The 144179-nt window shown below is 45.1% G+C and overlaps 1 pseudogene; it reads left to right on the top strand.

Annotated features, from left to right (window-relative positions):
* The first annotated feature begins 121598 nt into the window (after positions 1-121598).
* LOC149864938 (U2 spliceosomal RNA) lies at positions 121599-121752 on the top strand (annotated as a pseudogene).
* Positions 121753-144179: the final 22427 nt, after the last annotated feature.

Genomic DNA, 144179 nt, shown 5'->3' with positions numbered 1-144179 from the left:
AAGAAGTCCAGGTTTGGGCTCTAGGAGTTCAAGAGGCAGGGAGTTCCACAGCTGAGGAGTAACAGCACCTGAGACTGACCTCTGACACATTTTCACCAAGCAAACTTGATGTGCTGATGATACTGCCAGCTGACGTTTGGGATTATGATGGAGCCATAAGGGAGGTCATTTACAAACTTGTAGGTCAAAATTCAGCCCCTTAAATTGTGCCCGGAAAGCTACTGGGAGCCTGTGCAGTCTTTAGAGGACTGGAATTCTGTGCTCCTGGCAAATCATTCTCGTTAGAAGGTGTAGCTTCAGGACAGTTTTCAAATCCCTGTGTAGAGTTTATTGTGGTAGTCTAGCCTTGAGGTTATGAAGGTATGGGTGATGGCAACCAGACCTGAGAACAAAAGAAAGGGTCACACCCTTCTGACCAGATAGAGTTGGTGAAAAGCACTCCTAGCCAACACTGTCACCTGAAGATACAACTCCAGCAGAAGATCCAGGAGCACCCTAAGGCCATAAGCTAGAGTGACAAAAGGAGGCCCCATCAGTGATAGGCATCTCAATCCCCCTCTCCCAAGTCACATGGTCTGTCCAGCACAAGCACCTCTGTCTTGTCTGGATTCAGTTTCAATAGATTCATGCCCATCCAATCCACAGCTGCAGTCAGTCAGGCACTTGGAAAGGCTGGAGACTCCAGGGCCAGGGTCAGAAGAAAAAGAGAGGAAGAGTTGGGTGTCATTGGCATAGTGATGTCATCTCACTCCAGATCTCTGCACAATCTCATCTCCTTTTATCCCATTTCCCATTTTAACTTCTCTGATCGTTCATTTATTTAGAAAATGTTCTAAAGCCTCCCATACTCTTGAAGACTAACAGACCTGTATTTTTCTGGATCACAGTGTTTATCTTTCTTAAATACAGGGGTACATTAGCTACTTGATTATTTTTACTAATCAGTCCATTTTCCAGTTTTCATAGGTTCTCTGCTTATTCCTATTAACTTTTTTGAGATGGTTATTCATCCAGTTATGTCTATAGCCGTCTGTACAGTGTTTTCCCCTACTTTCTTTGGGTACAAATTTCAGGTACTTTTAGCACCTTTGACTTAAGAAATTCCAAAACTCCTCCACATGCAAGTCCTTGAGCTCTCATCCTATTTCAGTACAGTCCCTGGTCCCTTTAGCTTATCAAAGTTCATCCTTTTGAAACTGAGAGCCTTAGTTATAGACCTACTTAATCTATTGTTGAGTCAGTGACCACTTAGCTGTAACTGCTAAAATATCTACTTTTTACCATTATTAGTAGCATCTTTCCTCTAGTCTTTATTATGAAGTTAGATTTTCCCATAATGATAGAGTTCTCAGGAGTATGCATCTCTGTAAAACTGTTACAAAGATCTCTATCCACATCTAAATATGACCATGGGAATTTATCATAAACTCTCATTTTAACAGTTGGCCCAAGATACCATCAAACAAATTTTGTTTCTCTAGCAAGTTGTTGTTCTCTAGGAAATCAGTTACCTTATCAAAGAAAGATGTGAGAACAAGAATGACTAGCATGATCTACCTTTGGCAAACATGTATTACATATTATTTATGTGATTTTTTTTTTTTTATATATGTCACACTTCCCTTCCCCTTTCCCTGCATGGCAGCTTACAGGCAGAGAACAGAACAACTTAAAAAGGGCCCTTTTTCAGTGATTTTGGACCCAAATAGTTTCTTTTTGGCCCATGGAATCCCATGTTATTTCTATACAATCAATTGCATCTTTAATACAATATTAACTTTTCCCTTTTTTCTTTTATTTTAATCTTTCCTAGTTCAAAACCTATATTCCAGTCATGATTGCTATCATGCCATAGTTGTGTTATCCCCACAGTGTCTGGTTTTCATGTCCTGCGCTACTAGTTAGTTCTTCCATGTTGTTGCCCAGGCTTCTTACATAAGCATAAGTACGTCAGTAGAAAAAAACTAAACATGTCCATTTTCCTAGCCAGACTAGGAACAGTCCTTTCACTAATTGTGTCTTACCTGACTTCACTACTGTCTTTCTCCTTGCTGTCTATCTTTTTACCCCCTGTATTCTTTTGTTATTTTATCTTGTTTGCCTGATTTCCTATGTACGTTATATAAAAACCAAGAACAGACATTACATTAGTATCTCCCAACCTCTGATCTCATTTCCAAATTTAAAGCTGTTTTTATGAATCAAACCAGAGAACTATTCATTGCTATCTGCCCCAAGAAGTTGTCCCATAATCTTAAGAGTTTGTCACTACATATGGGCATATACTGAGGAGAAATAGGCAGCAGTTTCCAGCTTCCAGAAGAGAGATAAGTGGCATTGATTCTGTCATTTTCTTGATAATATCTTAGACAGGCAACAATCAAAGCGTTGTACAACACAACCCCCAGGACATGGTACTGTCAGAACAAATGGACTTATCTCCTCTTGACAATAGTAGTACTGCAATTTCAAGGGAGACCGCCAAATCCAAATGGCAGTTAATTGATTGTTCATTGTTATTACTGCCAGATTTGGTAGGGAAAAGAAGATGTGGGCAACTGTATGTTTATTAGTTTTATATTGTCTAATGCAGAGGTACAGAAAGCAACCAGATGTTTCTTAAATCAGTACTGGATTAAGCTTTGTGCTGAGATACAGACAGTCTTAGACACAGGAAACCTAAAAGTCATGCACTATGGTCTGAAGAAAGCTCTAGGCCTTACTGTTAACAAGGTTGCCCCTCTTAAGTCACACAGTGGTAAAGCCATCAGAGATGAAAGCCAGCAGATGTCTCATTGGGTTGAACACTACTCAGAACTATACTCACAAGGGAGAAACGTCACCGACAAATACCAACTCTACACGTCATGCCAGAGTTAGATGTGGAGCCCACTTTAGAAGAGTTAAGCAAGGCAATTGATTTATTATCAAGTGGCAAGACTCCTGGAAAACATGGCATTCCAAAGGAAATTTCCAAGTGTGGGAAAGAAAGCCAATTACCATATCTTCATCAGCTGCTACTCAAATGTTGGAAAGAGGATGAGGGACCACAAGACATGTATGATGCAAACATCATCACTGTAAAAATAAAGGGGATAAGGATAAAGGAGATAAGGGTGACTGCAACAATTACAGTATAATTATAGTAGGAAAAGCTTTTGCAAGGGTTATGTTTGTGTGCCTACAACAGCTGGTGAGTCACGTCTACCCTGAATCTCAGTGCAGATTCAGGGTTGGGAGATCAACCATAGACATGGTATTTTCCACTTCAAGAAAAGTGCAGAGAGCAAAACCGACCATGGTACATTGCTTTTGTGGATCTAACCAAAGCATATGACACTGTCAGCAGAGCCTTTTCAAGTCCTAGAAAAGACAGGATGCCCACCAGTCCGCTTAAGCCTCATACACTCTCTCCAGGACAACATGAAAGTAACCATTCAGTTGAATCCAAGAATTTAGGCCCTGCAAAATTCAAGTACAGATGTGAATCCTGTAAAATTTTCTTTTTATTTCTGTTCAGTAGATTTTAAATGGCCTGCACTCCTTGCACTAGATATTAGTTAGTTTCACTGAAGGTTCTGAAAATTTTCTGTGTTTCTCTTGTTTATAATTCTTAAGATCTTATACAGTAAAAGTTCTGTTATCTGGAATCTTACAAGCCGGCATGCTCCACTAACCAGCGTGCTGGCTTGTAAGATAAAATGAAACTGGAAGTGCCCACTGTGGCACTTCTATTTTTTCCGAGCCCCCATGGCGTGGGGCAAAGCAGCCTGCGCTGCCGAGCCCCCATGGCCCAGGGACAAAACAGGCTTTGCGGGGCTGTGCAGGACCCACCTCCCTGGTGGGAGGAGTGGAGGGACGCTCCAGATGTGACATGAGGAGCAGCGGCCAGGACCGCTCAATTAACTGGTATATTTTGTTATTCGGCATCCCCTGTATTAGTTTTCTTATTTCCAGTGTGTTTGGATTAAGAGAGAGAGTGAAGTTAAACTTTATTTATTTTATAACCCATATTTATTGCAGCTATAACATTTTCAAAAAACCTTTTTCCTTACCATTTCCAATGTAGGCTGTCATTTCCTAGTACTGTATATACATTTTGGCAGACGGGTGAACAACTTAACAGGCTGATGCCATTTTAATTATTTTATTGAGGTGGCTTTGGCCCAGAATGCTTGTTGGAATTTACAAATGTGCGTTGATTTATATTTTACTTTGTAAACCAAGCCCATGAGACTGACTAATTAGAACCATGACTCAAAGCTACAAGGGGTATGTATTGATTCAGCTCATGAAAAGAGCAGAATGATCAAAAGCAAACATCCATCTCTCTCTCCATCCAAGGTTCAGGAGGTTAAGTACTATTTGTCTCAAATCATGGCATTAACTCTGTCTTTGTAATGGAGAAGACAATTAACAGCTATATCCATTCAGTTTTAGTATGTACTTTATTATTTAGAAGAATGTGCTTTTCATAATCTAATTAACGCATACATAGTAAACTATTATTGCATCTTTGTTCATTGGGTGGTATTTTGCTTCTATTTTTACTTCTATTTTTCTTTACTTATTTAAAATTAAAAAGTGCCTCATATTGGCAGAAAGAGCATAACAGATGAAATATAAAGTTTTTGCAGTACAGAGCTAATTTATATACAGTTCAAAGACAATAGCAACATAAGTTGTTTTTTAAATAGGATCCAAAACCTAAAATGTATTTCTGTTTCTATGCTGCCTTAATGTAAGAGAAATATTAATGAATTAATGCCATAGTCAATGGAGAACCCCAGTAGAAGCATTCCATATGCCCTCTGTACTGGAGAGAGGTTTTCAATGGGGCCTTTTCTCCTAGTCCTAGAAGAGTGAAAGGAGGCAAATACATGTGTTGGGGCATAGCTAGAGAGTTCAAGGATACCAGGAATACAGAAGCATCCAGTTTCATTCTGCAGAAGGGCTGGAGAGGGCATCCACCACTTATTTCATGCACTCCAGTAGCCAGCCAGAGGCAACCAGTTCAGAAATAAATGTGAATATTTTCTGTTCGAAAACAAAGCTGCATAGTAAAATAAAAACAACCTATAAGTCTTCAACTGTCTCATGTAATTACTGAGGAACTGTATTCCTATTGGACTGGGAAAGGAACTCAAACTCAGGAGTGTAACTAGAGGTGTGTGAGAGGAGCAAGCCCTCGAGGTGACAGGTTAGGAGGGATGCTGGAAGAGCAACAGCCAGGGTAGGCAGAGCATGTGGCAGTGGCAGTGGGAGCAGCAGCTCCTCGGCCAGGGACTGTTTAGGAGTTCCTGGCATGGGTAAGGTTGCTGCACCAGCCTCCCATCCCTGATCTCAACCCACATTCCCCGCAGCACTCCCACAGGGTTTGCTCCAGGCACCTACTCCTCTTGTTATATCACTGCACACATTGAGTGTTTTTTTCTTTGTGTAATCTAGTTCTTTTTTAAAGTGAAATGAAGTACAGATTAACTTCATGACAATTTTTTTTGCCTGAGGTTGAGTGATTCCCAGTGTAACCCCACAAAATCTCACTGTCATATTCAGATGTGGGAAACAAAAGTAACCTCAGTAGTACTACATTTTGGAGTTCAACAAATAAAGAATTTGTAGTCCATTTTTTTAGGTTATTACTAACAACCCTGTGCTTGTTGCATGAGCCTGTGCCAAACTCTTCATTACTAGGAGCTGGAAATATTCATACCCACCCACACTTGAAGACTGGATTGAAGAAGTTTCATATTGCATAGTTACTGAAACTATTAAATATGAAAACAAAGAATGTCTCATACGGGAGCCTGGATGATTCAGAATGTGTTGTTGTTTTTTAATGAAATGCAGAACTTTCCACTCTTGATCAATGGTCAAATGTATCTTTAGTAAACAATGATTCAAAGTCAAATCTGATGGTTATTCAGAGGTCTGGCAAAGGTGGGTCTAGTTCCTACTGGAGATGTATTTCTGTTCCATCTGTCCCCATCAGATGGAGAAAGAGACTTAAGTGCCCTCACATGTTGTTGATTTCTGTGGGAGCTTGAGGTGCTCAGCATCTTACGGAATTGAAATCTAGTTATGGAAAGTGAATTTTTTTCTTGTCCTGATAGGACTCATTCCTAATCTGGAGAATTTTTCTATTTTTGTACAGTGGGCAGGATTCTATATTTTTCCCGCTCATGCTATTCTTTCCCTTTGCATAACAAGAATTAACACAGGAAATCAAGACCACTAGTACACCAGTACTAGAATTTGTTTTTTAAAAATGTAAAAGGTTATCATGTGTTTAGGATGATGATCTGGTTAGGATATTGATGAACATCCCTCCCTGTTTAAGCATTCCTGCAATCCCCCTATGTTTGAGGAAATACTTAAAATTTGAATGGTATTTGCTACCTGTCTATTTTGTTGTGTATTTGTTTCTTTAGGTTGTAGCACATGTACAGAGTATCATGGGAAAACACCCATTTTCCCTTCTCCCCCCAAAAAAGCACATTGTGATTGTTTGACATAGCCCCTTGAATTGAGATAAATCTTCCCCTAAGCTGCAAAATTTTATGGATTCAAATTCAGGGTAATTTCTTCCCACAGCGAGGAAGTTTCTTCAAAAGATAATTCATAGATGCCTCAAGATTCCCTGCCCCAGGGCAACTATGTCCGTGTAGTCTTGGTCATAAATATTGTGGGACAGAACTTTGCTCTTTTGCTAACATACTTAGCCTATTGCAAAGTACTGTGTACAGTTACATTAATATATAAATAATATTGGAGGAAAATTTAATAAATGAAAAGGCACAGAAAACTTTGTTCAGTTGACTGATATAATTTGTTAGAAACTATATGAAAATAGAATATTTCTTGTCTACTGGTAAAAATTCCTTTGTATGCTTGTTGGGAGTCTTGTAAAGAAAAATAACTAAAATATATGACTTTGGAGTCATCACTGATGCCAAGATGAACATGGGCCGGCAGTGTGGGGATGCAGTCAGGAAGGCCAACCGCACCTTGTCTTGCATCCACAGATGCATCTCGAGCAGGGCCAAAGAGGTGATCCTCCCCCTCTATGCAGCACTGGTCAGGCCGCAGCTGGAGTACTGCATCCAGTTATGGGCGCCGCACTTCAGGGGGGATGTGGACAGCATGGAGAGGGTCTAGAGGAGGGCCACTTGCATGTTCAGGGGTCAGCAGGGCAGGCCCTACGAGAAGAGGCTACAGGACCTGAACCTGTTCAGCCTCCACAAGAGAAGGCTGAGGGGGGATCTAGTGCCCTGTTACAAACTAGTCAGAGGGGATCAGCAGGCATTGGGGGAGTCCCTGTTCCCCCGAGCACTACCAGGAGTGACTAGAAATAACGGTCAGGAGCTGGCAGAAGGTAGATTCAGATTAGACATCAGGAGGTGCTACTTCACTGTCAGGGTGGCTAGGATCTGGAACCAACTTCCAAGCAAAGTGGTGCTGGCTCCTACCCTGGGGGTCTTTAAGACAAGGCTTGACAATCATCTTGCTGGGGTTGTTTGACCCCAGTACTCTTTCCTGCCATGGCAGGGGGTCAGACTTGATGATCTGCTCAGGTCCCTTCCGACCCTACTGTCTATGAAACTATATATTTTAAAAAGACAAACTGTAATGCTACAGCAACAACTCAATGAACCTGATGACTGGATGGAGTTAGACATATGTCCAAATCTACAGTGCTTCTATACTTATTATTCTTTCCTTAGAGCAGAACTGTTCCTTTAGCCTACAGTGTAGAATCGGCCATTATTTTTGAGCCAGAATTTAATGGTAAACTGGGGTTCATTTTTGCCATTAGTTTGTGTTCTGCTGAAATGTTTGGCAGTTGCTTCTTGGTATTTGAGTTCTTTCTCTCTCTTTTTAAGGGCTGGTGATGATTCTGTGATGATGTCTGTTGGGTGACATTTATAAACACGTCATCTGCTTTGACAGGAACAATTAGCTGCAAGGATTTTCCAAGGAGACACTTCTAGGCAGTGTAAAAGGTTTGTCATGTACTAATAACATTGGATTTCATGTGTGTCAGGAGTTCCCTGCAACATGAGGATTGGAAGGTCACAGGTGTTTGTTGTGCAATATCACTTCCTACTGTACTGCTGATGGTCTAAGTTCCCTGTTCACTTCCAGTCTATTATTATGTTTAAGCCTCAACCAGTGGGCCTCCATTAGAAGATGCAAAGCATCTGAAGGTAGGGGGGCTCAGATCCTTGTGCTCTACTGAGTTCCATCACAGGGTCCTAAGATTAAGTTTTGATAGATCTCATTGTTTTCAAACACCAGGGCTTCTTCCTATTTCATTTCTGTGCAACCATTACCATCTCCCAAACTAGCTCACTGACCATGCTTCTAGTATTTTTGGGGCTCCTCACAACTGTGGAGCTGTCTCACAGACCAAAAACTTCCCTATCCAGTCATTAAGCTCTGCACAATCCAAGAACTGTCTTCTAGTCACAGAAATCTTCACAGCCTTAAAGATCCCTTCAGACTGTGTGCAGCTTCCTTTTTTATCATAGAAAATTGGGTTTCAAATGGACCTCAGGAGGTCATCTAGTCCAACGCCCTGCTCAAAACCCCCAACTACATCAACCCCCTCCAAGGTTTTGTCTAACCCATTCTCCAAGGATGGAAAGTCCACAACCTCTCTGAGTGACCTGTTCCACTGCTCTTACTACCCTCTTGGTAATAAAATTTTTCCTAAACTTCCCTTGCTGCAAGTGAGATTCATTGATTCTTGTTCTATCACCTGTCACTACTGAGAGCAATCTAGCTCCATCCTCTCTGGAGCTACCCTTTAGATAGCTGAAGGCTTCTATTAAATGCCCCCTCAGTCTTCTCTTCTCCAGCTAAATAAGCTCAGTTCCCTCAGCATCTCCTCATAAGTCATGTCCTCCAGCCCCCTAAGCATTTTCGTTGCCCTCCGCTAGACTCTCTTCAATTTGTCCACATTCTTTCTGTAGTAGGGGGCCCAAAACTGGACACAGTACTCCAGATGTGGCCTTACTAGCGCTGAATAGAGGGGAAGAATCACTTCCCTGTATCTGCTGGCAAGGCTCCTACTAATGTGGCTCAGTATGCTGTTAGCCTTCTTTGCAACAAGGCTGCACTGCTGGCTCATATTCAGTTTATTGTCCACTGTAACCCCCAGGTCCTTTTCTGCAGAGATGCTGCTTAGTCAGTCCCCAACCTGTATTGGTGCATGGGATTGTTCCATCCTAAGTGTAGGACTTTGCACTTCTCCTTATTGAACCTCATGAGATTTCTTTTGGTCCATTCCTCCTATTTTTCTATGTCTTTCTGAATCCTAGCCCTACACTCCAGTCTATCTCCTACTTCCCTCAGGTTGGGGTCATCTGCAGACTTGCTGAGGGTGCACTCTATCCCGTCTTCTAGGTTGTTGATGAAGATATTGAACAAAACTGGCCCCAGGACTGACCCCGGGGCACTCCATTTGATATCCTTCTGTTGCATGTTGTAATTCTGCCTCCTGATTGGTGAGCCAGAAGGCATAGGGTTCCATGGGGTCTAGGTCCACTGGTGCACCCAATTAACTTTTTCCCTGTTGATTTGTAGGAATGAATTAGGATTCAGAACATCCCGGTTAAAATTACAATCTCTGCCATAGACTTTTTATGTGATTACAGACGGGTCACTTACTTTTTCTGTCTCTCTTTTTTCCACTGGCAAGATAAGTTTAATAATGCAACCTTTTTTCCCCATGGCTTTTGTCTGTTGTTTCTTTTTGGGTGATAAGTTCTTAACAGGGTCTTCTGTTATGTGCATGTGCAGCACCAAGCACCATGGGGCTCCGGTGTCATTGGAGCCTCTAAATCATACTATAAAATAAGAAAATAAGTTAATAACAGACAGCCAACTTTCCCTACTATATCCTTTGTTTTCACAGTTCATATATTAACTGTCCATCTTGTAGGATCTTATATTTGTGCAGCAATGATTTTAAACCAATAACTGTTAATAATTCCTATAAAAATTCTATTTTTTTTCTTCATGGAATTCAGAGAAAACATTGTCTCTCTTAAATAATTCAGAAAAAAGCAATCAACTGGGAAAATGCATTTTACTTTTCACTGATGTCAACAGAAGTCGAATGTATGTGGAAGCTCCTGAATCAGGTCTAACAAGAAAGTGTGTTTTAAAACTTATTCTACTTAACAAAAAACTAAGTGGAATATTTAGTATCACTTAAAGACTGTTCTAATCACTGTAATTTTAATTGACTGATGGATGGACTGGCTATAACAAGTCACAAAATCATATTTGCTTTCAAACAGTAAGAGATTACATACTTTCACAGCATGAACATTGGAGCCAGGGCGTATAGACACACTTTTGGGTGTGGAAATGGAGAAGTAGACTAGCAATTCACCATCCTTTAGTTGGGGGGGATGACGCCACCTCCAGTGTGAGCCTGTGTGCTATAATGCAATTTCACAGAGCTCGTGACCCTCTACTTGTAAATGCCACAACTTGATTTGGGGTCTGTAGCAGGGCACTAGGGTGCCTGCTACTGAATAGTAGTAAATGGGCTCAGCTGCCACTCACCAGGGCAGCAGGTGGGAGTTGCTATGGCAACTGATTGGGTCAGCTGACTGCCAGGGGGCAGGGCCTGGCCTTTATAAACAGAGAAGGCCGAAGCCAGAGGCAGTTTCCCCTTGGCAGCCTAAGAAGTAAGAGCTCTGCTAGAATGAGCAGGGTGGTGTTGTGCACCAGCATGCGGATACAGGGTGGAGAGGACCCTGACAGGGATGAGAGAAGGATAGCTAGGTTGGCCTAAGATTTGTGTTATGGCCTAGGGGCTTTGTGTTTCTGTTTTGGTTGGTTGTTGTGATTATTACACCGGAGGACCAGATGAGGCTATAGGGGTGGAGGAGGCCTCATTAGGAGCTCCCCAGTAAGGTGGGGATGTTCCTAGTACCACAGGGGTGCTGCGTTCAGTTGGGGTGTCCCGACCCCAGCCCAGTGCGGGCAGCTTTGGGAAGAGCCCAGTGTTGTGCGTAGGCAGAAGCCCCAGTGGGGCATAGGCCCAAAGAGGCAGGTCTGGGGGCCAGGTAAGGCTAAGGCCGCCTGAGCCCCAAGCCAGGGAAGCCTGAGTCGAGCATAGAGGGCCCCGGTGGGGGCGGAGGGCGCGAGAAGCGCGAGCAAGGGCCCCGGTGGGGGCGGAGGGCGCGAGAAGTGCGAGCAAGGGCCCCGGTGGGGGCAGAGGGCGCGAGAAGCGCGAGCAAGGGCCCCGGTGGGGGCAGGGGAGCGTATGTATCTTGGAGCAGGCCCCGGGAGAGGGCATGTGTATTGGACATTGAGCAGGCCCCAGGAGAGGGCGCGTATATTGGACATTGGGCAGGCCCAGTGGGGCACTGTCTGTGAAGGGGAAGCCCCAGAAGGGGGCAAGCCCAGTGGAAGGCCCCGGAGAGAAGGGCGAGTCTACTAGGAAGCCCGAAGAGAGAGCGGGCTACTTAGAACAGTCACAGAGACAGGCCAGCGAGGGCCGGCACAGGGAGTAGCCCCGGAATCGTGGTATAGCAAGACCAGCACCGTGCCAGGGGGGGCAAGAAGGCAGTCTCCCATTGATAATGTAAGATCAAAGATGTGGCGGGCGAGACAGAGGGTGCGTTCAGGACCCAGACTTGGCACAGTAGGCAAGGGCGTCAGGGGAGGACACGGTACCCCTAGGTCGTCCTGCCACAGGGTCACAAACCCTAGTTTGGGAACTGCCGGTGTAGAGCAGTACTTTTTATTTTTGAATGAAGGATGAGATCAAGGAGCACGATTGAGAGTATTTCTGTTTGCATCTCTCCCCCAGCCCTCATATAGGCAACACAGCCCTGCTGAATGACAACAGAAAATGAAAGGGAAAGAGGAACTATGTAGGTGAGTTCAGAATTCATTTGTTGATAAGGTTTATTTTTGCCTAACACTAGAGAGTGTTATTGGCAGGGATCAATACAACTTGGAACCTGAAGCATCTGTGAAATAAGTGCTCTGGGATTCTGCTGGGATGAGTCTATGTTTTAGAGTTAGCCTTTTTTTTTCATTAAAACTTCCCACTCTTGCTAATTAAAGGAGTGCTGATGGTAAAGGGTGTGTCTATGGGAGGTATATATGCAGTATATGTAGGCAGTACCAGTAGGGAAAGTGGAATGGACTTCCTGCATATAGGGTCCCAGGTAGACAAGCTTGTACATGCTGGACACATCTACACGAGATGCTGTGTCTCTGTAGCTCATCACTGCGGTGACATAGTGTTGGTGGGCACTAACCATGACTCTGCTGCTACTGTGCAGTAGAGTCAGAAATGACCCATGCACTGCCGGGACTGTACAGTACCAGTGGGTGCTGTGCAATCATTTAGTACTTGGTAGTGCAAAGTCATTTAGTACTTGCTCTAGCAACTGCACAGTGGGGCACGTGTAGATGCGCCCACTGTGCAAAACCAGTTCACCACAATTTCACTTCTATGAATGCTTCTGCATGGAGCAAACCAGGAAAACCAAGGCTGCAACTGAACTCCAACTAGCTTCAAGCATCAAGGACAATAAAAAGTCCTTTTTCAGATATGTGGGGAGCCGGAGGAAAAGCAAGGGTAACATTGGACCCCTGCTAAACCAGATGGGACAACTGACAACTGACGCCCAGGAAAAAGCTAACCTATTAAATGGGTACTTTGCGTCGGTCTTTCGTCAGTCCCATGGGATGCCCATGCCCACTACGGGACAGGGAGGTCTGAGTGAGGGAGATCCCCTGCCCTCCATCAATGCTGACCTTGTGAAGGAACACCTTGAGAGGCTGGATACCTTCAAGTCAACTGTCCCTGACAATCTACACCCCAGGATACTCAAGGAGCTGGCAAGTATCATAGCCCAGCTTCTGACATGGCTCTTTGAAAACTCCTGGCACTCTGGTGTAGTGCCCAAAGACTGGAAGAAGGTCAATGTGGTACCTATCTTCAAGAAAGGGAGGAAAGTGGATCTGGCAAACTATAGGCCCCATCAGCCTGACATCTATCCTGGGGAAGGTCTTAGAAAAGTTTATTAAAGAGGTCATCCTTAATGGACTGGCCGGCGCCAACATCCTGAGGGATAGACAGCACAGGTTTGTTGCGGGTAGGTCTTGCTTGACCAATCTCATTTCCTTTTATAATCAGGTGACCTATCACCTGGACAAAGAAGAGATTGATGTCATATATCTTGACTTCAAAAAAGCCTTCGATCTGGTATCCCATGATTACCTCTTGGCGAAACTGGTCAATTGTGGCCTTGGGTCCACCGTGATCCGCTGGCTGGGAAATTGGCTCCGTGGTCGGACCCAGAGGGTAGTAATAGAAGTCAATCATCATGGTGCCCTGTGACCAGTGGGGTCCCCCAAGGCGCTGTCCTTGGACCTATATTGTTCAACATCTTCATTAATGATGTGGACATTGGAGTCAGAAGTGGACTAGCCAAGTTCACTGATGACACCAAACTTTGGGGCAAAGCATCCACACCTGAAGACAGGAGGGTGATCCAGGCTGACCTGGACAGGCTCAGCAAATGGGAGGACAAGAACCTGATGGTGTTTAACACCAAAAAATGCAAGGTTCTCCACCTTGGGAGGCAAAGCCTGCAGCACCCTAATAGGCTTGGCAGTGCTACGCTGACTAGCACTATGGAAGAAAGAGACTTTGGGTCATCATTGACCACAAGATGAACATGAGCCTGCAATGCGATGCTGCGGCTAGTAAAGCGACCAAAATGCTTGCTTGCATCCATAGATGCTTCTCAAGCAAATCCCGGGACATTATTCTCCCCTTGTACTTGGCCTTGGTGAGGCTGCAGCTGGAGTACTGCATCCAGTTTTGGGCCTCACAATTCAAAAAGGATGTGGAAAAGCTTGAGAGAGTCTAGAGAAGAGCCACATACATGATCAGAGGTCAGGAAAACATACCTTACGATGACAGGCTGAGGGCTGTGGGGCTCTGTAGCCTGGAAAAGCACAGGCTCAGAAGTGATCTGATGGCCCCCTATAAGTTTGAGGGGTGACCACCAGTTCCTGGGGGAACATTTGTTCACCAGAGTGCCCCAAGGGATGACGAGGTCGAACAGTCACAAACTCCTGCAAGACCATTTCAGGCTGGACATAAGGAAGAATTTCTTTACTGTCTGAACCCCCAAGGTTTGGAATAGCCTGCCATTGGAGGTGGTTCAATCACCTACATTGAACACCTTGAAGAGAAAATTGGATGCTTATCTTGCTGGGATCCTATGACCCCAGCTGACTTCCTGCCCTTTGGGCGGGGGGTTGGACTTGATGATCTTCCGAGGTTCCTTCCAGCCCTAATGTCTATGAAATCTATGATATGTCCAGGATAGATGTAACAGGTAGATTAAAACTGGCTTGGAGCTGTCCATCATGCAGTTTTACCTTCTGACCACAGCGCACACTAGATAAGTTTTTTTGTTTTTTTTTCTTCGTTTGTTTTGTTTTTTGTGACCCTTTTATCCCTATGGGTTCTCGCTTGTATGCCTCTTTCAGCACTTCCCCTCCCCACTTCTCCCTTTTTCCTCTCTCCTGCTTTCCCACCTATTACTCTAATCTCTCACGCCATTTTATTCTTTGCTCTATGCTGTCCTTCTGCAGCATCTTATGAAGTAAATTTGAGTTAATGAAGGTCTGTATTTTTATATATAGGGCTGTCAATTAATCGCAGTTAATGTGTGCAATTAACACACCAGGTGGATTTTATATTAATTTTTTAACTCGTTAATTGTGCATGTGGTTTTGGAGCCCACACCTGGGCTCCACTACATCACCTTCAGGCCTCCCAGCAGGGCAGCGGTGGCAACACAAAGAACCACAGGGCAGCCTGGGCTTGGGCTCTGAGTGGCTGCAGCAGAGGGCAGTGGGCACACATAGACACGGACACACAGGAGCAGCTGCAGCCTGTATGCTGCATGTAGAGCAGCACTGCACTGGTAAGTCTCTGGAGGGGGAGGGGGAGGGAGGTAGATTGAGGCCCTTATGGTGAGGGAGGGAATGGGGGAGGTGCTTGGGTGAATAGAGCCCTGGGGTTAGGGCAGGCTGTGAGACAGAGCTGCAGGTGGCTCGTCTAGGGGGATGTGGGGGCATGGCTTCCTGCCACCAGACATACTCCCAGGGGAGGCATGAGCAGCATGTGCTACCAGGATTTGAGTGCAGAGTGGATGGAGGCTGACCACTGCGGGGTGGGGCTCTGTGCACTGCTGTCTTTGTCCTGGGAACTGTGCAATGCCAGGTTGTGCTTCCTGCTGCCAGGCAGGCACGGGATGTGCGGTCATATCTGGGGGGCATGCGCCCCCATGCCTTCCCTGAGGGTGCATGCAGTGGCACAGAGCGGTCCTCCTCCCTACCCCTCGATGAGCCACCCACAGCTCCATCACATGACCTGCCCCAGTCCCAGGGCCCCACCTCCTCCCTCACTGTGGGGGCCTTGATCTGCCTCTCACCCCTCCCCCTCCACAGACTTACCTGCTTGGTGGTGCTTGTGTGTGTGCCTGTGTGTGTGTCTGTCCTTTACTCCCAAGCCACAGCGCCCCCCCCCCCCCCCCCAGGCCCACTGTTTCCCCTCACTCCTATCCCAAATCCTGCCAGGGCATGCAGGGTCCAAACCCTGCTCCCCCACACCCTCCTCCTTACCATGCAAAGTACCTGCATAATTCTGACGTTTTAGCTGTGTGATTAAAATGGTGATTAATTGCAACTAACTTTTTTTAATGATGCAACTAGTTGCAATATTTTTTTAATTGTTCGACAGCCCTAGATATAATTTAGTAACTCTATAAAGGTGCATATTACCCCATCTGACTTTAGGCTGACACAGCTAATCTCCCAGTATATACATATCCAAAGTATAAACGCAGATTGCCAGGCTACCAGAACTAAGGGCAAAAACATACGTTACAATACTTAAAACAAGGAGAGACACATTTTCCCTATATATGAGCCTCCCACTCCTGCAGAACTTGAACTCACGGGTTGCAACCAGATGTGCAGGGACATGTACCTGTAGTGGCACAAATAGTAGCAGCACAAATTTGTGTTGCTACTTTGTGCCACAGCACACGCCCTTGCACACGTACTTTGTTGTGGGACACTGTGTCCTGCTTTGGGCAAACTGCCCTTGCCCCGCTCCCTCCCAGCTTCTAGCGTGCTGAAGCAGCTGGGGCACAAATGTAGGAGCATCTCCCTGTAGAACCAAGCCTCTGCTTGTTCTGGCATTGTAGCATGTGGGGGTTTTTTTGTGGGGGGGGTTGTGTGTGTGTGTGTGTGTGTGTGTGTTAGTGGGAGATATGTGGGGGGGGAAATCCCAGTAGCAAAATTTGCAGCGCGGGGAACATTTTAATGTTCCACATATGTGCTTTGTGGCACCACTGAGAGGTTTGTGGTGCCACATATCAGATGTGCCTACATGTGGGGATGTGGACATGGTAGCAGTGGTGGGAAATAGTAACAACATTTCTTAGGAGGAAAAAAAGAGTGAGGATTTTCTGTGGCTGACTTCTTCTGTAATTTAGGCAAGCCTAATTGAGGCTAGGTGAAATCTCAGACTTATGTTTTGTTTTACTTAAGATTTTTTTAACTGAAGCATTGTCTGTTTTGAGATTTACTGTGTTTGGTTTTCCAAGACGAGAATATACTTGACTACTGCTGAGACACAGAATGGGTAATATTGTACTTGGAGCACTTTCTAGAAAGTGCAGGAAAAAACCTGTCTTCAAGAGGTGTTGGTAGGATGTTTGCTGTGATCAGTAAGTGGCATGGGAGAAAAATAGGATAGCCAGATGGGGTGAAAAGAATATGAGAGCCAATGAGAACTTTCAAGGACAGGTGGTGAAACAAGCTGTAGCCTAAAATCCAGACAATCAGAGAAAAGAAACACAAGCAGGGGCGGGGGGAAAGAGGTATCCATTTACTGGGTTCCTTATTTTTCTTGTCAGGATGGGAGCAAGCAAACTTGGTAGCAGACCTTACAGAAACAGCAGGGCTAGGACCTTGCAGAAACAGTAGCTCCAGGAACTATGCCGACAGTAGTAAGAGAGATTCAAAGACCACCCAGAGGGAATGTTGACTCAACAAAGGCAGACAGGAGTACATAGCTCATGGGTCAATAGGATGTTTCCAGAAAAAGTGGGATTTATCATGTGCCAGACTTTGCTCCAGACCCAGAACAAGCAGAACTCACACTGACTCTACAAAAAATAACAAGCCAAGCAGGTCAGACATTATGACTGGAAAATAAAGTGTGGACATTGGGCAGTTTAGATGAACCACAAATTAGCAGTCTGGGTAAACTGGCAAAGATTGTTTTCAACCTCCCCCTCTTGTGAATCTGTTTAGCCCTGCACATAACCCAGTTTTATCTTCTTCAGATGTTTGCATAATTTATATTTCGCAGATTGACTAGGTGTTAGCAAGGCGAACACTTTCCTGAGAAGCAGTTTTTTTCCTGTGCCCATTTTCTTCCTGAACTTGTTCTTCACGTCTGAGTGTTTTATTTTTTTATTATAAGCACTAACATTTTGTTTTGATCTTTGTTTTGATTTGAATATGGGCTATGTTGCATCAAAAACTGAGAATATTTTTATTCATTCTAGTGACACATATATTTTGTAGCTGCTTTCTCCTTGTTGCTATATTGTTGAAACAGACCAACAGTCAGACTTTGATATTCTGTATTTGTTATGAATTTGTTTTAAATTAAGCCATGAAATCACTGCTCTTGATTAAGCACTTAAACCTTAGCAAAGCATTGAGATCCCCTCTTTAAGCTATATATGAAATACCTATCCAGGACTTTGGCTTTCTTGCCATAACAATAAATTAAAATTCTTAGCAAACCTGAGTTATGTAAAGAATCCAGACCTCAGGAAAAAATATATGAAAAACTATGCTCAACATCAAGTTGCCACAAGAATCTTATCCCCTCCCACATTTCTCGCAGTGCCTGTTTTAAAAATGTGGAGTTATGCCACATGTCTCAAAAGAGAATGCTCATAAACTCTAAACCAAGGTGATATGTAGAACCAAATGCATTTCTAAGCCTTCTTCCATGCTGGGTTATGTTGACCAAGCATGTGGGATAGTCTAGCCAGGTTATTTAATTTGGTGCTTTTGAGTCCTGAGCTCTTCTGAAAATCTGGTCCCTGATGTTTTCTGTGGAGCTTACAGTAAGAAGCAACATGCTCTGAAAGAATGAGCACAGAGCTGGGAGCCAGGTATTTCTGGATTCCAGCCCTAGCTCCGTTATTGGCTTGTTAAGTGGCCTTGAAGTAAATCAACATGTCACACATCAATAGCAAAATGGGATAATTGGTACCATTTTGATCCTCAGGGGGATTTTCTGGAAGCTAATTAGGCAATAACTTTATAACACTTTGTCCATGTAAATCCATAAGTGTTGGACTCGATGATTATTCATCACAGAATCATTACCCGAAGATCAAGATGTAATAAACTTTGATGTGTACCTCCTGTTGACTTCAATGGACATTGTTCAGCACAACTGATAGTTACAAAATCATGGACTAAACTGTGAGGTCCCCTCTGACCATGCATGTAAAGGCATAATGGAATCTAATGTGTAAGCCACAAAATTGTGGTTTCTGACATGTCACACATTCATGGCAAGAGGCATAATTGTGAGAGTGTGCATTAGATTCCATGATGACTTATTGCAGGCGGAGTCCAATCCCAGGTTCTCCCTGCACTTGTGAGAAGCAAGCTCCTGCAGCTGGGAGCTGCCTCAATTGAGGGGCTTCCAGCCATGGGGGTGCCCCATGGACCTCTGGGGCTGGGGGATCATGGTAGCTGCAATACTCAGGCTTTGGGGTGCATGAGACGCTGAGTCTTGAGGATCATAGCTGCTGCGATTTCCCCCAAGCCCAGGAGTTTCACACTGGGCATGGTGCCCTGTCAGCTGATGGGAATTACAGATATATGGGAGACCCTGCTACACATGCAAATTAAGCTTGATAGCAACCAGCTATAAAGTTGGTACACATTTTCAAAGTCTAAATGTATAGCTGGCTGGAGCTTTTTATTGCGTGATAAGTACTTTGCACATGTAGCTGGTCTTAAGATAATTGTGCAATTAACCAGTTAATACCTATAATGTGTAAGAGGGGGCCAGTAGCAGGCTGGCTGGCAAAGGCTTGCAGCAGACTACACACTCCACGCTAGAGGAGTCTACAGGCTTGTGGGAACTACAGCCAGCTACAGGCAATCAGGAATGATTGCAGGCTGCCTAGGAGAACTGGACCAATTGCAGAGGATGTAAAGCTGGCCACAGGAAGTTAAAGGCTCCTAGGGAGAGGAATCAGAGGGTGGAGACTGAGAAAGGGAGAGAGTGCTTGGCCAGTGGTTGCAGAACTAAGCAAAGGACCCACAGCTGTATGGCTGGAGGCAGCAGCATCATAGGCACTTGTATGCTTGATGAAATTGACTTTTTAAGCGGTTCAGTTGCACTTTTTTACCGGTTTAATGCTGTCACAATTTACACCTGTGACAGCATATTCTATTTAAATTTCATTACACTGTACATGTGTGGTGGAATCTTTTGATTTAAACGAATTTGTTACATAGCCAAGTAAAGCACATCCAATGTATTTTAGTTTCCTATGTAACATATTGCAGCGATACATCCAGAGAGGGAGGCAGGGATGGTGCATGGGGCGCTGGAAGCCCAGGTATGCTCGGGGAAGCTTGGGTTTGGTGGGCTTTGAGCACCCTGTGCACTGTCTCCGCTGCCTTCTTCAGCCACCGACATACCCAGCTGCCTTCCTGCCACCTTTCCATGCTGCCCCAGGGGTAAGCCAGCCCATTCCCAAGCATTCCCAGGCAGTGGGAAGGTATCAGGGACAATACACGGGGTGCTGGACACCTGCCAAGCCCAAACTTCCCCATGCCCGGGCTTCCAGTACCCCGTACACTGTTGGATCAGGCAGGTGCTGCCTGCGACCTGGGGCGGCACCTACACAGCTAGCAACTTGCCTGGGCAGCCCTGGGGGGTGTTGCTGCTGTAGAGATAAGCACTAGGCCCCCCTGCAACTTAGGGTCTGTGTGATCGTGCAGCAGCTTGCACGGGCAGGCTCAGCTGGTGGGGGGAAGGGATGGGAAAGTGGGCCATTCACCACTTTTTTTGTTGTTGTTCTGGTGGAATCTGCCTGCTTGTCCCATGGCTGGGGGTGAGCTGCAGAGAGACTCTGAGCTGTGGGGGGGGAAGGGGGGAGGGTGGGTGATGCCTGCCTGGCAGCTCGCCCCTCAGCCCCAGGAAATGCAAGGGGCAAGAAAAAAAAAGGATCAGATCCCTTGCTATTTCTCCGGCAAGGGAAAAAAAAATCAGGCCCCTCACTATTTTTTTTTTTCAGTGGAGCCTGCCTGCATGACCTGTCATTGGGTCATGCAGCCCCTGAGCTGTGGGGGGCCCACGACTTCCCTCGTACATTGGTGGCACCCCTGGGGCTGCCTGGGTGGACTGCTAGTGGGCTGGTGCTGCCTGGGGTATGCTGCTGCTGTGGAGGGAAGGACTGGGGCCCCCTGCAGCTCAGAGCCTGCTGGCTGCTTGTCCCCTGGCTGTGGAAGAGGTGGCAGGCTCTGGGTGGGGGGTGGGGGCAGAAAAATAAAGGATCAGACCCCTTGCTTCTTGTTCTGGTGGAGCCTGCCTGCAGCCAGGGGGTGAGCTGCTAGCAGACCATCACTGTTCCACAATAGTGACAGAAGTTCTAAATTGAAACGGTGGGTTTTTAATCAACACAATTAAAAACCCACTGTTTTAATTTAGGGATAATTAAACCCCCATTACATTTAAAAGTGGCCCATGAAACCAGGAAAGGAAACTCACATGGGAGAAAAAAGACTGCACTGCAGCACTGATGGACTAGCACGAAGCTGGGAGCACCATCTTGATGGCTGGGGGTTAAGACCTCAAGACTATGAGTTGCCCTGTATGGACTGCATTTATAGGTGGACTGGTTTACATGGATTCCTGTGCGGCAAGGGTGCTGGGGAATAAACGTACAGTGCCAGAGACTTAAGTTGACTGGTTGAGCTAAGTATTAAGTTTGAACCTGATATAGGGCCTGATATTCACAGATCGGGATTAAGATTCTCCACGAGAGATTCATAGATTGTTAGGGCCTGGAAGGGACCTTGCAGATCACTGGGTCCAGTCCCCCTGCACTAGGCAGATGCACAGTGACATTTTCAGAACAGCTCTTTATTCTGTGAAATGATTCTGGATGCTTCTTCAAAAGCACGCCGTTTTCTCATAAATTTAGAAAAAAAATCTATATATTTTTGCAAACAGATGAATCATGAATGTTAACTGATGACAAATTCAGAATTAAGCCTTTTATGGGAAAATGTTACTAAGTAGCTTAAATGGCAAAAGTTTTCACATGTGAAATTGCCAAAGCAAATGGGTGACAATGGAGATCCGAGTGCCTGCAGAAATTATTAATTTATAAATTATATTATTCTGTAAATTATTTATTACGTTATAAACTAGTCACCATATACTTTGTCATATTTCCAATTTAACTATAATCCTTGTTGTTTGATTTCCATGCCAAATAAAATGGCAAGAAGAAATGAATTTTCAGCAATTATTCAAGTTCACTGTGTATTATTCACATACATTTTTTCTTTACTCTATCTCTATACAGGGATACTGTTCTTACTAACAGTAGTATTGTTATTCCCATTGAACTATAGCACAGAGTTATACAGAACTGAACTGTGAACTCTTTACTCTGAGCTGCAAGAAATTCACCCAAGTTCTAGATTTTGGATTTCACTCTGAGTAGGAGACACACCGTTGACTTTCAGAGTAATCTTCCCAAAATCACAGAGGGGAGTCTGTGATACAGCTAGGCATAGAACCTCAGTTTCTGAGTACAAGTCCTTTTTCTTAACCACAACACATCTAAAAGAGACACTTAGAGAAGTCAAATATAAAGGAAAAGATGCAGCCCTTGTGCAGCAAGAATGAATGATTAATAATTCTGACAAGGGTATTTGGGTAAAATGTGCTATCTTTTTATTAAACCAAAGAACCTTGTCTGCCTATGTCCTTAAACCAGCATGGTTAAAACTTACACCCCTGATTAACAATCCAATAACGTGTTGAAGCATTGCTGCTATTTGCAAAAACGAGGCCAGGATTATCCCCCGAAGGAAATGTTTGCTGACTTTACCCTAAAGTGGAGATTTTTCTCTGATGCAGGAGCTCCTTTGCTGTGATTGGTGGCATTACCATTTTTTTCACCTCCAGGCTTGATCTTCTCCAAGCTGCCTTTGACAAAGAGAGCTTGCCCAGCTCCTGCAGAAGAAATAGCAGTGGAGCAGCAGTTATCTCTCTAGCCATCTGTGGCTTCAGGCGCTGTAGAGAACGGATTCCCTTTTTGTTTTTCCAAGATCCACAGGACTGTGAAAGAGTTCTGAAAAATCAAAGTTTATTAGAGGAAATATTTTGAAGACAACTCTGCAAGGGGACTTTCTTTAGGAAAGAGAGGAGACCTCCTTCTGAGATGTTAAAATATATAGTAAATGAGATTAGTAAGTCTACAAAGAAGGAGGCTGAAGTCCAGAATTGAATGTGAAGTGATTGATGTTCACATGTGTGGATCTCATTGCATGGTGGAAGTCATAGATAGCAAGAAAACAGACACTTCAAATTCACGCATCTTGAAATCCAGTCCATTAAAAAAAGTTAGTTAAAAGAAGTATCAAATGCTAGGTCTGCCTCTCAATTTCTCTGCCAGTTTCTGTGGTTCTACAGCTATGCATTTCTGGTATTTTAAATTGAAATGAATGAGAGTTATATGGATGAAGCCCTAAACCAGAGTGCTCACAAGTGCATAAAGAGAAAATGTAGACACCTATACTTGTCTCTAATCTCTTTTCTGTAAAAAGATTGAAGGATTATTCTAAATGGTAATAGGCACAGTAGGCCAAATCTTAGTTGTTCCTGTTTAGTGAGCTTTAGATAAAGTGCCCCCACTGCCATTTTGAGGCCTGGGGATGCTGATACATGAGATACTCAGGGTGCTTTAATTAGAGTGGCTCTTGGAGCTGTTCTAATTAAAGCTGTCTCTCCTCCCCACTCCCAGACCACATGTAAAAACTCCCCTAGTGACAGAGGATGCAGAAAAGGCTGACGTGTTCAATGCCTTTTTCACCTCAGTCCTCACAGGCAAGGCCAGCTCCCAGACTGCTGCACCTGGCAGCACAGTTTGGGGAGGAGGTGAGCAGCCAATGGTGGCAAAAGAACAGGTTAGGGACTATTTAGAAAAGCTGGAGGTGTAAAAGTCCACAGGGCTGGATGCAATGCACCCAAGGAAGCTGGGGGAGTTGGCCAATGTGATTGACTGCAGAGCCACTGGCCATTATCCTTAAACTCATGGTGGTTTAAGATAGTCAGCATGGATTCACCAAGGGGAAGTCATACCTGACCAACCTGATTGGCTCTGGATGCTGGGAGAGCAGTAGACATTATATAACTTGACATTAGCAAGTCTTTTGATATGGTCCCCCACAGCACGCTTGCAAGCAAGCCAAGGAAATGCAGGTTGGATGAATGTACTGGAAGGTGGATAGAAAATTAGCTAAATCATTGTGCTCAAAAATAGTAATCAATGGTTTGATGTCTAGTTGGCAGCTGGTATCAAGTGAAGTGCCCCAGGGCTTGGTCCTGGGGCCAGTTTTGTTTAATATCTACATCAACATCCTGGAAGATGGGATAGAGTACACTGTTCGCAATTTTTTCAGATGACTCCAAGTTGGGGAAGTACTGGAAATACTGGAGTGTAGAGCTAGGATTCAGAGAGACCTAGAGAAATAGGAGGACTGGACCAAAAGAAATCTCATGAGGTTCAATAAAGACAAATGTAAAGTCCTGCACTTAGGACAATCCCATGCACCAGTACAGCCTGGGGACTGACTGGCTAAGCAGCAGCTCTGCAGAAAAGGACCTGGGGGTTACAGTGGACAACAAACTGAAAATGAGCCAACAGTGTGCTTTTGTTGTGAAGAAGGCTAATGCCATAATGGGATGCATTAGTAGAAGCCTTGCCAGTAGACTGAGGGAAGTGATTCTCCCCTTCTATTTAGCATGAGTGAGGCCACATCTGGAGTACTATGTCCAGTTTTGGGCCCCCCACTACAGAAGGGATGTAGACAAATTGAGAGAGTCTGGTGAAGAGTAACGAAAATGGTTAGGGGGCTGGGGGACATGACTAATGAGGAGATGCTGAGGGAACTGAGTTTATTTAGCCTGGAAGAGGAGACTGAGGGGGCATTTAATAGAAGCCAGAAGCCTTCCGCTACCTGAAGGGCAGCTCCAGAGAGGATGGAGTTAGACTGTTCTCAGTGACAGCAGATGACAGAACAAGGAATAAGTTGCAGAATAAGTTGCAGCAAGGGAGATTTAGGTTAGATATTAGGAAAAATGTTCTTACCAGAAGGGGAGTAAAGCAGTGGAATAGGCTACTCAGAGAAGTGGTGGACACTCTAGCCTTGGAAGTTTTTAAAACCCAGCTAAGCAAAGCCTTGGGTGGGATGATGTAGTTGGGATGGTCCTGCTTTGAGCAGTGGCTTGGACTAGATGACCTCCTGAGGTCCCTTTCAGTCCTAATTTTCTATGAACTGCCATTACTATAGAAATGTTGCTGTTTTTCCTTATATAGTAGTTTGGAAACATGTATGCACTCTCCTTGAGTTTGAAAGGGAGCCGCTAAACCTATGAAATCTATTGTGTTCAGCAAGATAAGAACACAAAATAAAGTGTAATGGAAGAGAAGAGTAAAACAAAGATAAACTCTTGCGTATCCTATGAATGGAGAAAAGTGTTTTCAGATTCCCTGAACACATCCTGTGTTGATCAGATGACATGACATTAAAACTGCTGACATACTCAAAGCTAGGCTGCTTGTTGACAGTGAACTGCAATTCAGATCCATATTGTGTAAGCAGAGAAAGCTGCTGAGCATTTTTGAACTTGTTCTTTTCTTCAGATCCAGTTATCCAACCACTAATTTTCTTATTCTAGTACCATATTATTAACCACTATTAACTATAGAAAATTGCATCAGTGCCAACAAACAGCATAATACACTTATTCAGGGGCATAAATATGAGTTAAAATGGTATGCTGTTTTTATCTGCCATTCACTGAAGGCAGTTCCCAAAATGACTTGATCCTCTGATCAAGTCTGTGGTCTGTCAGTTTTGCTAGACCTTCCAAAAGACTCAGAACTCCATCTCCTGGTCATTAAAGGCTGAGCAAAAGATGCCTTTTTGCAGTGGCAGTAATATTGTTGGACTCAAGAGTAGGGCAGTTTGAGGTTACTAACTGCAACTGATTACAGAAAAAACTACTAACCTAAACTACTGACTGACTCATTGTTTTACAGAGGTAGGTTGTTAAGTTTGATTCCATTTTTGTACTTAGGACATTTTTGTTTTCTTTGAATGAGACAGTTTTGAAAGGAAGAATAGTTAAGTGATTCAGCTTGCATCTTAAATGGCTGAAGACTGATAAACACACAGAAATATGCTAACTTTCCATTGCTTGTAAAGGCTGAATGGCTGAGACGTTGGTGGCTAATCTTAAATTTGAAAAAAAGATTTGTATGATTTAGGAGCTTTTTGTATTTGAACTTTACATGTTGCCAACTATGGAACTTGCTGCCCTGGGAAATATGTGCAAACAAATATAAAATATCTGTGTAGTAACAGTCATAGTTGAGCTTGTGTATCAACATCACTGTTTGGAGAACAGTGCTGCAGGATTTATTATTATGGTCACATATACTACCTATCACTGCAGACCATTCATTATTCTGCACTTGCATGCAGAAGATCACTGATATGTGGAAGCTCCATTATAAGTAATGTTTTTGTGTGTGGCTCCAGAAGAGCACAGGCTGAAACAATTCACAACCATCTGTTGCCTCATCTGTAGTCAGATATTTCAGAAGACAGGTTGCTCCTTGGAGGACTGTGAGCTAGTTGCTGAAAGCATTTATAGATAAGTGCACTCTGTATAATGATATCTGGATATCATGGACATAGAAGGATAAAGAATCACGGTTTACTTAGTAAAGCCAAATTTGTCCCACAGCAAGCTGTTTCCATCCCAAGTAATTAAAGTGAAAGACCACTATTTTGGGCAACACACAAGAGTATTAAAAAACCCTCACCCTATTTCCCAAAACCAAGCTGCTGGCAGTGTTTACTTAGGATCAATACTGCTATGTGCACGTTAATTTCAATGTGACTACTCATTGGGTGCCTTTACATGTGCAATGAATGTACCTGAATATACTTCAAAGAATATACAGGCACATTAAACTGTGCCTCTGCACACATGTGATCCTAATCTCCACAGGGTGGGGGAGAGCTGTCTTGGCAGTCAGGACTGCTGCGTCCCAGCCATGTGGAGATTGAGATGGGTCCTGATCCCTATATGGTGGGAAGACAGGTGCCCCTACCACTAGAACAGCTCACTGCATCAGCGGGGCTTAGCCAGGCAGCAATGGGCCCCCTGTTGCCTGGTAGACCAGGAGCAAATTGCACCCAGTCAGTGTCTGTATATGTACTAATGCACAGTAGCTAATGCACCGTTAATCTAGAACCTGTATTTCCTGGTACTAGCAAATGGCATATTGGCCTAATTTACTGTGCAGTGATCATGTCTACACATGCCCCTGAATGTTCAGTAACCACCATTACTGTGCAGTCCCAGTGGTGCATGGGCTGTTTCCAACCCTACTGTGCAGTAGCATCGAGCTAGGGTGCCCATTAACACTGTGTAGCCATAACTCATTGCTATGGCAACAAAGGATCTTGTGTAGATGTGCCCAATAAGTCCCGCATATGTGTAGACAATGAAGTTTTCCGGAGCATTAGTTAGTCTAATGCACAGTAAACTGTCTCATGTAGATGCACCCATTGAGTAAAATGATACTTCATGTGATTGCAGTTTGCAGAATAAGGTCCCTCATTGCTCTTAAAGTCAGGAGCTTATACCTGTCTTAAGGCTTAGTAAAAACTGAGTGAGTCCCTCAGTAGTTGGCCTATGGCTGTTCCAGACATGTACGTAGTCCTTTATAGACCTGTTGGAAAGGTAGCTTGTATTAGACCATTCTTTCACCTAAATTCCAACCTCTTAGGACAAAGTTGTACTCTTAGGGTCAGATCAAGGAATGATCATTTGCACTAGTTAATGTTCCATCTCTCAATATTTTATACAATACAAGCAAAAAAGAAGTTTAATTCAACAAAAGATAAGAGTGAATGCCATATGCTGTTTGTATCAGGAATGGCTAACTAGAGCCTCATTCCCATTATAAAGGTAAGTATGGTTTACAATGACTGACATTCAAGTTTTGATAATCTTTTTACTTAACATGTTTTTTCCACTTACAGAAGTATTACTGTGTCTAGGAAATATGTTTAACTAATAAAACATATTAGGTAGAAGGATACTGAACATGATGTAACTTTTTAAATCTTTCTGTCCATATGGGAAGATGGAGAGAATATTTCTTTCACAGTTATATATAGAGGAACTTAAAATGGGAAGATATTTCTCCATTTTGCAAGCTTCTTCAAGTTTATTATACCCCATTCTCGTAGCCTGTCAGACCAAAAGAAGTCGCATCATAAGACACACAAACATTTGTTTAAAGTAATATTTCAAAATAAAGTGCTGACTGCAGAACAATTCTGCAATCTCATAATAGAAATTGTAGGGTCTCTGCTGCCTATTTAACTAAATGCTAAATTATGAGCTGCTTGTTTCATACCACAATTTCAGAGAATGTAGTATGATACTACAACATTCTGTATTTTTTATGCGTGGTGTATTTTTTCATACTGCTGTATTTTAATTTATTTTTCATGCATGGTGGCGTCCATATAAAATCTCCCTCTTTATGCACAGGCTTCCAAATTTTAGTCATGGATTGTATATATAAACTAAAATTAGCAATGGGGATCAGGGCAACAAGAAGCCCTCCTTTAGGTATGTAGGGAACAGGAGGAAAACAAATGGAAATGTAGGGCCCCTGTTCAGCTCCGGCACTCAGGGGAAAATTGAACTCCTGAATGACTACTTTGCTTTGGTCTTTCACAGGGTCAAGGGGAAAAACATGCCAGACAAAAGAATCAGGGTAGGAATGACCACCTTCCTACTATTGCCATAGAACTGGTGTGTGACGAATTAAAAAATTAGACACATGAATTGGCAGGCCCAGATGAACTGCATCCAGGGGTGCTGAAGGAGCTGGCTGAAGTCATAGTGGAACCCCTGGTAAAGCTGTTCCAAAACTCATGGCACTCTGGGGACATCCCTGAGGACTGGAAGGGTGCCAATGTTGTGCCCATCTTCAAGAAAGGGAAGAGGGAGGACCTGGGTAACTATAGGCCAATTAGCCTAACTTCTATTCCAGGTAAAATCCTGGAAAAATTCATCAAAGAGTCTATATGCGATAGGATTGCAGAATGTATGATTCTGAACAACAGCCAGCATGTCTTGATCATGGGCAGGTCTTTTCTTACTAACCTCGTCTCCTTTTATGATCAGGTAACTTGCCACTTGGATAAGAGAGAGAAGGTTGACATTGTATACCTTGACTTCCAAAAAGCTTTTGATCTGGTATCCCACGATGTTCTCATGAGAAAATTGGAAGATTGTGGGCTTAACTGCAAGACAGGTGGGTAGGAAGCTGACTATGGGGTAGGTCCCAGAGAGTTCTACTGAGCAGATATGTGTCATCTTGGCAAGAAGTGGCCAATGGTATCCCTCAGGGGTTGGTGCTTGGTCCAGTGCTTTTTAACATCTTCATCAGTGATTTGGATGTGGGGGTGAAGAGCTCACTGGCCAAGTTTGCAAACAATACCAAGTTATGGGGGAGCATGGTCATGCTTGAAGATGGGCAGCAGATACAGGCAGACCTACACAGGCTGGCAAGTTGGGCGGATCGGAATCAGGTGAGGTTTAACATTAGAGAAACGTAAACTGCTCCACCTGGGGATGAACAATCCCCTGCACACCTACAGGCCTGGCAATGCCAATCTGACCAGAGCTACAAGTGAAAGAGACCTGGGGATAATAATTGACTACAGTATCAACATGAACCAGCAGTGCAACGCTGTAGCCAATAGGGCAAACAATACTCTGGCATGCATCAATCAATGCATCTCCAGCAAAACCAAGGAAGTGAGTCTTCTGCTCTACTCTGCATTGATGAGACCACAGCTAGAATACTGCATCCAGTTCTGGGCACCACACTTAAACAAGGATGTGGAAAAGCTTGAGAGAGTCTAGAGAAGGGCCATCATATGATCAGAGACTTACACAGCAAGCCATACGAGGTAGGGCTGAGGGACACTTCAGCCTGTAGGAGAGAAGGCTGAGAAGACTTGGTAGCAGCTTACCACTACATCAGAGGCGTACATCAAGGACTCAGGGAACAACTGTTCACCAGGGCACCCTTGGAGGAAAACCAGGAGCAACGGTCACAAACTCCTGGAAGACCATTTCAGGCTTAACATTAGGAAAAGCTTCTCCACAGCTAGGGAGTCCAGACTGTAAAATAAGTTCCCTCTATAGGTGGTGCAATTGCCTATCCTGGAAATCTTCAAGAGGAGAGTGGACAGTCACCTTGCTGGGGTCACTTGACAGTGTCCTGTATCAAATTCTCCATGATTTTGCTTAAGATCAATGTCAATCTACAGTTACTCGGGTTACCTCTTTTACCCTTTCTAAGTGCCGGCCCAGTGCTAATGTTTTATGTCTATGTTTTTAGCAGTCCATGTATACATTGAGCTGGTTCAAAGCCAAAATAATAGTATAGAGATAGAGGTCCTGGACAGTCATTTGATTCTGTATACACATGCCCTTTTATTGTATATAATAAATGTGAATACAAACATTTTACAGGCATAGCTGAGGCTGTCAGTTTTGAAAATGAAGCCCCTCAGATTTTGTTGAACCATCTGGATTATTGAAGCTTCTTTATATTGCCACTGGCACGATGCAGTATTTTTGGATGTGAACAAGCATTAATTTTTGCACAGAGTTTTGAAGATACAAGAAAACTGCATAGGTATTTACTAAGCCTTAAAAATGTTTATGGTTCAGGTACAATTCGATGATCAACTGGAACAATGTCAAAAACTCTTAAAAACAATGTTAAGATCCCTGTGTAAAAAAATTTGCCTCTAAAAAAAGCGTGGAAGTGCACATGGCAGCTGCATGTCCTGCCATACGGCCAAGCTCCGAGTAGCAAGCTCAGCACTGATACTGCCCCAAGAAGCCCCTAGGACTTTAGGTAAGGCTGCTGGGGCTAGCACAAGTCCTGGCCTGACCCATCCCTACCACACCCAGGTCCCTTTGCCGTGTTCTGGAGAGCATGCCCTCAGAACTGGTAAACTGGTATGGCTCCTAGTTTATAGAAAATCCAGAGATAAGTTGTAGTTGATTTTTAATCAATATAAATGGTTTGTGAAATGTCAGTTTATAGTGTATTTAGATAAAAAGGTGACATGCAAATAGATACATTTGCTTAAAATGCTGCTGTTACTACATAGCAATAGCCCTAGAACTACCATAACAGACTTTTAAAAAGTTTACTTACTGAATTTTTCATTGTAAATGTATAAACCAACAGAGGAGTTCATTGTTATTGACTCCTTTCTCCTTGATACTTGCAGGGTGCATCTACATGTGAGCTTTACTGCTCAGTAGACTAATTTACTGCGTAGTAAAGCATTACTGTCTATATGTGCGCAGCAATTGCGCTGGTGTAGACTAATTTACAGCACTGTTGGATAGTCCTGTCAGACATGGGGTGTGTCTACATGAGAGATTTAATGCACAGAAGATTTATTCTTATGTTCATTAAGGTCATTAAAAAAGCACTAATCTGCACTAACGCACAGTAGCACCGATTTATGGCGCATTAATGAACATGTAGACATGCCCCGTATACTACCCAATGGTGGAGTAAATTACTGTGCTTTAACACACATGTAGACTGTGTTGTCAGGATTATCTTACTTTAGCTCAAATTGCATCAGAGTTTATTCAGCCACATTAATTGCACATGTTTATGTGCCCACATTGTTCCTATGCAGTCCATCCAATCTACCACTACTCTAACAGCTACTAATTACTGTACTAATAACTACAGGGGGTTGTTAATTTTGCAAATATTAGTAGGGATAGAATGTTGTCACTGTGATGGTCCAGTAAATGTTCACAGAAGAAACACTCCCTCTCTGAATTTACAATCCTTATGCTCAAAGTTAATTCATAGAACACCTTCAGAAGATGAGCCTAGGAACAGGAATTCATAACTCTACTAGACAACAGAAACCTGGTCTTAATGTAAAAAAAATGGCATTATGGCTCAGTACAACCTTACAAATACTGCCAGCCAGTATTTCACTTACCTCTTTCCCATAGTCACTTATTTCTGTCCTTTTCCTTCATTCAGATGGTGGTCTCTTCTGTGCCATTTCTTTCTTTCCTTCTTTATGCCTCACAAGATGCAGAATGACTGGAGAAAAATATAATGGCATTCAAGTGTGTGACATAACAGAGAAAAATAACTCCCAAAGCAGTGAGAATATTTTGTTTTCTATTAAAAAACAAAACAACCACCACCACCATGGACAGTGACACATGCTGAGGGGCAAGCACACACAGGCCAATTAAACTGCAATGTCACTTTTTTCATGTTCTCTTAAGCTACTGAGGCAACAGCTACTTTTTGGTGTCCTAAGAATACATACCATCCTCTTCGTTAACATTTTCTGGATTCTTTTTAGGGATACAGATACAATTACAATGGACTTCACATTTATGATGCCTTAGCATCCATGGTATAATTATATTGTCAATATACAGCAAACATTGCTACATGCAGTTTGCGCTTCCCAATTTACACCAATACACTGTTTTGCAGCTGGGATGGGAATCTTCCTTAAACATTAAGAGCAAATCTAGTTGAACAAGATATCATTCCTAGGTTATCACTGCTCAGTATCGAAGACCAGACTATAGCTACTGAAGCAGAGTACAATTTAATACTGCTACTAAGTCATTTGGGTTTCCCCTTTGGATTTGGCTGCAGTTTAAAATGTTCCCTTGTGATCACCTGCCTGAAAGTTTTGTCAAAATTATGTCAGTGTGGATTTCCTTTTCTAGTCTATTTTGTTAAAGTAGGAAGCATTATTTGGAAAAGTCTAGATATATTTCAAAATGCAATATGCAGCACAGAGGCATTCTGTGATAGCTGCATCTAAGCGATGGTAAGAGAAAGATGACTTGCAGATGCTGACCTCCATGATACACTTAAATGACTTGGCATGATGCTATTCTTATAAGACCTATATATCCTTTGTGGAAGGCTTGTAAATAGTCCTGTCCTAAACACTTTACTACCAAAACACCCACTGTTAAATTAATGTTGCTTACTGTACAGTGAAAACTAATGGTTCCTTGGATCATACATGTTATGGCCCAGTGGAAGTCCTAGGTTATAGAACATTTCTCCTTGTATGAAGTATACACGGGCATGGAAGAGGAAAGAAATCCAGGTCCCAATTCTGCAAATGCTTAAGTAGCTGAGTTTTTTGTTTCATGGAGGCTTCAATCCCATTTAGAACAAGGAGCTACCTTTTGGCCTTCCTGGTTCCAAGTGATTTTTTTCAGTCCAGCTATTCCTCTCAGCAGTATCTGAATCTAAGAAAGTTATCTTTTATAGTATTTGGAAGTGAGCACTGTGAAGACTTTTTAACATCTGTCCACTTCATTTTAAGGAGCGGAAATTGATTCATCTGAGGAAGTGCTGGCAACAGACATATAGAAAAGCTGAATTTCAGCCAGAATCAAATTCATCAAAATTCACTGTTTTGCTCAGAAGAGAGATTTTTATCATTATCTGTGCCAAAGTTACGTTCACTGACAGAAATGGATGATAGAGCATTATCTTATCTTGACATTTACTTTACCATGCCATACATGTGCAAACTTTCCTAATCATCTTCTTCATTCTGCAAAAGGCTAAAAGGCAAAGCCTTCTTCCAAACTCATGGAAGCTTTTCCATTTGTGGTGTGCATTTGGAAATTTGCTGTCTGATTATCCCTTCCATATGGGGGAGGGGGTGTGGATCACTTGAACCTACAGAGTGGGCCTAAAACTAGGAATCTGAAGTACTCATGAAGTAGATGTTACAATGAGGATAGGTGAGCTTGGGTCTCCACAGCTGTCTAAGGACCTGGCTGTTTTAGGTGGCCAAAATCTTACCATCAGTTTTGTGGTAAATGGGAATAGACTGCCACTTCCTCAACAGAACAATTTAAAGAAAACCATCTGATTTGAAATTCTTGGACTGAGGCCATCTACTTGGGGGTTTTTTGAGATGGGAGTGATTTGCACTTGGATTATTATTATTATTATTATTTTTTGGATTATTTTAAGAATTGTTGTACTGGTTCGTCAGAGGTGAGATGCTGCTAACTTACACAGTTTGTTTATATGTACTGAGGTGGAAAAAATAAGCATGAAAATGTTCTTCTAAATTTCTTTGCTCTGGTATCAAAAGAAGTCCCTTAAATGCTACTTTTCTGTGTGCAAGTTTTTTACATCTCCCAGGAGTGAATCCTGACAGAGGAAAAACAATTTAATAGTCCTTAAGAACTTTATAGTAAAAATTTACTGGCTTTGCTTGATTTTGCAAGGGGAAATGTGAAGCTAAAATGGACAGATGCTTGAACAGGCAGTCTTTATACACAGGCAGTCAAAAATGCGGGACTATGTTGAGTCAATAGTAGAAAATTCCAATCAAACAAAGACATTTCTTAAGAATAAGATCGTGATTAAAGACATTTGAAAATGACAGCCAGCCAATTTCATTCTAGAAAGGCAAGAGCTTTAGGAATTATAGTAGTTAAAAAGACCTCTGACTATATTGCTTTTTAGAGATTTTAGTATCTATAGTTTTTTAGCTAAATGTTAAATATTATGTAGTATACATCTGTCTTTATAACTGGGCAAGTGTATAGGTACCAAGAGGTGCTTCCAAATTCAAGTGGGAGGACTTGGAAGCAAGAGAGCTTTGGGATATTATTGTCATTAAAAACCCATCAGGCCATGTGTAAAAATTATTCTTGTTTAGCTCATGTTGCAGTGATTCATTATGTATTTGCTTCAGGAACAGTGGCTTAGGAAACAGGATTATACATTTACCCCTTGAACAAAGCTTGTACGAAAACTACAGGGCATGAGCTATTTCCATATGCATTTTTGGCGCTGGTTTCTGTTATCTGTGATAAGCAAAGATACAAGGTTTGGGTACTGCTAAATTATTAATTGAATAATCTTGGTTACAGTTGGCACATCTACACATGCAATTAATGCAATTCAATAAACTGTCGCACAATTTGAGCTGGAGTAAACTAATCTCCATGTCACCATCTACACAAGCGTTTAAGCACAGTAATTTACTCTGTTGTGAGATAGTACCTGTGTCTGATGAGACTATCCAACAGCACTGTAAATTAATCTATGCTGGCCCAGTTGCCACACACATCTAGATGGTGATCCTTTTATTGTTTAGTAAATTAGTCTACTGAGCAGTAAAGCTCACGTGTAGATTGCCTAGCATTTCCTTTATCTTAGCCTGGTGAGGAAAAAGGATGTATCTTTTGAGCTATGTTTAAAAGACTCTTCCAACTCGCTCCAGTGGGGAGAAATTCACCCTCTGTACGTTGCTCTGTTTTTGTGTTTGAAATGTGATAATACTATTTTATTTCTATATAACTTTTAAGTAGACATAAAACTAAAGATGAAAGACTAAATGTCATTTATTTTGAAATGTTCTCAAACTAAACAGCCTTCAGGGTGTCCAGACTGTGGAATAAACTCCCTCCAGTGGTGCTGCAATCACCTACCCTGGAAATCTTCAAAAGGAGACTGGACAGTCACTTCACTAGGGTCACTTGACCCAGTTGTCTTTTCCTGCCTAGTGCAGAGGGGATGGACCCAATGATCTAAAAGGTCCTTTCCAGCCCCTAGCAATGTATGAATCAATCTATGAATCAAATCTCTATGTGACATGATTATGTTACAATGGAATACACCACATTTTCCCTTCATAAAAAAATCTAGCAACCTTTATACATTCATGCTTTCAGTGGTTTAGCATCCAAACATACGTAGTATAATTTCGCTCAATACTTTACTAAACACTCATCAGAAAATTTAAAATGCTCCTCCCTACCACCACTATAACTCAGCATTAAAAAATCTTAATCTCCAGTATTATGTGATTTACATCAGTATTATGTGATTTTCTCCAGTATAATCTTAAATAATTGAATCAGACAAGATTGCCTTAATAAGGCCTCAGTCTTGAATTCTGCTGATGGCTTCTTACAAGATACTGCATGTCCTGAAATTCTGGGAGAAGTGCAGCATCTTGCAGAATCGTATTCTAGTTGGACAAATTATCCTTGCTTTATGATAACCATTGTTTATTCAATTACCAGCTTGCCAAATTCTTTAGTTCATCATGAATTTCCCAGGTAATAATGCTTTGAGAACTGGTGAGTTTCTCCAGTAGTTAAGAAGAGATTGGATAAATAAAAGGGACACTGTGTGAAATAAGGGAAGGATCAAATCCAAACTGTTGTGTAGACCTCATCTCTAAATGTAGGGCCATATTCCTAGCTCTTATGGACAAGGAAGTTCCATTGACTTTCATGTTGATGATTTGAGACTAGTTTTTGAAAAATGCTCTATGAGAGACAGCCAAAGGATGCAGTCTTCTTTCAGTGTTGAGCAGTTGAATGTTTAGTAACAAGAGATAAATTCATATTCAGGAGATTGATTGAATAACTTTTGATAAACAGACTATCATTTGGATATCAGTTGAAGGATTTGGAAAATGTATTACATAGCAATTTGGATTTGTAGGTTATGGAATGAAAACACCAAATTCAACGATAGCGTAAGTGATACAACTCTACAGAAACTACCATGGTTATGAGTGACGTGTATAAGGTGCATGTAACTTGTACCCTTTCAAGTCAAAGCTGAATTTTGCCCATTGTCTTTCACCTTAGTATTAGCTAAATTCATTTCAAACAACAATAACCTATAGATGGCATTCAAGGACAGAAAATCATTCTTAGTTTACACATATGAACAGTACTGTAATATTTGGCTATACATTAATTTTGGGACTTGGCTAAATGTTCTTTTATTCAAGATAGCATATTTAATCAAATGAGACGAGTTCTTTTTTCCCTCAATCAGCATGGGGAAGACCGTTCCTCATCTTACATTTATATACAAGGAAACCTCATTAAATACATTGGCTATCATTAAACTGCTGCCTAAAGCATCATGTGCTCAGAAAATGGAGACCAACTATGAAATTAATTAAATGCAGCCTACACTGAATATGACTATAAAACACATGGCCCATATTGGGGAAACATGCTGATGGGACCCCCTAACACAAGGATAGGCTACTAGTACAGTTCATCTCCCTCTCTCTCCCTCTCTCTCTCTCTCTAAATATATATATGGTACTGCCCATTGAGTGCATTCTTTCTCAGCACAGATTCTTTCTAGTTGTTGTGAGCCACTACTTTGCATACACTTGTACTTCCTCTTCACTCCCACAGCTGACCTGTGCCTTTCCAGTTATTCCTTTTTTGTTCTCCAGCCTTAAACGTCTGGCAAACATCACCAAACAGGGCCTCAAACAGTTTACCCAGAATACCTCTGTTGCTCCCTCTCTCAGTTTGTTGTTTATGAACAGTGTGGTCCCACCCATTAATGTGAGAATCCCAGAACTTGTGACAAGAACACCTGATTTCAGTCATGAGCAAGGGACTAATTAGCACATGGATCTCTTGTAGGAGTTATCTGGGTATACACATGTATACTGAGCAGTGGGGTCATGTTGGCTTGAAATGCTTTTGCCTCTGTTGGGTCTCAGCCCAATGAACTATATTGTAAATCATGAACCTTTTGACTTTGGACTAATGTCATGTGTAGTTTTTACTATGTATAAGTAGGTATAATAGTGCTGCTTAAAATTGTGTTTATGGATTACTTGTGTTAAAATTTCAGCAGTTGCAAAAGAGTACATTGCATCATCACTTAGTGGACGCAATGGGTACTCTAGTGGGTACGATATGCAAATTACTACAGGTATGTTAATTTCAAGATCAGTGGGTGCATCTATATGTTCATTAATGCACCTTTGCTACTGTGCATTAAGTTTAGTACCTCTAATGAGGTACTAAATAAAAGTGCAGTAGCTGCGCTAATGCACAGTAGCAAAGGTGATTTTTTTTAAATTTATTTTTTGTGTGAAACTTAATGCACAGTAGACTAATTCTACTGCACATTACCATGTTCACATGTTTTTTGCCATGATGGGCTAGTGTGCAGTAGAACAGTCCACTGCACATTAAGGCATCTCATGTAGACAGGCCCAGTGTTTTCACATTTGCTCATTTCTATGTTCTCAGGAAAAGCAGAATCTGACAGTAATGGGGTGGCGAAGGGGCTGGAGGGGGAAGAAGCTTGCGGGGAGGCAGAGGGCAAGGGGGCTGACCCCTGTGGCAGTCAGCAGTCCGGAGCTCCAGTGCTGGATGACAAGCTCGGACAAACAGGCGGGGACTAACAGGGCAAAGACGGCACTAACGCGTAATGGTTGCAAAGCTGTTTTATTACTTACGCTTGTAGAGAGCATAGGTTTCACAGTTACGGCAGTTGTAAACTTTTAGTTGCTTAGTACGATCAAACTCTAATTTGAAAACGTTGAAAACGGCAACTGATGAAAGCGAAATGTGTTTGAACACACGCGCTTGTCTTAGGGGCTTTCCACCTGCATGTTCGTACTTGTTCCTTTTAACTCTGTGTCATCAGCACTTTCTGCTTTTGGCTTAGATAACCCCCAGATTTATTTTCCCTGCTGTAGCAGTGGGAGTGAGACAAATTCATGCTAAACCTCCAATAATTAGAATCTATAACTGGAAAATTATAATTTTTCCATATATAGAATCTAAATATTGGTGGGGAGGGGGTATATCCAGGGTCATCTTCTATTTTAGTAAATACAGTATATTTTTCTAAAATATAAATTGTACCTTTTTCCCACCCAATGTAAGCAAATATGTGTTAATTAGCTGTCTGTCCACTGCTGTATTCAAGAGCAACAAATTAACTTGGAAACCTAAAGTTGGACCTATAAACCTATAATTGGTTATGTAAGCAAGTGGCCTGCTTTGCAGAGGTGTATCTGTCAGTGACTGTGGGTGCTTATCACCTTTGAAACTCAGACCAGTAGTCAGACTTAGGCTGAATGATTTTTCCCAGTCTTACCCTCTGCCGTCCATGGGTCAGCTGCTGGAGCTACTTACAAGGAGGAACTGCCTGGTAAGCACAGCTACAAAAAAGCTGAGCTACTGGGTAACCAAGGGATGACTGGTCAGGGAACAGTAGAAAGATAGAGGGCCTCTATGCAGTTGATCTTTGTCTTCTGCAGATCCAGAACTGATATAATCCTAGCATACTATGCTTCCTTGACAAGACAGCATGAGAATCCGTACAAGCAGAGGTTCTTCAATATTTCCTCCCTCATAACCCCATCATGGGTCCTAGTAATTAAGAGAATAATCCTTGGAGCTGACTAAAGAAGGCAACTTACACTGAGTGGCGTAGAACAGTGGGAAACTAAAATGATTTAGTAAGTAATATTAACAACACTAATAAATCTCTTTTTATCAGCTTTGCAGCATTCTTTAATGCAGATCTGACAACAATGGCATAGCCAGCTGGACATGGATACTCCAGCCAGTTTTCCCTTACACTTTTTTTTGGTGGGAATGGAGGAGTGTGCTTCATATGGGTGCATGGTAGTGTTAATCATCTACATTTTGATGTCATTAGAGCCAAGGGGTTTGTGTGATACAGCCTTCAGGAAAAACAAAACAACATTTTACAAAAGTCAATGGGTCCTTAAACTTCTCTTATGTGCATACCTAGTTTGAACTGTGGACCTCATTGTTTCCCACCTAAACTCGATTGCTCAATGTCAACGGGGCAAACTCCTCAAGCCAATCCCTCGTCTGTGGGCAAATCGCCTGCCTTGTTTGTCTGCCACACCTGGTTGATTACTCTTGATGTTAACAGGCGGGAGGCTGCCCTTTGTGCACCCAGCTGTAAAGTGGGTGATCTGTACACGCTTCAACCTTCCCTATATATGTCCTGTGCCTCGCAGATGTATCATGGCCTAGCACCCGGCCTCCAATCTGGGCCACACACCGGGTCTTCACATATTTGACCTAGCACCTGGCTTCCAGTCTAGGGCACACACTGAGCCTTACTCAACTGCTGTCCTCCACCAGGGCCTCTCAACAACACTCCCTTTCCACAGCCTCTCACCTACGCTCTCAATGTTTTACCCTCTCACTTGGGATTTTCAACTGCACCCCCTCTCCAGGACCTCTGAACACTGCCCTTTCTCAATACCCCACCCTCCTACGGGGGCCTAGGGTTGAACACCCCTGTAGGCCCAGGTGCTCCCCTCAGCATGCCTGGCCCACCACTCTCAATACTAAATGGATGGTGGGGGTTGGGGTTAAGGAGCCAGGACCGGAGCAGCTCGCAGCGAGCAGGTACCAGCTCCTCCAGTCCAACTGGAGAACAGGTACGAGGCCTTGGCGACTCTGCAGGAGATGGAAAGGGAGGAGGAAACCCTTGGGCAGGAAGAAATGCTACATTCTTCACACTCCAAACAGATCAAGAGATCTGAGAGGACCCAGAAGAGGAGGAGACGCGTGCTCGTCATAGGCGATTCCATCCTGAGAGGTACGGAAGGGCCCATTTGTCGCCAGGACCCTTCAGCACGAGAGGTCTACTGCCTGCCTGGAGCTAAGATTCGGGATGTGACGGAGGTAATCCAGGCCAGGATCAAGCCCACCGATTACTACCTCATGGTCCTTGTCCATGTGGGTACTCATGATGCGGCCAGGAGAACCCCCGATCACCTGATGGCAGACTACCAGGCTCTGGGCGGCGTGCTGAGGGAATTCGGTGCACAGGTGGTATTCTCTTCCATCCTACCAGTGAACGGACGTGGCAGACGGCATGAGAACTGCATCCGAGAGACCAACTGGCGGCTTCGGCAGTGGTGTCTCAAGGCAGGCTTCGGCTTCCTGGACAATGACCCCCACATTACAACGAGGGACATGCTCAGCTGGGATGGGCTTCACCTGTCCCCCAAAGGTAAGTGTGTGTTTTCTTCCAGGTTGGCGGATCTCCTCCGGCGGGCTTTAAACTAGGGGAAGATGAGGGCGGGGGAAGCTGTGGACCACCAAACCAGGTGGCACCAACAAGGACAGCCCAGCCTGAAGAAAGAGAGCTTTGGGAACATGAAAGACAGGGGGTGGACAGCAATACGGCACAGGTAAGGAACGAGAAGGTAAGAGACAAAGAGCCCTTTGGGACTTGGAGCGGGGGGGCAGCAAAGGCACCAGTCGCAGGGCTCAAGTGCCTATATACTAATGCTAGGAGCATGGGGAACAAGCAGGATGAACTAGCGCTCCTGGTTGCACTAAACGCCTATGACTTAGTGGAGCTGACGGAAACCTGGTGGGATTCATCCCACGACTGGGCGGTACATATTGAGGGCTATAGATTGTACAGAAAAGACAGGGTGGGGAAAAAGGGGGGGAGGGGTTGCGCTCTATGTTAAGGAGCAATATACATCAACCCTCATCAAGACAGAATCAAAGGATGAGGAAGTAGAAGGACTGTGGGTTAGGCTAAATGGGGGGCAAGGAGAAAAGGATTTGGTGGTAGGGGTCTGCTACAGACCCCCACATCAAGGGGAAGAAATAGATTTGGGGCTCCTGAGGCAACTCTCGGAGACCATAAAAGCTAAAGAGGCGGTGGTCATGGGGGACCTAAACTACCCGGACATCTGTTGGGAGACACAGACAGCAAAGTCCCACCGCTCACGCAGGTTTCTAACCTGTGTACAGGACCTCCACCTGACGCAGGAGGTACATGGTCCCACTAGGGGGAATGCCTTACTGGATCTGGTATTGGCGACGGGGGATGACATAGTAGGGGACCTACAGATCGGTAGCCATCTGGGGGACAGTGATCACCTAAAAGTACAATTCAACATAAGGCGTCGAGTGGGTAAGGTAACCAGTAGGTTGAACGTGCTGGACTTTAGGAAAGCTGATTTCAGTGAACTCAGGCGATTAGTGAAAGACGCACTGCAGAGTAGTAGTTTTGAAATGATGGGAGCCCAAGAAGGGTGGCTGTGCCTTAAGGAAGCTATCCTTCGAGCACAAAGCGAGACGATCCCCGTGCGAGGTAAAAGAGGGAAAGGGGCCAGGAGGCTTCCCTGGCTGACCAGAGAAATCCAGGGCAGACTAAGGGCCAAAAGGAGAGCACATAAAAAGTGGAAACAGGGAGAGATCACCAAAGAGGAATATACCTCTTCTGCTCGTGCTTGTAGGGAGGCAGTTAGACAGGCCAAAGCTACCATGGAGCTGAGGATGGCAACCCAAGTAAAAGACAATAAGAAATTGTTTTTTAGATATATAGGGAGTAAAAGGAAGGCCCAGGGAGGAATAGGACCCCTGCTAAATGGGCAGAAACAATTGGTGACGGACAGAGGGGACAAGGCTGAACTCCTCAACGAGTTCTTCGCCTCAGTGTTCCTAAGCGAGAGGCATGACAAGTCTCTCACTGGGAGTGTAGGGAGGCAGCAGCAAGGCACCAGACTTCCATGCGTGGACCCTGAGGTGGTGCAGGGTCACTTGGAAGAACTGGATGCCTTTAAGTCAGCAGGCCCGGATGAGCTCCATCCGAGGGTACTGAAGGCACTGGCCGACATCATTGCAGAGCCACTGGCGGGAATATTTGAACGCTCGTGGCGCACGGGTCAAGTCCCGGAGGACTGGAAAAGGGCCAGTATGGTTCCCATTTTCAAGAAGGGGAGGAAGGAGGACCCGGGCAACTATAGGCCAGTCAGTCTCACCTCCATCCTTGGCAAAATCTTTGAAAAAATCATCAAGGCTCACATTTGTGAGAGCCCGGCAGGACAAATTATGCTGAGGGGAAACCAGCACGGGTTCGTGGCAGGCAGATCGTGCCTGACCAATCTAGTCTCTTTTTATGACCAGGTCACAAAATGCCTCGACGCAGGAGGAGGGGTGGATGTCGTATACTTGGACTTCAGGAAGGCCTTTGATACGGTATCCCACCCCATACTGGTGAACAAGTTAAGGGGCTGTGACTTGGATGACTGCACAGTCCGGTGGGTGGAGAATTGGCTGGAGGGTCGCACCCAGAGAGTCGTGGTGGATGGGTCGGTTTCGACCTGGAAGAGTGTGGGCAGTGGGGTCCCGCAGGGCTCGGTGCTTGGACCGATACTCTTTAATGTCTTCATCAGCGACTTGGACGAGGGGGTGAAATGTACTCTGTCCAAGTTTGCAGATGACACTAAGCTATGGGGCGAAGTGGACACGCCGGAGGGCAGGGAACAGCTGCAAGCAGACCTGGACAGGTTAGACAAGTGGGCAGAAAACAACAGAATGCAGTTCAACAAGGAGAAATGCAAAGTGCTGCATCTAGGGAGGAAAAATGTCCAGCACACCTACAGGCTAGGAAATGACCTGCTGGGTGGCACGGAAGTGGAAAGGGATCTTGGAGTCCTAGTGGACTGGTCATAAAAAGAGACTAGATTGGTCAGGCACGATCTGCCTGCCACGAACCCGTGCTGGTTTCCCCTCAGCATAATTTGTCCTGCCGGGCTCTCACAAATGTGAGCCTTGATGATTTTTTCAAAGATTTTGCCAAGGATGGAGGTGAGACTGACTGGCCTATAGTTGCCCGGGTCCTCCTTCCTCCCCTTCTTGAAAATGGGAACCACACTGGCCCTTTTCCAGTTCATCCTAGTGGACTCCAAGATGAACATGAGTCGGCAGTGTGACAAAACCATCAGAAAAGCCAATGGCACTTTATCCTGCATCAGCAGATGCATGACAAATAGGTCCAAGGAGGTGATACTTCCCCTCTATCGGGCGCTGGTCAGACCGCAGCTGGAGTACTGCGTGCAATTCTGGGCGCCGCACTTCAAGAAGGATGCGGATAACCTGGAGAGGGTCCAGAGAAGGGCCACTCGTATGGTTAAGGGCCTGCAGGCCAAGCCCTATGAGGAGAGACTAGAGAAACTGGACCTTTTCAGCCTCCGCAAGAGAAGGTTGAGAGGCGACCTGGTGGCTGCCTATAAGTTCGTCAGGGGGGCACAGAAGGGAATTGGTGAGTATTTATTCACCAAGGGGTTACAAGAAATAATGGCCACAAGCTAGAGGAGAGCAGATTTAGATTGGATATTAGGAGGAACTTCTTCACAGTTCGAGTGGCCAAGGTCTGGAATGGGCTCCCAAGGGAGGTGGTGCTCTCCCCTACCCTGGGGGTATTCAAGAGAAGGTTGGATGTGTATCTAGCTGGGGTAATGTAGGCCCAGCACTCTTTCCTGCTTATGCAGGGGGTCGGACTCGATGATCTATTGAGGTCCCTTCCGACCCTAGCATCTATGAATCTATGAATCTATCCACCTTTCACTGGGGAAGGTAACTGGCCTGGCATTTCCTGGGGACTCCCTCACCACAAGGAGTCGCACCAGAGTATTCTTCCCTGGCAGGGGTCAATTTCAGGTCATGTTCAGGACCATGAGGCCACCTCCTTCCCCATATCCCCACCCTTACCTCCAAGATGTTCCTGGAGCACTGGCTTGGCTAGATGTTGCCTCTGTGGCAGATAACCATAAACTGCTCCCTCTTATCTTTAAAACTGAGCTCTAAATCGGCTGCTGTCATCAACCACCTGTTGGCTCCCAGCTCCAGCCCTTAAAGTGACGGAGCACTAATACTGCTCTGTCACACTCAACTTTTATCTCAGTGAGTACATGGCACCTACTACACCTTTGGGAAATAGATACTGAAAAGGCTGCTGGAGGTTAAAGGAGAAGCTTGGCTGTTTCTGATAGTCTGTTCTGAACGTGTGTGACCTAAACAAACTGAAATATGCATTTGCAGCAAGACTAGATGATAGAGCTTCCAAGTTAGGGTTACCCTATTTGCAGTTCCAAAAAAAAGGACACTTCTCATGTGGTTAGGGGGCGGGGGGAGGAGGCAGGGTCTATGATTGTGGGGGGCAGTGATATGCTGATGCCTTGCCCTTTCCATTGCCCCTTACTCCTGAGCCACAGCCCTCCCCACCCCCCAAGCCCTGCTAGTGCCCCTCACTCCCCACCCACAGACCCCTGGCACTGCCAGTACCCCACACTCCTGACCCACAGTCCCACTCCCCCCTGGTGTCTCTCACTCCCAAGCCACAGCCCCACTCCCTATCTGCAGGCCCCTCCTCCCCTCAGCCCTGCAGTGTCTTCTGGCCACCCTGCCCCTGCAAGCACCAGCACTAGCCCCAGTACCACTGGCCCAGCCATGCAGTTTCTTGCTGCACCCTAGGGGTCCTTCTGCCCCCTTCCCACACTGGAGGGGCAGGCACATCTCCCCCATCTCCCCTGTCCTACTGCAGCCTCAGTGCCTGGACAGCCTCTCCCAATGCTGGCAGGCACCTGCCCCCCTCACACACCCACACACAAGTGCTTCCCCCTCCCCCTCACATAGCTACCCTGATAGTCCCCAACCCTGGCCCTCCAGCTCCTACCCCAACAGACTTACCTGTATCCAGCTGCCAAGGCTACTCCCACCACCCTGACTGGCTGCAGGCCAGCCACATGCATGTGTGCCCTGTCTCCAATCAACCAACCCTCCACTCCCCTCAACCATAGGCTGCTCCTTGTTAGGGCAAGCCAGGAAAAACTTCAAAGCTGGCCTGACCAGAATCCCAGACATTTCATAGATTTCATAGACATTAGGGCTGGAAGGGACCTCGGAAGATCATAGAGTCCAGCCCCCTGCCCAAAGGGCAGGAAGTCAGCTGGGATCATAGGATCCAGTTTGCTCTTGAAGGTGTTCAGTGTAGGAGCTTGAACCACCTCCAATGGCAGTATGCTCCAGACCTTGGGGGCTTATGTCCAGCCTGAAATGGTCTTGTAGTAGTTTATGACCATTTGACCTTGTCATCCCTTGGGGCGCTTTGGTGAACAAATGTTCCTCCAGATACTCGTGGTCACCCCAATACACTTGCAGGTGGTCATCAGATCAACCCTGAGCCTGCGCTTTTCCAGGCTAAAAAGCCCCATGGCGCACAGCCTGCAGTCGCAAGGTCTGTTTTTCTGACCTCTGATCATGCGTGTGGCTCTTCTCTGGACTCTCTCAAGCTTCTCCACATCCTTTTTGAATTGTGGAGCCCAAAACTGGGTGCAGTACTCCAGCTGCGGCCTCACCAAGGCCGAGTACAAGGGGAGAATGACGTCCTGGGATTTGCTTGAGAAGCATCTATGAATGCAAGCCAGCATTTTGGACACTTTACTAGCCACAGCATCGCCTTGCAGGCTCATGTTCATCTTGTGGTCAATGATGACCCCCAAGTCTCTTTCTTCCATAGTGCTAGCCAGCGTAGCACTGCTGAGCCTATAAGGATGCTGCAGGTTTTTCTTCCCAAGGTGGATAATCTTGTATTTTTCAGTGTTAAACATCATCCGCCCATTTGCTGAGCCTGTCCAGGTCAGCCTGGATCACCCGCTTGTCTTCTGGCATGGATGCTTTGCCCCAAAGTTTGGTGTCGTCGGTGAACTTGGCCAGTCCACTTCTGATACTAATGTCCTCATAATTAATGAAGATGTTGAAGAATATGGGTCCAAGGACAGAGCCTTGGGGGACCCCACTGGTCACAGGACACCATGATGATTGACATCCATCAATTACTACCCTCTGGGTCTGACCACGGAGCCAATTTACCAGCCAGCAGATCATGGTGTGCCAGTTTTGCCAGGAGGTGATCATGAGATACCAGATCGAAGGCTTTTTTGAAGTCAAGACATATGACATCAATCTCTTCTTCCTTGTCCCGGTGATAGGTCACCTGGTCGTAGAAGGAAATGAGATTAGTCAAACAAGACCTACCCCCAACAAACCCCTGCTGGCTATCCCTTAGGATGTTGGTGTCATCTAGTCCATTAAGGATGGCCTCTTTAATAAACTTTCTAAGATCTTCCTCAGGATAGAAGTCAGGCTGATGGGCCTGTAGTTAGCCGGATCACTTTCCTTCCTTTCTTGAAGATAGGCACCACACTGGCCTTCTTCCAGTCTTCGGGAACTACACCAGAGCGCCAGGAGTTTTCAAAAATCCATGCCAGAGGCTGGGCTATGATGCTCACCAGCTCCTGGGGTGTAGATTGTCAGGACTGGCTGACTTGAAGGTATCCAGCTTCTCAAGATGTTCCTTCATGAGGTCAGCATTAATGGAGGGCAGGGGATCTCCCTCACCCAGACCACCCTGTCCCGTGTTGGGCATGGGCGTCCCATGGGACTGATGAAAGACCGATGCAAAGTACCCATTTAATAGTTTGCCTTTTTCCTGGGTGTCAGTTGTCAGTTGCCCCATCTGGTTCAGCAGGGGTTCAATGTTGCCCTTGCTTTTCCTGCGGCTCCCCACATATCTGAAAAAGGACTTTTTATTGTCCTTGATGCTCGAAGCTAGTTGGAGATCAGTTGCAGCCTTGGTTTTCCTTGCTTGCTCACTGCAGGACCGGACCAGTGCAGAATATTCCTCCTTGGAAGTGAAACCCATCCTCCATCCTTTGTAGGCCTTTCTTTTTAGCCTCAGGAGGTCTGCTAGATCCCTGGAGATCCAGGGGGGCTGCTGTGCCCTCTTGCTGCCTTTCCTCCGAGATGAAATAGAATTATCTTGTGCATTGAGGATCGCTCCCTTGAGGAGCAACCACTCTTCTTGAACACCCCTCTCCCTGGGGTCATGGTCCCTTAGGGCCTTGGGGACAAGCCTCCTGAGCTTGTTAAAGTTGGCTTTCCTGAAGTCAAGGACTTCCGTGTTGCTGACTGACTTGGCAGCTTTACGGCGGATGATGAAGGTGATCAGCTCATGGTCACTGTCACCCAGCTTCCCATCGATCACTAGGTTGCCGATTAGGTCATCCCCAGTAGCCAGTACTAGGTTGAGCAGCGCTTTACCTCTTGTTGGCCCATAGACTTCTTGAGTCAGGTAGAGGTCATCCACGCAGGAGTGGGAGCTTTGCGACCACTCAGATTTTGTTGAGTGATCCTCCTATGAGATATCCAGGTAATTGAAGTCACCCATGACAACCATGGTCCTGGAGCAAGCGGCCTCAGTCAGTTCCCGGGCAAACTCCTGGTCAAGCTCTTGACTTTGGGTGGGAGGTCTGTAGTAGACTCCCACCATTGTGTCCCCTATGCCATGTTCCCCACGGATTTTAACCTAGAGGGTCTCCAGTCATCCACCCTGGTCGCCAATATCAGCTTGCAGGGACGCATAGCTTTTTTTAACGTAGAGAGCCAGACCCCCACCCCTTTTATCTACACAGTCCCTCCTGTACAGGGTATAGCCATCTATACCCATGGTCCAGTCATGGATGGAGTCCCACCAGGTCTCTATTATCCCTATGATGTCATAATCATTTGCATTAAGCAGGAGGATGAGCTGCTTATTCCCCAAGCTCCTGGCATTTGTGTACAGGCAGGCAAGTGTCCCCCTGGGGGCTCTTGCCTTGTCCACAGATTGTACCAGGTCTGGGGCAGGGGTGGGCTCCTTTAAGTGCCTTGGCCTGCTGGCTTTGCAAGGGTTGCTCAGTGGGTCAGCAGTGCTGGTATCCCCCCACTCCCCAGCTTAGTTTAAAGCCTGTTGTAGCAGGTCAGCCAGTCTGGCTGAGAAGAGCCTCCTCCCCAGGGGAGAGAGGTGGAGGCCATCTCTTCCCTGCAGCTTGCTGCCTCTCTTGCCAAAGAACAGGCTGTGGTCATGGAAGCCAAAGCCTTCCCAAGACACCAGCACCGCAGTCTTTGGTTCAACAGTAGTGCAGCTCCCTTATGCAAGCAGCAGAGCGGCATTAGTTATGGCAGGGGCCACTTTCGCAGACAGTGTACCACCCCAGGCTCCCAATGGTGCCATTCTCATTTATGCAGGCAGCGCAGCAACAGCGGGCTATGCCACTGGGGCTGCTTACACAGGCCCATATTCCGTAGGCACCCTTGCGCCAACAGCGCAGCTCTCCATCCAACCTCCTGGCTGGGGGTGGTTGTCAGCCCATACCCTGAGACTGGGAGGATCGAAGAGAACATTACCTGTGCCCCCAGACCCTTTAGCCCCACTCCCAAATCCCTGTAGCACCTCATGACTCGGCTGGGAGCACTCCAAGCCGTGTCATTGGTGCCCACATGAATAAGGAACATAGGATAGTGGTCTGTGGGCTGGAGGAGCTTAGGGATCCTCTCCACAACGTCTTGGATGTGGGCCCCCAGGAAGCAGCAGACTTCCCGGGCTAAGGGGTCAGGGTGGCAGATTACCCCCTCAGTCCCCCCCCTCAGGATGGAGTCTCCCACAACAAACACCTTACGTTTTGTCTTGGGGAGAGTGGGGCGGTAGCTGCAGTAAAGCCTGTGTTGCCTGCGGAGCTGGCAACTCAGCAGGCTCTGCTGGAGCAGCAAGAGGTTGCTAAGCTCCGGCGGGGCAGGGGCCTTGGTGCGTTGGGGCTTAGGGACCTTGACCACCTTGGTCCATACCCCTGACTGGACAGAGTGGGAGGTCCCAGAGTCATCCTTTGTCCTGGAGGGAGACTGTGGTCTACCGTTCAGCTCCCGGGGGAGAAGGGCCTGGCAGTAGGAGTCACAGTCCCTGATGACACGCAGTCTCTGGACTGTGGCCTTCATCAAGTTTAAAAAAATTGCCCAGATGGAGATTGAAGGATCCTAATGAGGACGTGTTCAGGAAAACACAGACATCTGGTAACCCTATTCCAAGCAGCCAATTGTTAGATTACATGGGTTGGTTAAGGAGACATGCTGTGGTCTTTCAATGTGAGCTAGACGCATATGCTGTAAATCTGAACCCAGCTTTTGGCAGCAGCATGAGAAAGGTCTGCAGACATATTGATCCTCTTTGCCTGTGTTGATTTGGATGTGGCGAGGGTGGTGGGGGAGGGACAGTTTTTACTTTGGGGCAGTGTAGCCTGCTGATTTGTACAGCCAGGTTAAAAGGTACTGTAGCTGTTTTTTAAAAGTTACTGAGTTGTGTACACCACACTTACAGGTTGGGGAACTCCCCTCTTGCCAGCACGGAGACGGAAAAGGATCTTGGAGTCGTCATTGACTCCACGATGAACATGGGCCGGCAGTGTGGGGAGGCAGTCAAGAAGGCCAATCGTACCCTGTCATGCATCCACAGATGCATCTCGAGCAGGTCCAGGGAGGTGATCCTCCCCCTCTATGCGGCACTGGTCAGGCCGCAGCTGGAGTACTGCGTCCAGTTCTGGGCGCCACACTTCAAGAGGGACGTGGACAATATGGAAAGAGTTCAGAGGAGGGCCACTCGTATGATCAGGGGTCAGCAGGGCAGGCCTTATGAGGAGAGGCTACGGGACCTGAACCTGTTTAGCCTCCACAAGAGAAGGTTAAGGGGGGACCTTGTGGCCTGCTACAAACTGGTCAGGGGGGATCAGCAGGTATTGGGGGAGTCCCTGTTCCCCCGTGCGCTGCCAGGAGTGACCAGGAATAACGGTCACAAACTGGCGGAGGGTAAGTTTAGATTAGATATTAGGAGGCGCTACTTCACAGTCAGGGCGGCTAGGGCCTGGAACCGGCTTCCAGGGGAAGTGGTGCAGGCTCCTAGCCTGGGGATTTTTAAAAGGAAGTTAGATGAGCACCTTGCCGGGGTCATCTGACCCCGGTGCTCTTTCCTGCTAAGGCAGGGGGTCGGACTAGATGATCTACCTAGGTCCCTTCCGACTCTAGCTACTATGAAACTATGAAACTATGTGTGCTGTGCTCAGCTATTTTAGGTTGTGGTTGTGGTGCACTTTGTTACTTTTCTACCTGGGGGATTATTAGAGCAAAGCACCACCATTGATTAATCAGTTACCATTGATTAACTGCAGAGAGGGTGAAAGACAGCTAGCATAATGGAATAATGGCTCCTGAACAATGGAACTAAGACTTTCTTTTTAGAGTCAAGGGAGGGTTTTGATATACAAACTAATAATGTTGGGCGAGTATAAAATTTTTAATTATTATAGTCTTTTTCATGTAGAGTTAGGGAGTATAGGATCAGAGCAGTGAGGGAGCATGTGTGAGTACAGGGGGCAATGTTTAGGGTATTAAGGTTTGGGAGGCAGAGAGGAAAAGGGAAATTGAGAGGGACTAGAGAGAGATAAGATGCAGCAAGGAGAAGGGAGGGAAGAACATAAGTATAGCAGGGCAGGAGATAGAGAGGGGGCTCAGGAAAAAGAAAGTGACAGTGATGGGAATTATAGAGCATTAGAGGGGAGGGATAGGGTCTTGGCATGAGAGGTTCTAGAGCATGATGGGAAAAGGAGCTAGTGGCCTGTTAGCCCCATACTTTCCCTTGGCATGCACGTGCTGTAATCTGCCCTCTGTGGGGGTTGACGCCCTCTTCCTTTTTTCCTCTGTATGCATGCTGGGATCCAGTCCCTAACCACAGGATCATCCTCTCTTTCATGCCTCTGTTAAGTTTCTCCTGTGGGAGGTTTTAGTTTGTGCTTCTCCTGTGGGAGGTTTTAGTTTGTGGTTTTGCCTGATATGGAATCCTGGGCTTTTCTAGAATGTTGAATCAGCAAAAACCAGTGAACCGCAAGAAACATAAAATGAAGGTATGATTACTTCTGCTCTTGTTGAGTGGTGCTCCCATATGTGCATTCATACTCTGCTTTTGCAGACAGCACAGAACTGTCAGGGAATAATGGAACAATCTGAGTAGGAGTCAACAGTGTAAGACTTGCAAAAAATGCTAATAACATACTTTATTAACAGGAAGTTGAGTCTCTCTTTCTCTAGCACTGGTGAGGTCCCATCTTGAGTACCAGGGCCATATATTGGACATAACATTTCAAGCAAGTTGTTATCAAAATCAAAAGAAATCCAGAGGGGATCAACAAAAATTTAGAGGTCTAAAAATCATGACATAATGGAACAGGTGGAAGAACTGGAATTATTTTGTCTAGAGAAGAGAAGGATGAATGGGGATTCTCTTCCTAAGGTAAAACTTGTGTTCATAGGATGTGCACTGAACTATCCTATACTTAAACACTGGGGTTAGGGATAGACATTCAAAAAGCCTGAACTGATTCAATCATTGCAGGTTAGTCTAACCTGACTAGGTTAAACTGATTTGGAAATGCACAGACATCCCTTCTGGACTGAGGAAATGCAGACACATGCTTGCGGTGGCTCAGGCTAGAAGCTGGGAGGTGCTAGAGCAACCCTCCCTTCCCTTCCATAGTGCTGAGAGGGGGTGTGGCCAGACCCCAACAGGAGGCTCTGATTAGGGAGGGGTCTAAACCCTCACCCTGCCTGCACTGTCCCAGGCTTTTCCCTGCTTGCTGCTCAAGGGGTGGGAGTGTTGCCAGCCCTCAGCTAGCACTCTGAGGCAAAGTGGGGAGAAGGAGGGAAGACTGTTTGTGTGCAGTGCATGCAGCTGTTGATGATACTGAGTTCTTCAATCTCCCTCTCCCTGCTTCTTCATACTATCTGCAGCAAACCTGACAGGCAAGGGAGCCAGCAGGCAGCTGCTAGCACAGCATTTAGCAGCCTGTCAAGAAAACAAAAGCCTCTCATTAGTTCAAGCTCTTCTTAAACAGCTTTTTAGGACATTACCAGCTGACTTGTTGATTAGCTCCAAAAATCCCTAAATGGACACTGCCCTGTCTGCCTTTGCCCTGTCCTAGTGAAATTGGAGACACATACAGACACCTCTCAGCATTAGCTAGCATACCATGTGCTGGTTAGAGTCTGTGGGGCTGGGGTCCATGCTGTGGGAGATGGAAGGGAGGGAGTGGGGATCCCTGTTTGAGCAGCAAGTGGCAAGGAGCTGGGGGCAGGGGGAAGCCAGGCAGACCTTGCTGTGCCTGCAGTCTCCACCAGAGCTCCAGCTAGAGAGCAGAGTGGCAGGGCCAGCTCTGTTCTCTGGAGCAGACAGCCCAGCCCAGCCCAGGGCTGCAGACTCTGGGCAGCTGCGAGACTCTGGTTTAATTTAAACCAGGAAGGTGTCCGGGACAGACATTGCATAAACCAGTTTGACCCAAATCAGTTAAGTCTAATACTACATTCAACTGGGTTTATCTTAAACCAATTTCAGCCGTTTTGAAACTGGTTTATGCACTGAACTTATGTTCTGTTACAGTTTCTGATCATCTAAACTAGTTTATGTGTAATGTCTGTCCCTAGCTTGGAACTCCTATTTTATCAAGATAGCCTCACACCTATGACATAGTCACACTGATGTATTGGATTTCATCTAAACCCTATTGCTTGCCAATCAAGCACAGACATAATACTCTCATAGTGCACCTCATATGGGGAAAAGACCCTGTGTATTCCTACTTACACATGCTACACAATTAGTGCCAACATTTGGGAAACTGCATCCCTCATGGTAATATACTGATTTTTCTTTCATTACAGGTACAGGTAAGGTGGGGAGATGGAGACCCCACTCGGAGGGGTGAGGCCAGCTTAGATTATCTCACATCACAACTATGGCTCTACTATACTTCACAAATTAATCCTTTCTCCTCCTTAGGGCTATAAATACCCCAGCAAATTCATTCCCAGTATTTATTGCCAATTCTGGGAGCAGGGTGCAGAGTTAAGGTTGTTGTGGCATGTACCTTTACTCTGGTGTTCAGGGGTGTGACTTTTGCTCAAACTCAGTCTTTTGGAAGGACATGAGATACCAATGGATGCCCTCAGCTCTGCATTAAAGCTTTTTTTTTTACTCAATGATTTTTTTACTTGGGGTGATATATTCTGGATAAGCTTAATTCCCAAGGTCAAAACCTTTTGTACCATAGTTATGACATTTTGATTTGCATAAGCACCTTGTCTGCACAGTACTTTCTCTGCAAATTTTGAAAGAGTATTAAACTGGTAATTAAACCAGTCTGTTTCTACAGCACGTTCTGTCTGTTTCTTTTTTTCTTTATTAGATGTGATGACACATTTGCCTATGTGGCTTCCCACAGATGGCACTGAAGGTTTGTGATCAAATGGTAAGAGTAAACCAACTGTCATCTCTGATCACAGCTTTCCATATTGCTCCCCTTGTGTAAGAATCTTGTTTTAATAAAGGGCTCTTTCTTTTTCTAAAGTGACACTGTACACAGCATTAATTGAAAGTGAGGAATAATGTGTGTACTTTGTCATTAGCAGATTTAAAACATTATCAAACAATTTAATACAAAAAATATCAATCCTATTTTTAAAATGGACAGCAAAAATTAATATAATTAGAAAAAAACATAATTTAATATATTCCTTGAAAACAATGGGAGTTGTAAGTGTCCACATTCTCCTGTAGCATTTAAAATTCTAAGCTAGATGGAAGAAGTCACTAAAATGTTTGGGTGTTTTTACTAAAAAAAATTGAGAATGATTACTTAACACAATACTCTTTGGTGTATCTGGTTCAAAAATATTTTTATTTTACACAAAACAATTACAAGAAAATTAAACTGTTTTGGTTTTGTCAAAGAAAATAGAATTTGGGCACTTTAGGATTTTGTTTTTTATTATTATTTTTATTGATAAAAATCCTGAAAAAAGTATAATAGTTTAAAATGACATTGGTAGTAATCTAGAAAAGGAAATAAAAAACATTAAATTTGTGGCTTACTTCTGATCTGGTTTAAAATAGACAAGCCACCCTAAATGACAGAATCAGACCTACAGTGCCAAAATCAGTCCAAGTATACAGGGCTCATTTCCACTGGTTACATCATACAGATCTTGAGAGATGGATAAATTTTGGTTGGGTTTCAAAGCAGGATGCCTATTTCTAATACAGGTATAGATATAGCTAAGCAAAATAGGGCCATGAACAATGAATGCCCCTGGAGGCTGGGGGGCACAGCAACCACCCATAGTTGGCGGCAGTGGTGGGGGCATGGTGGCAACGAGCAGGGAGCTCCTGCAGGCAGGTGTGGCGGAGGCGGGCTGAGCAGGGAGCTCCCGCAGGCAGCCACAGTGGTGTTGGTGGTGGGGGGAGGGGGCGGTGAGCCTTGACCAGTGGATGGCAATCACCCACAGATGCTGCAGGTGTCGCAGTGGATATAGTCTTTCTGGACTTTAGGAAGGCTTTTGACACAGTCTCTCACTCCAGTCTCATAAAAAAAACTAGGAGATTGTGGTGTTGATGCCTACACAGCCAAATGGGTCACTAGGTGGCTGGAGGGCTGCACCCAGAGAGTGGTGGTGGACGGGTCTTCTTCGACCTGGAGGGATGTGGGCAGTGGGGTTCCGCAGGGCTTGGTTCTCAGGCCCGCGCTGTTCAACATTTTCATCAGCGACTTGGATGAGGGGGTAAAAAGCACCCTGTTCAAGTTCACAGATGACACCAAGATGTTGGGGGAAGTGGGCACACTAGAAGGAAGGAATAGGCTGCATTCAGATCTAGACAGGTTACAGGGTTGGGCCAATGGGAACAGGATGGGTTCAACACTGACAAGTGCAGGGTAATGCACCTGGGGAGGAAGAACCAGCACCATACCTACAGGCTGGGGAACTCCCTTCTCATCAGTGCAGAGGCAGAAAAGGACCTAGGAGTCGTCATTGACGCCACAATGAACATGGGCCGACGATGTGGGAATGCAGTCAGGAAGGCCAACCGCACCTTTTCGTGCATCCACAGATGCATCTTGAGCAGGTTCAAGGAGATGATCCTTCCCCTCTATGCAACACTGGTCAGGCCGCAGCTGGAGTACTGCATCCAGTTCTGGGCGCCGCACCTCGAGAGGGATGTGGACAACATGGAGAGGGTGCAGAGGAGGGCCACTCATCTGATCAGGGGGCAGCAGGGCAGGCCCTACAAGGAGGGGCTACAGGACCTGAACCTGTTCAGCCTCCACAAGAGAAGGCTGAGGGGGGATCTAGTGGCCTGTTACAAACTAGTCAGAGGGGACTAGCGGGCACTGGGGGAGTCCCTGTTCCCCCAAGCACTCCCAGGAGTGACTGGAAACAATGGACACAAGCTAGCAGAGGGTAGATTCAGGCTAGACATCAGGAAGCGCTACTTCACTGCCAGGGCAGTGAACCAACTTCCAAGAGAAGTGGTGCTGGCTCCTACCCTGGGGGTCTTTAAAAGAAGGCTAAATGAACACCTGGCTGGGATCATTTGACCCAGTACCCTTTCCTGCCATGGCAGAGGGTCAGACTTGATGATCTGCTCAGGTCCCTTCTGACCCTACCAACTATGAAACTATTCCATCAGTGGCAGCAGCCAGTGGCAATCAGGGACTGCCTGCAGATGATGCTGACGGTGTCGGTGGGGTGGATGGCAAGTGGCAATTGCCCGCAAGCACCTCCAGCAACATCGGCTGTGCTTTTTACAGGGGGTGCACCCCTTACACATGGCCAATGCCTAGGGCAGTGATTTTCAACTAGATTGCAACAGCAGACTGGGGTGCCTTTAAGTCCTTTCAAGGGTTCTGTGAGTGCCACATAATATTAACACTGTTAGGTTTACAAACATATGATTCACAGGATAAACCCAGCGATTTCAAATAGAAATCCATGGTTGTGGTCTGAGTCCTTGGCAACAGAAAAGCTGCTCTATTATTTGTCTGTAGTTAAAAAAAAAAAAAAAAGAAGAATGAAAATTAAGAACTGGCATTTCCCCAGGGGTGCCTCATGTTTAAAAAATGGTTGAGAACCACTGATCTAGGGCAAATAATTTATTTGTAGGTTGTGTGCGTGTATGTGTGTGTGTGTGTGTAGGGGGTTCTTATCACAAATTATCAATGATCAGACTTAGAGTCTGACAGACTGGTCCTACATTCAAAATTATTCAAACATACTTTAGTTTGTGGGTTGTTTAGTTTCTTATTTATTTAATCTAGGTCCTTAGATTATTCGGTATTGTTTCTGCTACTTGATTAGACTAATAAAGACCTCATGAAAAAGGGGGAAATCAAAGAGATTTCAAGACTGCTTACACCAGCCTTTATGTGAAAAAATGTCTGTTTGAATATTCATGAGAAGTTTGCTTTGGATATTGAACTGTTTTTTATCACAATGAATATCAGTGAATATTCTACCCACCTCAGTATTCATCTAGCCATTGCGAAGAGAGAGGACACACTTACTTTACTAGGGCAATGCTTAAAAAGAAACCAGTGACTCATCACTCAATTTTAAAATTGTGGAAATCCTTCAGTATAACTCTAGCACATAACAGTAGTTCCATGCTGACCATTACTGCAGTGACCTGATACTCTTCTTTCTGTTGAGAGATCTCAAGAGACTGATTAAAAGGAGAGATCAATCCATAGCTTCACAGTAATTTCACACTTAAATAGGATTCCTTCTACCCCTTGTTATAATTAGAATAACAATGGCATTTTTCTATGTTAATAAGATACTTTCCATCTTGGTGTGGGTTTCTTGGGGCATTAATGAGCTCAAGAAGGAACCCTTTTTAACTGTGTATTGCTCTTCCTAGCTGTATGGGTGGAGGCAGCCTCTCAATCAGGTTTGAAAGACCAACCTAAAGAGACAGTATTTGGAATTGGTATTTTTATGTGCATATTAAACAGTATTTCTTAAAGGTCATGGTAATTTTAAATGTTGTTTGATGAACTTTACAGTTGACTGCGGCATACATTTTTATACACATATGTGCGTGTGCATACACATAAAAACATTTGTATATATATTCAAAGAAATAAAAAAACCACCGAGTCAAAATGTTGTCCTCTTACCTTGGTGGTCTTTGAAAGCCCACCATTTTTGCCTTAGCTTCTGCTATATTCTGTTATGCTTTTTGCACTTACTGCAGGAAATGATTGTAGTGCTCGTGACCAGTGCAGTAAGGAGACAGAAATGCCAGTTCTTCCCTAAGAATCCTGCAGTCAATGCAAGATTTCACAATAAGAACAAGATGAGGCCTAGTGCAGACCATCTTGCACCCTAAGGAGATGCAAAACGTGCCCCCATTTGGCTACTTACTTAAATAATGATTTCAGCAGACACGATGAGAGGGGGACTAAGTGCCTTTAACCCAGAGATTATGTTGATGCATAGGATACCATGTTTAGTCAGGGTACTCCTCACATGAATGTTATGAAGAAACTTGTTCTGGTCTTTGCCAAGAGAAGAGATTGTATATATACATAGCAGAGACCACCATAACAAGGTAAAGTAGAAAAGCCAGCTCATGAAGTGTTTAAAAAAAATAACCCTATCTCAAAAAATATGACACAATAGTCTTGTTTCTACAACATGGAAATAAACAGCTTGTTTTTAAAAAAAATCAAATACACATCCTAAGGGTCTTGCTAAATTGCTGAATGTAAATTGCAATTGGAATTGACTATTAGAAATCTTGGTAGAGTAGGTTAAACATCTGCTCAATTTATTACAATTTTATTTGTAGTTCATCTGTAACTGGTGCAATTAAGCCAATCAGAGCCCGCGAATCAAATCTAATTTACACCCTAATGGACTAAAAAGGAATGAATAAACACAGCACTCCCAGATCCAAATGATTAAACATGTCTCTGAGGATATTTTTTTCTATTTCTGTCTAGAAAAGTCATGGTGCTTATACTATAATTAACCACTAAGGAGTGATGTAAACTAGCTTGAGCATTCATTCATTTTTCATATGTTTTCATAAAGATGCTAAACAAAGCATGTGAATTTAATGAATTAGATTCCATCAGAACTGGATGGATTTACTTATAAAACCATTTACTTCATATACCAGTTCGTGATAAAATTAATACAAAGTGGGACACATTAATAGAGATCCCATTTATAAAACTAGAAAAAAGAATTTGTTTATATTACTAGACAATTTAAAGACAAAATTCAGAGGCAACATAAATAGTTGCTTAAGATACACTTATCTTGTTCGGGTTCATTGGGTAATGAGTTTAAGTGGCTGTAAATATTAAAGTAACATAACCAGCATTAATTTGATTTTCCATTAAGAGCGCAAAATGAATTAGGGAGCCAGTTTACCTAACACCTAACACAATGGCCATGATGCAAATTATTCAGTTATATCTGTATAAATATACAGTAATTTCTTCTTCTCTGGGCACCTGAAAAACCTTAGTCCAAAGGCAGTTTACTGAAACCACATGTAGGAATGGGGAATTACTTTAAAATAAGCAAAATGAAACCCTTTAAAACATTCAGCAAAATACATAGCATGATATAGATATGTGATACAGAAGCAATCCCTTTAATCCATATACAGCTTCTTGGAACAATGTGGTTCTTTCTAACTCTTTTCTTGCAGGGGTGTCCATCTATAAGAACTTTTCACCCAAGATACACTTTGACAGATTACATTGAAGAGAAAGAGAAGCAGGTGTAGTCCCAAAGTGGTCATTTTGTACCTGGCTGTTTGTTCTTACAGCTTATCTTCTGTCAGGTAAGTACTATTAACTGAATTACTGTTTTAGACCATGTCCATACACTTCTATATTTTCATGCCTAGCAGCTGTGCTATTCAGCACATCTAGGTGCTCCATGCAAGTTGCCTGCTAAAGTGAAAGCCGTATAGTCACAGCTGGCCAACACTGCAGGTGGGCTAATTACCAGTACTGAGTGACAAGGCTAACTACTTTCCTCTCCCATGTTAATTAGCTTTACTATGACACAGCAAAGACATGGATGTACTGCTGCTGCTTTTGGAAGTAGCACATGTGGAACACTGTGATATGTTTGATGGTGCCACAGATAATTATGGCAACTTTTCTGAGAGACATAGTTTCATTCGGAAGAAAACAACATTCTCATATCTGAGTAGACTGAATATGACTAATGTAGTTTAAATGTGGGTATTTTTATTACTTGTTGAGATCCAAATGATTGCAATATTTCTCTGCAAGAGTCAATGCTTTCACAAAAACTTGAAGTCTTGCTGCCATAAGGCATTGCTTCTGTGAGGACTTGATGGGAAAGTCTGAAGTGATATTAAAAGATTTAATTAAAATTGTGTAGCTTTGTAATCTTTAAGAAAACATATCTATTTGGCAAATCAGTTAGGAATTTTAAACTGTATCTGTTTCACTTTTAAAGCAATGGTCGTTTTATCTGATTTTCTTATACCTACATTGTACATTCTTTGAAGGAAGCAATCTCTCTATATTCCAGGATTCCACAAATCTTAAGGTTAAGGGGGCCTGGTTTCGATGTGCTACCAAGATACACATACTAAATAATAATACACTGTTGCCCACAGCAACACCCAGCAGTTGTCTGGATTATAGAATAAGATGTGCTTATTGGTCCTTTCCATTCACAAAGTATTTTCACATATGGCAACTGAGATGAGGAAATAATTTCCAGGGCCCATGTGGATTTTTGTAATGGGATTTTTAGGAGGTGATTTGCAGCAAAATAAGTACTGCATTGGGAGCTCTCCAAACTGCTTTGATACCCACTTTATACCTGAAGTGCTTGTTGCACTCTAGCACCTCTGCTCCCTTCTCTACCTATAGCATACATTGGTCTTTAAAAACCAAATGTCTCTTTCACATTAACACCTAAAACTTTAAATTGAGAAGATGAGATTGGAGAGGAGTAAAAACTCAGGAGGAAGCAGTAGAGAAGCTAGAAAGAATAAAACAGAGCAAGATTTCTGGGGCACATAAATGAAAACTGATCTTCTCTTGGCAACTCTGGCTGAACACACTCAATTACTACACTCATATTTGTTTAGGATGCTTCTCGCCTGTTTAAAAGTCTGATGACAAGAAAAAGATTCTCTCAATGTTTGTAATATACATTTTGTTTAAGAAATGAGACCGGGGATGCAAGCCTTCTTGCTTTAGATTGGGGGGGCAGGGTGCAGCACTGCCTGCACTGTTAAGTAGCTTCATTTAAGTAATAATACCGATTAACCCATTCCTGAAGTTTCAAAACACCTGCTGCCTTCAGTGAGAGGCCTTTTCTTTAAAAGGGTTTGTGAAGTGGGCACAAGGAATTGTATACTGTAGCTGAAGAACAAATGCCACTCTGAAGTTGAGACACTGATTGAAAACTGAATCACAGCAACAACAGTGAATACTGGGGACAAGCATTTCAAATGTAAATACTAGAATAGACATTTAACTGCAACATTTGCCTACAGATTTTTGTTTCTTTCATTTTTATTCAGACTTACAGCTGGGTGTTAAGCAAGGCACTTCTAGAAAACACATGTCAAGGCAAAACCAAGATGTTTATTTTCTAAGTAGCAGACCGATTCAAAGTCACGATGAATAATTAAGTTACCATGATTACTAATTAATTTATCTTAAAACTGATGAGTGTAACTTTGTTAGGGTGGATTAACTACACTCTACCCAACAAACTTGGGTTTAAAAACCTACTTAAAAATATGTTAAATAATCAGAGAGTAAAGTAACTATGTAACAATTAATTGATTGCAGTAGAGAGCAACCATCTGAGACTCTGGTTTGCAGTGATCAATGTTAGATTTAATTAGCAACAAGTGAGTGGGGAATTAAGGCCCCACAGTTCAATTTTAAAGGCCCTTATTCTTGAGGTATTAAAAGTACTGTAGTAAAGTTGTAATCAGAATTCAAATCTTGTTTTAGATCCCCAAAAGTGGTTAGGAACTCTTTCTTATGGAAATACCATATTCTCTTCTGGGTAGGCACAAGCCATGCCTTGTGGAGTGAGTTCTGCAAGGAACAAAATGAAAAGAGTGACAGGACACTATCAAATAAATGTGACACAATGGGGCTGTTCAAATGACAGTGGAGTTCATCTATTCACTTCCTGAAGTGGTTGTCTTTTCAGTTGTTGAATTATCCACCATTTGAGTGAAGGCTTGTACTTTGTGAAAATTTACAGGATTCTCTCTCTTGAGCTGCTGGAGTGTTTGTTTTTTCTTTCTATAGTGCTAGTGCAGGGAATGCAAGCTCATTTTCTCACCGGGTTCCTTGACTCTTTTACTCCCTTAGTTTCCGGAACTATGATCTTCTATACACAAGTGCCTTTAGTATTTTATCATTATCATGGTTCTGTCATATCAGTTCCTGATACCAATATATTCCTTCCAAAGACCCAACAAAGCACTCTGCTAGCTTCCTAGCATGCTTGACACTGCTTGAAAATGCCACTGTGCTGTGAAGATGCCAGACATGTAGTACTTTCTGTAGACCCTGCTTTGAAGTGGATCATACTCTATGTATAGATGCTAAAACAGCCTATTGCAATATGTGCCATTCAATACAGCATCAACTTTCTAAGTTTAGTTGTTTTTAATATTGTTTCTTCTTTTCTAGAATTCTTTTTGAAATTGCAGTCCCATCATTGGCTTTGGTATGTTTATCATTAAAGTACCTTTGACAAGAGACTCTTAGAGATATTTGGTCAAGGAGTAGGAAGCAAAGGATATAGTCATGGATAAAAAACTAAGAGACAGAAAATGGAAGAATAGTAACACAGTCAATTTTTATTATGCCAAAAGGTTAACAGCAAGGTATATCAAGGTTCCATATTGGATCTGCTGTTGTAAATATATTCATGATATTATAAGTGATGTAAGTCTTGAGGAAAGAAAATTTGCAGATGGCACAAAATTATTTGATTCATTTGGGACCAGCGAAAACTAGGAAGAACTTCAGAGGTACTAAACAAATATTTGAATGGGTAACAATGATAAATGTTGATAAACATAATGAAAAGCATTGGATGAAATGAAAAACACTTTCCCAATGAAAGGCCACTTACTTTATAAGTAAGAAAGGATATGATAAAAGTGTATATAGAAAGGTATAAAGAATGGAAATCAGTAATCATATTCTTCTGCCAAATAATACAAAAACAAAGGTATCATCAAAGTGGAAGTTGTCAAAGACACAGTAAAAAGTCTATGCAGCTACAGACAGACATATGTCTGCTTTCATCCCCTGAAAATTCTAGTGCCAAAAGCAGGTAATGACTCCAAAAGTGAATTTAAGATGTGAGGATGTATACAAAGGGACCTAGTGAATGGCTGCCACATTCCAAAATAAGAAAGAAGCCACAGCTTCTGTGGTATAAGAAATTAATGTTTTCTTGACCAAAATAACAAAGTTATTTATCTTTATAAATAACAAAGTTATTTATCTGAACATATCTGTTCAGGTTTTGACCAAGCTGCTTCTGAATAATATCTCTGAAAGGATTAAATGTATACACCTTACTGAATAATTACAGGCTGAATATTAATGATTTAAAATATCCACTTGAATGATACAGTGTAGATAAATTTGGACTACATATGGCTCCTTATGTAAAGAGACATTCTTCTTTTAGTAACACATTGTCTGCTGCATTTGCCTAGCACCCCCTACCATATGCTCCTAAACACAAGCTGTTGCATTTTAAGTATTGTCCCCAGTAATTAGCATGGGATTTTTTTTTCAAATAAGCAAAATGGCCTGGCACTAGTTAACACTTATTTTCCCCTTCTGGCTAATAACTTCCACTATTTCTGTTCGCACTGCTTCCTTCATTCAGCCTTTTCTTTTTCTTTTTTTTACCTTTCAGAACAAATGTTCCTAGAAGAAGCAAACTTTCTCCCCAAACTTTATTTTCCTGGCCTTCCTCCTCTTCTCTTCATTTCTCCTCCTCATCCCTAAGTTCCTTGAGCATATCACTTTTAATCAGTGTGTCATTTAACTATCAGTGGGATTTGGCTTTGTTCTGTTTCCTCTACACTTATAGCCATGTCTTCTCTTTCTGAAGTTTCCAGTGACCCTTGTGCAGTCTAGTCTCAAGGTAAAAACAGATTGAAAGATTGTATCAAAGGATACTGATACAAACTGTGAGGGTGCAGCTGTTATGGCTGCATGATTTCATAGCCTTAAAAGGGTAGTAAAGCCATTCCAACATTAAGCCTGCTTCATTTACAGTCAGTGGGTGCATCTACATGAGACATTGACTGCGGAGCTGACTAATTAGCTCTGCAGTAAAATGTCACCATCTGCATGTATGGTGCTAGTAGAATGGAGTAAACTAATTAACTCTGCTGTAGAATAGTACTGCCAGACACTGCCCTATAGAATCATAGAAAATTAGGGTTGGAAGGGACCTCAGGAGGTCTAGTCCAATCCCTTGCTAAAAGCAGGACCATCGCCAACTAAATCATCCCTGCCAAGGCTTTGTTAGCACCCTAGCTGGGTCTTAAAAACCTCCAAGAATGGAGATTCCACCACCTCTCTGGGTAACCTGTTCCAGTGTTTTCTACCTTCCTAGTGAGGAAATTCTTCCTAATGTCTAACCTAAACTTCACTTGTTGCAACTTCAGACCATTGCTCCTTGTTTTGTCATCTACCACCACTGAGAAGAGTCTAGCTCCATCCTCTTTCAAACCCACTTCTCCTCTTCTCAAGTAAGTCAAGTTCCCTCAGCCTCTCCTCATAAGTCACGTGCCCCAGCCCTCTCATCACTTTTGTTTCCCTCTGCTGGATGCTCTCCAGTTCGCCCACATACTTTCTGTAATGGGGGGCCCAAAACTGAACACAGTACTCCAGATGTGACCTCACCAGTGCTGAATAGAGGGGAATAATCACTTCCCTGGACTTACTGGCAATACTCCTACCAATGCATCCCAGTATGCCATTAGCCTTCTTGGCAACAAGGGCGCACTGCTGGCTCATATTCAGCATCTTGTCCACTATAACCCCCAGGCTCTTTTTTGCAGAGCTGCTGCCCAGCCAGTTAGCCCCCAGCCTGTACCCGTGCATGGGATTGTTCTGTCCTAAGTACAGGACTTTGCACTTGCCCTTGTTGAACTTCATGCAATTTGCCCTCTTCTAATCATCCAGGTCCTACGATGCAGTTAATTATTATCCTATGGTGGAGTTATTTACTCTACTACAATGCATTTGTAGATGCTGGTGGGGCCGGCTGGGGCAAGAGGGTGCTTCAGTGTATGTGCTGCCTGCTGGCTAATCCCACACTGAAGCACTCTTATACCCTAACCAGCCTCTCCACAGCATGCTGAGCTGGGTTGGAGCAGCCGCAGGCTGACATACTGATCCCTGGGGCCCCCTACCAGCTGGGGCTGCACCATCCTGGCCCAACTTGCTGTGGTCCCAGGCACACTTGCAAATTGGCACCCGGGAGCAAATAATCTCCAGAACACTGTGCCAGAGTTTATTCAGCCACATTAATTGCATGTGTAGATATGCTCAGTTAGGGCAAATTAACTCACTTGGGTCACTGCAAGAGTCATGCAGTCATAACAGTGAATGAACAGCTGCTGCACACTCCCTGGGCACAGCCCCTCTCCTCTTTTAAAGCAGCTAAAATGTATGTTTATTCATACACATAGTTTAACCCCACTGGCTAAAATCACTACTTATACTTTAGTTATCTTTTCTCCCTGTCTACTACAGGCTCTTGGTTCCAATTTCCTTGATTGCCACATATCTAGAACACAGAAAATGTTATAATTTTCTTCAATTGACCCTATAGATGATATCATGTCCTTCTTTTAATCATCCCACTCATTTAATCTAGTCCATTGGTTTTATATTTCTGTCACTCCATTATATGGGTACCTTCTATGTAAAATCAATAGCCCTGAGGGAACTATTGGGCACATGGACTGCACTAGAGCCTTGACTGAGGCACACAGGGCGTGTCTACACATTACGCTATGTCACCGTGGCAATGCACTCCCTTGTTATAGCGTGTTGCTATGGCGACGTAGCGGCCAAAAATAACGGTTGTCCGCCGGCATGGTGCAGTATGGGCTGTTACTGCACTGTCGTTTAGTACTTCCAAAAGGTGGTACTTCTAAATGATGGCACAGTAACAATGGTGCCGTAGGGGCATGGGTAAACATGCCAACAAGCATGCCTACATGGAGCAGGAGGCTTGATTGTATGCATTGTACATTAGATCCCATTGCATCTTTACCTGCACGTGTAGAGAGGCCCTTGAACATTTAAAAAACCAAACAAACCATGTTTGAATTGCAGCTTTGTTTTAATGAGGATGTAGTCTCAAACCAAGGCCTTGCAGCCTATCCTAAAATTTGTTAGATTCTGGGTTTTCCCAATCTCTTCAAAAAGACTGTTCCACAGCTGAGTTTCCTTGATCAATTGTGCCTTGTCTGCAGCAGTCCTATGCTGTGCCCTGAGTTTTCTTACCTGTGCTGTCCCAGAAGGTCATGATCATTGAGGGAAAGCATAGACTGCAATTCAGTCTTGGGCCTGATTCATTAACTGACTTGAAAACTAAGACCATCACCGGGATTGGAAACCGAATAGGAACCAGGGGAAGGACCCTGGTCTCTGATGTGCTTACAATGGCCTCAGCCAGGAAGAAGCTGCACTCTTTACCAGCCAAAGACATCCATCATCCTTAAAGTCAGCTTCAGACACAGCAGTCCAACTTGGATGTGAGAAATGCATGGATTTCTAGGGTTAGGGCCTCATTTGGGAGCAAATCACGAAAGCTGCTTGCAAAATTTTAAAAAAATATAAAATAACAACACTTAAATTTAAACTCTGTGTGCTCCACACCGAGCCCAGCACATGCCCAGAAGAGGCAGTGCTTCAGTTGGACCTGGCTCACCAACTTCTGTATAGATTTGGCACTTCAGAGGGGCTTTTTTGGTGCTCTTATGTAATAGATGATTGAATCAGCCTTAGATAAAAGCACTAAAGCCCCTCTAAAGTGTCCGATCTATACAGACGCTGTGGAGGTGGGTCAAAGAACTGCACTGCTTCTTCCAATAAAGCACATTTTGGGGTTTTGGGGTTTTTAATGTCTGCAAGCAGCCAAAGTTTCCTTGCAAGCTGAGAGTGAAAGGATTACTGAAGAATGATGTTAGCTGGTCACTAAGCTTACCAAGGAGACAACCAGGACTTTGAAGCTCGAATGATGTGTACCAATACGGAATGTATGTATCCAAACAAAAAGCATTTTCTCAGTTTTGATAGTTATACCCAGTAAGTATCTTGGCTGCACTCCATTTTGTATTTAAAGGCATTTATATACATGCTCTGGGAGTGGGGAGGAAGGGAGGGGGCACTTTAATTAAAGTACCTGGAGTGTCTTGTGTTTCAGTCTCCCTGAGCTTCGAAATGGCAGCAGGGGCACAAGCTTGCCATTGAACAAGCTATAGACAATCTGTTGGATTGCAGATTGGCTCAAGGGTCATACTCAGAGGGTGGTGGTGGATGGGTCATATTCAACCTGGGGGGAAGCAGGCAGCGGAGTCCCCCAGGGCTTGGTCCTTGGGCCTGCATTGTTCAATTCCTTCATCAGCGATTTGGATGACAGGGTGAAAAGCAACCTGTTGAAATTTGTGGATGATACCAAAATTTGGGGTGAGGTGAGCACGTTAGTAGGGAGGGAAAGACTGCAGCAAGATCTGGATAGGTTACAGGAGTGGGCTAACATTAACAGGATGTGTTTCAGTACTGACAAGTGCAGGGTGCTGCACTTAGGCAGTAGAAACCAGCAGCACACTTATAGACTGGGAAACTCCCTTCTTGAGAGCACGGAGGCAGAAAGGGATCTTGGAGTCATTTTTGACTCCAACATGAACATGGGCCAACAATGCGAGGTCATGGTTGGCAGGGCTAACCGGACCTCGTTGTGCATCCACAGGTGCATCTCAAGTAGAGCCAAGGAGGTGATCCTCCCCCTCTATGCGACGCTGGTCAGGCCACAGCTGGAGTACTGCGTCCAGTTCTGTGCGCCCCACTTCAGGATGGAAGTGGACAACATTGAGGGGGTCCAGAGGAGGGCCACCCAAATGATCCGGGGGCAACAGGGCATACCCTACAATGAAAGACTGTGGGACCTAAACCTGTTCAGCCTTAAGGCTGAGGGGGGACCTGGTGACTGTCTATAAACTCACTAGGGGGAACCAGAAGGGTTTGGGGGAGACACTGTTTCCCCTAGCACCCCCTGGCATAACAAGGAATAATGGGCACAAATTATTGGAGAGTAGGTTTAGATTAGACATCCGCAAGAACTACTTCACAGTTAGGGTGGCTAGGATCTGGAACCACGTTCCTAGGGAAGTGGTGCTGGCTCCTACCCTGGGGGTCTTTAAGATGATGCCTACCTGGCTGGACTCATTTGAGTCCAGTTTTTCTCTCGCCCAGGCTGGGGGTCAGACTTGAAGATCTACAAGGTCCCTTCCGACCTGACTTCTATGATTCTATGATTCTAAGCTTTAGCTAAAGAGCCCCTGCTGCCATTCTGAAGTGCAGGGACACTGATACACAAGACACAGGAGGCTGCTGGGGTGTGGTAATTGCCATGCTCCAGCACACTTAATTAATTGAGTCTGCTCCAATGCTCCGGAATTATATAGTGTGTCAGAGCAGCCTCCCTGCTCATGTATAGGCACCCTAAGTGTTTCTTGGGTTTTATGTAGTTGTTAAAGTGAGGTGAAAGTTTTGCTGGAGAGGAACAGTTGTAAGTGCTGAGCCATCTACTTCTCCTACATATGTGCTTTCTGATCCCAGAGTTTTGTTAATCTCACAGAAAGGAGAGTACTCAAAAACCTGTTCCCATGCTAATGAGTGGTCATATGTGAGTGCCTGGAGAAAGATACTGCAAAACATGAGGCCTAACCCCCCATAACTTACTTACTTAAAAATGCTGACAGCTTTTATACTTTTATTCCAACCTTTGCTCAACCTTTGTAACTGTGCCTAGTAAGTAACTTGATTGAGCACCTTTTAGGTATAGATATCTATCAGGTAGTCTGATTGCCATAGTATTTGAGCAACTGACATATTCCTGTAGAGTTTGTTCTGAAAGGCAGTTGGAAAAGCCTACATACTTAAAAGTGATTCCCTGTTCCTTTTGGCTTTCAGTACAATGCTTAACTTATAAAAACATTCAAGTGTATGGGTCAAAGGGAGCAACAGCTCATTTCTGTCTTGCAGGGAAAGCAAATCCATCACTGGGTACTTAAACCTTTGGACTATCGAGTGATGAATTTGACTCCCTTCACAAGATGGTTACTGCACTTGGAAGTCCTGGATAAAGGATTTACTACTTCTAAGGCAGAAGTTGATCTATGTATGCTTTATCAATTAGAAATAATTTTAAGACACATTAAGTCTGTAAAATATATGGAGTTATTTGAGGGCCCTGTAATTACATTATCAGAAAACCCACCTGTAACTATCTCAGGTAAGATGAGATTCTACTAAATATAGAGCAAAGTACTTGGACTAAGATGTCATTGCTCTTTGACACTATGAGAATGCTCCATCTCCGCTGGGTAGCTCTAAAGAAGGCTACGCTGAAAATGATTCTCTTCTTTTAGCTAGATGGCCATAAGCAGACAAAAGTTCAGGTGCATCAATTATATCTTAACTTTTTCATAGTTTGTTTGTGACCTTATGTGCTCTTGTGTTTTCAAATTCCTGGACTATGCCAAACAAGAAGAATTTTCCTTGAACTTTGTTGCTGAGGGTTGGGTATTGTGGAAGTAGTGCTTTCTGCTTTATTAAGGGGAAGATAGAGTGGGTCTCTGAAATTTAAAAGTATCCATTAGACCTGACATGAAGCATTCTGAAGTACTGTTTCAAGAAGCCATTGTGTGCACACACTGCATGGGTTGGGGAGTGGTCCTAGAATGATGTGGAATGGGGAAAGTTTCCTTAAATGGGGAAAGTTTGCATTGAATTAACAGTACAATATTTAGATTAAATAAAAGGAAGAGTACTCTTGACGCACAAGCTGACAAGGAGAAGCAGTGCTGATAGGACAGGAGGGCAAGTTAGGAAGAGGAGGGAGAACTCTACCTCAATTAGAGAAGGCAGAAATTATGATCCTCCTCTTTACCCTTAGTAAACCAATGAAAGAAAGCTGGGGAAAGTTGCTGTTTTCAGAGTCAATGGAAAACATCTCTAGTATTCTTGCAGAACTCTAGTAATGTGAGAGCACCTACAAAGTGAAACCTTCTAAGAAGTAAGCCATTCCAACTCATTGTGAGTTATATACTATATTATCTAACTCAGAACAATGCTGTACACTTTGGTTTGAGTGTGTCTTTTAAGTGTCAGTTTTGATTACAATTTATAGTTATAATCTACCTGCTCTCTAGCCTCCTGGAGGTCTGTAAAATGAATAATATAGAATGAAGAAAGAAGAACCAGAGTTAGTAGTGTCAGAAGAAGCATGTTGTATGTAAGGCACATAGCTATGATATGGCATAAGAATAATGTTGCTAACGCTCACAATTTTATCGTGAATCTTGCAATACTTGGCATTCTTCTTAAAACTCCAACTCATGGAGTTATGTGATAATGCAAGAAAGTCCGCTTGCTTTATTTATACTTCTAACCCACACAATTATCAAGAAAACTTAAAAATGTGAGTCCTGACCATCAGGCAACTTAAAAAACTGCCTAAAAATGTCGTATTTTGGAGTCTACCTAAAGTTTAAGCACCTTGGGTTAGTAGTACTGTTATAACCCAAATAGATATGTAAATACTGAAGGAGAGAGGTTTAAACACTTAGGTAATCATAGTTGTTTGAATTTTCTGTGTTTTTTATAGATGTGGTTCTTTGTGATTGTGATGCAAATTCTGAATTTAATTATATTTTAGAAAAACACAGTTGGAAGTGTTAAAAATAGGAGTTAGTAGATAAGCTTGTTCTGTCTTCAGAGTCAATTGTTTTCCAGTAGGTGTCCAGGAGAGATAATAAGAAATGCTACTCAGCTCAGAATAGATTTAATCAAAACTGGGTAATGGTGAAGACAAATCTAGAGTGGGTACAGTGGCACATCTACACCCTGCTTTCAGAGTGGATCATGCCACAGAAGCCTCTGGCATCTTTAAAAAAAGTCCCCAAACCAGGTGAGAATTTCCTCTCCCTCTCTATGCTCAGAGGCATGCCTTTTTCACTCCATTTCCCACTTCTCCATTGCTGCTTTTCCCACTGTTTGGGGGGTGGGGTACCTCCAGATCTGCTCTTGCTCTATGCAGGGGCTGGGATCAGCTGAAACAGTGACTGCAGCAGCAGTAGTGCAGGGTGAGTTTCTCCTCCCCAAACCTGCTCCTGGGGAACTGAGCAGGGTCTTAGCATCCACCTGTCCCCCTGAATCCATCATGGCTGCAACTGTCCTATCACATGCCCAACTGAGGCCAGCTGCTGCACAGCCTGATTGAAGTGGGCAAGAGTGGCTCTGAAGCCACTGGCTGTGTATGATTGATGTTGCGCATATGTGATTGTCCTGCTTACAAGACCTATAACTACCAGGAGAAGAATGTTCTTTAGTCTGTGTGGCCTATTTTGTTTTTGTTTGTTGTTTTTTATTTTTTGCACAGAGTGAAGGGAGATTTCATCATTTTGTGAGCTGCTTGCATGTGAAGAAGATGCCTAATGGCACATGGCTTCTTGACTTCACTGTTGGTGTGAGGGGGATCTTATAGAAGAGGAAGAAGCTAGAGGAGGTGAATTCAAGGTGAGACATGTCTTCCTGTTTGTTGGAGGAGATGGATTTTTTGGGGGGGAAGGCTGGTAGTAACTTGGTTCTTAGGAAAAGTTTAAGTTTTTTAAGAATCTTTAATTTACATTACAAGGAATACTATGATTTGTGTGGACAAGTAAGGAAGAACAGGCTTGGTAGTTGTAATGGCCTTTTTAAAGAAAATTGGTTTTCCTTTCTTGATTCATTTTTTCCTTCTGTACTTTCAGTTTGCATCTAATACTTGATGCACCATAATTATGTGGTACTTATTGTTGCACCCTTGATGCCAGTGCACCCTTGACCTGCGAGCCTGGGTCGGCACGACTGGCTTGGTGCAAGGAGGGATTTATGACCGGACAGGTGGGGGATAACGGCGAGCAGGAGTCAGATGATTTAAAGCATGATGGTTACACAGAAAGTTTATTTTACTTACGCTACTGAAGTCACGCAGCATAGGCAGAGGAGTTGATTTATTTAGTTACAGCATGCAGATATCATGTTACCCAGCATTTACAGGGTGGGTAATAGACTTGATTCCGAGCAATTCACACAAGCTGTTGCAGTCTGCAGATTACCGAGAGCTCTTAATAAGAAAGATAATGAGGGAGATAATCAAGCTGGCAAGGATGGGGTTACGCCGAGATAAAGATCAGAGGCAGGGAGATGTTTGTAAGAGGCCACTTTACAAATTGTGTCTCCTGGGTGTGTGTGTGTGGAAAGTTCTCCACTTTGGGCGGAAGTTCTTTCAAAGTTATACTTAGCCAGGGTAGCCAACTACTACATGCCAGGCATGAATAATTAACAGGTTGGCACTTGTGCTCTCTTTGTTTGCTCAAATTTCAGGAAAAGGGGGGTCATTTTTTTATTTGGGTGGTACTGGTCCTGTTTGGTCACAGGAGGGCGAGCATAGCACATTATTTAATTTTACAGCTTCATTACAGTCAGCCAATTTGGTATCTCGTTACCAGGTTACGGTATCTCTTTTGACGTATTCAAGGTTAGTTTCTCTTGTGTAGGGAGCTTGAGTGATTTGAAATGAGGCACAGACAGGGGTGTATATATGCAGTACTGTTACAAACTAAAAAATAATAGTGTGAGACTACAATTACAGAGTTTGTTGTGTTAGTCTCTGACCTTTTGCCATCTGACCTTTTGCCATCGCATCCAAAATCAAAGACTTTGATCTTTGACACTTATATAGCCAATAAGCAACCTAGAGTAGTACAAAAACATGTTAGATAGAGATTACTTAGAGAAACCAGATGTTTTCAGGTCAGCTAGAGTACTTTAGGTAACTGAAGAGCCATTGGCTATTATCTTTCAAAATTTATGGAGATCTGATGAGATCTTGGACAACTGGAAAAAGGCAAATTTAGCGCCCATTAGAAAAGGGACAAAAGAGCATCTAGGGACTTACATACTGGTCAGTTTGGCTTAGATACTGGGAAAGATTTTGGAGTGGACATCAAAGAACCTATTTCTAAGCACCAGAAGGAGAACAAAGTGATTAGCGACAGCCAAAATGGATTCATCAAGAGGAAGTCATGCCTGACCAACCTGATATCCTTCTATATCAGGGCACTGGGCTATGTGGTTGAGGGAAAGCAATGGATGTGATATACCTTGATTTTCGCAAGGTCTTTCATACCGTCTCCTATGACATTTTCATTAGTAATCTAAGGAAGTACATTCCAAACGAAAACACCATAAAATGGATAAAAGGTTAGATCATCATGCTCAAAGAGCAGTCATCAATAGCTCAATATTTAATTGGGAGAAGGTTTCAGGTGGATTCTCCAGGGGTTTCTCCTGGGTTTGATACTGTTTAATATCCTCATTAGTGGTTTGGAGAAAGAGACTCAGTGCATGCTTAGTATATTTTTAGATGACACCAAGCTCAGTGGAGCTGCAGGCACTCTGAAGGTGGGCTTATGATTCAGAGTGACTTTCGTAAACTGGAGAAATGGTTCAAATGAAATTCAATAAGACATAAAAAGTCCTGCACTTAGGATAGAACAGTCATGTAAAGAAATACAAAACAGGATATGACTGGCTAGGCTGCAGTACTGCAGAAAAAGACCTAGGAATTATAATGAACCATAAACTGAATGTGAGCCAACAGTGTGATCTTGTTGCAAAAAAATCCAATACCATTCTTGTTGACGGCAGTCCCTGAAAATTGAAGATGATGTCCATCAGGCTTGATGAATCCTCAGGTGATGGAGTAGCCTGATTCTAGATGCACATGTTCTTCTGCAATGGGAGCATGTTGTTGCACGGGAGAGTGGAATTCACGGTCCCAGGTTGGTCTCCATCTCCTTCCTCTGCCACCACCCTTCCACCTCAGTATCAAATCCTTGGGCCTCGAAGTGGTTTGCACCTTGGTGAACCAGGTGGCACCATGCTGAACAGTTCAGCTGCTGCAGTGAAGGTTGGTGGAGAACCTTTGTCTTAGTGACATTCAGGGACAGGCCAAGTCTCTTATACAAAGCATTGAAGAGATCCAGGGTTGCTTGCTCATCCTTTGCAGAGTGAGCCATCATGCAGCAATCATATGCAAACTGAAGGTTGTGGATGTCATTGGTGGTGAGTTTCATTTTTGCCCAGAAGTGCCCAAGATTAAAAAGCTTCCCATCCAGTCAATACTGGATACTAACGCTGGATGGTAGATCATCTTGGATGAGGTGAATGATGATGGTCAGGTAGATGGTGAACAAGGTGGGGGTGATCACACAACTGTGTTTGACCCTCGTCTGGATGCAGAAGGTGTCAGTTTCAGTTCTTCCACTCAGGACAGTGGTGGTCATATCATCATACAGGAGTCTCAGCATGGTGACAAACTTCAGTGGGCAGTGAAGGCATTAGAGGATAGTCCACAGAGCTTCATGATTTAAGGAATTGAACACCTTGGTCAGGTCAATGAAGGTGAGGAACAGTTCTTGATTTTGTTCCCAACATTTTCCTTGGACCTACCTGGCACCAGAAACCATGTCTGCAGTGCTCCAGGGTGGTCAGAAGCTGCACTGGGTTTCTGGAAGGATCGCCTTGGTGACAGGACAAAGGTGGTTCCAGAGGATGTGGGCCAGGATCTTATTCACAATGGACAGGAGGGAAATCTCCCTGTAGTTCCCACAGTCAGATTTGTCCCCCTTCTTGTAGATGGTCATGATGGTCTTGTTCTGGACATCACTGGGGATGTCCTCTTCATCCCAAAGGTGGAGGATAAGCTGTTGGAGTCGTGACATGAGCCGGAAGCCACCAGCATGGTTGACCTCTGCAGGTATACCACCTGGTCCACAAGCTTTATTGCTTTTCATCTGTTGGATGGCCTGCTTCAGTTCTCTGATGGTTGGTGGATTGCTGAGGGAATCCACCACAGGGTGTTGCAGGATGGCTTGGAGGGTCTTCTCCAATACAGTGGACTCCTGATTAAGGAGGAGTTTGAAATGCTCCTTCCAATGCAGATGGATAGCTCCATTATCCTTGAAGAGCCGAGAGGCATCCTGTGATCAGAGGGGGTTTTATCTAATGAAGCAGGGTCCATAGGTTATCTTGGTAGCCTGGAAGAAGTTACATATGTGATGCTGGTGGCATAGCCCTGGATCACATGCACTTTCTCCACCCACCAGTTGTGCTTCATGTCAGGGATGTGTTGCTCAACCTCAGCCTTTAGCTGGTGGTACACTGCCGTCTTTCACCAAGCTCATGGATGGCTTTGCCAGGTGATGAAGGCTGCAGTCTTCTGCTCAAGGATATCATGGATCTGAGCATCATTAGCATCAGACCAGTCCTGGTTCTGTCGCTATGCGAACCCAATAGTTTGGGCACAGGCATCTTGGACCACAGACTTGAGTTTCTTCCAGTGTGCCTAGATAGAGATGTCATCAGCAGTAGGGACTTGCTCCAGTGTACTTTACAACTGGGCCTGGAATTCTTCCTGCTGTACAGGGTCCTTCAGAACTGCAACATCTGGCCATCTACAGGCGGCCTTCTATGTCTTCCAGTATCGGCACCAGGTGGATGTTCATCACTAAGTGCACAAGTCAGTGATCCATTCAGCAGTCTTCAGATCCCTTCATGGCCCTCATGACAAGCATGTCCCTCAGGTGTCTACCTCAAAAAATGATGTAGTCCAAGAGGTGCCAGTGCTCTGACTTAAAATGCCTCCACATGATCTTGAGCTGGTCTTTCTGGTAGAAGATGGTATTAGTCATGATCAGGCTGTGTTGGGTGCATTTGGTCAGAAGCAAATTTGGTATTGGCCTTCCCCATGCCATTATTGCTGATAGTTCTGCTCCAGATTATGTGGTCAAATCCAACCCGAGTATTGAAGTTGCCCAGGAGAATGACCTTGTTGTCCCTGAGGATGGAGGCAAGGCATTGTCGAGATCGAAGTAGAATTTTCCTTGACTTTCTCATCGGAATCCAGAGTCAAAGCATATGCGCTGATGACAGTGGCACATTGGTTTCAGCTGAGGTACAGGTAAAGGGTCATCAGCCTTTCATTGACACCCAAAGGGAGTTCGGGGAGCATGTTGGCGATCTTGTCCCTGATGGTGAAACTGACTCCATGGATATGGGGGTCAAGGTCTTGTTTCCCTTTCCAGAAAAAGGTTTACCCTCCACAGACCTCCCTCAGCTGTCCCTCCCCAGTGAGCCGGGTTTCACTGAGAGCAGCAATGTCGATATTGTGCCTCACTAGTTCCCAAGCCACGATGGCAGTTTGTCTTTCTGGGCAATCACTCTTTGGGTTGTCAATGAGTGTTCTCACATTCCAAGTTCTGAAGTTTTATCTTTTTCTTGTTTCAACCACAGGAATAGTGATCCCACTGGGTATGGTTTCCCAGCCAGGAGAGATGGGACAGCCTTTTCTCAGGGCACCTTTTCTAGCCTCCTCCTCACCGGGGTGACCAGAGGGTATCCTGAAAAGGGCTCCTCAGTTATGAATACAGCTGCTGAAGGGCACCCCTGTTATGGCACAAGTGTCCAACAACCATTGCACATCCACCACTTGCATGCAGATTCTTGGCTGGGAGCCTCCAGGTATCACAGCTCTGCCCCCATCACCAATCCTCCATCGGCACAGGGCTTTTGGACCTGACAGAAGCCTGTACATGGCATATGTATCAAGGGGACTCTGGTGAGCAGTCAGGTCCACACGGTCTTGGCAGTTGGTCACTGGGTTCAGTGGCATGGTGAACCATGATGACTGGGGCCACTTCTTTGTTGCAGCCTTCTTCCACTTTCACAGTCACTGGGGCCACAGCCTTCCTCCACCTGCTCTGCCATTGAGGACTTCTTGGATTGTTCTTTGTTTGGAACCTCCCTTTTGACCTTACTGCCATGGGTGACCCTATCAGAAGTGTGAACTCCAGATGGCATCACTCTCAGGGTCATTGGAACATGCAAGCCTCTCCATCACAGCAAGGTGATGATCCTTGGAGAGGAATGATAGCATTCTGGATTGGACACAAGGAGTGTATCAAGAGTCCAGCAGAGAGCAGCAAAGAGGATTAGAAGAAAGATTAGAGGAAATATGACTTCTGAAGAAAGATTTATCCAAAAACAAGAGAAGTCCAAGAGGGAATTGCATAGCAGTCTTCAAATACCTGAAGCATGTTTATAAAGAAGAGGATGATGGTAGACTTTTCTGTAGCTGCAGAGCACAGGACAAGGGTTAATAATTCTAAATTAAAGCAAAGGAAGTTTAGGTTGGATATTAGCAAGAACTTTCTCATAGTGAAGGTTGTTAAGCATTTCAACAGATTTCTTAGAGGTTGCAGAATCTCTATCCTTTGATGTGGGCATGCTTGGGGATTCTACCACTTCTATTTTTAAGAGCAGGTTAGACCAGAGTTTCTCAACCTATGGGTTGCAACCCAAAAGTGGGTTGCAAGAATATATGAAAGGGTTGTGAAAAAAACTTTAAAAATGGATCATATGTTGCATACATTTTTGAAAAAAGTAGATGTTGCTTGTGCTTCACCGTATATTAACACTGTGCATACTAATAAATAGGGATCTGTGTTTTCCATTTACTGTGGAAAAATATGGATTTTATTCTTTAAAGAAGAAAAATGTGGGAAACCATGGGTTTTCACTTGCAGGCTGGCAGAGTCCCTACAGCTCTGCCCTGGAGGGGAGGTGGATTGGCAAGCAGTGCAGGCAGTTTGAAGAGAAGGGTAATGGTGGCCGGGCCATGGTGGCTGGGTAGAGTCACAGCCCAGTACATGAACAGACAACAGTGGGAGGAAGTGAAGACAGTCTGTCCTCCCCGCATCCACTACTCCTCGCATTGCTGTCGGCACCATAGGAATGGGGGTCCCAGTGGCAGCAGCAGAAATGAATCTCACCTTGCTGCTCCACTCTCCTGTGCTGGGTCCCACGTGCTGGGCCACAGAGGTGGCTCCCTACCCATGCCAGGCTTCAGCCCCATGCTCACTGTGGGTGCACAAATCTGGAGGGGCATATGCCCCACCATGCTTCACATATACCATCCCACCCCACCCCCTGCCCCACACACTGGAGGGGTGAGGTTGGGGTCTGGGGGCAGGGTGCAGCAGGTCAGGAGTGAGGGACACCAGCAAGGTTGTGGGTGTAGGGAACTGTGGTTAAGAGTGAGGGGCACCAGCAGGGCCAGGGGGCTGTTTGCTACGTAAGATATTTACTGCATCAAGACTGGCCATTGATGTTTACAAATGGATCCGGGTACAAAAAAGGCTGAGAACCACTGGGTTAGACAAACATATGAAATGAAATGGTTTAGACAGGGATACGTTGAGCAAGTTGTTGGACTAGATGACCTCCTGAGATCCCTTCCAGCCCCACTTTTTATGATTCTGTGATAATTAATTCACACCATACTTCAGGGTTTGCTATAATCATCTCTGGGGACTAGGAAGAAAACAGTGTCTTTCTCCATTGAATTCATAACTTTGCCTCTCTATTCTGTCCTTCTCTGGAGCATTAGAAATGGACCACAGCTAACGGTGAGATAGTGGGCAAACAGGGCTAGTACTCCTAATGGTACTGAGAAATTGCTCTAGTGCCTGGCTGGTATGTTTTTCTTATCTGCTTAGAATCAAATTGATCTTCAGATTTGGGGAAGAAAAGATTTTTTTCTTTGGCAAGGTCCATTGAGGGTTTATTGCCTAGGCAAATCTGGGCCTATTTTTCCTGACCTATCCCAGGCGTTGATGGCATTCTTGATCTCTCCTCGGCTCTTTTCTTTGACATATTGTCATTTTGGGGAATGTCTACACCTTGTCCCTGTACTGACCAGGTAGTGATGGTCCCAAGCATGGCCATATCATGCTTGCACACACCAACCTTAGAAATGCAGCAGTGAAGCCACTATGGAGTCATCCCCTACAGCAAGCACGCCAGAGACCAAGGTCTTGAGAGCAGCTGAGGAAGAGGAACAATGTCACTGCTGTGTTTGGATTTAGCACATATGAGCAGGGGGACAGGGCATACTCAGGAGTGTCTCTCCTTAGCCATCCCAGAATATAATATAGACTTACCTTAGCAGGCTCCTGGATTTTTTCCATACCATAGACCTTAAGTTTTTTTATGGGCTATTAGGGCATGCTTTGTGGGTGTGATGGGTAGGGGAATGGCCAGGGTATAGATGTTCTTGTGGGCCTCTTTTTACAAAATAATATCTATTACATATTTGCCTGAGATTGTAGGGCACTGGATTTGATGGTCTGGGTGGTCTTGTCTACTGCTCCCTTTCTGTGTTTTTTGGAGCTAAATTACAAGGTCTCTAGGCCCAGTTTTCTTTGTGTGTATGTGAAAGATATATATAATGTGTTTTTGTGGCCAATATATAAATTGCATAGTAATATACAGTATACAAAGACCAAGCATGCTTTCTGAAAGCCAAGAGTAAGTCCAGTATATTTTGCAAATACCCATGTGACTGATTCTAGTACATATACTGTACACTTGGAGATCTGTACAGGCAGCAGTAAACACACAGGTAGAATCCTTGTTTCCCCTAAGAAGAGGGAGAATTGGAAAGAAAAAAACCCAAAACAACTGTGATCTGTCATATACTTGCTGCTATTTCAGTGAGGTAAACACTACTGTACTGTACCAAGTAAGAAGGAAGCTCCTGTCCTTAGAATGATTTTCATTTGGGTGAATTTACTTTCTTTTGCAGATTATTTAATTTTTTTAAAAAGTATTTTAAGATGGGGATGTGGCCCATAAGTGGAGGAACCTTTGGGTCTAATTCAGGGGTGGGCAATTATTCCGGGTGGAGGGCCGCTTAATGAGTTTTAGTGAGCTGTCGAGGTCTGTCTGGGTAGCCCTGTCCCTTGACAGATGCCCCATCCCCTGGTCACCATCTTTGGACCAGAAGTCCCACCCCTAACCCCTGACATCTGCCTCTGGAAGTCGCTCCCCTTTTCTCTTGGAAATACTCCTTTTGGGAGGGGGAGGTTGCTATCTTAGAACCAGAAGAAAACCAAATCAGATACAAGAAGTCAAACACCTACTAGAACATATTTTAATTTTATTACAAAAAATACTTTTGTCATGGTTTGTGCTTGTGTACTATACTAGAGGTGATTGCATAATAACTCAAAAATAAATTTTGTCTTGTATATTGGGGGGTTTGGGGAAGTGTGTGTATGTATGGTGGGGTGTGTATGTGTGTGTGTGGTGGGGCATAGGGAGGGTGTGTGTGCATGATGGGGAGTGAGGGTGTGTGTATGTATGTGTATACTGGGGTGTTGGGTGTGTGGCGGTGTGTGTGGTAGGGTGCGGGACATGTGAGTGGAGGGGTTGTGAGGGGGTATGGCAGTTTGTGTGGGCGCATAGGGTAATTTGGGTTGTGTATATGTGGGGGGGGTTATGGAGGCAGGGTGTGGGTGTATGGGGTTTGTGGGGTGTGAGGGAGGGTGTGGGGACCCCTGCACTCCCCCCATGGCACAGCAGCAGCAGGCAGAGGTGCTCATGGTGCTGGTGCTGGGCAGGGCACTGCTCTGGCCAGTGCACATTGTGGTGAGGAGCGCACCCTCCATGCTGGGCAGTTTATCACCAGTGCTCCCTGCTGGGAAATGTGCAGTGCTGGCTGAAGCTGCATCCCGCCAGGCGCCTACACTGGGCACGAGTGCCCTGTGTATCCCCACCTGCTGCTTCTTCCACTGCTGTGGCCTGCCAGGGCTGCATGACATGGGGGCAGTGTGGGGGGGTTCCTCACACCCACACCTTGCCCACCCAAGCTCTGTACTGCTGTCATCCCCTTTGGCATGGTCTCTACTCTGCTGCAAGCCTCAGTCTATGCTCTGCACTTCCACCCAGCTGCAATCCCACCCCAGCTCCACTCCTGGCGCTTCTGTACCTGCTGTCCGGAGCCAACAGGAGACCGGGGAAGTGGGGCAGGTCCTTGGTGGGACTGCAGCAGCAGCAGCCCGCAACCAGAAGCTGTGTGCTGGCTGGGCCAGGCCCTTTTGCCCACAAGGGTGGGAGCGAGGCACAATAGGGTATGTTTGGGTGTGTGCATTCGCGTTGGTGCCTCGTGGGCAGAAGGGCTGGGAAGGGTACAATTTGTTGGTGGGTGCTGTGGACCGGATGAAAGTGCTTGGTGGGCTGGATCCATCCCGTGGGTTGTATTTTTCCTGCCCCTGGTGTAACTGAAGTGTTTTAAAAAACTATTTAATATAATATTTATTATAAGTATTGGCTAATGTTTGCTATCAATTTTAATAAATTAATTATGTGATAAACTTGAGACATCACTGCTTCAGAAATTTTCCTTCTTGAAACTATGCATTGAATCTCAGCATGATGAAACCTTGGTTGTCAATGGTTACACTGCAAATCACTGAAGAACATTGTTATAAAATTAATTTTGATAAAAGCTTGTTTAAATATTGGTGAAATCCACAATGGCAAAATTCAACAGTCAAATCAGAGATTTTTAATGTTTTAAAATCTATACAAGATGACAATGCTAATTTTCACTAGAGCAATAAGTTATAACAAAGCAGTTCTGGATCAAAAGATTTCCTTGCGCATTTCTGGATCCATATTACTTGTAGGAATCTAGGCGATATTTAATACCTATAGGAATTTTTTAAGAGGTAATTTTTGATAGCAGATTGAGTAGTCACCTTTTGTGACCGCATGAGAAGTTTTTCCAAAAGCAATTGATTTATGGAGAATTGGCTGATGGAAAATGAACACAAGACAAAATAAGGAAAAAACATAAAAATATTTTAAAAAGGAACTTGCTGTTGTTTAGTAGAGTCAGTGCATCTGGGAACTTTAGTTGCCACTCAGACTATAATTGGTAATTCACGGTAAACAAAAGTGATGTTTGAAAATAACTATTTGTGAGATTGCAATACAAAGCACTAAATATCCACAAGAGCATTTCTACTTATCAGATGTAGCAGCAGCGTCTGACCAGTGTATGACAAAGGCCATAGACTTTGATACTGCTGAGTGAAACCAGAAGTACTGGTACATAGGTGACCCTATAACAACCCACCTCTGTTTCTAGAATTAGGTCCCTAGACTGCCTTTCATAGGACCATGCGCTTTTTACTCTTACATATCTGTGAAACCCACAGCTCCCTGAAGAGCTTTTGGTGTTTGATAAGTAATAAATGACAATATTTTGTTATACCCAGTGTATATGAAATGAAAAAATATGAAATGAATTGGTTTCAACAACTATAATATGTGCTTGCATAGACATTACTCCTGAAAAGATGTATATAAAGCTTTTCCTTGAATAGCAGAAGAGCCAGAAACACCCTCTGTAGCACCAAGGTAGCTGATCATCTGCCTTACCCAGCCGTTAAGTTGTTGTTTTGCTAACAAAATGTTTGGCAGCCTACATTCCCTCTTCTGCATTGTATTAAACATGGAACCAGATGACATGAAGGGAGAAATTACCTATGCAGATGTTTAGGTGAGAAGTTTACAGAATTTGGCTCCAATTCTTAACTTACTAGTTTTAATTAACTTGCAGAAAGCAGCAGAACAGGTGAGGAGGCAAGGAGAAACAAAGCAATGAAGCCGTTTGTGTTTGTAAAAGAACTAGTACATCTCCTTTATAATTTTAGGTTTTACACACATATATCCTTGTGAACTGAAACAAAGCCATAGATCTCTAGTTTAAACACAGGCAAGGCGTTTAAGTCAAACATTTAATCAGTCCTAAGTACCTTTGTGGATCTCTGGCTAAGGTATTCACTCCCTCTGAACTAAACACTTATGAAGCAGCACAGAAGCTCTTGAATACAATTTAGACATCTAAACACTATTGTGGATCTGGGTCTAAGTTTTTTGTGGATATGATGGATGATCTCCAGTTAAAGCAATGGACAGGAACTCAGGGAACTGTGTTCTATTCCTTGATTTGTCACAGACTCCCTGGGTGATCCTGGGGCAAATCCCCTTCTCTGTGCCTTCTCTTCATATCTGTAAACGAGAAATAATAGCTCCCTAGGTCACGGGGGTGTTGTGATGATAAAATCCATCACTGCCAATGGAAGATTTAGTAGATATTGGCAGGAAATAATTTTCTTGTTACACAAAAACAACATTTTAAAATAACATTTCTTTTCTGCATCATTATCAAATCAGAGACCAGGAAGTGAGAGACTTCCCTACTCCAAAGTATCCAACAGCTCTGTAGCTATGTCACTCACTACTTTGGTACTTGGGTATGGGAATCAGGCAAAACAGGGACTTGGCCCTTAGTTTCCAGGTAAGTGCTCCCATCACCTGGTTATTCTTGTGCAATGTGTAGTTCTTTCTTTCTGTGAATAGAAATTCTATCCAAGATGTGAGGAACCATTTCCTGTTGAAACTAGCACATACGTTCTGGTGAAATATTTCCATCCCAATTTAGTGCTTTCCGTTGAAAAATTTTGTATTGAAAAATTCCCAACTGGGTCTAATACTCAGATGCTATGCCATTGAGGCTGGTATAAGAGGTTGGGATCTGGAAAGCCTGTCAATATGTCCACATACGAATTTTGGGTCACCTTCATCTCTCCATTCACGTTATTTATATTATAGTTAACTTGAAAATGTGAACCAAGAAGGGTACAGCTAAACAAGGGAAATGTCAGGATTATGGTGAGTGTATTGGATACATCCCTGATGCTATTACATAGGGGAAGATTGATTCTACTCTTTAAGATAAGTTCTTAACTGTGCATAAATCCCTTTGAGCCCTTGCATTCCTAACTACACCTAACACAGGCCATGATTCTGTGATGTGCTGAATGCTCTCAACACCTGGTAACTTAAAGGAGCAGAGGGTGCTCAACATGGAACATGCTCCAGCCTGGGCTGCCCATGACTTTCCCTGGAGTGTAAGACTTGGGCTGTTGTACAAGGTGCTGGATCTGGGCACCTGAACTGAGAGAAAGGAGTCTTTTTCATGTGCTGCTCACAGTACCCCCTCCTGAGCCCAGGCAGCGTGACTCTCATTTGAGTATAGAGAGGACAAGAGACAGATCTTGTGTTGGAGGAGCAGATTAAAACAAAATGGATGAACATTCACTGAACCATTTTACCAGGGACTTTCTGTAATGCTTTTAATCTCTGGGTGTAAACTTCCCATGTGCAATTATTTCTGAATATTAATTATTAAGCAGTAGTTTTACTCATATATTCTTTTACTCATATACATGTAGGGGCTATAGATATATTTTTAATCCATTATGAGGAGGCTTTTTGCAAGAGGTACTAAGCAGTGAGTACCTAATAGCTCCTGACGAAGTAATACTTCAATGGCAGCAAGACCTTCAATACTTAAATTACCAAAACAAATAGAAAGCTGAGACTAAAATCCCTGTCTTATGACTGGTTACTCTATTGTTCTTTTATGTACTGTTTAGTTTCCCAGAGCATTCATGGCTCTTGAATACCACAGTCATGATTGTGTGAATGAAGTGCTTGGGAAGATAAAATGAGAAATGAACAATATGAAAATGAAGTGAAAGAAAATGAAAAACAAAGTAAGACTAGTCTAGAAAATCCAACTTGGTAGCCATGACAATGTTCAAGTCAGCTTTAAAATGCACCATAAGGTAATTAATGCTTGTTACTTTTTATCTCGTCACCTCTTGGCTCTTGTGTTATATTTAGATGGTCAGCTATTTGGGACAGGGATCATCTTTATGTTCTGATTTTGCACCATGTCCAGGACTATGTAGTCCTGGCCTATACCATAGGGGCAGTTTTACATGTGGTCCAGGAGTGTGGGGGAGGGGGGGTGTTAATTAGAGTGCTGCAGTGTTCTAATTAGAGCGCTCTAATTAAAGTGCTGCAGTGTTTCATGTATCAGCATCCCTGGACTTAAAAATGGTGGTGGGGGCACATGAACTGAAGCTCACTCAACAAGCTTTATTTCAAGTGCCCCCGTCTCCATTTTTAACCAAGGGGATACTGATATACAAGATGCAGGAGGTTGCTGGAGTGTGGTAATTAGCATGCTCCAGCAGTCTCGATTAATCGAGTCTGCTTCAATGTGCTGTATTTACAGGGTGTCAGAATAGCCTCTGTACTCATGTACAGGCACCCTAGGGTACCAGGTTCTACTGGAGTATGTATAAATGAAAATGTTATACTCAGATTTCTCAACAGCCAGCATTAGTATTTTTAGTTATGTTTTACATATAACAAATATAAGACTGTATGTTAGGAAGATTGAAATATTTCCCAAGATGATTCCAGAATAATTGGGTTCTTACATTTATCTCACATGTAGGGAACAGATCACAATAATCAAAAAGCGTTTTTTGATTAGCCAAAGTTATTTAAACACGGAGGTAAAAACATCAGTATGCAACATTGTGTTGGCAATATATGTATGTGCATAGGGCAAAATGTTTATTTACTCTGATAGGATTTCTCCTCTGATAGCCATACCTTTTAGGTTTGCCCGTGAGTTTCTGTAGTTTCCTTTAGGTGTTTCTTTGCTTCTAGGTGACCCTTGTGTTAATCTAACTGCCTGTACCATTGCATGGGAAAAGTAAGCTTTTTCCTATATTTGTCACAAGCCATATCGTCTTTCTGCAGATGGAGATTATCAATTATCACACCAATCTTGCGTTAGGAACCCAAACTCAGATTCTGCTTAATCTGATGTAAAAGTCAGTTTATGTACTTATCCTAGTTTTTTATTGGAATACCAGTCCTTGTGCAAAAACTAATAGCAGATGTTTGCACCTTTTGTGTGGTGCTCTTGAAGAAGCTGCCTCTAAGAAGCATGCCCAACCCCAAGCAATCTTAATTCTTGCATACCTTTTGGGTGCTTGACTTTGCAACTTTATTAATCTTTTAACTTAGAGGGATGTGGATGGGTGAGAAAAAGAGAGAGAGAGAGAAGTTTGTATTTAAGGGAAACATTTGCTGTAACTGGTGGCAAATTCACAAAAGCAATTTACTGATGGCACTTAATAACTTTTAAAAAGGAAAAGTGTAACAGGCTGGTGTAAATATGTTTAGTCCAAAAGAAGAACTAAAAGGAAACATTATTTTCTCCTTGCTGTTGCACTTCTCAGCAGTAGGCCTCTTAGAGAAATTCCACCCCCTGCTCAGAGGCTCTGCATATCCTTCTCCCCACCAGATTTGCAGTTTGACTACCATAAAGGTGTATGCTGTTTGTTGCCACTTGAAAAACAAATACAGAGGTGTTAGAAGTATTTTCACAGTTGTCTAAAGAAGGCTCTGTCAGCGTTTCCAGGAGGAGAGGGGGAACAGCAGGAGTTCTTCAAATGTAACTTTAATTACAATAGCCAAGAAACTCAGCATAGTGAGAGCATAAGTTACTGTTCCCTGTTTATGATACACCTGCCAAAGAAATTTTAGGTCTTTAAGATATGTGTCTAATAACTGGTGTCACTCCCTAAAGGCACAAGCCTTCTGCTCTACATCCTTTTCTGCCTTAGCTTTTTCACTGCTGATTGAACTACTAAAATACATAGCAACAAATGCTTTAAAATTAATAACTTATACAATAAAGTAAGATTAATGAAATGCTTTATGAAACAGCTTAATCATTGACAGGGCTAAATGCTGCAGTTCACAAGTTCTGAACCTGGAAATTGACAAAATAAATAATTTTTGTTTACTCATGCTGGGCTTATATAACTCACACAGTAACTGTAACCTTCAGTAAATATGCAGATTCAATCTGAGTGGAACAAAAGAGCCAACAGATGGCACTGCATGTAATTCTTTATCAACGTTCATTAATTTTTCTGTTTGATTGTGTAATTTTTCAGGACTACTTATGAATGCAGCAGGAATGTGCAGTTGGAAGAATATTTCAGTAGAAATCACAGTTGTGTCAGGCCATGAGTAGTGTGTCTTAAAATTTTCAAGCCCAGTTTTAGCACAGCTAGAATAGCCTGAGCGGACTCTCTAAATGGTTTATAGCTGGAAGCTTTTTCTGCTCCTCTCTTCATTTTCACTGACTATCAAGATTCTTTCAGGAATGCCTCCCAGGCATGTTGCAGAATTTCTAGTGGGTGTGTGATAGTCTTCTACTGTGGTTGTTATTGCAGTAGGAGTGTTGGGCAGCAGTTTCAGATCATGTGGCTTCATTGTATGACAGTCTTAAAGTCTGACTCTAGTCTCAGATTTGTGTTATCGATGGGACTATCAGCCTGAGTAAAGCTATCAAGGTTATCATAGATGCACACTGCCATGCAGCTTGAGGAAACACACAATTACATCCTATTAAAAACTTGTATCTCTTAAAAGTTTTCCCAACAGGCTTCAAGAGAATACATTTTTTCCCTAGTCTAAATAATGGTGATTACATGTGCACATGAGTAATAAAAGATTGACCTTGTTACAAAGTGGTACAAGTCACCTTTTAGAATTCAGATAGTCAAAAAGTTCAAATGGGTGATTTTATGCCACCTTCACTTTAAATATATAAAAAATAGGTTTTGCAGTGGATAAACTGGAAAACCTTTTTGGCCAACCAGTTCTTATGGAGTGTATAGTATATGTGCAAGGTTGAGTGGATTTGTAAAATTGTTTTTTCTGTTTTACTTTTGTTGTTGCTAAGTTGTATAGGTCACTTGTACTTTTCCCCATTTCACTTGTTCTCTTTTTTTTCAAATGCATATTCCATTAATTTTCCATGATTATTTTTTTCCAAATATTTCTTATATAGTGGGAAAAATGTGGGAATCTTTATGTAGAGAAACTCAAGATAATACCCAGTCTCAATTAAGGGTTAATCCTTGTGCTGTACGCTCACCCCCCAGAGAGAAGCTGTGCAGAACATTGCCACTCCAAGGGTAGCTCTAGGTGACTCTTTTTTGCTACCTCATTGTCCTCCAAGATTAAATCCCCAGTGGTGTACCAAGGGTCTCTGTTGCCTGGGGGGGCAATACCTACATTTGCACCCCCCCACCCTCATCACAGAGCATGATCACAGACCCAGGGGCGGAGGAGGTGGGTGGAACCAGAAACTGAAAGGTGCCTCTGCAGCCACTTCCAGCTTCAGGGCTGGCCGGCGCCCCCCACAGCCCTGCGCCTGGGGGCCATGGCCCCCTACCCCCCTCCTCCAGTCAGTATGCCACTGTTAAATCCAACCATTTTATGGACAGCAACCACATCAGAGACTGCTGAGACCGAAGGGGAAGTCTCTGTATGAGTCTTGCTGCTCACTTAAACTGTATAAACATTAGCTGAGCATTTCTCTAAAAATTTACTGTGACTGATCACGTGCTGGTCAGACACCACTATGTTAAATGATTTGCTATCTTGATATACCTGTATTTTGTTCCAAAGCATCAGTACTGCTTACATGCAAGCAGGCTGTCGTTTTTAAATGCAGTTGTGACAGCCTGAATGTATCTGAAAAGGGCTACAGTAGATTAGTTACAGAGTTCTGAATGTCCTTTTCTGGCACTGATTTCAGTATATTTTTTATAGCCAGTATGCACTGCAGATTAAATAAAACTTTCCTAGTTAAGGACAAGAAGTTTCTTTTTTTTTGAGGGGCATCAGTAAGAGCATTGTGGTCTCCCCTTACTAGTAGAGAGCAAGTAATACACTAAATCTTCTACCTGGAAGTTGTTTTGTTATCCATCCCGGTTTCACCATTGACTGGCTTCTATGCCATGTGCTCTCCTGAATAATCGAGTTTTATGATATCTTATCTGTTCTTAGGTATCCCAGAATGTGATCTTCATTTTGAAATAAAAGCTTTGGCTGAATTTTAATCTATTATTACTATTTAGATATGATCATTATAACAATTGTCTTAGAAATACCTATGATAGCAGATTTAGGCCGTCATCTTCAAACACAGGAGTCTGAAGTAACATTTAAGTCCACATTTTGGCACTTTAAAAAAAATCACCTAATTTCTAGAGATAGTAAGGGACAGTTATCTGCTATGGAAGGCGTCTTAAAAACAGGCCAACTGACTAAATTAAGCTTATCTTCAGGCATAGGTTTGACTAGGTTGCCATGGCTATTCTCCCTAGAAGTTTGTACTCTTAAATGGGTGCATAGCACAAAACCGTGGGGGATTCTTAAAGGATGAGTGATAGTTTACAGGGTACTTCACACACTTGTTTCTCTTACATATCTCTCTCACACACACGTACACACACACACACACGCACACACACACACACACACCTGAGAGATCATGTGTTTGTCTTTCAGGAAAAGTCTGTCTTTGGGAAGGACTTGGGTGAACCTAGCAAGGATTTTATTATTTATTATTATTGTTGCTGCGAGTGCTATTACCAGTTATTACATGTTGGTACTGCTACTACCAATTTAATACAGCAGCTGCTCCACAAGCCAAAATCCCATCAACATCAATAGAAGTGACTACTCAATTCAGCTCCATGTTTCAATAGTGGATGCCATTAATAGAAGCTGTAACCATTTTACCCAAGCTGGCAGTCTGGAAGTCTAAAGTTTATTCAGCACAGTTTTCCACTCCTGAATTAAACTACAAACAGAATAATTAGAAAAATCATTTTAATTTCAAAACCCACTGCTGACAACAGTCATTTGGCAGAAAAAACAAATCATTTCATTGGTGAAAGTCCTGAGAACATACTGGAAGCCCATAAGGTACTTTCCAGCCTAATTAAATAAGCAAACCTGATCTTCAGTATTTAAGTCAGGCATGGCTAACCTGCAGCACACGTAGAAGTGGCATGGGCAGCCTAACAGATCAGGAAGGAGATGGACAGCACAGTGACAGATGGGGCAGAGAGGAGAAAGAAGAGAAACAGGTCAGGCAAGGAGCACAAGGCAGGAAACAAAAAGTAAAGGCTTGCCTGCCAAAAAGTTTGGCCCTCACTATGTATTACATTTGTAAGCATCACCCTTGTATTGTAGATTGCTGTCACAGTGGCACAACCTGGTGGATGAAACGTGCTGCAAGGCCGGTTCCTTTCTTTGTGGTAACAGGGATCCTGGTTTTCTCTGTTTAATAGTCCCAAGTTCCCCAGTAAACATTTCTGAGATTCTCTGCTTTAAAAACCCTAAATCTGCATTTTTCTGCAATGAAAATAAAAACACCACTATATATATATATAGGTATCAGTTGAACACAATGTTTTATTGATATATTTACAATTTTAAAGCAATTTGGAAACCTTCTAGTGCTTCAGTCATTACAATAAAATAAATTCTAAACAAGAATATTTTTTGGTGTTTGATTTTGGCTTTTTGTCATGGAAAATCAGAGCTCCCCCTGCCTCTTTTGCTTGCCAGGATGTGGGTCCAGATGCAGCTGTTCCCCCTCTCCCCCCAGCTGTTTTTCTGGTGCTGAGCAGCCCTGATATGGTGATGCTCTGCCCATGCTGTTGCCCCTTACTCCTGACCCACAACCCTCTGGCCCTGCTGGTGCCCTATATTCTCAACCCACCACCCCTGGCCCTGCCAGCACCCCTCCTTTCCAACCTACAACCCGCTGCCCTCCAGCTGCCAAAACTATGGGACTTGGAGTAGAGCATAAAGCACCCTCCCCACCCACAAGCAGCATTGCCAGAATGGAGCCAAGCAGAGCCTCTGTGGGGCAGGGGAGGATGCAGGCTTCCCACTGTAGGCTAAGGGCTTCCTGTCCTGCTGCTCTCCCCCCTGGAGGCCTCCAAGGCCCCACAGCCAGGACCCAGTGCAGGAGAATGGAGCAGGGTGGGGATGCTCGGTGCTACTGCCATCACCATTGCCACTGGGACCCCTGTGCCAGTCATGTCACCATGGTGAGGCACCTCCTGCCTGCCCAGCAGCAGCAGAGGCAGCAGTGGGTGCGGACTTGTGCTGCCACTACTGCCAGTTGGGCAGGGGCCACCTTACCTTGGTGATGCAGCTGGCATAGGACTCTTGGTGGTGGTGTTGGTGGTAGCAGTGGCAGCATCAAGGCCCCTGGGGGGAGGGCAGCAGGGTGGGAAGCCCCAAGTCCACATCCACCCCCTGTACCAAATCTGGGGGAGCATGTGCCCTCCTATGCCCTCCTCCCTGGAAGTGCATGCAGCAGTTGAGAGCCACCTACTTCCTACCCCTGGATGATCCACCCATGGCTCCATCCCACTCCCCCAGCTGGGCCCCACAGCTGTGCATTGCCATGCCAGCTAGGCAGCATTGCCAGCCCCAACTGCCAACCCTGCCCCACTCCCTTCTTCAACGTGGGGGCCTCAATCTGCCCTCCCCACATTACCTTTTCTCCTTCCTCCCATCCCACACTAGTCTTATCTGCAGGCAGCTGGGGGAGTTGCTCACCACTGCCTGGCTCTATTCCCGGCCACATGCATGTGTGTGCATGCACTTGTACATGGTGCCCCCTGTGTCCCCCCCCCCCACCCTAGCCTGAAGCAGCCACTTGCAGCCCGGAAGGCTCCCAGGCTGCAAGGGAAACCCATGGTTTTACACATTTTTCTCCTTTAAAGGAGAACATCCATGTTTTTCCACAGCAAATGGAAAACTGGATCCCTGATGATAAGTGCTCCTCCCTAAGCATTGTGCCAGAGAACAAAGGGAATGTACTGAGACCAGATATCCCACAGCAAAATGTGTCACATAATGAGAAGAGAAGAGCCACCCATATGATGAGAGACTTGCGAGGCAAGCCATATGAGCAAAGGCTGAGGGACTTGGGTCTCTCTAGACTAAAAAAGGGAAGACTGAGAGGGAACTTGGTAGCAGCTTACTGCTACATTAGGGGAATATATCAAGGGCTTGGAGAACAACTGTTCACTAGGCCTGTGTGAAGTGGCTAATATTTGCTTTGGATTTGGCTGATTTGGGAGACAGTGATTCGATTCAGGGATTCAAATCACTGTCCCAAATCAATTTGTCCGAATATCTGAATCAGCCAATCCCATCCCCCGCCTGCTCTCCCAGCCTGGTAATGCCTGCCCTGCCTGCCTCAGCTCCTAGCTCTTTGAAAAAAAAAAGCCCGGATTCAGCAGGTGTTGCTGGGTGGGGGGTAATCCCTGCTGCCCCGTGCTGCATGGGAGACTCTGCATGAGCTACCTATTCCCCCCTACACTTCCCCACACACTGCACCAGCTCTGGCCCTTTAAGAAATGCCCCCCCCCCCCCATACTCCTCAGATCCTGCTTGGGAGTGGGTGATCCCTGCTGCCCCACACTGTGTGGGGGGCTCTTCCACAAGCCCCGCAAAGCCCCAAGGCGGCTGCAGGAGCCAGTGAGTCTGGGGGGGGGTGTTGTTTGTTTTTTTCTTAAAGGGCTTGAGCTGCGGTAGGCAGAGCAGCCAGGCAGGGTCATGGGACTTGAGGCAGAGCCTCCTGTGCAGCATGGGGCAGTTGGGGGCAGCAGGGATTGACCCCCCCACCTGGCAGCACCCAGTGAGTGGGGGCTTTTTGTTAAAGCACTGGGAGCTGGGGCAGGTGCGGGGCTGGGAGAGTAGGCAGAGAATGGGGCCTGGCAGGGGTCCCTTCCCTGCCCCCTACTTGCTGGCATGGAGTCTGGCCTGCTGCAGTAAGCAGGGACTGCCCAAATCATTGAAGCTCTCCAAATCTTTTTAGAAGATTTGGAGAGCTTCGACTCAATTTGGACCTTTTTATTAGTTTCATAATTTCATAGTTGGTAGGGTTGGAAGGGACCTGAGCAGATCAAGTCCGACCCCCTGCTATGGGCAGGAAAGAATGCTGGGGTCAAGTGACCCCGGCTAGGTGATTATCCAGCCTCCTTTTGAAGACCCCCAGGGTAGGAGCGAGTAGCTCTTCCCTTGGAAGTTAGTTCCAGATCCTAGCCACCCTGACTGTGAAGTAGTGCTTCCTGATGTCTAGCCCGAACCTACTTTCAGTCAACTTGTGGCTGTTGTTCCTAGTTACTCTTGGTAGTGTTCAGGGGAACAGGGATTCTCCTGTTCCCCACTGGTCCCCCCGGTAAGTTTATAGAGGGCCACCAGATCCCCTCTCAGCCTTCTCTTGTGAGCAGGTTCAGGTCCCATAGCCTTTCCTCATAGGGCCTGCCCTGCTGCCCCCGATCATGCGAGTGGCCCCCCTTTGTACCCTCTCAGTGCTGTCCACATCCCTCCTGAAGTGTGGTGCCAGAACTGGATGCAGTACTCCAACTGCAGTCTGACCAATGTTGCATAGAGGGGGAGGATCACCTCCTTGGACCTGGTCATGAAGTATCTGTGGATGCATGACAAGGTGCAGTTAGCCTTACTGACTGCGTCCTCACATTGGCAGCCCATGTTCATCTTGGAGTCAATAATGACTCCAATATCCTTTTCTGCCTCTATGCTGATGAGAAGGGAGTTCCCCATCTTATAGGTATGCTGCTAGTTCTTTCTCCCTAGGTGCAGCACCTTGCACTTGTCAGTATTGAATCTCATCCTATTCTCATCTGCCCCACCCTGTAACCTGTCCAGATCTAGTTTATAGATTCATACAGTCAGAAGGGATCCAATGGATTATTGTGTCCGATCCCCTGCCCCAGCAGGAAAGAGGACCAAGGTCAGACGACCCCAGCCAGGTGATTGTTAAGCCTCCTTTGAAGACCTCCAAGTTAGGTGATAGTACCACCTCTCTTGGAAGCCCATTCCAGACATAAAAAATGTCTTTCTAATGTCTAACCTAAATCTACTCTCTACTTGTTTGCACCCATTATTCCTAGTTATTCCCTGGGGCGCACTGGTAAAGAGCGCATCCCCAATTCCCAGCTGTCCTCCCCTGATAAACTTGTAGGAGGCTGCAAGGTCACCCTTCAGCTGTCTTTTGCAAAGGCTGAAGAGCTCCAGATCCCTCAACCTCTCCATGTAGGGTCTTTCATGGAGGCCACTTACCATGTGAGTGGCCCTCCTCTGAACCCTCTCCAGATTCTCTGTGTCCCTCTTGAAGTGCGGCGCCCAAAACTGGACACAGTACTCCAACTGTGGCCTGACTAATGCCACATAGAGGGGGAGCATCACCTCCCTTGATCTGTTGGTCATGAATCTGCTAATACATGACAAGGTGCTTTGTTGATGGCCTTGTTACACTGCTGGCTCATGTTCATCTTGGAGTCAACTATGACTCCAAGATCTCTCTCAGCCTCTGAGCTGCTGAGGAGGTCATCCCCCAACCTGTAGGTGTGCTAGGGATTCCTCCTTCCTCGGTGGAGTACCTTACATTTATCATTGTTGAATTGAGTTGTAGCCTGTCCCTCCCTTCTAGCGTGCCCACCTCTTGCCACATCTTAGTGTCATCTGTGAATATGCACAAGGTGCTTTTCACCTTCTTGTCCAAGTGACTGATGAAGATGTTAAACAGTGTGGGCCCAAGGACTGAGTCCTGGGGGACTCCACTGCCCACATCCCTCCAGGTCAAAAATGAGCCATCTACCACCACTCTGTGTGTGTGGCCCTCCGGCCAATTTGTGACCTATCTGACTGTGTAGGCATCGATGCCACAGTCGCCTAATTTTTTAATAAGAATGGGGTGAGAGACAGTGTCGAAGGCCTTCCTAAAGTCCAGAAGGACTACTTCCACCGCAACACCTGCATCTAAGAATTTTGTGATCTGGTTGTAGAAGACAACCAGGTTGATCTGACAGAACCTAGCCCTAATGAACCCACGTTGGTTTCCCCTAAGCATAATCTCCCATGCTGGTCCATCGCAGATGTGTTCCTGGATAATTTTTTCAAAGAGCTTTCACAGGACTGAGGTAAGACTAACAGTAAGACTAATAGTTTCCTGGGTCCTCCTTCTTCCCCTTTTTGAAAATGGGGACCACATTGGCCCTTTTCCAGTCCTCTTACACCTGGCCAGAGCACCATGAGTACTCGTAAAGCTGTGCCAGGGGTCCCGCAACGGTCTCCTGATTCAATTCGGATTTGGAAATTTGGCCACCAAATCAGGTTGAATCTCCTCTGAATTGAACCAGCACCCAAAGCTTCACACAGCCCTACTGTTCAACAGGGAACCCTTGGGGAAAACTAGGAGTAATGGTCACAAACTCCTGGAAGACTGTTTCAGGCTTAACATTAGGAAAAACCTCGTAACAGTTAGGGTGTCCAGACTGGAATAAACTCCCCCCAGAGGTGGTACAGTCACCTACCCTGGAAATCTTCAAGAGGAGACTGGACAGTCTCCTTGCCAGGCTCACCTGACTTGAGCAGTCTTTCCTGCCTAGTGCACTGGGCTGGATCTGATGATTTTGTGAGCCCCTTACAATCTATGAATTTATGATGGTGTCTCAGCAACTGAAAAACTGCAAAAATAAAGTTATCAGTGGGGCTTACAGCTGGGAATGAGCTCTTTTTAAAAAGCTTCTTTGGCTTGGTTACATTAGTTGTTATTTGGGAACTGGAGTGAGACAAAGACAGGAATGAAAGTAATGATGGAAGAAACAGGACGAGTGAAGAGCAATCACTGAAGAAGTAAGAGGAGAAAAAATAATCAGTGACAGGGATGGGTACCCAAAAGGGATGAGATGGAAGTGGGAATACAAGGGAGAAGCAAAAGTTATGTGTATGTAACTTCTTGTGATGCTGCTGCAAGTGCTTTTTAGAGGCCTGCCCTGCTCACTCACTCCCACTCTGGATGTTTCAAAGGCACCCAGGAATGAAAGCATCTTGAGTACAGCCATAGCCACTGCTCTCAAGATCTGTTTCTGACATGCTTAAAACCAGTGACAGGGAGCAACCCTCCAGGTGGCTTCACTGCTTCATTTAGGTTTAGCATGTGTAGAGAAAGAGACTGTGTAGGGGGGTCTCAGAAACAATATAGACATGCCCAAAGAGAGGTGGCAGAGGTAGAACAAAGAGTTTGAGTGATGGAAGAGGAAACAGGCAAAAGACAAAAAAAGAACAATCTAAATTCCCGTGCATGTCTCCCTAATGTGGCAAACAGTGATAACAGAGTCTTAATGAGAGGCTGTATAAGTACTGGTGGATGGGTTTAAGAATGAACTGTGAAAATTGCTATTTTGCACATTTAGGAGGTTTAGCTCCTACTAGATGACAGTGCTATGCTATGAAAGTTAGCAGTCAGGGACATGCCATACGCAGGCAAGCAAAGGGATTTGCAGGAAAAGCTGAGAATTACTCAGTTGTCTGCACTTTCCATGTGGAAAGCAGCACTTGAAAGACATTTACTTAAAATCTAGTATTTAAAGTAACAGCTTCTAGTTTGTAGACCTCAGAGGGTGTATCTACATGAGAAACTTAACTTATGCATTAGCATAGTTTACTGCAAAGTAAGCATGTATGTCTACACAGGTACGTGCTTACCACACAGTAAACCTCCATAATCTTGAGTAAATTCACTACCTGCAAATGCAAGTAGTAAATTTACTTGAGATTAGTAATGGTGCAGTACTTCTCATATGGATGCCTGGCTGGAAGCAAAATCTGTTCCCAGTCAGTCACCCACAAGGAAGCTAGAGATATCTCCCTGCTTTGGGACCTGCCTGCTGCTGGGGAGGCTCTGCTACAGGAACCCAGGAGGAGACTATGTCCCCCTGCCCCAGCAGGGAGCTCCAAGCCCTGATCCAAGATTGTGATCATGGAGCAGGGACTGCAGAATCCTTATCTCCCAGCCCCCACTCCGCCATCGGGATTGAGAAGCCGGGGGCTGGGAGACCCTTATCTCCCAGCACAGGCTTCATGACCATGGGCATGGTACTGGGAGCTCCCTGTTGATGGGGGCAGGGGAGCCTGTCCCAACCCCCCCAGATTTACATTCATGGAGCTGGACAGGGAACAAGCTCTGCCAGCCTGTTCTCCAACCAGCTCCACACTGGAACAGGTACGAGGCCTTGGCGACTCTGCAGGAGATGGAAAGGGAGGAGGAAACCCTTGGGCAGGAAGAAATGCCACATTCTTCACACTCCAAACAGATCAAGAGATCTGAGAGGACCCAGAAGAGGAGGAGACGCGTGCTCGTCATAGGCGATTCCATCCTGAGAGGTACGGAAGGGTCCATTTGTCGCCAGGACCCTTCAGCACGAGAGGTCTACTGCCTGCCTGGAGCTAAGATTCGGGATGTGACGGAGGTAATCCAGGCCAGGATCAAGCCCACCGATTACTACCCCATGGTCCTTGTCCATGTGGGTACTAATGATGCGGCCAGGAGAACCCCCGATCACCTGATGGCAGACTACCAGGCTCTGGGCAGAGTGCTGAGGGAATTCGATGCACAGGTGGTATTCTCTTCCATCCTACCAGTGAACGGACGCGGCAGACGGCATGAGAACTGCATCCGAGAGACCAACTGGCGGCTTCGGCAGTGGTGTCTCGAGGCAGGCTTCGGCTTCCTGGACAATGACCCCCACATTACAACGAGGGACATGCTCAGCTGGGATGGGCTTCACCTGTCCCCCAAAGGTAAGCGTGTGTTTTCTTCCAGGTTGGCGGATCTCCTCCGGCGGGCTTTAAACTAGGCTCGTCGGGGGGAGGGGAAGATGAGGGCGGGGGAAGCTGTGGACCACCAAACCAGGTGGCACCAACAAGGACAGCCCAGCCTGAAGAAAGAGAGCTTTGGGAACATGAAAGACAGGGGGTGGACAGCAATACGGCACAGGTAAGGAATGAGAAGGTAAGAGACAAAGAGCCCTTTGGGACTTGGAGCGGGGGGGCAGCAAAGGCACCAGTCGCAGGGCTCAAGTGCCTATATACTAATGCTAGGAGCATGGGGAACAAGCAGGATGAACTAGCGCTCCTGGTTGCACTAAACGCCTATGACTTAGTGGAGCTGACGGAAACCTGGTGGGATTCATCCCACGACTGGGCGGTACATATTGAGGGCTATAGATTGTACAGAAAGGACAGGGTGGGGAAAAAGGGGGGGAGGGGTTGCGCTCTATGTTAAGGAGCAATATACATCAACCCTCATCAAGACAGAATCAAAGGATGAGGAAGTAGAAGGACTGTGGGTTAGGCTAAATGGGGGGCAAGGAGAAAAGGATTTGGTGGTAGGGGTCTGCTACAGACCCCCACATCAAGGGGAAGAAATAGATTTGGGGCTCCTGAGGCAACTCTCGGAGACCATAAAAGCTAAAGAGGCAGTGGTCATGGGGGACCTAAACTACCCGGACATCTGTTGGGAGACACAGACAGCAAAGTCCCACCGCTCACGCAGGTTTCTAACCTGTGTACAGGACCTCCACCTGACGCAGGAGGTACATGGTCCCACTAGGGGGAATGCCTTACTGGATCTGGTATTGGCGACGGGGGATGACATAGTAGGGGACCTACAGATCGGTAGCCATCTGGGGGACAGTGATCACCTAAAAGTACAATTCAACATAAGGCGTCGAGTGGGTAAGGTAACCAGTAGGTTGAACGTGCTGGACTTTAGGAAAGCTGATTTCAGTGAACTCAGGTGATTAGTGAAGGACGCACTGCAGAGTAGTAGTTTTGAAATGATGGGAGCCCAAGAAGGGTGGCTGTGCCTTAAGGAAGCTATCCTTCGAGCACAAAGCGAGACGATCCCCGTGCGAGGTAAAAGAGGGAAAGGGGCCAGGAGGCTTCCCTGGCTGACCAGAGAAATCCAGGGCAGACTAAGGGCCAAAAGGGGAGCACATAAAAAGTGGAAACAGGGAGAGATCACCAAAGAGGAATATACCTCTTCTGCTCGTGCTTGTAGGGAGGCAGTTAGACAGGCCAAAGCTACCATGGAGCTGAGGATGGCAACCCAAGTAAAAGACAATAAATTGTTTTTTAGATATATAGGGAGTAAAAGGAAGGCCCAGGGAGGAATAGGACCCCTGCTAAATGGGCAGAAACAATTGGTGACGGACAGAGGGGACAAGGCTGAACTCCTCAACGAGTTCTTCGCCTCAGTGTTCCTAAGCGAGAGGCATGACAAGTCTCTCACTGGGAGTGTAGGGAGGCAGCAGCAAGGCACCAGACTTCCATGCGTGGACCCTGAGGTGGTGCAGGGTCACTTGGAAGAACTGGATGCCTTTAAGTCAGCAGGCCCGGATGAGCTCCATCCGAGGGTACTGAAGGCACTGGCCGACATCATTGCAGAGCCACTGGCGGGAATATTTGAACGCTCGTGGCGCACGGGTCAAGTCCCGGAGGACTGGAAAAGGGCCAGTGTGGTTCCCATTTTCAAGAAGGGGAGGAAGGAGGACCCGGGCAACTATAGGCCAGTCAGTCTCACCTCCATCCTTGGCAAAATCTTTGAAAAAATCATCAAGGCTCACATTTGTGAGAGCCCGGCAGGACAAATTATGCTGAGGGGAAACCAGCACGGGTTCGTGGCAGGCAGATCGTGCCTGACCAATCTAGTCTCTTTTTATGACCAGGTCACAAAACGCCTCGACGCAGGAGGAGGGGTGGATGTCGTATACTTGGACTTCAGGAAGGCCTTTGATACGGTATCCCACCCCATACTGGTGAACAAGTTAAGGGGCTGTGACTTGGATGACTGCACAGTCCGGTGGATGGAGAATTGGCTGGAGGGTCGCACCCAGAGAGTCGTGGTGGATGGGTCGGTTTCGACCTGGAAGAGTGTGGGCAGTGGGGTCCCGCAGGGCTCGGTGCTTGGACCGATACTCTTTAATGTCTTCATCAGCGACTTGGACGAGGGGGTGAAATGTACTCTGTCCAAGTTTGCAGATGACACTAAGCTATGGGGCGAAGTGGACACGCCGGAGGGCAGGGAACAGCTGCAAGCAGACCTGGACAGGTTAGACAAGTGGGCAGAAAACAACAGAATGCAGTTCAACAAGGAGAAATGCAAAGTGCTGCATCTAGGGAGGAAAAATGTCCAGCACACCTACAGGCTAGGAAATGACCTGCTGGGTGGCATGGAAGTGGAAAGGGATCTTGGAGTCCTAGTGGACTCCAAGATGAACATGAGTCGGCAGTGTGACAAAACCATCAGAAAAGCCAATGGCACTTTATCCTGCATCAGCAGATGCATGACAAATAGGTCCAAGGAGGTGATACTTCCCCTCTATCGGGCGCTGGTCAGACCGCAGCTGGAGTACTGCGTGCAATTCTGGGCGCCGCACTTCAAGAAGGATGCGGATAACCTGGAGAGGGTCCAGAGAAGGGCCACTCGTATGGTTAAGGGCCTGCAGGCCAAGCCCTATGAGGAGAGACTAGAGAAACTGGACCTTTTCAGCCTCCGGAAGAGAAGGTTGAGAGGCGACCTGGTGGCTGCCTATAAGTTCGTCAGGGGGGCACAGAAGGGAATTGGTGAGTATTTATTCACCAAGGCGCCCCCAGGGGTTACAAGAAATAATGGCCACAAGCTAGAAGAGAGCAGATTTAGATTGGATATTAGGAGGAACTTCTTCACAGTTCGAGTGGCCAAGGTCTGGAACGGGCTCCCAAGGGAGGTGGTGCTCTCCCCTACCCTGGGGGTATTCAAGAGAAGGTTGGATGTGTATCTAGCTGGGGTAATGTAGGCCCAGCACTCTTTCCTGCTTATGCAGGGGGTCGGACTCGATGATCTATTGAGGTCCCTTCTGACCCTAGCATCTATGAATCTATGAATCTATGAATCATGGAGCTCTCAGAGATGAGATGGGAACAAGCAGCCCAGCCTCTGCCCTGTGTGCAGGGTGGAGGCTGGGAACTGTCCTGGTAAGGGTGATCACCAATTGGGTGATCAAGGCATGGAGCTTGGAAAAAGAGCTACCAGGGGTTAAGTAGGTCCCAGTCCCCTGTCCCAGTCTGCCAGTGGGTCAGCTAGCAGTGAACTAGTTGCTAGCTGCCCCACAGATGCATTAGGGCAGGGGGCTGGGACCTGACCCTCCCCTGCAGCTCTTTCTAAGTCCCTTGCTCCTAACCGGGGAGCCAGGGCCAGGAGCTCCCTGCTGCCAGGGCAGGGGGACATTGTCCCTGCCCCAGCAGCAGGCAGCCCCCTGGGGCCAGGACACATCTGTCTCCTGCCCCAGTACTCCCTGCCAGCCTCTAGGCTAGCACCCAGGGGGAGCCTTGACCTATCCCCAGTGGCAGCAGGGGCCCATTGCAGGGCTGCAGGAAACTTGGTGCAAAGAGCAGCAAATATGTTCCCTAATCCCCGCATGTGTAAAAACGCCTGCCCAAAAACGCTTATGTCAGAGTAGTTTACACCAAAGTAAACTTAGGCCAGATCAAATACATGTGTAGATACGCCCAGGATGTACCTATTAGTAATTGCACCAGCCAAGGGTTAGGACATGTTTTTGATGCCAAGCTGAGAATGAAGAATACCTAAATTCAAAGTTGTAGTGGTTTAACTTTAAACTGATTTGAAAGCTGATTTAGTTAAACCCGAGCAAACCCCAATGAAGACATTTAATTGAATTCCTACTCAGTGGACGCATCTGCACATGCAGTTAATATGCAGCAATAAACTCTGATCATATCATGCCAAAATTCATTGTTCCTGAGTTCTGCATTTGAATGTATACCTGGGAGCTCAGAAAATTGAACCAGGTTGAAGCAGCTGTGGCTGACAGGGAACCTGGGGTGTCAGCCTGCCAGCCCAAGACTGCTGCCCCCCGGCTCTGTTTTGCGGAGGGGTTAGCTCGGGCACAAGGGTGCTTTAGTGTGGGGCTATCTGGCAAGCAGCTCCCACACTGAAGTACTCTCATGCCCTAGCCAGCCATGTCAGCATCTACGTGTGTGCTGCTGTGGTGTAAAAAACTATGCAGTGGTGTAAATGTAAATGTAAGTACTACTCTGCTGCAGAGTGTATTAGTTTACTCCATCCTAATAGCACTGCACATGTAGACACAGAGACATTTACTGTGGAGCTAATTAGGCAACTCTACAGTAAAAGTCTCATATAGACACTCCCAGCTTATATCAATTTGGTTCAAATCAATTTCTTGATAAATTCATATAAGTTTGGCTTAAATCACAATAGTTAAATCCGGGCTGTTTTATACTAGAGTATAAACTTTGCTTTATTTGTTTCAAACATTGGTTTAAAATAGCACCCAAAATATCAGCTTCAAACATAGATAAGGTCTGAAAGATAAATAGAACCAGAGCTACCAGGCAGTAGTAACAGCCCTTGGGGAAATGAAGAGCTATCAGAAGGAGAGCTGCCATTGTGGCAGAAATAAGGAATGGAAATTTGTGATGAGCTGGAGGGAAGAAGCAGTAGCACAGATGTTCCTGTGCCCCCTTTGCACTTCAGAGTCTTTGCAGCAATCTTACAAAGGGCAGTGTGGAAGGCAAAGGCCTGGGCCATGAATCCACTGTTTCTACAACTGTATGCAAGTAGTGATGAGGTGCTGTGGCTGTGTCAGTTGTGACTGACAAACTAGAATAGCAGTCACAGGCAGGGCTGCAGCTGCACAGCAGCCCCACTTCTTCACTTTGCATTTGAGGGGTAGGTTTCAGTTTCCCCACTGCACCACCATCCCCTACACCTGGACTCTCTGCAGGCGCAGTTCATTTTGCCTTCTGTTAACAGCCTGTTGCCAGAAGTTGGCATTGTTTCAGTCTCAAAACATCCATAACTAAAATACAAATAAGACAAGTTGTCCCTAGTATGCTATGTGTACTTTTGTGTGTTTTCATTAGGACTGACAGTGGATGAGCCTCAGGGCTCTAAATGTTTAGGAAGGAGGGCCCCGCAAGCAATCTGACACTACCTTTTACATACAGATGGGTTTAAACTGGTAGCTGTGTTTGAAATACTGGGTGTGTCTACATGTTCATTAACGTGCCCTAGTTACTGTGCATTTAGTTTAGTACTTCCTTACTGAAGTCAACTTGAGTTACTGTGGAGTAACACCAGTACATGATTATTTTGTGACTTTTACTGCACATTACCCTAATAATACTGTGCAGTAGGCTATAAGCAGCTTTATTAAGCTAATGTGCAGTAACCATCTTGTGTAGACATGTCCACACAGACACAGTTTGCATAGTAAAATAGTACTTGCATAGAGACGGAAAATTGTCTGTTTTTTTCTTTTCTTTTCTTTTCTTTTTTTTTTTTTTAACTTTGTTGACTTTTTTCACATGTAACATTTCCAGTGATTGTTTTTAAGTTTGTGAAAAGAACGAGCCCCTGCTTATTAAATATGTGTATTTCTGAAGGGATACACATTCCTGTATAACCTTCATTAGGATGCCTCTAATTATCCAATATGCTTCACAATAAAGTATCTAGCTGTCACCAAAATCAACACTTTTTAGTTATTAATAGATTAAAGAAAGAATGTTAATTTTTTCAAGCTCCATTTCATTTGGTCTCATTACTTCATAAGCCAGATGGTAGCAGGGCTAGACCTGTCAACAGTTCTTGGGAGGAAGAATACATTCAAGAATTGCCAAGTTGAAGCTTGAACAGCTTCTGAAAAAAAATCTCAGCTAGCTGTTTACAATTGCCAGGCAGGCGCACAGAGTTATTATGCAGAGAAAAGGAGAAATCATGAATTGATCTAATTTTAATTGATTTTTCTCACCTCCGCCCCCTGCTGCTGAAGGCATCTTCCCCAAACATCAGTGGCATATGCCTCCAGCTGTAAGAGAGGCAGCTCTCCATTCTTTTTAGGTGGCCAGCTAATTGCCTTTTTTCTCATGTGGTTAGGTTTTGCCATCTCTGCTGAATTGGTTGAGATGAGGCCAGCTTGGAAAAGTTATAACTACTGACATCCAAGTTTCTGGAGACCGTCATTTTGCAGCATAAATCTTACTAAAACATTGTACCATTCTGACTAATCAAACTGTGTGATGCCAGTCTGGCCTTTCATTCTGGGTAGGCCTAGCAACAAAAGAAGGTCCCTTTCTGGTAGGACTGACTTTTGCATCCTACATTAAAATATGAGTCACCCTCTCAGGTCAAAAGACATGCTTTTGCATTAGTAACGAATGCCAGAAGACCTAGGTCTATTAGAAAAATATGATATATTTTCCATGGGCATTTTCAAGAGAAATGCAAATTTCCACAAAAAATTGACTCTGAATTATTTTTAACTTTTCATAGAAGCAAAACGAATATTTTCTATTTGATTCAAAACTAAAATTCAGGGTTTTTTCTTTCCCAAGTTTTCCCCTTTTTATAGTAGAAAGTGTATTTGGAGCAAGGTCTCAAACCTAAACTAGCAAACAAAATTCAGAGAACCATAGAAGCATAGGGCTTGAAGATCTCAATCCTCTGCAGTTTGCCTAACGCATCCCTGATAGACGTTTCTCTAACAACCTTTATTGAAGGAGATTCTGCAGGTAGCCTATTTCAGTCCTTATATTTCAAAGGTTTTATCTGGAATAAAAAATAAATCTTTGCTGCAAATTAAGCTGACATCTTGTCCATTCCCCAGAGAATAATTGATCACTGTCTTTTGATAGCATCCATTCACATATTGGTAGACTGTTACTATCTTGCTGCTATTCTCTTTTCTTGACTAAGCAAAACCAATTCCTTTAGTCTTTCCTCATAAGTCATACTTTTAAAATCTTTTATCATTCATGTTTCTCTCCTTTGGCTATTTCCTATTTATCTACAGTTTCAAAACAAAACAAATGCTTTTGTCAAATTGAAATTATATTTCTTAAAAATAGAGAAAATTTGTCTTTCAAAGGTTTTATTTGTTTGTTTCATAGAACCATAGAAAATTAGTGTTGGAAGTGACCTCAGGAGATCATCTAGTGCAACCCCCTTTTCAAAGCAGGACCATCCCCAACTAGATCATCCCAGCCAAAGTTTTGTCTAGTCAAGGCTTAAAAACCTTCAAGGAAGGAGATTCCACTGCCTGTCTGGGTAACCTGTTCCCGTGTTTACGACCTCCCCAGTGCGAAAAATTTTCCTGATATCTAACCTAAGTTTCCCTTGCTGCAACTTGCAACCATTTCTCCTTGTTCTGTTGTCTGCCATCACTGAGAACAGTCTAGCTACCTCCTCTTTTGAACCTTGCTTCAGGTAGTTGAAGGCTACTCTTAAATCCCCTCTTAGTTTCTTCTTCCCTAGACTAAATAAGCCCAGTTCCCTCAGCTTCTCCTCAGAAGTCATGTACCTGAGCCCCCTCACTAGGTCTGTGTGACCCGAGTATTCACTTCAGATTCAGTCGATTTGGAGAACAGTGATTCGATTTGGTGATTCAAATCACTGTCCCAAATTGATTCGGGTGAACCTGATTTGGAGATTCGGCTGCCATCGAATTGGCCAAATCTCCAAATCAAACAGGCCCCACCCCCCACTCACTCAGCCCCAGCATCCCAGCTCTTTAAAAAAAAAAAAAGCCCTGCACTCACTGGCTCCTACCACGTGGGAAAGCAATCCCTGCTGCCCCCCTACTGCCCCACACTATGTGGGGGTGCTCTGCCACGAGCCCTCAGAGGCTCTGATGGAGTGCAGGGCTTATTTTTTTCCTTTCAAAGTGCCAGAACACTGGGGCTGGGTGGGGCAGCTATTGAAGGGGCTGGGAGAGTTGGCAGAGGTTGTGGGGTGTTCAGGGGGCTGGGGGAGCAGGCAGAGGCTGGGGCCTGGAAGGGATCCTCCCATGGTGTCCCCTTCTCCCTCCTCCAGCCCCCCTGCCCCCTACATATCAGCACACAGCCTGGGTCCAGCTCCCTGCGGCGGCGAGTGGGGGCTGCCCGAATTTCCGAATCTCCAAATCTTCTCTAAATCTTTTCTGAATGGATTCGGAGGCTACTGGGGATGACCTAATCAGTGACCTAGTGATTGATGGGAAGCTGGATGACAGCGATCACAAGCTGATCACCTTCACCATCTACCATAAAGCTGGCAAGTCAGTCAGCAACACAGAAGTCCTTGACTTCAAGAAAGCTGACTTTGATAAGCTCAGGAGGTTTGTCAGTGAGGCCCTAAGGGACCATGACCCCAGGGGGAGGGGAGTTCAGGATAAGTGGTTTCTCTTCAAGGGAGCAATCCTCAATGCACAAGCTAATTCTATTCCATCTCAGCAGAAAGGCAGCAAGAAGGCACAGCAGCCCCCCTGGCTCTCCAGGGATCTAGCAGACCTCCTGAGGCTAAAAAGAAAGGCCTACAAAGGATAGAGGGTGGGTTTCACCTCCAAGGAGGAGTATTCTGCATTGGTCTGGTCCTGCAGCGAGCAAGCCAGGAAAACCAAGGCTGCAACTGAACTCCAACTAGCTTCAAGCATCAAGGACAATAAAAAGTCCTTTTTCAGATGTGTGGGGAGCCACAGGAAAAGCAAGGGCAACATTGGACCCCTGCTGAACCAGACGGGACAACTGACAACTGACACCCAGGAAAAAGCCAACCTATTAAATGGGTACTTTGCATCGGTCTTTCATCAGTCCCATGGGACGCCCATTCCCGCTACCGGACAGGGAGGTCCAGGTGAGGGAGATCCCCTGCCCTCCGTCAATGCTGACCTCATGAAGGAACATCTTGAGAGGCTGGATACCTTCAAGTCATCTGGCCCTGACAATCTACATCCCAGGGTACTCATGGAGCTGGTGAACATCATAGCCCAGCCTCTGGCACAGATCTTTGAAAACTCTTGGTGCTCTGGTGTAGTGCCCGAAGACTGGAAGAAGGCCAATGTGGTGCCTATCTTCAAGAAAGGGAGGAAAGTGGATCCGGCTAACTACAGGCCCATCAGCTTCACTTCTATCCCAGGGAAGATCTTAGAAAAGTTTATTAAAGAGGCCATCCTTAATAGACTGGCCAACGCCAACATTCTGAGGGATAGCCAGCACAGGTTTTGCTTGACCAATCTCATTTCCTTCTACGACCAGGTGACCTATCACCTAGACAAGGGAGATGAGATTGATGTCATATATCTTGACTTCAAAAAAGCCTTCGATCTGCTATCCCATGATGACCTCTTGGCGAAACTGGCCAATTGTGGCCTTCGGTCCACCATGATCAGCTGGCTGGGAAATTGGCTCTGTGATCAGACCCAGAGGGTAGTAATTGATAAAAGTCAATCATCATGGTGCCCTGTGACCAGTGGGGCTGGTCCTGCAAGGCTCTGTCCTTGGACTTGTCTTGTTCAACATCTTCATTAATGATGTGGACATTGGAGTCAGAAGCAGACTGGCCAAGTTCGCCGATGACACCAAACTTTGGGGCAAAGCATCCATGCCAAAAGATAGGCGGGTGATCCAGGCTGACCTGGACAAGCTCAGCAAATGGGCAGACGAGAACCTGATGGTGTTTAACACCGAAAAATGCAAGGCTCTCCATCTTGGGAGGAAAAACTTGCTGCATGCTTATAGGGTCAGCAGTGCTACGCTGGCTAGCACTATGGAAGAAAGAGACTTTGGGGTCATCATTGACCACAAGATAAACATGAGCCTGCAATGTGATGCTGTGGCTAGTAAAGCGACCAAAATGCTGGCTTGCATCCATAGATGCTTCTCAAGCAAATCCCGAGACGTCATTCTCCCCTTATACTCGGCCTTGGTGAGGCCGCAGCTGGAGTACTGCACCCAGTTTTGGGCTCCACAATTCAAAAAGAATGTGGAGAAGCTTGAGAGAGTCCAGAGGAGAGCCACGTGCATGATCAGAGGTCAGGAAAACAGACCTTACGATGACAGGCTGAGAGCCATGAGGCTCTTTAGCCTGGAAAAGCGCAGGCTCAGGGGTGATCTGATGTCCGCCTATAAGTTTATCAGGGGTGACCACCAGTTCCTGGGGGAACGTTTGTTCACCAGAGTGCCCCAAGGGATGACAAGGTTGAACGGTTATAAACTCCTGCAAGACCGTTTCAGGCTGGACATAAGAAAGAATTTCTTTACTGTCCGAGCCCCCAAGATCTGGAATAGCCTGTCATCAGAGGTGGTTCAAGCACCTACATTGAACACCTTCAAGAGTAAATTGGATGCTTACCTTGCTGGGATCCTATGACCCCAGCTGACTTCCTGCCCTTTGGGTGAGGGCTGGACTCTATGGTCTTCTGAGGTCCCTTCCAGCCCTAAAAGGAAAAAAAAAAAAAAAAGAATCAATTTGAGCTTTTAATTGGTCTCCCACTTCAATTCGGATTCAGAGATTAGGTCGCTGAATCGGGCTGAATCTCCTCCAAATTGAATCAGCAGCCGAAGCTTCAGAAAACCCTACCCCTCACCACTTTTGTTGCCCTCTGCTGGACTCTCTCCAATTTGTCCACATCCTTTCTGTATTGCAGAGCCCAAAACTGAACACAGTCCTGCAGAAGTAGCCTCACCAGTGCTGAATAAAGGGGAATTATCACTTCCTTGACCTGCTGGCAACACTCCTACCAATGCAGCCAGTATGTTGTTAACCTTCTTGGTCACAAGCACATACTGAGGGCTCATATTCAGATTATTGTCCACTATAATGCCCAGGTCCTTTTCTGCAGAGCTGCCACCCAGACAGTCAGCCCCAAGCCTGAACTGATGCATGGGATTATTTTGTCCTAAGTACAGGACTTTGCACGTGTCCTTGTTGAATCTCATGAGATTTCTTTTGGCCCGATCCTCCAATTTCTCTAAGTCTCTCTGAATCCTAGCTTTACCCTCCTGCATATCTACTACTCCCCCCATCTTGGTGTCATCTGAAAACTTGCTGAGGGCACACTCTGTGCCACCTGCCAGGTTGTTGATGATGATATTGAACAAAACCAGCCCCAGGACCAATCCCTGGGGCACTCCATTTGATATTGGCTGCCAACTACATATTGAGCCATTGATTACTACTCTTTGAGCCTGATGCTCCAGCCAGTTTTTTATCTACCTTACAGTCCATTCATCTGGGCCATAATTCCTTAGTTTGCCTGCAAGAATGTTGTGGGAGACAGTATCAAAAGCCTTGCTTAAATCAAGGTACATTGCATCCACAAAGGCAGTCATCTTGCCATAGAAAGCAGTCAGGTTGATCAGGCTGGTGAATCCATGCTGACTGTTCCTAATCACCTTCTTCTCCAAGTAGTTAAAAATGGATTCCTTGAGGATCTGCTCCATGATTTTTCCAGGAATTGAGGTGAGGCTGACTGGTCAGTAGTTCCCTGGATCCTCCTTTTCCCCTTTCTCAATTATGAGCATGATGTTTACCCTTTTCCAATGATCTGGGACCTCCCCTGATCGCCATGAGTTTTCAAAGATGATAGCTAATGGCTCTGCAATCACATCAGCCAACTCCCTCAGCACCCTCAGGTGCATCCTATTCATCCCCATGGACTTGTACACATCCAGTTTTTCTAAGTAGTCCCTAACCTTTTCTTTTACCACTGAGGGCTGCTTACCTCCTCCCCAAACTGTGCTGCCTGGTCCAATAGTCTGAGAGCTGACCTTACCTGTGAGGAGTGAGGCAAAAAAGGCACTGAGCACTTCAGCCTTTTATGCATCCTCTGTCACAAGGTTGCCTCTCCCATTCAGTAAGGGACCCACACTTTCCCTGATTTTCCTTTTGCTACTGACATACTTATAGAAACCCTTCTTGTTACCCTTCACATCTCTTGCTAGATGCAACTCCAATTGAGTTTGATCTTCCTGACTTCATCCCTGGATGCCTGAGCAGTGATACTCTTCCCTGTTTATCTGTCTGTCGCAGAGCACTTAGGTGCCCTGCTCCTTTAAAGAGCTGAAACTGCTAGGGAGCGAGCCTTAGCAGTGAGTGGGGAGCCCCAGCTGCTGGTTACCAGGGCAACCAGTATGAGCTAGTTGGCCCACATCTGCCAGCGGTCAGCTGACCGGAAGGGCAGGGCTTGGCTCATATATAAACCTCAGGGCTGAGGCCCGGAGGGCAGTTCCCTGCTAGCAGCCAGAAGGGAAGGAGCCTCCAGGAAGAAAGTGCCCAGTGATGCTGCAACTGCCTGGTATGCTGCACTTAGGGCTAAGGGCTCCACAAGTCCACAGGTACCCTTGCCTACTAGACACTTAGTGCCAGGGATGAAATTGGATCCTTTTAAAGGGTCAGAGCACACCCTGATCTTTACATTATGTTATAGCCCAGGAGCTTATGGTTTTGTCTGCTGTTTATAACACCAGTGGTTTGGGTGAGGCTATTTGGGGAAGGAGGAGGCCTCACTGGGGGCCCACTCCAGTATGAGGACCCTGGTGCCAGTGAGGGCGCGGCATTTGGGCTGCGGAGAGCCCAGGCGCCAGTGAGGCGCGGCAACAAGGGGGCCAATTCATACCAAGGCCCAGACCGAACAATGTCAATGCCATCTGCAAGGCTTTGGGTGTGGTAAAGGGGAGGTTGGAGCCATGCATATAACCTGTAAGGCTGGGGTGTCCTGTGACATCTGTTTTGATGCGAGACCCACAAGGGGTCTGGGAACCCACGGGATTCAGAGAGTCCATCAAACCATATCCGAGAGGACTTAAACGTAGCCTCCCTATACTATAAATCCACCAAGACATGGCAGGCGAGAACCAAGGGTGACCAGCAGGCCAAATTGGCATGGTCGAAGGGCCTTAGGGGTAACGCGGCCATCCTTAGGGACCCTGTCCCGTGATACTGTCCAAGTTTCCACTTCATATAAACTTCCTTTTTGTGACTTAATTTACTGAAGAGTTCCCTAAGCTATGCTGATCTTCTGCGATACTTGCTAGTCTTCTTGCACATCGGGATGATTCCTCCACTCTCAGTAAGACTTTTTTTAAAGTACAGCCAGTTCTCCTGGCCTCCTCTCCCCCTCAGACTGGCTTCCCAGGGGATCCTGCCTTGAGTTCCCTGAGTGAATTGAAGTCTGACTTTTATGAGGTCCAGGGTCCTTACTCTACTGCTCTCTATTCTTCTTTTCCTCATGATCCTGAACTCAATTATCTCATGATTACTGCTGCCCAGGTTGCTATCCACTAGTACATCCCCCACCAATTCTTCCCAGTTTGTGAGCAGCAGGTCATGAAGAACATGGCCCTTAGTTGGTCGCTTCAGCACTTGCACCAGGAAGTTGTCTCTAGCACTCTTCAAAAACTTGCTGGCTTGCCTGTGCACTGCTGTGTTGCCCTCCCAGAAAGTATCAGAATGATTGAAGTCCCCCATGAGAACCCGGGCTTGTGACTGGGAAACTTCTGCTAGCTGTTTGAAGAAAGCCTCATCCACCACTTCTTCCTGGTCTGGTGATCCATAGCAGACACTCACTGTCACATAACCCTTGTTGCTCTACCCCCTGTAACCTTAACCCAGAGACTTTCAAAGTTCCTTTTGTGGACTCAAAATCTTTTGACAAAAATATCAATTAGATCTCAGTGTAGGAATTCTGGTTGTGCTAGGCCATAGTTATGATAAATCGTAGTAAGCTACAGTGCTGAAAATCAGTATGGGAAACAGGGGCTTCCTGACTGCTAGATGTCCCAATAAAAGAAAAAAATAAAAGCACACTAATGAGCAAAAAGATGTTGAAGGAAGTATGACAACAGCAGCTACAAATGTAAAAGTTACAGTTTACTAGGGAGCATTCAGGTACCTGAACTTGGCAAACAAAATGAAGTACAACCAGCTCTCCTGGACTCGTTTCCCCCCTCCGACTTGCCTCCAAAGGCATCTTGCTTAAAGTCTATCTGGAAAATTTTAAAAAAAGAAAAAAACAAATCCTTCTAACCCCAAGTTGTTGGAAGGAGCTCAGCCTGAGCTAGTAACACCCATACAGAAGAATTCATTTATGCTATCATAGATGCTGCAACTTGTTTTGAATTTATAAATTGCCCACCAAACACTATTTTTTTCTCTCTATGCTCAACAGTAGAAGAGACATCAGGCCCAAGGCTCAAATTGCTACCAGGAAACACAGAATATATAAGTTGTTAAAGTTAATCTTATTACCGTTAAATACATGCTTGAGTGCCTGGTGGGTTCTGTAGCTAGTGAAATGGCCAATGAGTAAATGCAATGCACTGTTCAAGGCTTAGTTATTTATGCCCTCTCCTTTTTTGTCATATGTGCCATTATCCAACCTATCTTTCCTGTGGGTATTTTGCCTGTTGTACTGAGGAATAGAGTAGTTGTGCACAGTAGAAAGTGCCTCTACTTTACTACTCTGGTAGAGGGTCTGATGCCAGTTTGCATTATCCCCAGGGGCTACTAAGGGAGTGTTACAGCCAGCGTGCTATTAGATGTACTGATACATTGTTTCTGTATAGCCATAGCCATTAGCCCTATATAAAAAGTGCCTATCCTCTGTGTTTTTCCCACTTCTGTGATAGACTCTAAAGAAATAAGAAGCTATATATAGATAAAACAGAATCTGTTTGGGTTAAAATAACTATGTGGAAGGAAAGTATGAGGGGCCACTGAGGAAGTCCTGGAAGTCCTATAGGTCTTCAGGGTTGGATTTGGAAGTGTTAGAGATGTCCTTAACATTAGGGAGAACAATGGTATTGGGAGTTGTAACATTCTTGAAATTTAAAAACTTCCACATATAGACTGGATGACAAATCCTACTACTAATAATAGAGCCCAGATATTTGTGGATATGATTGCTGACTGGTATCTTTATCAGATAATTACTAATCTGACAGGAGGTAATGCTATTTTAGATTTGATTTGGGTAAGTGATGAAGACAGTATAGGAGAGCTGGTCTTAAAAACTAACTTTGAATCAAATAATCATAAGTTGATTCAGATTAATTTAATGGAAGGATAAAAAGTTGTTCTGTAATGGCGGGGCGGCGGGGGAGTTATTTCAAGAGGGGCAAATGTTGATAAATTAAGGGAAATAAGTACTGTGTCCAACTGGACCGAATACTAGGAAATCTACATGTGGAGGAGGCTGGAATTCTTTTAAGTAAAAGATGCAAAAGGTATTGTGTTTAGGTATTATTATGTCCCAAGCAAAGGGAAAAATTCTGTAGGGAAGGGGTCCAGATTTAATTGGATGAATAACGACCCCAAGAGTATATTAGGAATAATAGAGTGAAAAAGACTAATGAACAAAGAAAGCTGTGTCTTAGAGGTCAAGAATTGTAGGAGTTCCCAAAATTCAAATTTAAGTTAATACTTGCAAAAGATACTAAAACAAAGAGCAAAACATTTATCTCAACCATGCAGTTGATCCAGTAAGAGATATCACCCCCACCCCAAAATATTTTGCCTCTTACATATTTCCTAGACCATCATGGCTACATCACTCCAATACTACCATAAAAGGTTCATCAGCCATTTAATAAAGAGAACATAAGAAAAGAAAATGGGGGAACTATGCAATGAAAATGAAGGCAAGATTAAAAATAATCTAGGTGTGGTCAATGTCTAACCGAATGTTTTGCCTCAGTTTTCAATAAGGGCAATGATGTAGAACATAGGATTAAAGGCAGAAAGCTAATTGAATGAATGGAAATGGAAATTACATCTAAGATAGAAGCTGAACTAAAAGACATTATTGGTGTCAAATTGAAGAGGATCTGAATAATCTACATTTTGAAAAAGCTGGCACATGAAGTTACAGGTCCTGTATCAAGCATTTTCAACAAATTTATCAAATTAAAGATGGTATCTGGCTGGAGAAGAGAGTACCTATGTTTCAAAAGAGGGGAAGAGGTGATCCAGCTAATTCCAGGTTCATTAGTTGTATATCAAGTGTATACAAGTTTTTAAAATGAATTTTGAAGGAAAGAATAAACAAAGACCTGGAGAAAAATTTAATAAAATATAATATGGGTTTACCAAACACATGCCAGTCTAGCCTTTGATAATATTCTTAATGATTTTCCAGAAAAAGACTATGCGGTAGGTCTCAAGTATCTGCACTTCAGTAAAGCACTTGATTTGGTGCCAGAAAGGCAATTATTAGTCAAGATGGGGATTGGTGGAGGAGATATAAAGTAGGAAAGAACTGGCTAAAAGGAAATCATAACAGGTAATGTTGAAAGGGAAAGTGTCAGATTGGAGGAAAGTTATTAGTGAAGTTCCTCAAGGTTTGATCATATTTAACCTTTTAAAATAGTTTAATTAATGATGTCATCACAGGTGTATAAATATGCTGATGAAAACTGTTGATGAGGCAAAATTAGGTTGTTTTGTCAAAACAAAGGAGGATCTGGATAATATACAGAAAGAAAGAAATGACCCTGAGGACTTGGAGTGAAAGAAATAGGATGAAATTTAACAATGCAAAGCTATTCATTAAGGACTAAAACAGGAATTTCTGTTATGAGCTAGGAGCTCATCATTTAGTAACAGCTGAAGTTGAGAAGGACCTGGGCATATTTGCTGATCACAAGAAGACTGAGAGTTACCATCATAATGCTGCTTTTTGGCAAATGTAATCCAACAGTGGCCAAGGAGGGCTTTTTCCAGTACAGACAGAGAAACAGTATGCCTTTAAACAAGGTCTGGATAACTCCTTATCTGGTATACTGTGTACATGTCTGGTTACTTCAATTCAGGAAATATGACCTCAAACTAAACACATGTAGAGAAGGGCTACTAGGATAATCAGGGGAATGGAGATTATATCTTATAAAGGAGCACGATTTACTTAGCCTAGTAAAATGAAGGCTGAGGTGAGAGATGTTTGTTCTCTATCAATAAATCGGGGAAGAAAAAGAGATATTTGAGCTAAAAGACAAGTCAAGGCAAAAATGCGTGTAAAGTGGCCTTGAATATATTTGGCATGGAAATGAGAAGAAAGTTTCTAGCCATCAGAGCAACGATATTTTAGAAGAGCCTCCCAAGAGAAGTAGTGGGGTTAAAAACACTGAACTGCTTTTAAAATGGAGCTTGACCTATATCTTATATGACTCTTATGTGGACTCGGTGACCCATTTCTCCATGGGTCAGGATTCACTTTCTTGTTGATCTAAGGGCCTTGTCACACATTACATTTAGAATGTGTTAACTGCACTTAAAACACTAACATCCAGGTGTTTAAGTAGTAAAACGTGCTCGGTGCCATCATAGCATAGCAAAGTTACTACTTTTCTGGCAGGGAGTATCTCTACATTGTATTACCTAATCTGTGTCAAACTAACATCTGACTGCTCCACGGAAGACATACAAATGGGAGACTCCAGTTCAGTGGTAGGGTTGGGATTAGCAAACAGCTCTTTGTCACTCCCAGCCCCCACACCACACAGCAACACACTGAATCTTCAAAGGCTTTGGCACCTAGGACATGTTTTATTCACATTGTAGTAAATATTACCGTGAGACTGCTCAGTAAATAGCTTTGTTTCCAGCAGCAAATAAGACACCTTAACAACAAAGCCCTCATATAACTATGGAACCATTAGGATCTTATCTGACAGATATCATATGGGCTTCCAAGCTACACAGACGAATTCTAAGTCAGAAAGAGCATATTAAATTAAGGCAACTTCATGGAGCTTCCAAATTATTGTTGATTAACAGTGTAATACCTCTGTTACCATATCATTCCTTTAATATAGTGGGTGGTTGTGGAGATATACTTCCCTTAATGTTTAGTGTATTTACATACAGTCTGCATATGGTATAGATCTTGCATTGCACTATAATAACATGCCATTTTTAGGGCACAGGGTTAGGTCTCAGAGCTGTGGAGGGCAGTTAGGGATGGGCAGTTAGCCCATCATTAAAGAGACCTGGTTTCAATTCCCTGTTCCACCATACACTCGCATTGCAAGTTTGAATGAGTCAGTCAGCTTTTCTATGCCTCAGTTCCAAATCTGTAAAATGGAGATAGCAGTACTGTCCTGCCTTTAGAAGAGAACTGAAAGAACAAGTACATTATGGACTGTGAAGTGCTTAGTAGTTATATCTGTTCAGATGCCCAGCTAAGGTGGTTTTGGTATAAAAATATAAGCATCTTATCAGCTTATTTGTCATAGATTTTCTTGACTTTGCACATCTGTTGCTATTCAGCATAAAAATATTTTGTCATTTAATCTCCATTAATAAAACAAGATTATAGAAACCAGCTGTGGGTAAAATCTTAGTGTCAATGAAATTATTAGAAGTTTTGTCATACGCTTCAGTGTCATGACTTGTCTGTGCTCAAGAATTTCAGTGTCAGTTTACTGAAGAAAACATTTTATTTTTCACAAGCTTATTTTGTGAAATTGAGTTTATTTATGAGGGTCACTAAATCAGAAACTTTTCTGATTTTGCCCAGGCCTAATCAAGTTCCTTCAGTAGCTCCATTAGTGAGAGAAAACACTTGATGAGAACCTTCTTGAGAAGGGGGCTCCCTCACAACTATTCTGAAAAATAGAGATAACATTGGCTTTTCACCCTGAGGATTACATGCTCATCTTGCCCTACACTCTTGTCTCTACAGGGTTAACAGCAGCACATTTGTGCAGGCGCTGTGGTCTGCCATGTGGTATATTAGGAGCTTTATGAAGGAGGTACGATGCACATCTGCAGAGTATAATGGGAAGTAAACTTAGACAGCACTGTACTGATCTCTTGGGGTCTAATCACCTCATTGTGGTACAGCCTACCTAAAGAAGCAATCTCTGTCATTCCATCTCCAGGTCCTAAATGAGTTCCCACATAGTCCTCCAGAAAGCTAACTTGTGATAGACAAACGCTTTTTCATTGAACCTGCAGCCCTTCTAGCACCCTGTGGTGGTAGCACATACTCTGCCAGTAAACTTAGGTCTGCTATTTGCCATTCTTTTTTCTGTATAGAGTCTGACCATGAATCTTAATAATTTATGAAGGGCAGGGGGGGAGAGGGGGTCGGGAGGATACTCAGTGCTTCTTCCTCAAACCAGCAATGATGTTAGTACTGCAATAGAGGATACGCTTAAACAAAAATCAGCCTTCAGCTCTTTTCTAAAATAGATACGATGGATTTATATAAGGAAGCACCCTCCTTTCTCACCCTTCATCAGCCTTCCTCACAATCTGTGTTGCCGTAAATTTCTCTTCCCACCTTCTCAAAATGTTGACCCTTTCCCAGGATAGCATGTTTGAAATCCACTCCTTCCTGGGTTTCTGAGAGAGGTATGCTTGAAAAATAAGTTCATTGATAAAAACTGAGTGTGACTCTACTGGCAGAAGGTAAGGTTTTGTATCTTTTTATCTCACCTCCCTCTTCTCCAAAAAATGAATTGTATTATTTATAATTTAGTTTGTAGTTATACCAAAACTTAACTAAGCATATTTCCAGCATATTCCCCTCACGAATAGTCTATGAGTAGGGACAAAGGACTACAACATGGCATGTAGCTTATTAGTAACCAATAAGTTTAGTAATGAGTCAGTAACACCCTCCACCCCCATCTTCTTTCCTCACTCCCCACAACAATCTCCAGCATCAGTTCTGTGTCTCTGCGCTGTTTCTTCCAAATAAATGAGCATTTAAATCATTTAAATGCATGAAATCATGAAGTAGAAGTTTTAATTAGCTTCTTTTTGGTATGTGTCATGAAAGAAGTAAGAGGAGAGAGGGAGAGATTTGAGAAGAAATGCTTAATAGAAGTCACAGATCATTTATTTCATTTCTTGTAAAGTCTGACATTCAAAAGTTTCTTACTCCTATTAGATAGATTAGTACCAGTTCCGTTTTTAATTTTTCTTCAGTTGTCTGCTGTGGGCTCTGATGATAGGCTTCTCTCAGCACTTTGTGTCCTTTTCTGTTTAACTGGAAAGCCCCTTTGATGATACTGGTAGGGCTGTACATTTCTGTTGACTTCAGGCTTCAGAGGTGAAGTCACTCACTTCAGTACTATGGGACAAGCTGCATCCTTTCTTTCATCAGATGTTAAAGGTGATAATCCTACTGCTGCAGAGAAGAATTAATAATTCACTTACAACAAGTTGATTAGAAACAGCAATGATTCTCTAAAGAATAAAATGAAAAGCAATTTTTTAACCAGTTGCTCAGCTGCGGCAAGCGTGAGAAAGGTATAAGGAGGAACATGGTACTATGGAGGGAGAGCTAGTTACCAAGAGATAAAAAGGGGCAAGATTTACTGTGCATCAGCTGCTTCATGGTAACTGCGCACCTTGTAGCAGATGAGTATTATACCATGGTAACTTAGCCCACAGAGACAGAGGACTAAGACACTGTAGTCTAGTTGTCATCTAATGTGGGGTTGATTATCATGGAGCTGCTGCTGTGTAGTAAATCCCTCCCTGTTCTGGGACTCTGTCTGTAACCAGTTTCCAGATCTCTACGACCTGGCAAAATGCTGCTTCACCATTCCAACAAACTCCATGGATGCTGAGTATGTCATCTCCCTGTACAGATAAGTGTTCACCCCAGAGACCAAGAATGTCAGCAGCAAATGCTGGTGGATGCTGCATCCTAACAGCTAGTAACTAGCATAAATTGCCTGTCTCAAGGTTAGTATTGAGTAAACTCCTTTCTTCAACTTCATTTAATAAAGTATAGCTATTGGTACCAGTTACAATTCATGTTGTGTATAACTTTAAGTTTATAAAGCATTTCAGTTTAGAGTTTAATTCAATGCTTAGAGACTAGGGACACAAGTTAGACATAAACCAATGTAAGTGATCAAAAACTGGTTTAAACCTGTAACAGAACAAAAGTTCAGTGCATGTAAACCAGTTTCAAAATGGGTGAAACTGGTTTAAGATAAACCTGGTTGAATGTAGTATCAGACTTAACTGATTTAGGTCAAGCCAGTTTATGAAACTTCTGTCCCCCTTCCTGGTTCAAGTTAAATCTGAGTCCCTCAGCATCCCAGCATGCTTTGCAGCCCTGGGCTGAGCTAAGCTCTCTGCTCCAGAGAGCAGGTCTGGCCCTGCCCTTGTGCTCCCTGGCTGGAGCAGTGAGGCCTGGCTGGCTCACTGCCCACCCCCCGGCAAGCCCCAGCTGGGGGCTGGGGGCTGTGGCCAGGGAGGGGGGGTTAAACTTCCTTTTCCCTGAGTATGGAGCTGCCCTGCAGGGTTACTTACTGTTGGCTGTGACTGTGGACTACAAATCCCAGAGGCACCTGGAAGCAGGAAGAAAAAGTAATGAACAACCCTGTGGAGTCCTGCTGCTCTGGTCCTGGACTGCAAATCCCAGAGCCCTCAGGGGCAGCAAGAAGATTAAGCAAACACACCTCCTATGCTGTGTTTATAGTTTTCAGTTTATAGTTTTTCAGAGAAAGATCTATTCTTGTTCAAGCTTTTATGAATTCAGTCCTACTAAGTTTCCTTCCTCCTCACCCTTCCTCCCCTTCCCCTCACCCCAGCCAGGCAGAGCATGGGCTGGAGCCTGGCCATGTCCCTCCACTCCAGCACAGTTTACTCTGTTCCCTACCCTTTGGCAGTGGCTGGCAGAAACCATACTTGTGCTGCTCTAATGATATGTTTTCCACACCTGGCAGGGGAAGCAGCGTGACCACGTAGGCGAGCTCCCCAGGGTAATTGTTTCATAGTTTCATAGTTTCATAGTAGCTAGAGTCGGAAGGGACCTAGGTAGATCATCTGGTCCGACCCCCTGCCTTGGCAGGAAAGAGCACCGGGGTCAGATGACCCCGGCAAGGTGCTCATCTAACTTACTTTTAAAAATCCCCAGGCTAGGAGCCTGCACCACTTCCCCTGGAAGCTGGTTCCAGGCCCTAGCCTCCCTGACTGTGAAGTAGCGCCTCCTAATATCTAATCTAAACTTACCCTCCGCCAGCTTGTGACCGTTATTCCTGGTCACTCCTGGCAGCGCACGGGGGAACAGGGACTCCCCCAATACCTGCTGATCCCCCCTGACCAGTTTGTAGCAGGCCACAAGGTCCCCCCTTAACCTTCTCTTGTGGAGGCTAAACAGGTTCAGGTCCCGTAGCCTCTCCTCATAAGGCCTGCCCTGCTGACCCCTGATCATACGAGTGGCCCTCCTCTGAACTCTTTCCATATCGTCCACGTCCCTCTTGAAGTGCGGCGCCCAGAACTGGACGCACTACTCCAGCTGCGGCCTGACCAGTGCCGCATAGAGGGGGAGGATCACCTCCCTGGACCTGCTCGAGATGCATCTGTGGATGCATGACAGGGTACGGTTGGCCTTCTTGACTGCCTCCCCACACTGCCCGCCCATGTTCATCGTGGAGTCAATGACGACTCCAAGATCCTTTTCCGTCTCCGTGCTGGCAAGAGGGGAGTTCCCCAACCTGTAAGTGTGGTGCCGGTTCTTCCTCCCCATGTGCAACACCTTGCACTTACCAGTGTTAAACCCCATCCTATTCTCATCCGCCCACCGTTGCAACCTGTCAAGGTCAGCTTGTAGCCTATTGCACCCTTCTAGTGCACCCACATCCCCCCACATCTTAGTGTCATCAGCAAATTTGAACAGGGTGCTTTCTACCCCCTCATCCAAGTCACTGATGAAGATGTTGAACAGTGCGGGCCCGAGGACCGAGCCCTGCGGAACCCCACTGCCCACGTCCTTCCAGGTCGAGAAGAACGCATCCAATACCACCCTCTGGGTGCGGCCCTCCAACCAGTTGGCGACCCATTTGACCGTGTGGGCATCGACACCACAGTCTCCCAGCTTTTTGATGAGGACAGGGTGAGAGACAGTGTCTAAAGCCTTCCGGAAGTCCAGAAAGACTACATCCACAGCAACCCCTGCGTCTAATGATTTGGTGACCTGATCATAAAAGGCCACCAGGTTGGTCTGACAAGACCTGCCACTGATGAACCCATGTTGGTTGCCCCTGAGCATGCATTCCCCCGCAAGGCCCTCCTGGATGTGTGCCAGGATAATTTTTTCAAAGAGCTTACTCGGGATTGAGGTAAGACTAACTGACCTGTAATTTCCCGGGTCCTCTTTTTTTCCCTTTTTGAAGATAGGGACCACATTGGCCCTCTTCCAGTCTTCCGGCACCTCACCAGAGCCCCACGAGTGCTCATAGAGCCGTGCCAGGGGTCCCGCAATGACCTCGGCCAGTTCCTGTAGAACCCTAGGGTGAAGATCGTCCAGACCAGCGGACTTGAACACGTCCAGCCTCTCCAGAAGTACCCTAACTAACTCCTCGCTAACCCCTGGCCCAGGCGTGTCTCTCCCGGGGCCCGAGGGGGGCCCAGCAGGGAGGTGGCTGAACTGGTCCCTACTTAGGAAGACAGAGGCAAAGAAATCGTTAAATATGTTAGCTTTGTCATCTGGCGTGATGACTAAGTTGCCCATCGTGTCCTGCAGGGGCCCCACATTACCCGGGACCCTCTTTTTACCCCCTATGTATTTGAAGAAGGACTTCTTATTGTCCTTAATCCGTGAAGCTAGTCCTATCTCCATCTCTGCCTTGGCCCTCCTGACTGCCCCCCTACATCCTCGGGCGACTGTAACATAGTCCTTCTTGGTGATGACCCCATCTCTCCATTGGGTGTATGCCTCCCTTTTAGCAAGGAGACATTCCCAGATGCTCTTAGTGAGCCATGGGGGTTTATGTGCCCTCCTGCTCCCTTTGACCCTTGTTGGGATTACCTCCCTTTGGGCATGGAGGATCGTCTCCTTAAGGAGCAACCACTCACCTTGGACATCTGGCTCCCTTCCCCTCTGGGTCCTCAGCGCTTCCCCAACGATCCTCCTTAGCTTGTTGAAGTCAGCCCTCCTAAAGTCTAGGGCTGTTGCCTTGCTGCAGCCCTTTGCCACCTTACGCTGGATGGTGAATTCCAGCAAGCGATGATCACTGTCTCCCAGGTGGCCCATCACCCGCAGCCCCCTCACCAGGTCATCACCCGTGGCCAGCACCAGGTCCAACATGGCATCTCCCCTGGTGGGACTGTGCACCTCCTGGGTTAGATGGAGGTCCTGCACTCTGGCTAAGAACCGACGTGAGCGATCAGACTTGGCTGACTGCTCCTCCCAGCAGATGTCTGGGAAGTTCAGGTCCCCCATGATGACCACATCCTTAGCCCTCACTGCCTCTGTGAGCTGACCTAAGAATTCCTGGTCGAGCTCTTCTCCCTGGTTGGGAGGTCTATAGTAGACTCCCACCGTTAAGTCTCTCTCCCCTGGACTGCCTTTTACTCTAACCCAGAGCACCTCAGAGTGCCCCCCCTCTGCCCCCTTGCTAATTAATGAGGAAGTATATTCCTCCTTGATGTAGAGTGCTACTCCTCCACCTTTCCTTCCTATCCTGTCCCTCCTGTATAGCCTATAGCCCTTGACACTCACCGCCCAGTCATGCGATGAGTCCCACCACGTTTCTGTGATCCCTACTATGTCAGGGCTGGTGACAGCTAGGAGGAGGGCGAGTTCCTCCTGCTTCTTCCCCATACTTCGAGCATTCATGTAGAGGCATTTGAGGCCTCCAACGGTTGTGCCCACTGACCCCCTAGTCTCAGCAATGCCCCGTCCCCCATCACTTACCTGTTTCTCCCTTTTGACCATTGGTCTGGGCTCGCTGGCTGTTGCTGGGCCTGGTAGTTCATTGTCTCCTCCGCCCTCATCTTCCCCCTCCCCCGACGAGCCTAGTTTAAAGCCCGCTGAAGGAGGTTCACCAACCTGGAAGAGAACACACGCTTACCTTTAGGGGAAAGGTGGAGCCCATCCCATCCCAGCATGTCTCTCATCATGATGTGCCGGTCATGGCTGAGGAAGCCAAAGCCCGCCTCGAAGCACCATTCCTGTAGCCTCCAGTTGGTCTCCGCTATGCACATCTCGTGGCGTCTGCCTCGACCGCTCACTGGCAGGATGGAAGAGAAGACCGCCTGTGCGCCCATCTCCCTCAGCACGCCTGTCTTTGATATGTCCTCCATAGGAGGTCTATATTGAGCAGATTCTTTTTGGTATTGGGTGGTGGAACCGGAGCGTGCTCCATCCACTCCATGCATTGACCTGGTATTACAGTGCTTCCAGGACCGGTGCAAAAAAACAGAAAAAAAAAAAAAGTTTTCTAGTGCCCCTGCCTTCTGGCTTGAGCCACTCCAGGCATGTGGCTACATTGCCTGAATCAAAAGTGAATGTGTGTTTTATTTGTTAATTGGTTCAATCTCTGCAGCTTAGACTAACCTGAAAAGACTGAATCAGTTCAGCCTTGGGCTTTTTGACTGTCTGTACTTAGCCAGATTGCTTACTAATATTTTTATTAATGGCTTCAGTGGGCTTAATCAGGGTAATTAAGACATGGTTTCAGGTGACCTGCCAGTTTCTGGCAAGGGACAGGACTTCTCAGCTAATCAGAGGCTGGGTGGGGGACAGGGGGCCTGCCACATGATACGGCTTCTCAGCTAATCAGAGGCACGGTGGGGGCCCTGCTGCAATAAGCCTGTGAAAATGGTGACCAGCCCTGAGATCTGCCCATGGAATAGGCTGCCTGCCTCCTCAACTTGGCATACCTAGTAGGCCTGTGAAAATAGGGAAGTATTTGATTTGGATTTGGCTGATTCAGAGGACAGTGATTCAATTCAGAGATTTGGATTGCTATCCTGAATTAATTTGGCTCAATCAGCTTCAGAAGATTCAGCGCTGATTCGAAGAGATTTGGCCATAGACTATAATGGGGAATCACTGAAATACCTATAACTTTGTCATTTTTTGACAGATTAGGATAAAAACAGCAGGGACAGTAGCCCTTTCTGAGGGCATGAAGCCTGTTAAGTTTCAAGGAGATAGGTGCAGGGGTTTCTGGGAAATTGCATCTCAAACTGTTTAAGGCAAAACTTGTGACATGTGACTTCGTGTGTGTGTTAAGGCACAGTGGGATAAAACCAGCAGGGCTTTCCCAGTGCCAGTTAGATCTCCACCCACCCACCTGTTTCTGGGCCAGCTGCCTGCCTCTCTTTTTCTGCCACGCCTTGATGGAAAACTGATTCAGATGTTTCCCAGGCAGGAGGCTGCCCAGTTAGGTGTCTTGGGGTGAAATCCCTTCTGCAGCTCTGTACTTCCCCTTACACTGGAGCCCATGCCTCACAGATTGCATCCTTCACCCCCTCCAGCTGTGGTCCCCTCTGTGGGACCTTTGACTCCGCATTAGGCCCTGGTCCTGCCCTGCCTTCAGGCCAGTCAGAATCCCAAGCTGCTTGCTCTGGGTATTGCTTGTGGGGGGGCCCTGGTCCTTTGACCCCCCACCCCCTTTGGGTCCTGGCCCCAGTATGGACCAGTTGAGGGTACCTCTGATATCTTTTATTAGACCAACTGAATAGTTGGAGAAATATATCTTAGCAAACTTTTGTATTTAAAAAACCTTCCTGAGCCTGAGGAAGCATCTAGTTGATGTGTGTGTGCTCTTCCTGGATGGAATGAATAATGAAGAAGCCAGAGGCTGGCACACAATGCAGGCAAGAAATCCAGTTAGTAAAAATGTAATTTGAGGTGTCAGGAGGTGAGGGACAGGCTGGGAGGAAAGCAGGGGGGAGGGGAAGGGAGAATGTAGCAGGTAAAAATGGAGAGGTACCTGGGGAGTCAGATGTCAGGCAGGTTATAGTGTGTCATAAATCCAATGTCTATATTGAGTCTATGAGGTTTTGTATCCAGGAGGTTGCTGAAGTGAAATTCATAGGCTTGTCTGTGAACAGTGGTTTGTAAATTGAAACAAGCACTGAACTTCGCTAACCTCATCACCAGAAGCAAACTTCCCACAGCCCAAAATACATTGAATGGATCCAGAACATGCTATGACAAGAAATGCAAAACCTTCCAACATACTAATCCAATCTATTACAGCCAAGAATTCCCAGCTAATTTTGGGGGCACATTTTTCACAAGAAAGTCACTTGTCTTCAATCTCTCAGGCCTGATCCTCAAAAGGGAATCTGGAATCTTGCCCTCCTTGATGCTGAGGTGGAAGTAGCCCATCAACTTCCTGTATTTTGAAATCAGCTGGGTGGTTTCATTGGCAATATCACTGGCAGCCCTGCTCCCCTCCAAGGCATCCCTGACTATGAGGTGGAACTTGTGTGCCACACAGAGGATGCCAACAAAGTTGGCATCATGCACTGCCTTGACCATATTGGCCCCATTGTCAGTTACCATGAACTCATGGGTGAGCTCGCCCTGCCCAGTGAGCCACCTCTGCACTGTGTGGTCCATGGCCACCATGATCTCCCTTGCTGTGTGGGACTCATCCATCACCTCTGCTTGAAGGAGAGCCCACCAATGGCCTGACTGATGGCTCCTGTGAGGGAGAGGTAGGCATGTTATTATAGCTTCATAGACGTTAGGGTGAGAAGGGACCTATTAGATCATCAAGTCTGACCCCCTGCCTTGTGCAGGAATGAGTGCTGGGGTCAGATGACTCCAGCCAAGTGTCTGTCCAATCTCCTTTTAAATACCTTCAAGGAAGGGGACAGCGTCCCCTCCCTTGGAAGCTTATTCCATATTTTGGCTACCCTCACTGTAAAGAGTTTTTTCCTGATGTCCAATCTGAGTTTGGTCTCTTTCAGTTTGTGGCCATTATTTCTACTTACCCTGACAGGCACCCTGGTAAACAATGTAGTTCTTGCTGCCTCCCTGCCCCCCCCGATGAGTTTGTAGGCAGCCACAAGATCACCTCTCAGCCTCCTCCTGTGGAGGCTGAAGAGGTCCAGGTCTCCCAATCGGTCCACATAGGGGTTTTTCTGTAGACTTTTAAGTGGTCCTCCTCTGAACCCTCTCCAGGCCATCCACATCCCTCCTGAAGTGTGGCGCCCAAAACTGGACACAGTACTCCAGCTGCAGCCTGACCAATGCTGCATAGAGGGGAAACATCACCTCCCTAGACCTGTCTGTGATGCACCTACTTATGCAAGAAAGAGTGCAGTTAGCTTTACTTATTACCTCTGAACTGATGACTCATGTTCATTTTGGAGTCGACTACGACTCCTAGATCCCTTTCCGCAGTTGTGCTACTTTGACTGGTACCTCCCAGGCTATAGGAGTGTTGATGATTCTTCCTCCACAGGTGCAACATGTGACACTTATCTTTGTTAAACTGCATCCTATTCTGTTTGGCCCATTTCCCCAACCTGTCCAAGTCAGCCTGGACTTGCTCCCTGCTATCTATTTTGAGTACCTCCCCCCATAGTTTGGTGTCATCAGAAAACTTTGACAAGGTACTTTCTACTCTCTCATCCAAGTCATTAATGAAGATATTGAATAGTACTGGTCCCAGGACAGAGCCGTGGGGGACCTGCTGCCTACATTTTTCCAGGTAGAAACCGACCTGTCCACCACCACTTTCTGGGTGCATTCCATAAGCCAATTTTCTACCCACCAGACTGTATAATAATCTACATTGCAACTGTTTAGTTTACTTATAAGAATTGCATGCAACACTGTGTCAAAGGCCTTTTTAAAATCTAAGTAAATAACATCTACCTCTATTCCTTCATCCAAGCATTTTGTGACTCGGTCATAAAATTAAACCAGGTTGGTTGGGCAGGATCTGCCTGCTATGAACCCATGCTTATTGCCCCTTAGCATCATTTTACCTGCTGGTCCCCTACAAATGTGATCCTTAACAATTTTCTCAAAGGTCTTGCCCAGGATAGAGGTGAGACTAACCAGCCTATAGTTACCCAGTTCCTCCTTTCTCCCCTTCTTGAAAATAGGGAGCACATTGGCCCTTTTCCAATCCTCTGGAGCCTGTCCTGAGCACCACGAGTGCTCAAACAGTTGTGCCAGCAGCTCCACTATGACTTCAGCTAATTCCCTAAGTACCCTAGGATGAAGATCATCAAGACCTGTTGACTTAAATACATTCAGTCCCTCCAGGTGCCCCGTTACTAGGTCAGCACGAACAGTTGGTGAGTTGGTATCTATACTGGGCTTACCTAAGGTCCCAATGGGATGCATATTTGTATACATGTCCAGAAACATGGATGCAAAGAAATCTTATAGAAGCTCCTCTTTGGCCATCCTATCTGTTACCAGTTGCTCTAGTTCATCCTGAAGGGGCCCTAAGTTACCCTGCATCATCTTTTTGCTTCCTATGTACTTAAAGAATGACTTTTTGTTATTCTTAACTTTTACTGCCAGCCTAAGCTCCATTTATACTTTGGCTTTCCTCACTGTTTTCCTGGAACCTCGAGCCAAGCAGGTAGACTCCTCCTTGGTGGCAGCTCTCTGCTTCCACAGCCTGTAAGACCTCTTCCCCCCTCCCCCCCCAGGCTCTCCTGGATTTCCCTGCTCAACCAAGAGGGTTTCTTTGCTTTTTTGCCCCTCTTTAGGTGTACTGGGATGGTTGTTTTGTGTGCCTGCAGGATTAGTCCCTGGAGAAGTGCCCACCCTTCCTAGACTCCCATCTCTCCAAGGCTTTTACCAGTCAGTCCCTCCCTAACTAATCTCCTGAGCTTGTTGAAGTTGACCTTCCTGAAGTCTAGCACTTCTGTCCTACTAGTTATCTTCCCCACCTTTCTTCAGATAGTGAACCTTATCAGTAGGTGGTCACTATCCCCTAGGTTACCTTGCACCTGCAGATCCCCCAGTCATCCCCTGTGGCCAGCATCAAATCTAGTAAGGCATTTCCCCTAGTGGGAATGCGTACCTCCTGCAATAGGTGAGGTCCTGTAAGGAGGTTAGAAACTTTCGTGAACCAACAGACCTGGCTACCTGTTTCTCCCAGCAGATGTCTGGGAAGTTGAATTCACCCATGACAAGCAAGTCCTTTGAGCACACTGCCTCTGAGAGCTGTCTCCAGAACTGTAGGTCTAACTTGTCCTCCTGGTGTGGTGATCTGTAGTAGACCCCCACTACCAAGTACCTTTCACCCCAACCCCCCTATAACCTGACCCATAGTACCTCTATTTGCCCTTCTTCCTGCTCCAAATTAACTATGGAAGATGTATATTGCTCCTTAACATAGAGAGCAACACTTTTTCCCCCACACTGTCCTGTCTGTAAAGCCTGTAGTCCTCAATGTCCACTTCCCAGCCATGGGTAGGATCCCACCAAGTTTCTGTTAGCCCAGCCAAGTCTAATTCTTTATTTGCAAGCAGGAGTGCAAGTTTATCCTGCTTGTTCCCCATGCTCCTAGCATTAGTATAGAGGCATCTAAGCACCCCAATACATGCCTTTGCTACTTCCACATTCTGATGTTTAGCAGGCCCTTGGTACTTACCTGGACTGTTCCAGCACCTGGCTTGAGGTCCATCTTTCCTGGCCTCTCCCTGTTGTCAACATCCCCATCCTCCGATGAACCTAATTTAAAGCCCAGGGTAGGAGATCAGCCAACCTGTAAGAGAATGGACTTTTACCTCTTGGAGAGAGATGTAGCCTGTCTCATTCAAACAAGGCCTTATCCTGGAAGTGCAGGCCGTGGTCAAGGAATCCAAACCCCACACGATGGCACCAGCCCTGAAGCTGCAAGTTGACCTCTCTAATGCAATTGCGTTGGTGCAGTCCTCGACTGTAGGATGGATGAGAAGACCACCCGTGCCCCCAATCCTCTGAGCCTGGCTCCCAGCACTGGACTACTCCAGGCTGTGTCATTCATTCCCACATGGATGAGGACCATGGGATAGTAGTCGGAGGGCCTAATCAGATCTGGAATCCTTGTTGTGATGTCTCAAATCCAGGCACTGGGCAGACAAACATACCTCCTGTACCGTGGGATGTGGGTGGCAGATGGCTCCTTCTGTTCCTCTCAGGAGGGAGTCGCCCACCACGATGACCCGATGTCTTCTCCTCTGGCTGCACGGTTCTCTCTTAGCTTGCTTGGTGATGGCTGTGGGAGTGGCCTCCACTGCTGCACTCTCTGCCACTGATGCCAGGCCCTTATATCTGTTCTCCAGCTGCACTGAGGGAGTCGCCCTGGCCTTGCGATGCCTAGCCCACAAGATGACTGTCTGCCAGCTGGCCACATTGACTCCCTCTTGTGACTCCTTCCCTCCAGGTGTGTGAATCTACATAGAATGGAAGTACCCATCAATCTCCTTCTCAATTGCCCTGATGCCCCACAGCCTGCTCACCTCTGCCTGGAGTTCCCTCACCTGCTGCTCTTGGGCCTCAATCTGGGCACACATGGGACAGGTGAGGGGAGTCTTGGCCTTCCTGCTACCCCCAGGCCCTCAAGGACCTACCAGGCAACCAATGCAGGCAGGGGGCCTGGGTGCCACTGACCCACCAAATGGTTCTGTCTGGGTGGAGGCCTCAGTGGAACCCTGGGTGGGAGGCAGCATTGGGGCAGGGTCCCTGGCTGCACTCTGAGTCACCACCTCCATTAAAGACCCTCACGTGCACTCACCTGATGACTCTGTCCACAGCCGCCAACTCCAACGCATGGAGTCTCAGGCCCCTCCTTTTTCACCCTCCTGCATGAACTCCTGGGCAAACTCCGGCATGCCCTTGAATAGCATGCCTGTTTGCCTGGCTCAGGAGCGCAGCTCCTGCCTGGCATGTCAATGTAGGGATTGGGAAGAGGTTTTCCTCCCCTCCTATTCCCTACAGCTGGCCCAGCTCAGCTCTCCCTTTCCAGCTTACCTTTCTGCTGCTGCTGGCTCCTCACTCCTCACTGCTTTGCTTGGTGGGGTCAGGGGAGCTGAGGGCACATGTGCACTGGTGCACGCATGTGCTCACTTAAGTGACTGGGTCCTGCTATCCACCCCGACTGCTTCAGGTATCCAACGTGAAGTGCAGAGCTACCTGCAGACCTGCCTTGCACACCTCCTCCTTCAGGTACTCCCTGTATGCCTCAGATAGGGAGGGCCTGCTAAAGGTGGTGCATGCGGGCACTTGGTAGTATGGGCCATGAGCCTCCTGAACCCTGAACACTCAACTAAGGAGAAGGGCTGGCCATCCAGAGCAAGCAGCTCCCCAGTGCTCTGAGTGACCTCTTTCACCTTCAGAATGCACCCCCCTTTGTCTCTGCCTTAGCCCCACTTTTCCAGGATAGCCTGCCTCTGCTTCTTGGGGATGGGGGCTTTGGAGCAAGAAGGGGACTTCTTTTTGGGCAAGCTCCTAATGGTGCCAGGCTGAGGAGAAGCAAGGGCAAGTGGGTGCTGCTTCCTGAGATGCAGCAGCATCACTGTGGTGGTGAAGTATTTCACCTCCTTGCCTCAGCTGATCCACCTTCGGCAGTGCTGGTAGATAGCATACTTGGGATCATCTGCCACCTCAAAATGATCCCACACTACACTACCACCCTGCTTCTGGGTTGATGGTGGGGATCCTACCTTACCCTCCTCCTCAGCAAGCACAGGCACAACAACAGGGGAAGCTGAGCCACCTGTCCCCACAACCTCCTCCAAGGTGCCTTCTGGAGAAGGAGACCTGGCTCTAGGGAAACTTTGAGGGGTGTGGAGCACAAACTCAAATTGTCCCTTGTTCCCCAGAATTTCTTTTGCTAGGGTGTTCCCTAGCTCCTCCTCTGGCACTGGGAAGCTTACGCTGGGAGATGAAATTGGGATGGAGGAGACTGTCATGCTGGTGCTGGTGGCTATTTCTGGTGTTAGGAGATGTGGTACAGGTGCAGGAGCAGGTACTGCTCCCACCTCCTTGCTTCCAGTGGCAGTAGAAGACTCATTGCTGACAGGAAAGAGGATGTGTCTACATTTGGGGGAAGAGGAGGGGACTTGCAGCTCTCCCTCTAGCCACTCTCCCTCCCCTGCCATAAGATCTGGTGCCTGCCTTTCCAGCACGCTTCATAATGTTTGCTGTGCTGCAAAATGTGTGTGTGGGTAACTGTAATATCTCTCCTTCTCTCTATTTACTATGTGTGTGTAACTAATATCTCTTCTTTTCTCTGTTTACTGTATGTGTGTAACTGTAATATCTCTTCTTCTCTGTCTACTGGATGTGTGCGTGTAAGTAATATGTCTTCTCTTTGTTTACTGTAAGTGTGAGAGTGTGTGTAATGTGTAACAGGGGGCATGCTCGGGGCCCATCTCCACGTAGCCTGCCTACCTGTTCTTGGGTTAACCACCCACTTTCTCTCCTGCCATGCCTTGATCTTAATTAATTAATTGGAAATGAGTGGGAAGCTGCCCATTTTCTGTCCTGATGCCAGGGCGTGCTATCTGCAGCTCCATTCCTCCCCTACACCACAGCCCAAGCCTACTGATGGCATCTCAATTTTTACATAATCACTGGCCCCCACTGGGCCCAAGAAACCTTCTGATTGAACCTCAACCTAGCTTCCTCTCTTCAGGCAGCCTCATCTGCTTTCATACAGCCTAAGTAGCTCCCTGAAGCCATTTTCCCCTCTCAGGTGTGGTCCCCCAGGACCTTTGGCTACCAGCCCTGGCCCACCTCCATGCCAGTTGGAACCGCTGGCCCTCGGCTCTCGGGCTTCCCTTGCAGTGGGCCCCTGGCCCTTTTGACGGGTCTGGTCCTGGTCCCAGCATGGGCCAGTCGAGGGTACTCTCTCGATCAGTATAGAGTCTCTAGCCCCTCACTCTCTTTAGGGGTCCACCCCCTGGGCCCTACACATAAAAGGGTAACCCACCTGGTGGCAGGGGCTAGGGGTTAAGGCACCCCGACCCACCTTTCACTGGGGTGATCACTGGCCTGGCATTTCCTGGGGGCTCCCTTGCCACTGAGAGCCCCACCAGGCCACCCACTCCTGGCAAGGTGCAGTCATGCCCAGGACCAGGAGCCTCCTACCATCCCCTACAGCACCTCCCTTACCTCCAGATGAAACTCAGCAGCCCTCTGGCCAGGCAGTGTTGTTGTCTGACCTCCAGCAGGCAAACTGCCTTGTTTATATAGGCAGCCCTGAACCTCAAATGGCTGCCCTCATTAGCCACCTGGAGGCTGCCAGCTCCAGGGCCTTAAAGTGGCAGGCACACACAGTGCCCTGCCACATAATGCATGTGTTTTCCAGCACAGTGATCCCTGTAGAGGGATATTATGCAAGGATAATTAGTAAGCTGTATCCAGTGTTTTCCAAAAAGTGAGACTAGCAGGAGACTGACTAGGAAGCCAAGCCAGTCTAATAGTACCTTTCAGATGCTGTTGCTCAGGCAGAAACAGCTCAGAAAAGGAACAGAAAGGCTGCAAACATACTTATATGTTGTTTCTACGTCCCTCCCTCAGAGCACTGTGATTGGAAGGGGACTCAGGAAAAGATTACAGTCACTGGCCAGCTACAGATGTCACTCTTCCTCCCCCCCACCGATCCCTCTCCTTCTTTTCAGTTTCTGTTTCCCTGAAATACTGCTTTCCAAATCTCTGAATCTTTTTTTGAATCCATTCAGAGGCTCCGAGTAGATTTGGAGGGGGGGGTTGTTTCCAGATTTGATTTGAATTCAGTGATTTGGCCTCCGAATCAGTACGAATGTTGTCTGAATTCAGTTGGTGACTGAAACTTCACACACCCCTAATACCTAGTTGGGCTCTGGAATCTCCATCTAGATAAGGAGTTGGTGGACTTTTGTCCTGCCACATGCTCCCCCAACCAGACTTTCCTTAGCCCAGGTTCCTAGTCCTTCCAGAAAACTGGAAAAAATACATCACTTATCTTCCCTACAGGAGCGTTTTAGGACCTCAGCTGTTAGTGTTGGAAAGTGTTCCCAGATTCGTGGATAATATGTTAGAGGGCTTTGACACAAAGCTTGTTAACATCGATGTGACTCACTCTCACAATATAAACAACGAACAGAAAAACTATGCTGAGGTAACATTGCTCAACCTGGCATAGAACTACTCCTGAAAAAATCCAGGGTAAAATTAGAGTGCTATAAGTTATACTAATATGGGTGGTATGTATCTGCAACTTACTCCACGGTAGCTATTTGCCCAGTGCAATAGCCTTTTCCACTGTTCCAGTAATAGTAGCCTCCAGGCTCTTTCAGTGGAATAAGCTGCTTATTTCTCTGCTCTGGCCACCAGTAGAATTTACATTGGTTTATAAAACTAATGCAAATTATAACTGCACACATTTGCACCGGTGGCATGTCCATTGTTATGCAAAATACTTCAATTACAAAACAAAGCCCCCTTGGCTTTAAAGTAGCCATTCTCCTTCTGTTCACTAACTCTCAAGAAACTCTCTCTTCTTCCAGCAGCTTGATTTCTTTCTCATCCACAATTTCTACCAAAATGCTTTCAGGAAATATGAGCTTTTGCATCTTGTGACCCCCTTTCGTTAACCACAAACTGAATCATGCTGTACGGTTCAGCTGAGTAATAAAATATAATCTGATTGGCAGGAGGTATTGAAGTGGGCCATATCATTACAGATCCTCTTTTAACCCAGTTTAACAAGTTGCTCCTGAGAAGTTATTTATTCTAGCTGTCAACATCCTGTTGCTGAGCTGACAGCTATCAAATCTCTTTTAGATCCTAATCCTATTCTTCTTACTGCTGCCTCAAGTATTTGAGAACCTCATATAAGCAGTATCACTTTTTGTCAGCAAAGTGATTTGTTTGATATTGATCATCTGTTGAAAGCCCTAGTAATGTATTTTTAATATCAACAACAATTATTAACATGAAATAAAGATAAAATAAATAGGCATCTGTGAAACATGGGGCAATCAAATACACGAATACTTGCTCTGGTGAGCATGCTTTAGCCCACATTTAAAACAAATATGTATTTCAAAATTATGAAAATCTACCAGCAGAGTCCCTAATGTGATATCACAGCAGCAAATTATAACATTGAGAATGATGCTTATATTATCCCGGGGAGACCTCACTAGGCGAAGAAACAGAGCCATCTCCCATATCAAGTAATAGCTAGTGTTCTTTTATTGTGTCCCCTTAATGCTGGGAAGGGTAAGAGTTAATGAACATCAGTGGGAGAAAAAATCTATGTGATATTTGTCAGGTGGATTTCACATCAGGCTATACAATCCTTTGATTTTAGCATCAGAGAATCTCATTCATAAAGGTTTGTTTCTTCATTCCCTCATGGTTTTATGTTCACTCCCTGGGGATTGACTGCTAGATCTTACTGAGCTGACTATACATTCCAAAGCTTTCTCTTGTGCATAGCAACAATGCATACCCCTTGTTCAGACTTCCTCTGCAAAGAAGATCTCAATCAGCTGTGCATGGTATTGAAAGGTTTGTTTGTCCTTTCAATTTTAATGAGTCATACACTAGAATGAGTAACGATCTCACTAATAATCTTCCTGTTAATCATAGGAAGCTCTAGAAACCCTAAGAGTCTTAGTCCAGGGTAGAGTTTCCAGGAAATTTAAATGTAATATGTTAGTGTTTAGAGGTAGATGCAGCTCCATGAATTATTTGTAATTTCTCCTTGAACCATCAGTAAGTGCTCAACTTACTCTGATAATTTATTATTCAAGGGACAGCCCAGGTGTTGTAAGAAGTGGCATCAGTGATTTGGTCGGCAAAAGATTCTAACTGAATCAGTACTGAATTGTGCAAGATACAATACAAAGCTACAAAATGAATTTCAATTAGTAAAGGACATAAAAGTCAACAAGAAAATACAGGAGGAAGAAGCGTCGCGTGATCATCATTGGTGACTCCATCCTGAGAGGTACGGAGGGCCCTATCTGTCGCCGGGACCCCTCGGCATGCGAGGTATACTGCCTACCTGGAGCAAGGATTCAGGACGTGAAAGGGATGCTCCAGACCGTAATCCAGCCCACCGATTATTACCCTGTGGTCCTAGTCCATGTGGATACTAACGATGCGGCCAGGAGGAGCCCTGATCACCTGATGGAGGACTACTATGCTCTGGGGTGTGTGCTGAAGGAGTTGGGCGCACAGGTGGTTTTCTCTTCTATCCTGCCAGTGAGTGGATGAGGCAGACGGCATGAAATGTGCATCGCGGAGACCAACTGGCAGCTACAGGAATGGTGCTTCAAGGAGGGCTTTGGCTTCCTCAGCCACGACCGGCACATCACGACAAGAGACATGCTGGGATGGGACGGGCTCCACCTTTCCCCTAAAGGTAAGCGTGTGTTCTCTTCTAGGTTGGTGGACCTCTTCCAGCAGGCTTTAAACTAGGCTCATCGGGGGAAGGGGAAGATGAGGGTAGAGGAGATATCAGACTGCCAGACCAAACAGCACCCACAACTACAGCCCAGCCCAGACCGACGAGTGAAGCAATCAAACAGGTAAGAGAGAGGGGCCAGGGTAACGTTGGGACTAGGGGGTCAGTACACACACCCACAGGAGGCCTCAAATGCCTCTACACAAGCACTCGTAGTATGGGCAACAAGCAGGAGGAACTCACCCTCCTGCTGGCTGACACCAGCCCGGACATAGTGGGGATTACAGAAACGTGGTGGGACAAAATGCATGATTGGGCGGTGAATGTCAAGGGCTATAGGCTGTACAGGAGGGACAGGATAGGAAAGAGGGGTGGGGGCGTGGCGCTCTATATTAAGGAGGAATACACATCCTTGTTAATTAGCAAGGAACCAGGGGAGGGGCACTCTGAAGTGCTTTGGGTTAGAGTACAAGGCAGTCGAGGGGAAAGGGACTTAATGGTGGGAATCTACAACAGACCTCCCAACCAGGGAGAAGAGCTTGACCAGGAATTCTTGGGTCAGCTCACAGAGGCAGTGAGGGCTAAGGATGTGGTCATCATGGGGGACCTGAATTTCCCGGACATCTGCTGGGAAGAGCAGTCAGCCAGGTCTGAACGCTCACGTATGTTCTTGGCCAGAGTGCAGGACCTCCATCTAACCCAGGAGGTGCACAGCCCCACCAGGGGAGACGCCTTGTTGGACCTGGTGCTGGCCACAGGTGATGACCTGGTGAGGGGGCTGTGGGTGCTCAACCACCTGGGCGACAGCGATCATCGCCTGTTGGAATTCACCATCCAGTGCAAGGTGGCAAAGGTGGCAGCAGCCCTAGATTTTAGGAGGGCAGACTTCAACGAGCTAAGGAGGATAGTTGGAGAAGCGCTGAGGTCCTGGGGGGGAGGGGAGCCAGGTGTCCAAGGAGAGTGGTCGCTCCTTAAGGAGACGATCCTCCAAGCCCAAAGGAAGGTAATCCCAACGAGGATCAAAGGGAGCAGGAGAGCACACAAGCCTCCGTGGCTCACTAAAAGCATCCGGGAATGTCCCCTTGCTAAAAAGGAGGCTTATACCCAATGGAAAGAAGGAGTCATCACCAGGGAGGGCTGTTCTGTAGTTGCTCGGGGATGTAGGGGGGCAGTTAGGAAGGCCAAGGCAGAGATGGAACTGGGACTAGCTTCCCAGATTAAGGACAATAAGAAGTCTTTTTTTAAATACATAGGGGGTAAAAAGAAGGTCCCGGGTAATGTGGGGCCCTTGCAGGATGACATGGGTAAATTGGTCATCACACCAGACAGCAAAGCTAACATGTTTAATGATTTCTTTGCCTCCGTCTTCCTAAGTAGGGACCAGAACAGCCACCTCCCTGCTGGGCCCCCCTCGGGCCCCGGGGGAGGCACACCTGGGCCACGGGTTAGCGAGGATTTAGTTAGGGAGCTTCTGGAGGGGTTGGACGTATTCAAGTCAGCCGGTCCAGATGATCTCCACCCTAGAGTTCTAAAGGAACTGGCCGAGGTCATTGCAAGTCCCCTGGCACAACTTTATGAGCACTCGTGGTGCTCTGGTGAGGTACCGGAGGACTGGAAGAGGGCCAACGTGGTCCCCATCTTCAAAAAAGGCAGGAAGGAGGACCCGGGAAACTATAGACTGGTTAGTCTCACCTCGATCCTAGGCAAGCTGTTCGAGAAAATTATGCTGGCGCACATCCAGGAGGGGCAAGCAGGAGACTGCATGCTTAGGGGCAACCAACATGGGTTCATCAGTGGCAGGTCCTGTCAGACCAACCTGGTGGCCTTTTACGATCAGATCACCAGATCATTAGATGCAGGGGTAGCAGTGGATATAGTCTTCCTGGACTTCCGGAAGGCTTTTGACACTGTCTCTCACCCTGTTCTCATTAAGAAACTGGGGGGCTGTGGTGTAGACACCCACACAGTCAAATGGGTCGCCAACTGGCTGGAGGGCCGCACCCAGAGGGTGGTAGTGGATGGGTCCTTCTCAACCTGGAAGGACGTGGGCAGTGGGGTTCCGCAGGGCTCAGTCCTCGGGCCCGCACTGTTCAACATCTTCATCAGCGATTTGGATGAGGGGGTAAAAAGCACCCTGTTCAAATTTGCTGATGACACTAAGATGTGGGGGGACGTGGGTACACTGGAAGGATGCAACAGGCTACAATCAGACCTAGACAGGTTACAGGGGTGGGCGGACGAGACTAGGATGGGTTTCAACACAGACAAGTGCAAGGTGATGCACCTCGGGAGGAACAACCGGCACCATACGTACAGGTTAGGGAACTCCCCTCTTATCAGCACGGAGGCGGAAAGGGATCTGGGGGTCATCTTTGACTCCAAGATGAACATGGGCCGGCAGTGTGGAGAGGCAGTCAGGAAGGCCAGCCGCACCTTGGCATGTATCCACAGATGCATCTCGAGCAGGTCCAAGGAGGTGATCCTCCCCCTCTGTGTGGCACTGGTCAGGCCGCAGCTGGAGTACTGCGTCCAGTTCTGGGCGCCACACTTCAAGAGGGATGTGGACAGCATGGAGAGGGTCCAGAGGAGGGCCACTCGTATGATCAGGGGACAACAGAGCAGGGCCTATGAGGACAGGTTGTGGGACCTGAACCTGTTCAGCCTCCAAAAGAGAAGGCTGAGGGGGATATAGTGGCCTGTTATAAACTAGTCAGGGGGGATCAGCAGGCATTGGGGAAGTCACTGTTTCCCCGAGCACTGCCAGGAGTGACCAGGAATAACGGTCACAAGCTGGCAGAGGGTAGGTTTAGGTTAGATATCAGGAGGCGCTACTTCACAGTCAGGGCGGCTAGGGTCTGGAACCAGCTTCCAAGAGAAGTGGTGCAGGCTCCTACCCTGGGGGTGTTTAAGAGGAGGTTGGATGAACATCTTGCTGGGGTCATTTGACCCCAGTATTCTTTCCTGCCATGGCAGGGGGTCAGACTAGATGATCTGCTCAGGTCCCTTCCGACCCTAGAAACTATGAAACATTAGAAATAAGACAACACAAAGGTAAATACTTTCATTACTTTAGAAGAAAGGAGAGCAAATTACAGATAATGCAGAGAAGGCTGTAGTATTTGATGCATTCTTTGCTTCAGTCATCATTTAAAAAATACAAATAGTAACTAGATTTAATAGAATGCATTTTAACAAAAAGTTGGGAGTATAGGCCAGAGTGTGGAAATAACAGGATTAAGAGTATTTAGATGAACTCAGCAGGGCCTGATGAAATTTATGGTATGCAAAGGTTCCTGATATACATTCAAATTAAAGCCTTCTGCCTGTCTTCAGACACACATTACTAAATACCTCTCTCAGAAGAATGATGTAATGTCCTGATGCAAACTGTGTCTTGTTCAAACCAAGTTTGTGTTTGCTTGAGATTTAGGTTATATGTTGATGCTGAAACAAAAGTTCTCTGAATTTGCCTACTGCATTCAAAAATCACTTGCACTTAGAGAAGGGATAAAGCCTTAAATATGACTTTTTAATTTAAGTGAAAAAAGGAGCATTTGCATTGGAGTCTTGGATCTGAACCTGGCATAGTTTTGATTCCAACACTAGACTAGTTCTGCTTGTGTCTGTTTTTGAAGTTTACAGCTCTGGATGATGGAAAGTAATGAGAGGAACTGATTTTTATTTATCTCTGTCTCATACCTCTTTCATAATCTCCTTCTTTTAGGATCTCATACCTCTCCATACCTCATCTGCCACCATGAGTCATCCCAACTTTCTGCTCAGGTTTATAAACTACATATAGATGTTTTTATTTATTTTTTAAATATCAAAATGAATTTGTAATAATGCAAAACAACCACTTAATAGTGTGTTGCCTCATGCCTTCTTACTTGTGACATTTATACTTATATTGAAATCTCCTCAAAACAGGGTCTTTGTACAGTGCCAGTAAAGGATGGGGAAAGAAAAAGTAAAAGTGAAAAAATGAAATTTTAATAAAATTTGGCAAGTAGCATTTGGGGTTAAAATTCATAACATGCCACTAATACAATCCTCCATCTTATAAAGGTGTAAAGTAAGGGTGCCTGAGTTGCAGTTAAGTATTTGTCATCACATATTTCTATTTTTATTTTTTTGGAGAGAAGGCTCCTGCCATGTACTTCATTCTTGTTCAATTCAGAGTGACTCCTCTCTCTTCTTCCGCACTGATCGGATAGCTAGTAGCTGATCAACTAAGTAGTCAGTGTGTGGGGGAGATGTGGTTGGGAGGGCATTGAACTTTCAAGCTGGGGAAAGCAGACAGACACCCCTGAAACCTTCAGGACCATGTGGGGCATAGACCCTTGACAGCTCAGGCATTTTGAAATTTCTGAAAGCCCCATGACATTTTGAGACTGTGGAGGTGACAGAGGGTCCTCTCTGCCCACTGCAGCAATGCCTCCCAACCCACAGCTTCTTTTCCCCTCTCCCCCATCCCCAGTCCAGCAGCCACCTCCCAGCCTGCAGCTCTCTCAGACAGACATTGGGTCCAGAAACACACAGCGGTCTAGCTCCTACACAGAGAGAAGGCCCTGGTCTTGACTCAGGATCCCTGGAAGTAGGGTGCCAGGTCAGAAGCCCCCTACCCTGTGCCTGTCCTCCAAAGTTTTGTGTTTGAGTACAGGCCCTGTGGCATTCTCCCTGACCCCAACCCCTCTTCCAAGATCTGTGACCTTATTTTCAACACTTCCCCTCCTCCCCCACCCCGTCCAAAGGTTTTGTGTTAATTGGGATGGGGGACCAGACTGAGACACAGGCAATGTTCAACATGTTTTCTTTATTAAATACAGGAAAACTTTGGTAACGACAACATTTAAAACTGAGGCATGTCTCTTCCCCACATAGGTGGGGGGAATTGCCCTCTCCATCCCTGTCTTGTTTGTGCTCACAGTGTCAGGCCCAGTCCAGATTTCCTTCCAGTGATCCAGCTGCCCCCACACAGGGCTTCTTGAGCCTGGACAGGAGGGGGTAGGCCGAGCCTCTGATGACAATTGGAGGAATTATGACACCAATAATGAAATCAGGGACCTTAGGAATATAGCGTCTGTTCTCCATCAGCCCAGGAAATGGGGCGTTGCACAAGGTGTGGGCATCACCTTCATCAGCCACATGAAAGTCAGCGGCCAATCGCCGAGCTGACAGCAAAACTGGAAGTGCAGTTAGAGTAAAGCTTGAAAGTTATAGTGCTTCCACCTTCAAGCTATTGCTTGAACACCTGTAGTTAGCCTGTAAGGCCTAAGAATACCTTGTGTAAAAAGCATAAACCATGGAATTCTTGAAATACCATGTCTAAAAAGCATAAATCACAAGTTTGCTACCTGAATAACCTTAATTGCTGTCAGACAGTTGGCAGTGGGAAATAACACAGAGATGCATTAATTCCGAATCTTTTTACACAAATCAGGTATTTGTACATTTTACCTTCTTATCCTTCGCAGTATGAATTTTATTATATTAAAAATACACATTTGTAACTGAATATTGATTATGCATGTGCCCTAGTTTCAAATAAATGCCTTCTGTAGCCTCTTGTTTTATTTGAAGCTATACTTGTTCCTTCATTTCAAAAGAAGTATATACCAATACTACCTTGTTTTCTACCAAGCAAAAACCCTCCATTTTGTTCATTTAGCTCCACTGGGTAATCTGGATTCTCTTAGGTCTTCTGGGTTTTCAGAAAGTTTTAACAGTTGATCTTTTCCACTTATCCTAACAAGATCTGAGATTGGCTCAGTCAATAGTTTATTCTGGAAAAGAGGACTTGAGGGATTAGGGGAAGAGAGGGAAAGAAGGGGGCTTCATATGAAAGGTTATTATAAACAGGAGGGTGATCTAGTTTTTTTTATAACCAATAAAGGAAAGACAAGACTAGATCAGATTAATTTGCAACAAATAAGATTTAGATTGGATATGAGGAAAGATGTTTCAACTGTAAGGATGGTGAAACATTGAGGCTGCTTGCAGACATTTAAAAAAAATTGGTGCTTCATTTTCACATACCCAGAAGAGGCAGCACATTAGTTGGACCTGGCTTGCCCAACGCCTGTATAGATTGGGCACTTTGTGGGGCTTTTTTGGCACTTTTATTTAATAGCTGATTGAATCAGCATTAGATTAAAGCACCAAAAAGCCCAGCGGAAGCACTCTAGCTATACAACTGCTGCAGTCGGGCTGGCATGCTGCCTCTCCCAGTAAAGTGCGGTTTTTGGGTTTTGGTGGTTGTTGTTGTTGTTTTTTTAATATCTGTATGCAGCCTGAGAGACTAGACTACACAGAACCTATTCACTGGGGGTCTGTAAGAACTTACATCTGTGTTAGATGTTCCAGCTAGATCTGATTCTGTTTCAGTGAAGGGGTTAGACTAGATAATTCTATTCTGCCTCCATAAATTCCACTGCATGTTCTATTGAATATATTAATTGTCTTACTCACAGTTATTAATGTGTGTGGAATGTTGTTATGTGCTTCAAAACTGCTGAGATGTGTTAGAACAGAGTTGGTTGCATTTCAGTGGAGGGTGTAGTGATGAATAGAGAGATGTGAGTCTTCATGACTTAATGTTTGAAAGGCACTTGGAGATCTTCAGACAAACTGTAGCAAAGTGTATTGAGAAATGAAAAGTAATTTTTAAACTCTTGGTTGTTTAGGATATTTGCCTCAGAAAATGTCAAATACTTGGAATGAATGTGGATAATGATTAGGAGCATTACACAAAATACAGATTTTGGAGGGCTTTAAAGTTATGGATCTAAGTGGCCATTGGTAAGGCATCTTATTTGTTGCACATAATGTAACAGGTTATTTGTTGCAAATTAAGTTTATCTATTCTTGTCTTTCCTTTAGTGGCTATAACACATAGGTACCACATACAGTTCATAGCAGTGTAGATTGAGCGTGAAGTTGCATATTCAGTTGTAAATCCAGCTCCCTTAAGTTTCAGGGATCCAGTTCCCTCTAATAATAATAATGACAATAATAATACCATATTTACTTGAATATAAGACTACCCCATAATAATTAGATTCCCTATATGAAAAATTATAAATTTGTTATAATTTTCCAGGTATCTAATTATTAGAGGCTTGCCTTGCTAAAGCAGGGAAAATGAATTGGGGGGGGGTCAGGTAAACCCTTGTCCTCTATTCCCCACCCAGTGTCCCCACTCCAGCCCCTCCCCCCCACTCCTTACTGTCTGATCATGCTCTCCCCAAACATATGAAAGTAAGGAGCAAAATTTGAAAAAACTGACCATGAAATCAACATAGCTGTAGTAATTTCCATATAGCACCCATGGACTTAATTAATCCAGAATTAACTTTAGCTTTTTTGAAACTACTGCAGGTTTTAGCACAGGTACTCCATAAACATACTTTTAAGCAGCACTTCTTGTATCTACTTCTATATAGTACAAACTATGCATGATATTAGTCCAAAGCCAAGAGGCTCATGATTTACTATATAGATTGTTGTGCTGGACCTCAGCAGAGGCAACAGCATTTCAAGCTATTGTTACTCCACAGCTCAGCACTGCTCAGATAAAGATTCTTTGTGGTGGGTGTGCTAATTAGTGCCCCCAGTCATGACTGCAGGAACCAGGTGTTATTGTCACGAGTCCTGGTATTCCTATAAAAATTGTATGCAGATGTGGCACATGGCAACTTGGTCCAGCTTCACCTCATGGTGGGTAGGGCCACACTGATCATAAGCAACAGTCTGAGAGAGGGGGTCACATCTCCAGGTTAACTGATTACCATATTTGGTTATGTTTGCCAGACATTTAAGGTTGGTGAAGAAACAGGAATCATTGGAAATGGGAAAGAAAGGCACAGATCAGCAGTGGGAGTGAAGAGGAAGTAAAAATATATGCAATGTACTAGCTCACCATGACTTGAAAGAGTCAATGCTGAGAGGGACTGTACTCAGTGGGCAGTACCATATATCTTATGCAGATGGGCTGTACTAACCTATTCTTGTGGTAAGTTTACATCAGCATTGAAAGTCTGATGAATGCCTTACAGGCAGAAAAAGAGATTGACAGAGCACCAGAGTGTAAGCATTGGAAGAGGGAGAAGCTCAAATAAACGGCAGTGGTGACAAGTGAGCATGAAATGGAAAAACAGTTGAAGAATGGAAATGAAGATCTGAGGACAGATGGAAAGGGGATGAAGGTGAAGAAGAAAGGAAGGAAGGTGACAGCGGGAGCAATGGCAGAGGCAGCAATGATGAGAATGATGACACCAGAAGGAAGACAGGAGCAGAGTGGAGTGGGAGACAGTGGAAGCAGCAGGAGAAGGTAAATCAGGTCAGAAGCAGAGCATGGCAGGAGCACAATGGCAGGCCAGCCCACCAGGAGTGGCACTGTGGAAAAACATGGAAGAGACACTGAGAGAAGCTAGAGAGGAGCAGAAGCTTCAGACATGAGCGAGTGGTACCTCCTGAGTCTGGGGGGCACCAGATCTCCAATGAAGGGAGGGGGCGTCCCCCAGCCACCAATCACTGACAAGGGATGGGGTCGTCCAACAGCCAATCAGCAACTGAGGGGGGGGGTCCCCCCAGCGGCCGATCACTGACTGGGGGGGGGTTCCCCAGCAGCTGATAGCTGATCACTTCTGGTTTCATGGCTGGCGCTTCCAGGGGGTGCATGGCCAATCTCAGGCTTACGCATTGCCAATGGCTTCAGATAAAGGCAACTTGAACCAATGGGAGACAGATGGGATCAACAATGAAGAGATATGATTCTCTGGAAAAGGTACCATTTGAGATTTTGACAGTGCAGGGGGAACATCTCACCAGCTTGATTGCCTTCTTGAACCAAAAGACTTAGGAATCTATTTACTGGGGTGGAGAAGGGTATGAGAACTTTTGGAAGAAATATGCAGAGGAACGTGGGAGGGAGGAATTAAGAGGAATAAAGTTCATAGCCAGGCAAAAGTTAAGAGAGAGAGTGATTATAGTTCAAATGTACACAGAAGTACTAGAGGCAGAAAACATAGAAAGATAGATGGAAAAATATGTCCAAAGGGTAATGTTGATAGAGTAAGGGACAACTATGGTATCTGGATGAAGTCTTGGAGAACACGATTAGTGTTACAGACAAATGAGTGGAGCCCAGGTGGGGTGCTGCATCTCCCATCAGTGATCCAGATTGGGGCACATCGGGGTTTTATAATGTACCATGGGCAACCAAAATAGTGCAGCAAATGCAAAAAGGTGGGGCACCTGTCTGCACACTGTCCCCTCATGGTGTGCTACAGATGTGAAGATATGGGACATAGAGCAGCAGTGCCAGGCTTCCCTAAAATACACTATTTGTAAGGGAAAGGGATATAAGAGAAGAGGTAGGGAAAGATTTTACAAGAGATGTTGTAGGTGTCAAAAAACTGGAGACGGATTACACTCCTTTAAATGGACTCTAAGTTAATGGCCAAGGTGCTGGCTTTGAGGATGAGGAAAAACCTCCAGAAGATAATATGGGAAGACCAAGTATGTGCAGTACCAGGTAGAAGGATTTCTGAAGCAGTCACAGATGCACTGATCAGTAGGCCTGTGCAAACAGAAAAGTTTTCAATTTAGATTCAGATTCAGCTGATTCGGAGGCCAGTGATTTGATTCAGATCACTTTTCTGAATCAATTTGGCCGAATTGGCTTTGGGAGATCCGGCGCTGATTCAGACAGATTCAGAGATTCAGCCATAGAGTATAATGGGGAATCAATGAAATACCTATAATGTAGTCATTTTTTGGCTGATTCAGATAAAACTTGCAGAGATGATAGCCCCTTCTGAGGGCATGATGTCCACCAAGTTGCACAGAGATAGGTATAGGGATTTCTGGGAAACTGCATCTCAATGTCTTGAAAGCAAACTCATGTCGTGTGTGTTAAGCCACAGTGGGATGAAAACTGCAGGGATGGTGGCCCTTGCTGAGGGCATGAAGCCTGCCAAGCTTCAAGGAGATAGGTGAAGGAGTTTCATGGAAACTGCACTTCAGGCTACTGACCAGCAAAACCTGTGGCATAGGCGATTTTGTGTGTGTGTTAAGGTGCAACGGCGTAAAAACACCAGGTATGCTAGCCCCTGCTGAGGCCAAGAAGTCTGCCAGCTCTCAAGGAGATAGTTGCAGGGGGTTCTGTGGCTCTGCACCTCAGGCTGCTGACAGGCAAAACTCGTGACATGGGTGTGAATAATTGACTGTGTCTGTGTTAGGACACAGGGGGGTGAAAACTGCAGGCCGGCTAGGCCTACTGAGGCCACAAAACCTGCCAGCTTTCAAGGAGATAGGTGCAGGGGATTCTGGATTCTGGGAGTCTGCACCTCAGGCTGCCGACAGGCAAAACCTGTGACATGAGTCGGTGACACTGCGTGCATGTTAAGGTGCACCCTCACTGGCGCTGGGGCATCTACAAGACATGGTAGTGTGCCCTAATGAGGCCT

The sequence above is a fragment of the Crocodylus siamensis genome, chromosome 5 (genome assembly GCF_052110815.1).
Source record: "Crocodylus siamensis isolate JL-2025a chromosome 5, ASM5211081v1, whole genome shotgun sequence".
Taxonomy (NCBI): Eukaryota; Metazoa; Chordata; order Crocodylia; family Crocodylidae; genus Crocodylus; species Crocodylus siamensis.
This window is presented reverse-complemented; position numbering and strand designations above follow the sequence as displayed.